Source organism: Schistocerca cancellata, chromosome 1 (assembly GCF_023864275.1).
Source record: "Schistocerca cancellata isolate TAMUIC-IGC-003103 chromosome 1, iqSchCanc2.1, whole genome shotgun sequence".
Taxonomy (NCBI): Eukaryota; Metazoa; Arthropoda; class Insecta; order Orthoptera; family Acrididae; genus Schistocerca; species Schistocerca cancellata.
In genome coordinates, this window is record NC_064626.1 from 483,654,938 (window position 1) to 483,799,116 (window position 144,179).

Sequence of the window (144,179 nt, forward strand, 5' to 3'; positions counted from 1 at the left end):
TCACAAATCCAGTCACATAACTGTTACAGTATTCCAATTTCACTACAAGCCGCTTGTGTGGTACAGTGTCAAAAGCCTTCCAGAAATACAGAATCGATCTGAAATCCCTTGTCAGTAGCACTCAACACTTCAAGTGAATAAAGAGCTAGTTGTGTTTCACTAGAACGATGTTTACTAAACCCATGTTTACTGTTGTCACTAGACCATTTTCTTTGAGGTAATTCATAATGTTCGAACACAATATATGTTCCAAGATCCTGCTACATATCAACATCAGTGATATGGGCCTATAATTAAGTGGATTGCTCCTACTACCTTTCTTGAATATTGGTGTTACCTGTGCAACTTTCCTGTCTTTGGGTATGGATCTATCGTCGAGTGAACGGTTGTATGTGATTGTTAAGTATAGAGCTAATGCATCAGCATACTCTGAAAGGAACCTAATTGGTATACAGTCTAGACCAGAAGATTTTACTTTATTAAGTGGTTTAAGTTGCTTCACTACTCTAACGATATTTACTTCCACGCTACACATGTTGGCAGATGTTCTTGATTTGAATTCTGGAATATTTGCTTCGTCTTCTTTTGTGAAGGCATTTCGGAAGGCTTTCTTCAGTAACTCTTCTTTTGCAGCACTGTCTTCGATAGTATCTCCATTGCTATCGCTCAGAGAAGGTATTGATTGTTTCTTGCCGCTAACATACTTCACATACAACCAGAATCTCTTTGGATTTTCTGTCAGGTTTGAGACAAAGTTTAGCTGTGGAAACCATTGTAAGCTTCTCTCATTGAAGTCCGCACTAAATTTCGAGCTTCTGTGAAAGATCGCAAATCTTGGGGATTTTGCATCTGTTTAAATTTGGCATGTTTGTGTCATTGTTTCTACAACAGTGTTCTGACTCGTTTTGTGTACCAAGGATGATCAGCTCCATTGTTTGTTCATTTATTTGGTATAAATCTCTCAATTGCTGCCGATACTATTTCTTTGAATTCAAACCACATCTGGTCTACACTTACATTATTAATTTGGAAGATGTGTAGAGTGTCTCCCAGGAAGGCGTCAAATGAATTTTTATCTGATTTTTTGAATAGGTGTATTTTTCATTTATATTTGAACAATTTGGAGGTCACAGTATTAAGTCTTGCTATGACAACCCTGTGTTCACTAATCCCTGTATCCATTTAGATGCTCATTATTAACTCCGGATTATTTGTTGCTAAGAGGTCAAGTGTGGCTCATGAACTAACTGCTCAAAATAATTTTCAGAGAATGCATTTAGCACAATTTCAAATGATGTTTTATGCGTACCTCTGGAATTAAACATGTATTTTCGCCAACATATTGTGGGTAAATTAAAGTCACAACCAACTATAATTGTATGAGTTGGGTATGTGTGGAATTAAACATGTATTTTCGCCAACATATTGTGGGTAAATTAAAGTCACAACCAACTATAATTGTATGAGTTGGGTATGTGTTCGCAATCAAACTCAAGTTTCCTTTGAACCTTTCAGCAACTCTATCATCTGGATTGGGAGGTCAGTAAAAGGATCCAGTTATTATTTTATTCTGGTTGCTAACAATAACCTCTGTCCATACTAACTCACAGGAAGTGTCAACTTCAATTTTGCAACAAGATGAACTACTTCTAACAGCAACAAACACACAACCGCCAACTGTGTTTAGCCTGTCCTTTCAGAACACCATTAGGTTCCACGCAAAAATTTCAGCTGAGCTTATATCTGGATTTAGCCAGTGCCTTAACTATTTGATCATCAGTGCTTTCTATTAGTGCTTGTAGCTCTGCTACCATCCCGACTCGGCTACGACAATTTACAACTGTTATACTGATGGTTCCTGTATCTACGTTCTTCCTTTGTTCGGCCTGCACCCTTTGTGACTGAGGCCCTTCCTCTAGCCTAAAAAAATGCCCAGTCCACGCCACTGACCCTCCTGCCCATATAGCTGCCTACTGCCTATAGTGGACACCTGACCTATTCAACAGAACCTAAAATACAACCACCCTTTGGCGCAAGGAGAGGAATCTGCAGCCTACATGGTCGCAGAACCATCTGAGGCTTTGATTCAGACCCTACACTCGGCTCTGTACGAGGTCTGTGATAAGTCCTGTCAACTATGCTGCAAATAGTCAGCTCTGCTTTCATCTTGCAAGCAAGACTGGCAGCCTTTACCACTTCTGTTAGCCACTCAAAACCAAAGAGAATCTCTTCTGATTCAAAGTGACACACATCATTGGTACCAACGTGAGCAACCACCTGCAGTTGGCTGCACCCTGTGCTCTTCATAGCATCTGGCAGGACCCGTTTCACATCTGGAACGACTCAACCTGGTATGCACACAGAGTGCACATTGGTTTTCTTTCCCTTCTTGACAGCCATGTCTCTTAGGGGCCCCATAACTTGCCTAATGGTGGAGCTCCCAACAATCAATAATCTCACCCTCTGTGATTGTCCTGATCTTGCAGGTTGAGGGGTTTCCTCTGAAACAGGACAGGCGACAGCATCTGGCTCAGTGACAGTGTCAGCCACAGACAGCACCTGGAACCTGTTTGTCAGACAAACTGAGGAGGCCTTACATGCAGGGAAGTCTTTCGCTGCCTGCTATGCCCTGGGGTGGCCTTCCACTCAACCACAGGTAAGGGGTCAACCTCAGTGCAAGCAGTGACTGGGCTGGCCACTGATGAGGACCAATTGGAGGACTCAGACGTGCTGGACATCCGTTGGATCCCACTGGCTGTCCTACAACAGCGATGCCCATCCACTGCAGCCTCAAGCTGTCTAACTGAAGCCATCGCAGCCTGAAGCTGAGAGCAAAGTGTCACAAACTCTCACAACAATTACAGTCCCTGTCCATACTAAAGACCGTGGAAAACTAAACTATGCAGATAAACGAAATGTCGGCACATGCTGTGCAACTCTACTGTAGACCCTGACAAAAATGCAGGAACTGTGTCTAATAAATTAGATTAATATGCAGAGATTCAAAAACCTAACTACTGAAGCACTCAGGTGAAACTAAATAATTCGCCCTTGATTAGGAACTTGTAATATGTCACGAAAACGGTTTACTTTCTGACGCAAACAAAAATGCGAGAACTGTGGCTATTATATATTAAATTAACATGCAGAAACTCAAGAAACTAAACTATTAAAGCATACAGATGATATTATAAAATTCACTCCTGGTTAGGAACTCGTAAAAGTCACAACATTGGTTACTTCCCTGTTGCTGCTTGTGTCTCAACTGGCTACTGCTGCCTGCCTGCCTCCCTGTTAGCACCCTCGCTTTTAGTGCGACAGAAGTTTTTTTTTTACTTTTCTATATGCTGAGTAATTTCTTCACTTCATTTTCTATTTCTTCACATTTTTCATGCAGTCATTTCACCTTATCTCCCCTGCACTTGCTGCTTATTTCATTATTAAGCAGCTTGTATTTATATATTGTTGAACATCTTTGTACTTCATTCTCTCATTGATCAACTAAAGTATTTCTTCTATTACCCTTGGTTTCTTCACAATTATCGTATTTGAACCTATATTTTTTATTCTGACTTCTGTGATTGCCCTTTTTAGAGCGTCCTCTTCAACTGAACTGACTATGCAGCTATTCCTTATCACAGTATCTATAGCCTTAGAGAACAACAACCATTTCTCTTCACTCTTTAGTACTTCCATACCCCACTTCTTTGCATACTGATTCTTCCTGACTAATCTCTTAAATCTCAGTCTACTCTTCAACACTGCTGATTTGTGATCTGAGTCCATAGCTGCTCCTGGGTACTCCTTAAATCCAGTACCAGATTTTGGAATCTCTGCCTGACCATAATGTAATCTAGCTGAAATCTTCCCGTATCACCCGGCCTTTTCCAAGCATACCTCCTCCTCTTGTGATTCTTAAACAGAGTTTTCACTATTACTTGCTGAAATTTACTGCAGAACTCAATTAGTCTTTCTCCTCTCTCATACCTAGTACCAAGCCCATATTCTTCCTAACCCATTCTTCTGCTCCTCCTATAACTGCATCCCAGTACCCCATGACTGTTAGATTTTTGTCTCCCTTTACATTCTGAATTACTCATTCAATATCCTCATATTTCTTCTATCTCTTCATCTTCAGCTTGCGACATTGGCATGTACATGTAGTGATTTGAGAATTTCTGTGTAAATTCTGGAACCACTCAGCCTTCTACTGTTTCAAACACATGATATCCTAGATACGACTCTGGGACGGTAAAATCCTACCTACTGCACGTCACATGTTTGTGTGTGCAGGTTTAAAATCAGTCGCGGGAAGAAAGTAGATGCTGCGGTCAAACGCCACCGACAAGTACCTGTCAGGCATTCCATAGAGGTTTTAGTGCGTGTGTAAGGAAGAGCCATGGAGTTTTTATGCCGCTCTGTGCTTACTGTGTCATTGACTATTGTTATGTGAAATAAGAACAGTTGAAAAAGTACTCTTGTAGACTCTTGATTCAGTCTTGGTAGAGACAGTATGAATTTTCTGATTCATTTTAAGGAAGTCACGGTAGTCAAGCCAACTTTCTCATAACTGTAACTCATTTTGTTTCTGATGTTCAACGGTACGAGGTACTTACAGAAAGTTACATATGTGTGTTGAAAGTGTGAATTATATTGTGCATGAAAGTCAAATACATTGTTAACTGACAAAAAGGAAAGTTTGTGTGGCTACTCGTTTTATAAGTAGAAAGAGGCTTAAAAGTTCCTGTACCTAGCGCTATTCAACAGAGGAGAAGTCGAGATTTTCAAGCAGCCGACTATCCCGTGAAGAAGAGGGGCTGTAAAATTCCAAGTAAAGAAGTGGAAAGTGTAAAGAAGTGGAATGTGGTTTGGGGAAATAAATCAATATAACCCAGACCCACACTCACACTTAAAGTTGTCAGACCGTTAGATAGACGTGAACTATCATTTTCAGTGTGGTTTGCTGTCAATTCTAATGACAGCAATACTATCACAGAACTCTTCACAGCAACACAATCTGTACCCTACCTTCCTATTCATAACTAATCCTACTACTGTTCTGCCATTTCCTGCTACTGTTCATATTACCTTATACTCATCTGACCAGAAATCCCTGTCTTCTTTCCATTTCATTTCACTGAACCCCACAATACCTAGATTGACCCTTTGCATTTCTCTCTTCAGCTTTTCTAGCTTCTCTACCAAGTTCAGACTTCTGATGCTCCAGACCCTGACTGTAGAGTTATTTAATCTTTTCCTTAAGGTCACCTCCTGTATCACTAACAATCTCCAGGATAGGAAATTAGTGATGTGAGAATATAATTCAGCAGATTCCTTTCTTGGATATTGGTGTGACTTGTGCAGCTTTTCAAGCTTTAGGTGTGGATCTTTTGCCGAGCGAGGCATTGTAAAAGATTGCTAAATATGGTGCTCTTCTATCAGCTTAACTCTGAAAGGAACCTGACTGGTGTACAATCTGGAGTGGAGGCCTTGTCTTTATTATGTGATTTAAGGTGCTTCACCACACAGAGGAAATCTGCTTCTAAGTTATTCATGTTGGCAGTTGTTCTTGATTCGAATTCTGGAATATTTACCTCACATTGTTTATGAAGGAGTTTTGGAAGACCTCATTTAGTAACTCTGTTAATGACATTGTCATCAGTAACATCACCATTGTTATTGTGCAGTGAAGATATTGATTGCATCTTGCTGCTGGTATACTTTATGTACAACCAGAGTCACTTTGGGTTTTAGCTAGTTTTTTAGGCAGAGTTTCATTATGGAGCTGTTAATAGGGATTTTGCATTCTTCTAAATTTGGAATGCTTTTTTTCATTGCTTCTACAACAGGATTGTGACCTTTTTTTGTACCATGGGGTATCAGTACCATCTCTTATTAATTTATTTGGTACATATTGAGGTCTGGTGATGACATTGTAACTCTCTCAGAGACAGCAAAGGATCTGGAAGAGCAGTTGAATGGAATGGACAGTGTCTTGAAAGAAGGATATAAAATGAACATCAACAAAAGCACGAAGCAGATCCAGAAGGATGTAGGTTGCAGTAGTTACTTGGAGATGAAGAAGCTTGCACAGAATTGAGTAGCGTGGAGAGCTGCATCAAACCAGTCTCTGGACTGAGGACCACAACAACAACATATCTCTAAACTGCTGTCAGTACTATTTCATTGAATTTAAACCACATTTGGCCTGTGCCTCCTAAATCAAATCTGAAGGAGTAGAGACTGTGTCTTAGAAAGGCATCAAGTGAATTTTTACCTGCATTTTTAAATGTATGTATTTTTCGTTTGTTTTTGGTGGGCTTGGATGTAATGGTATTCAGTCTTGTTACAGTGACCTTGTCATCACTAATTCCTGTATCCATCACAATGCTCCCTATTTGCTCAGGATTATTTGTTGCTAAGAGCTCAACTATGTTTTTGCAACCATTTACACTTTGACTGGGCTTCTGGACTATGTGTTCAAAATAATTTTCTGAGAAAGCACTCAGTACGATAACTGCAAAACACTGTATCCCTACCACTGACTTTAAACATGTATTTTCACCAACATCTCAAGGATGTATTGAAGTCAGCACCAACTATAATTGTATGAGTGGGGTTTCTGTTTGTAATGAGACTCAAGTTTTCTTTGAACTGTTCAGCAACTCTATTATGTGAGTCACATGGTTGGTAAAAGGAGCCAATTATGAACTTATTCTGGTTGTTGAGCATTACCTTTACCCATACAAACTCACAGGATTATCACCTTCAATTTCGCTTTAAGGTAAACTACTTCTGACACCAACAAACACTGACCACCAACTGTATTTAATGTAACCTATCTGAACACAGTTAGGTCCTTTGTAAAAATGTCAGCTGAATGTATCTCACTTGTTAGCCAGCTTTCTGTACCTATAACAGTTTTAACTCCCGTGCTTTCTCTCGGCGCTTGGAGGTCTGAGTCTCTCCCAACACAGCTAAAACAGCATACAACTACAACTCTAAATGTTGCTAGCTCTCCCTTCTTTCTTTATTTGCTCTACACCCTTTTAGAATGATGCCCTTCTGTAGTTTCCTGAGACTGTCCAACCTAAAAAACCAGCCACCACCTCCACACAGCTCATGCTACCCCATGTTACCACTTACTGTGCATAGTGGACCTCCTATCCTGTTAACCAAAACCCAGATACCATCTCCATATGGTGCAAGTCAAGGAATCTATGGCCTACATGATTGCAGAACCATCTGAGCCTCAAAGACCCTCCACTCTGTTCTACACCAAAGGACCTCAGTTGGTTCTGTCGATGATGTGACAGATGGTCAGCTCTGCCCTCATCTCGTAAGCAAGACTGGCAGTCTTTACCACTTCAGCCAGCTGCCTGAAACCGGAGAGAATCTCTTCTGATTCAGAATGACACACATCATTAGTACCAACATGAACTGCCACCTGCAGGTAGCTGCACTCTGTACTCTTCATGGCATCCAGAAGCACTCTTTCCGCATCTGGAATGACTCCTCTTGCTATGCACATAGAGTGCACACTGGATTTCTTCCCCTCCTTGGCAGCCTTATCTGTAAGGGATAATCAGCTCCAGTATCTTGAGGTAATGAGGAGTCTGAAGTGGCCTTACTACCAGACAAAGAGTGTGCTGCTGCACTGGGTAAATGAGTATGTGTTGCGAGGTAGGTTATAAAGATTTGAGTGTAACAGTATCTATGTCACTGAATGATAATGATTGTAGTTTAGATGTTGACTCTGGGCTAGATGTACTGGGAAGTACATGGCTCTGCAAATTGGATTTTTTTTGTACATACTGAATAGGAGGCACAGGAAGTTATTGATTATAATCAGTGGAAAGTCCAGATTGGAATATCTACAATATTATGAAAAGAATAGATTGGTACTCACTGTAAAGATGGCACCTTGAGTTGCAGGCAGGCACAATGAAAAGACTGTTTGACATAAGCTTTAGGCCAAAGCCTTCTTCAGAAAAGAAAAATGCACAAACATTCATACCAGCAAGCAAACCTCACACACACCCCTCATGACTGCTATCTCTGTTCGCTCCCACCAGAATCCAAGTGAAATGCTTTGAAGGGGAGCAGCAATCTGGAATGGAGGGGAAGGGGGAGGGATAGCAGGGTATGGGTCAGGAAATGAAATTGTTGCTGCCTGGTGGTGTGTGCAGGGCTAGAGGTGGCAAGACAGGGCTGCCAGATGGAACATCGGGAGGTTATGGGGGAGGGGGAGGGAGGAAAACAGGGAGCCAAAATGAGGGTGTGGGAGTAAATTATGAGGAGGGAACGGAAATAGTTGGGTGGAGGATGTGGGGACAGTAGGTTACTGTAGGTTGAGGCCGGGATAATTTGGGGAGCGAAGAATGTGTTGTAAAGACAACTGACTTCTGTGTGGTTCAGAAATGCTGACGGTGGAGGGAGGGATTCAGATAGTTCAGATTGTGAATCAGACACTGAAACCAAGCATGTTATGTTCAGCTGCCTGTTGTGCCACAGATTGGTCCACTTTTCAACTGGCCATAGTTCGCCAGTGGCCATTCATCCTGCTGGACAGTTGGTTGTTACATTAACATAAAAAGCTGAACCATGATTGCCACATCGCTAGTATGTGACATGGTTGCTTTCACATATGACCTGGCCTCTTATAGGTTAGGATTAACCCATGACAGGACTGGAATAAAAAGTTCTGGGTGGGTAATTCTTGCATCTGGGTCTTCCATTGAGACATGATCGCTGTGGCGAGATGCAGATTGGGATGGACTGGGATGTGTGTATGAGGTTTGATGGGGTTGGAACACCACTCTAGGAGGTGTGCAAAGGATATTGGGTAGGATGCCCCAAATTTCAGGATATGATAATAGGTAATCAAAGCACTGACTAAGCAAGTGGTTCAGTTGTTGCAGTCTTTTGTAACTGTTTCTTGAGGATAGTGGGAGGATTGGAGATGTGTTGGGATATGGCACAGGAAATTTGTTTGCAGACTAGATGTGAGGTGATAGTGGCTGCTGCAAAACACCTTGTGAGACCTTCTGCATGCTGGGCTACAGAGCTCCCATCACTGCAGATATGCCATTCTGTGGTGGTCTGTATGTATGGGGGGGGGGGATTGTTTGGTGTGGAAGAGATGTCAACTGTCAAAATGCAGATACTATTGGTGGTTGGTTTGTTTAATGTGGACAGTGGTGTGGATGAAGCTATCAGAGAAGAGGTAAATGTTCAGGAGGGTGGCGCACTGTGTTGAGGAGGACCAACTGAAGTGGATGGGAGAGAAGTTGTTGAGGTTGCGAAGGAATGAGGGTAGGGTATCCTGGCCCTGATTCCAGATCATGAAGATATCATCAGTAAATCTGGAGCAGATGAGAGGTTTCAGGTTCTAGGAAGCTAGAAAGGTTTCCTTTATGGCCTTTAGACAAGTTGGCATAGGAGGGTATTATGCAGGTGTCCATGACTGTGCAGTGGATTTGTCTGTATACCTTCCATTCAAAGGAGAAGTCATGTGTTTTAGGATACAGTCACTGAGGTGTATGAGAAATGAGGTAGTAGGTTGGGGCTGAAGGAGTTTGGGAGTGACAGTGTTCAATAGCAGCAAGACTGTGGGCATGAGGGATGTTGGTTACAGGAAAGTGCTATCAACAGTGATGAGCTGTGATCTAGGAAGTAAAGGGGTTGAGATAGTAGAGAGTCTGTGAAGTAAGTGGTTGATATCTTTGATGTGGGAGACTAGATTTATGGCAGTAGATTGGAAGTGTTGGTCAATGAGGGCTGAAATTCTTTCAGTGGGAGCACAGTAACAAGCTACAATGGGGTGCCTGTGGTTGTTAGGTTTGTGGATTTTGGGGAGCATGTAAAAAGTGGATGTACAGGCTGTCATAGGGGTGAGAAGTAAATTGATTCAGGGGAGAGGTTCTGGGAAGGGCCTGACACTTTAAGCAGTGATTAGTGGTTATGTTTTGACTTTTGAAATGGGATCACTTGAGAATTACTGGAAGCCTTCTCGCAGGTAGTCACCGTGACTAATAACGACATTGGTAGAACCTTTGTCTGCAGGTAGAATGGTTAGCGATTAGATCAGGATCTGTTTTGAGAAATATTGGTGTCGTTAGGGAAGGACCTGTTGAGTGGGGGTGATATCATGTTGGAGGTAAAGAATTCTTCTACAGTGACGTGTGAGTTCTTAGATTGGAGGGGGGCACACAGCTGGAAGGTCATATGGACTGGGAGAGGTAGGGTTCATTGTTGTAATTAGGTTGGCTTTGACTGGAGGGACTGGTAGCAAAGAAGTGTTCCAATTGCAGAGATTGGGAGAAGGAAAGTGTGTCTTTTACAAGACCAATATGGTTAAAATTTGGTGTAGGGCTGAAGGTGAGGCATTTGGATAGGTCTGAAACTTCTTTGAGGCCAAGGAATTTGATGGAAAGGTTAACAACAGTGTTCTGAGATTGTGTCTACTTTGGATTTAGTGTTGTGTTGGAAGGGAGTTTTGAGGGGAGTGGCAAGCTGAGAAGGTCAGCTAGGCTGGGTCTGGGTGCTATGAGGATTGAGGAGGATGAAAAGATTAGGATAGTTCTACTCCAAGGTGGTAACAGGATGTTTGCAGGCTGGATAATTTATGGAGATGGTGTCTGGAATGCTATTCAATGCTATTCTAGGTGCTGCAGTGCAAGGGTTTCAAGTTTTAGAGATGTGACATAAGTTGTAGGGATTGCTCAGTGACAGTATCTTGCAGAGGGAACAGAGATAATTCTGGGTTTCTTATGCCATGGAGATGTGTTCTTGCAAAACATGGTAATATTTGTGAGGGCCACGGGCTGGTGGAATCTGAAAATTTGAAAGTCATTGTGAAAGGAGGGGTGAGATCCAGAGAAAGGAATTTTTAGGGCTAGGCTGTTGGGGGAGTGAGGGGGGGGGGGGGGAATCCCATGGCTCAGGCATCACTTAAAGAACGGAATGTGGGACTGGGTTTTAGCCAGGGAAAGGGATACTTCCCTGAACTGGTGCAGAAAGATGGAGTAGGATTCCATTGTAGCAGGGATGATAATGGGAAATGATGTAGTAAATGAGCAAATGAAGGCATTGTGAAGCGAGCTGGATAACAGGAAAAGACTCATAAAACACTCTTTAGATACTCAAAGATATGCACAAAAACATAAAAATACCCACAAATATGAACCGAAAAGAGGGAACAGTGGACGTAATGAATGAAGGGAGACTGGACATGTTGGGATAATGGTAGAGGGGTAGGGGAGATTGATTATTATGAGGGAGAACTTGTGGCATGAGATGCACCAACAGTCTGCACTTAGGCAGCTGTGTGTTGTGCAAAGATGAGACCATTAATGCAGTGGTGCTCAGAGCATGTACAGTTTGGAAGATGATGAAAAAACACAGATTTTACAGGTACAAAAGCAGCTGTTATTTATACATTTAGTTATACTGAACATGAATAACAAGGTTAAAATTGTCTCCTAGCTCAGGGTTATAAGAAAGTAAGATGTTCATGTTTCACTGTCACATGTATGGGACATTATAAGAGCTATTTGCAAGGCATTGGCGACAAGGGTTCTTTTGCTGTAAGTGAATGAGTTGGATGCTTTCAATTGGGCAACACTGCTTTACAAGATGATTCGTGTGGACATCGTCCCACTTAAGCATTGTTGAACGCAGAAACCAGCCACGATTTTAATTACCATTGATCACAATTGTATGCTCTTGAGCAGCATTAGTTTTGTTACTGGAATGAGCATCGTGGCAATTGGCAGTGAATGTATGTGAGGTAAAGTGTTGGAATTGAAGAATTGTGTAATTGAAGAATTGTGTTAGTGTGTAAATGTATGCTTTCATAAAATGCCACACACCTGCAATAACAAATCTGATAATTTTTGTTATATTTGTATAGAAATTATTTATGGTTCAAGAAGGCAACCATTGAGCGAAGCAGTAAAAAAAGCATACAGCTTGTATTTCAAGTGTCGATTTGGAGACCAAGCTCAGTCATGGGCTCCATACTTCTGTTGCACCTTGTGTTCATCTACACGTAATGCTTGGAAGCATGATAAAAGCATCTCCATGAGGTTTGGTATGCTTGCTGTTTGATGTGAATCCACAAATCATGTGTCAGAGTGCTATTTTTGTATGGTACCTATCTTGAGGAAGTGAGTCAGTATCAGGAGGAAGAATATTCAGTACCCTGAGATCCCATCTGTCATTCACCTTGTGGCATATGTTCCTCCACATGTACCACCATCAAGCATGATGGTGTTGGTGCTGAACTGACACATAAAGCCAAAAAAGTCTGATTATCCACCAGTGATACTGACCCTATAGATACACCAACATTGTCAACCACACTAGATCACACAGTGTGAACTCAGTGGTCCCTAAAGGATTTAGATCTTTCAAAGCATAAAGCTGAACCCTTGGCCCCATGACTGCAACAATGAAATCTCCTCACTGACACAGTGTGTGTGTCAGTGTTCCAGGAGCATCAGAAAAAAACTCAAATGTCATTTCAGGACTGAAGACAACATTACATTCTGCAGTGGTATTGATGGATTGTTGGAAGACCTGAACATTACATACAAACCAGAAGAGTGGAGACTCTTACATCTACATCTACATCTACATCAATACTCCGCAAGCCACCTGACGGTGTGTGGCGGAGGGTACCTTCAGTACCTCTATCGGTTCTCCCTTCTATTCCAGTCTCGTATTGTTCGTGGAAAGAAGGATTGTCGGTATGCCTCTGTGTGGGCTCTAATCTCTCTGATTTTATCCTCATGGTCTCTTCGCGAGATATACGTAGGAGGGAGCAATATACTGCTTGACTCTTCGGTGAAGGTATGTTCTCGAAACTTTGACAAAAGCCCGTACCGAGCTACTGAGCGTCTCTCCTGCAGAGTCTTCCACTGGAGTTTATCTATCATCTCCGTAACGCTTTCGCGATTACTAAATGATCCTGTAACGAAGCGCGCTGCTCTCCGTTGGATCTTCTCTATGTCTTGTATCAACCCTATCTGGTACGGATCCCACACTGCTGAGCAGTATTCAAGCAGTGGGCGAACAAACGTACTGTAACCTACTTCCTTTGTTTTCGGATTGCATTTCCTTAGGATTCTTCCAATGAATCTCAGTCTGGCATCTGCTTTACCGACAATCAACATTATATGATCATTCCATTTTAAATCACTCCTAATGCGTACTCCCAGATAATTTATGGTATTAACTGCTTCCAGTTGCTGACCTGCTATTTTGTAGCTAAATGATAAAGGATCTATCTTTCTGTGTATTCGCAGCACATTACACTTGTCTACATTGAGATTCAGTTGCCATTCCCTGCACCATGCGTCAATTCGCTGTAGATCCTCCTGCATTTCAGTACAATTTTCCATTGTTACAACCTCTCGATACACCACAGCATCATCTGCAAAAAGCCTCAGTGAACCTCCGATGTCATCCACCAGGTCATTTATGTATATTGCGAACAGCAACAGTCCTATGACACTCCCCTGCGGCACACCTGAAATTACTCTTACTTCGGAAGACTTCTCTCCATTGAGAATAACATGCTGCGTCCTGTACTGTAACCTCTTAATAGATGACTCAAAAACACTCCTGAAGGCAGTAGTGTTACATAATAGTAATGAATGGCCATCCATCCCTGTCGCATATGCTGCCATATTAAGTCAATTGTAAACTGTGTTCATTACAATAAAAACAAATAGCTGTTATGTGGAGATTTCAAAGCTATTGTGATGCTTTTGGGTTTGCATGGGTGTTACACTAAGTATTGCTGTTACCTATGTGAGTTGTACAGTCATGCAAGGGAAAAACATTACACATTTAGTTGATGGCCTCCACAAAGAGCTCTGATGCCTGGATCAAAAAGATATTGCCAAAGAACCTCTAGTGAATTCAAACAAAATTGTTCTCCCACCACTGCACATTACTTTGGGACTCATGACAGCATTTGTTAAGGCTGTGGACAGGAATGAAGAAGCATTTCCGTGCTGTGTTGGTGTAGGAAGTTTCCATGACTCAGCACAGAGAAGATTACTAATAGGATATTCAGTGGTCCACAGATATTCCAGCTCCACACACTTTGAGTCCACTCTGACCCATGATCAGCTGCATCTGAGGCATCATTTTTGTAACATGATAACATCGTTCTTGAGAAACAGAAGAGTCAAAAATTAAATGGACAATGTGGATGAACTTGTTTATGCTCATAAGGCCAATGGCTGCAACATGACCCTGAAAATGCATTTCCTTTATTCCTACTTCATTGTGTTCCCACTGTGGTGCATTCAGTGATGTGCGCAGGAAGTGGTTCCAGCAGCACGTCACTCATCAATCAGTGGTACACAGGAGGGCGTATTACTACTGTCAGCTGATTTCTGCTGGATGCTACAGAGAAATGCTCCAGGCACCACCCACAAGAGCAAGGCAAAGAAACAGTGTGAATAAACTAGTTAAGTTCAGATAATGTCCACATTCTATTGGTTATAGTAGTAATATACGTTAAATGTAAAGTCCCGACTTACTTGTAACCCTGAACTGGAAGACAATTTTAGTCATGATATTTGTATTCTTTGCATTAAAATCTATAAAGACTGTCTACTTTGGTGTCTTCAAAAAAATCTACTATGAACCAATGTAATGAGAGCACTTCCAACTAATAAAACCAATGTAATCATGGTTTTTCATCTGCAAGCAAAAATGTTTTATATGCTTAACATCATATATTTAACACATTAGCTTGTAAAATAATCAGACATTTGAAGGTGTTTTATATCTGCTGAAACAAAGTATATTTAACCCGACCATTTATCATGCTATAGACATCCCTCATCATCACAAATATAAAATGATTGCTTCATAACTGTAAATGAATTCATCAACATTCACACTTGGTAAAGGATTTTATATTCTTATTATTGCAGATGTACTGCACATACCCTTTAATTAATTAAGGTATGATTTATAGGCACCAACAATTTTTCCAAAATCTGCTCCAATAATATTGATGCCTGAAAATTTCCACACTTGGTGATGTTCTTAGATCTCCCATATTTTTATTTTTAAAGGAAATAGTCAAAGTTTAAAGTTTTGTTAAGTAAATTATAAATGGCATCTCTCTTAGAAGCTGTGGAATTTTTATTGAGCATCACCATAGTACAAAAAAACAGTGCCGTGTGTTCTTGTGAATGAGGGTACAAACCATTGAGTACATGAAGTAAAAAGTCCAAAAAATCTGGGCTTGTTATCTGTGTAATTTCTCTCTTTTTATACTATTAATTAATGTAGGATTTTCTTGTAAATCACTTAGAACCATGAAGTGATGCATTCCTGCCAAAGGGTAAGATTATAGATAGCTGGACATGAGCCGGAATAAGGCAGTTATAAATTAGTGAAAGTTCAGCTGCAGTCAAGTTAAGTAGTGTAGAGTCATTTGAAAGCATGGACTATGTTGAAGACTGATGTGAAGTGTACTGTGCAGCAACACTATCAGAATTCTCAAAACCTCTGTTACTAATGTAATGACAATGGCAGACAAACGAAATTGTGTACTGAGCATTTAACCATGCAGCTGTATTTAACAGAAGAAGTTGTGGGAATACACTGCCAATGAAATATAATATTGTGTGTCCACAATTTTTATAAATTAACAAGCCAACAGTTTCAAATCCAAATGCGCTTCCACAACTTGAGATTTTAGGTTCATAGTTCGCAGAGACCAACTGATATGGGAGCACACTACAACGAAAACATTTCATTGTGAGTTTGATTCCTTAAAACATTCACACCAGCACTGAGAACTGTGTTTCTTTCTGTGGGGTGGCATATATTCACACTTCCCTTCATCTAGTGGAGCTGTTTTTCCTGTTTCTCACAATGGGCCAGCAGTGGTATTGAAATGCCATAGGCTGTTGTTTTAATATATTGACATTTTATTTTGAAAGTAGTAGGAGTCCATTATTTAAGAAAAAAGGGAGATCCATAAAATTATTTTACGCCAGAGTAACACAAATTATGTGGTATCTCGTATGTTCAGAAAGCTCTCTTGTTGAATGGTCATACAAAATTGTATTAACAGTTGTTTGTTGTGCCTGGCTGATGGCTAATACATCATATATCAGTGTATTGCTGGTAGCGTAATTGTTAGAATTAAGTGTGACCACTGGCTGAACTTGCTGGCATGAACGTGTTAAAGAAATGGGTTGGGGGATGTTACTGGTGCGTATCTAAAATATGACACTGCAATTTCACCACAGATACTTTCAAAAATAATGCCCAAGACTAAAAAATATTATTTCTGCTAATAAACACCAATATCTCAATGCTCATTTTACATTCCTATATCCATTTTCCTTATCATAGCACTGTCTGTGTAGGCAGGCGAGTCTCTGTGTTCCTATGAAGCCCAGACTTGTGCCAGCAGTAGCATAGCTACTGGCAGGTCTGACTTAGGTGGACAGGTCTCAGCAGAGGAGCCAGACAAAGTGGGCCTCACAATGTCCCGCTCCCTTTCCATTTCCATCCCCTGATTTCCCTTTCATCATCTACTTCACTGGTGTAGGAGCTGGGCAACGTCAATAGCCAAAAGCTGTCTTCTGTGTAGATGATGCAGGACGGGGCCATAGCCAGACTAAAGCCTCTATGAGGAAGGTGGAGAATAAATGACTGGATCACAAGTTTTGAGGGTTATATCAATGCTGAAACTCAATTTAAGATTTTGGCAGACGTGGTAGCTGTGTGTGAAGGAAGTAAATCCTATCCCTTGATGGAAAGGGTGAGGGCGAATGACTGACACCTTAAAATTGGTTTTTAAACTAGGGTATGGCAACCCTGACAGAAGAGTCCCTGGTCCTCAAGGTTGCAGTTGGTCATTGGAGTGATGATCATACAGCAGAAAAATTTAATCAAGTTAAAAAGCCAACAAATCAGTCTTGGATATCAGATAGCTTAACTGGAAGACAAACTTGGCAAGGGAAAATGAAAAAAAAAATGATTTCATCATAGCTAACGGGGTGTCAAAACCCTCAGCCATCCAGGGATTACTGCAATAGTAGTGTTGAAGATAACACATTGTGAGGTAGATGTAGAGGCTTTGCAGCAAATAAGATGGATAGGCAAAGGAGTATGCGAAGCAAGTAGAAACTCTATAATATTTTATGACGAAGGACCTGAAGGCAGTTTGGGATGAGTTTTGCCATCAGTAAGAGCATGGCAAACCAAGTAAAGGAGTTTAAAGCTGTCAGCAAGAGTTTGTCGTTCATAACATTCAAGCAGGAAAGCCATGATGTCACCTTCATTAACGTCCATGCCCCTTCTGATAGCAAGACTGATGAAAAAGAACAGTTTTATGAAGAACTAGACTGTGTGTACAAATAAGTTCCAAAAAGAAAGACAAATGTACTTTTAGGTGATTTTAAAGCCAAAGTAGGAAAGGAAAATATCTGTGCTCTGACCATAGGAAAGCACAACTTGCATGAAGAAACCATTCAGGATAATTACATTTGCCTTTACAGATAACATTGTTATCAGCTCAACAAAATTCTCACATAAGAAAATTCATCTCAGTACGTTGTGCCCACCAGATAGAAAAACTCTCGGTCACATACAACATGTAATGACAGACATACAGAACTCGCAAATAGTGAAAGATGCCATAGTCTGGAGAGGAGCAGAGTGTAGGTTTGATCATTTCTTGGTGCAAGAAAAACTAGAACTAGAAAATTTCTGATTTGTTAAAAAAAAAAAATGGAAACCCAGGGTCTTATGTGGCAAAACTAAAGCATGAGGAAAAATGTTAAGAGTTTGAATTAGAAATACATAATCATTTCAACGTACTACAAAATGCACATGAAGAATATGTGGAGAAAGTGCAGCACATTGTAAAGACAGACAGATGCTCCAAATAATGTGCTGAGTAGACGAAAAGACAGGGAAAGAGAAGATGGTTTAGTGAGGAATGCAGAGATGTAATTTAGAGAACTAAGAATGCATGTGAGTTACGGCTACAGGATACAGAGAATGAAACACAGAGGATAAAATAAATAAAAGAACACATGTGAGTTACGGCTACAGGATACAGATAATGAAACACAGAGGATAAAATGTCTACAGGCATGCAAAGAGACATCAAGAGTACTGAGAACTGAAAAAAGAAAATTACTAATAAAAATTTTTGAAAATATGGAAATGGATAGCCAAAACCTGGATTACAGGAGATTCTTCTAACATGTGAAAGCAGCAAAAAAAGGGTTGCACACAAGAAGTCAATACATCAGTGGATAAATGGCAACATTATTGTTGCTAAATCAGTCTTAGAGCAACAGATAGAATATTTCAACAATCTGCTCTTGACTGCCCTAGCACGAAGCCACATTTAAGTGAAAACCAAGAAGAAACAAATGAGACAAGAGATTTATTTCATGGTGGATAACACTGAGAAAGTCATAAGGAAGATGAAAAGCAATGAAGTGCATGTACATAAATGTTGCAGTATGGAAAAGACAGACTACAGACCAAGCTGTGCGAACTCATTCAGCTCATTTGGGAGACTGAGATGATGCCAGAAGACTGGAAGACAGCAGTCATTTGTCCAATATATGAGAAAGGAAGCTAAGTAGATTGCTTTAAGTACTGAGGAATCGGCTTACATAACATGGCATAGAAGATCCTTGTTACAGTAATTTTAGAAAAGCTGAAATCAAACTGGATTCCATCAAAACTGCTCAACTACTGACAATGTGTTGCTCTTAGACAAATTCTTGAGAAATATTGAGAAAGAGAGAGAAAAATTCATGTACTGTTCATAGGTTTTCAAAGAGCTTACGACAGTATTAATTGAAATAGCCTCTATTAACCTTGAAGGTGTTCAGTATCCCATATAAACTCATTGAACTAATTAGATTATGCATGGGTGAATCAAGAGCGGTAGTAAGAACTTTCGCCACAAGAACTGGATTAAGACTGGGGAATGCACTGGCATGCATTCTGTTTTACCTCATCCTGGAGAAAGTAATAAGACAGAGCAAAACTGAAGAATGTAATGGACCACAAATGGAAGATGGCAGGTTTCTGATATTTGCGTATGCAGATAATAGTGCTAGTGAGCAAGAGTGAAGTAGATCTTGGAGAGACGTATGAAAGGTTCACCGTAGCAGCAAGTAAAGCAGAACTACTTATCAACAGATGAAATCAGAACATATTTAAGTAGTCAGAACTATGAACAAGAGCAGTTCACAGTTTATGGAGACAAATTCATGTCCTTTGATCTCTGAAGTACCGGGGAAGTTGATACAACTGTTTTAATCAAATACCCTTAGATGTGTATGAAAGAAATTTTGCAAGCTCCAGATGTCTATATACGGTACCCTCAGAGATTACTTAAAGTCTAAAACCATATCACATTCTGTCAAAATCAATATTTACAACGCTGTTATATGCTCCATTGTCCTCTATGGTTCAGAGAGCTGGACTTTAGGACAACTGACTTCTTAAGCAACCTTTCGTTTCACACATTATAACAAAAAGACCCCTGGCCAAGGAGTATAATCGGAAGATGACATAAAGAGAGGTGTGGAAGCTTTGAATGTAGTCAATTGGGAGGAAACAGCAAGAGACAGAATGCAGTGGAGTATCATTATTGACACAATGCAGGATTCCACAGGGCCGGGGACTGCTGCTCTTATAGGCAGTCCTGATATTCTCTAATTTCTTTTTTTCCTTTGTTGTGCCAGTGTCATGTTCTGTTACCTTTGTTTTTGCTACTAGTTTGTAAAGCTCTTGATTCTGTACACCTATGTAGCAATGTGCTCATTTATGATTTCGCACTTTTAGAAGCCCACACAGCATGAATGTGGAGCCATCTGACATGACAGCACTAGATGGTCAGATATGGTTGGCTGGCCCATGGGACAGCCATCCAAGACCTAAAAAGGGTTCTGTTCAAAGACAAGCCTACACATGACCTATCACTGTGTCTGAACCGAGCAAAGCTGCCTGACCAAATCAGGCCATCTTCAACATTCTTTGCACCTCATGTATTATTACTGCCAGGTATTTTTCATAATTCCAGTAGTTCCATTTGTAATTCATTAACCTTGAACTCAGTTTGTATGAAAGTACCTTTCTTTAAACTTTATTTTAGTTTGAGAGATACTTAAGGTTGCATCTAAAGTCAGTTTGCTGATTATTTTAAAATTTCATTGCATAGTGATACTAGTTTCATCCATTACTTCTTATTGTAAATAACGGTGTCATATTGCCTTTTCTCTCTTTGTTTGTGTTTTAAAATACACAATTGCACTGGTTTTAGTGTGTGTGTGTGTGTGTGTGTGTATGTGTGTGTGTGTGTGAGAGAGAGAGAGAGAGAGAGAGACTGTGCTATTGATTACTGATTTTTACAGAACTGGCTTGACTTAGTTATGGATTTCTTTTAACTGCACTCATTTTGAAGATCTTTTTTAGGGTGCTAAAGACCCTGATATCATGCACCAAACTTCTATCATCCATCTAAAGGGCTGAGTTCAAAGGCTGTGTCCCAAGTAGTCACTGATCCACATTTGAAATCACATATGCATTTTAATTCTTCTCATTTGAGAATAATTTTCTTAGGATATCATTAATCTATCACTATTATTCTTTTCATCTCCTTGTACATATAATATTTATACAAGGGAACACAGCAGTAGGAAAATTTGATACCTATAAGAAAGCAGTATACTGTCCTTTGAAACTAGATGTCTTATTTGAATATAAATATTTTGAAATATTTCTCCATTTTTCTTATTTCTGTAAAGCTAAATAAATGAACAGTAGGGATTTATGTCCTGACAATGGCCATGTCATGAGAGACAGAACATAAGATCAGATGGGAGAAGGAAATTGGCCATGCCTTTTTAAAGGAACAGCTTGGCATTTGCCTAAAGTGTTTTAAGGATACCACATAAAACCTCAATCTGGATGGCCGAGCTGTTCTTCTGAAAGCAATTCCAGTGTTTTAATCAGTGTGCCTTTTGTGAAATTGTGTGAATTCCATGTGGAGGATGTAAGCAAAGTAAGTGGCACAACAGTTTCCAAATTTTGTGTTGATTTTTTTATGTTCTACCCTTCATTTACTCATACTTCTCACTTATTGTATATGCAATAAACAAATAAACACAAAAAAATCATTGACAGTTTATATTTCACAAGTTTTATTTACATATGTGCAAAACCAAAATACAGCAAAGTATCTCAATCATACACAGAAGTTAATAATAATTTTTATGCTACCAGTTATCACAGCTTTGACAAATAATATTTGATTTTTGCTTCATTTGTTATGTACATATTGTACAAATATAAATTCATTCCATTAGAATGATGATTCCACTAGAAGCCCTCACAATATTTTTCTGAACACTTCTGACAGAATTTACAATTGTTATCATTTCATCTAAAATGTAAGAACATTTTGATATTATTCCCACCTGAAACTACAAAAAAGCATTGTTAACTTTCGCTTTCCTTTATTTTGTGTTCTTTTTAATATTTAAGAGAAGCTGACAAACTATTGGGATGAAAATATATTAATACTGAATTTAAATATTGACACTTCCAACATAAAATATGAATGAAGCAAAACATATTTTTCTGTTGCCAATGTAATTAAGTACATATAATATTTCAAACAAATTCTCTGTCTTACAGAAAATATTTTCCATCAGACTGGTGTTGATCAGTCTCCAATGTCGAAACCATGTCTAAAAGATTCAAAACAGCAGTACGCTTCTATAAATTTACAGATTTAATATAATGGACTCCAAACACATGTACCTTTAATCAATCTAAATAAATTGCACTTGTAATGCTTTATTTTTAGACTGGAACCTTTTGCTGATACTTCCATTTTTTTAAAGACTTCGATATTATCAGGAGTGAAATGTTCTTTTATGTTGTAACCTGGTTTTAGTTTGGTAAATATATTGCTGATTATTTAAGACAAAAGCCCATGAGGCAACAGACACAGAAGTATGAAACCAGTGTTTCTTACTACATCTTCTGTTAGAGCACAAAAGGAAATTCTTCAGTGCATAAAACCATACTTTCACAAAGATAGTATTGTAATTGAAAGATTATTTTATTCTATTGTCATTCTGTTTTAACTTAAACATATAACAGTCTTGTGACAAAAGTGATCAGTGCTCCAATATGGGGGATTCGAACATAGTAGTCTGGAAACTATTAATAACTCCAGTGAACATATTCTGTACAATAATGATTGTTTCAAAGACACTAGGTAGCACTCAAAGAGCAATGTGGAGGAAGGCCAAGGAATGGTATTTTTTCAGGATACTGGCATGATATATTTAATTTTTATTTTAATATGGAGCATCTAAAAACATGTTTTTTTTTCTCTTTTCCTGTGATCTCATTTTTTATATATGTTAACATGTTTTATTGTTACATCAAAAATATTATCTTTTATTGACCACTTCACAACAATTTGTTTTTATTTCATTCAGTATATTACCAGATACTTTCTGTTTAATGCAACATAACAATTTTCTTTTACTGTTGAGTGGCTTGAAATAAGAACAGAACTGTCATTGGTATCTCATTTCAGAAATGAAGACAACTTTTTGTACAAATTCTCCATGACTGAAAGAAATATTAAAACATAAGTTGCTTATTATTCACCTATGGTCAGTCATTTTATTTTTTTAATTGATAAATATTACTTATTTGTTTTCCTTTTATCCATATAATTTAGCCTGTTATCTTTTGGTGTCTGTGATCATTCCTTGCTTGCTACATCTAGCTTGCCTTTTCCCTGGATTATCATATTGCAAGTGATACCACATATTAACGTTCTGGACATAATTTTACCAATTCAGAAGCTCAACTAATAAATTTTCCATAATAATCATTACACCTTGTAGCCTGAAAGTCACAGACCGAAACTTTCTTGAAAGCTCTTAAGAGTTTAAAACATTGATATCAATGAGTGTTTCTAGGTCTATGATGGGAGTATATAAATCGAAAAAATTCATTCGAATTCCTCATAAAGTTTTCTGTACATCCACCTGTCCACAGATAAAGCACATCAAAGTAAAGAAAACATAGGGAATGTAATGCTATGTTGATAAAAGTAAGCATGCTGTACAAAACAGAAAAAAAGCTGGTAGCAAATAATACCTTTAATCCTTTCAAGTGATGTTAGACTATCACAAATGAATATGCTGACACCTGATGGCAAACTGAATTTCTTGCCAGTGTGTCAAAGAAACTGTATGTAGTATGGGCACTTTTTTATTTTACCTGATGCAAGAAATAAACATGGCTATTACTAACATTGACAGTTTGGTTGCTAACTATTCTGTGAGACCGCAGTTGGCTAGATTGTAGGCATGTGAGCAATTGATGTATGATTTTACTGGCACATCATAAGAACAAGTCATACCTTTCAAATTGGTTTTGGTTTTATATCACACAGAGACATGTACATCAGTTATCATAACTATCCCAACAATGGTATTTTTAAGTCAAGTAAACCTTCTGTTCAAATTATTTAATATCTGTAATGCATCTCACATCTGGAAAGGTCCATTCCTATTTTGAACAAGGAACTAAATTTGGTACTGATATACAGTCTCATGTCCTGTTTGCATTCATTATAAAAAAGAATAAATATGAATTAGTTTTGGATTGTATGTTTGCAGTGGTTGTGTTTATAACTGCCAGCACGGAAAACTGGTTTTTCTGGCCAGTGAACAATGCACTGATGGTTCTTACAATTGTTCACATAACCAAAACAGTTATTAACAACATGAATATATGGACAAAAGTAAAAACTGCACTTATATCAAATGATTGAACACAATACTACTAAACAGTTACTAGTACAAAAACGTGTCAACCTTTTGAGAACAGTCAATTTCAACATGAATATTCTTCAGACAGGGCCAGTATAGTCTTCTTTGTTTTATGAAGACATGGTAAACAGGAACCATATTATTCTGTTTTATCAGCAAACAGTACAAGAAGAAAGCATTTGAGCAGTTCGTGAATTAATCTTATGATCAAAGTCAGTGTATTTATTGTTGGGATTGAGTATTTTAACATACATCTTCATAAATTTTCATCAAGCAAAGATTCCAGGAACAGATGAAGCCACCATACTTAGTAATGAAGCACCATTTTCATTAAAACACTTCAAAATGTTTTTATAGCACATAGAAGATATTTTTCAATAACAAGTCCTCTTTTATACAATATTACTGAAGTACAATAGTGACATTATACATTCACTATAAGACTTTGAGATCTATAGAAAATGACACATGGCACACACATCATGTGATTTTTTCTGGTGTTACAGTTGATATTGCAGATTGATGTTCTTGTGTTAGCAAAGGGATGAGTGGTCCACGAAGTAATGCCCCCTCAGCGGCATCAGCAGCAATGGCTGGAGACATGGAAAGTGCAGGGTTCGCAACTGCTATTATATTTCCTCCACTGGATGCTATCACCTGTAAATAAAATATAATTTATATACACCCTAAAAATAATTAATTAATATCTTAATGTACCACATTTGTTCAGTATTTGTCATATAATGGCATTAATTTAAGTAAAATATAAGATGATTTGACAGTGATAATCAGTTGAACAGAGGAGAAATAAGAAGTCAAACATTTAAAGCAAATACAGCATCTGCAAGATGAAGGGTGGTGGACACATATACAAGTAACTGTCCTCTCGTATTAACTTATAACTTCATAATTATAAAGTAAATCCACAAACTACTTTTATTAAATAAAAATATAACTTTCAGTTAATCTATCATTTTTCACTGAAAACATACTTGCACTTTGCTTTCCTGATAAGGATCTTCAAAATTGGTTGACTGTGTATTTACACTTTCCTTATTTTGATTAGCAACCATCTCCTTGACAACTCGCAAACCCTCATCCATTAATGTTTCATTTACCATCTGCAAATAAGAATGTGAATTAGTACCAATTTATCAACAACAGTTGTCTTACAATGTGTGCCACCAATTACCCACTACTTTTGTGTGATAAAGTAAACTACAATTAGGTTGGAACAATATAAAGAAAATTTGGTGTAGGAAAGTGACTGAAAGAATTCAAGAGAAACACTACATAATCACATAAGGAAGACTGTCGATTTGTCCATTGCTGGTAATGAAATTTTAGTGCTTGTCATAGACGTCACTTTATTCTTATGGTCTAAGAAAGGATGTTGTACGTTGTGAAAAAGGACACAGCTGTGGAGCACAGTGTCTTGAAATTAGAGGAGTTCTCTAAATAATGTACATATTACTGTAGTGCGGCCACATTTAGATGTTACAAATATATAGTTTCAAGTTTATGCTACAGCTATTATCTTTTCAATCAGATTTAGCTCATGGTGAATGAATGAACTAGTGAATGAAGGGTCTGTAAATATTACTATCTCCCAGAAGTAAATAGCAAAGATGTCTAGTTGATTTTTTAGACAGAAAGCAAGTTTGTCATAACCACTGAGTGGGCAGCTTAGAACAAGTAGTTGAGCTGTCTATAAACGTTATGAGTGATGCATTAATGCTACATCATAGTGTACAATATTGCCGCTGATGACTAAAATTTCATGAAGTCATTGCATGTGCTGGGTGCCAAGGAAACTGAAAGACTAGCGGAAGGATAACATACAAGATTAGTAAATGCTTTAAGCTGCAGAAGTACACAGTTTCTTAGAAGGAATCACAACTGGTTAAGAATCATGGTCATACCATTACATGATTGAGATGAATAAGTCTGACGTTCCAGAAGAAAACTGCCACAATAGTGGAAGTAATGTGTTGTTAGATTTGTCCCATACATTGAAAAAGAGTTAAGATGTTGCTTTATTGTGTGTAATTTATATTTTGTGTAACTAGTTCAACCTTTTGTTTAGAAATATTAAGCACAGCATATTGATTCACCATCGGATCTTATTACATTAATTGGCCATCTGAATTTATCCTCAACTAGTGTTAAATCTTGAGGCCTTTCTCTCACTCAGAATCACTTCTGACAACCCAGGAAGCTTCAGCATTCACTGAGCTTGATCTTCAGCATTTCACTGTGATCCTGGCACACACACTTTATGTCTCAGTTTTAAAGTTTTGTACATTGCATGTGCATTGATTTCAGTTATTCCATATACCACTTATCTTATTATTAATTCATTTGCTTTGCATTGTAGAAGTCACTTTTGTTCCTTCAAATCCTTGCTGGATTATGTTACACAGAGACTGGTATTTTATTTTCTCCAATTTTCCATTTCAATGGTTTCAGTTCGTGCATGCTTACGAAACATTGTCTAATGATTGCAAATGGCACTAAATTGCTGCTTTTGAAAGATGACTGCACAGGTGAAACTTTTTTCAGTGCTTTATTCTAAAATACATTCACTTTAGTGTATCATTCACTTAAATCAATGTGCATCCCTGGAAGCTGAGTGGACAGCTTGGTCAGAGGGTTAGCTGCCCTCTGTAATAAAAAAAACTGAGTTAATGGATCAATGACGAACTGAAACGGGTGTCTTGCGACATCCACACTGAGCAGATACCCATCAACACGCAAGTCACCGAAGTGGCGTCAAATCGAAAGACTTGCACCCCGACGAATGGTCTACCCGACGGGAGGCCCTAGTCACAAGACATTTATTTACTTAAAATCAATGTTACACTGTGGGCTCCATATACAGCTTCACATCCATTCCATCCAATTCACTCATGAATAACTTGTTTAAACTACTGAATAAAAAACTAGTAGATATGAATTTTTGATGGTCATCAACAGATGATATTTCTTTTTTCTGTCTCAATTTCCTGCCATGCCTTTGCTATTATCCAGTCATTTTTTTCTATGCAGGACTGATTCCACAATTAAAAGTGTAAATCATGGTATATCCTTGAAAAATTTCTGTGTGCTCTGAGAAATATAATCAGTTTTGTGGAAGGAAATTGGTATGCTTGTTGTCATCTGCTATGAATAAAATAAAGATTGGTGACAGAAAGGAGGTGGGAGGAGAAATAGAGTGATGGAGAATAAAAAATAGATTAAGGAAAGTGGAGGCTGAATACAAAACACCTCCAAATGTGTCTTGGCAGTTAACAAATACTAATGAATATCGCACATATTTTTGTACCATTAGAGGTCACTTTTACTTTTGATGCTATTTTTTTGGCTGGGATGAATGAGGTTTTGCCTTTGTACTGCATGTGAAGATACTCATAAATTTGTTTAAAAAGTGTATTTGATATCCAAAGGGAATGGTTGTGCAATCATTATTATTTTTTGTAGCAGAAGTTTTTAATATCTACTTTAGAATGTTACTACAATCCAATACTATATTCCTTACTTTATATCATAAATGATTTTGCAAGACTGACAATTTTGAACTACGCAGTGCTACTGGTACATGTGTATGGAGGAGTAAAAGTCCAGCTAAAACATGCCACATACACCACCTACATAAAGAACATCAATACTTATATAATGGTGGATGTAGAAGAAACTTGTTGGTATCTGTGATCCATAACTACAAACCATATACCAGTAGAATCCTCTACTCAACTATCTACGGTTGTTTTCTACTTTCCTCCATTAGCTGCCTACAGATTTTTTCATCACATAATTTTTTACCTGTGTTCTGGCATCACTGTTGTATTCACTTATATTTAAATAGCTTTACAACTAATTTTCTCAGCTCTTGCAGCTGAGACTGCTCTGCAACTATAGGTACACATTATTTTCAACTTCTGTTTAACATCCTGTTGAACTGTAATACTGTGATGACACTGAAGGCACACAAAGGTAAATTACATTAAATATGAATAAAAAATTGGAAATCTTGTGTATTTGTCCTGGAGCTCAAATAGTTCGACAAAAATGGGAACGAACCAATCTGCTGTATAACATAAGACATAAAATATTGTATTTAGTGAGAGGCAACTAAATATTGAACAATGATGTTCATAATTTCTATGTCTTGCTGCGACATGAAAATCTTAATCTATAGTGTACAACTCATTGTTAAAGTTAGTAATAGAATAAAATAAATAAGTCATAAAATTATAAACTGTGTTCAGATTTTATAAAAAAACATATGCATTTTTGTCACTCAAGTAGCACCATAACAACTGATTAACAAGACATTTTTGGATTGATTAGTTTCTTCAGTAGCAAATTAAAACTAAATGGGACACAAACAGGTGTTGCAAGAAATACATGGAGAAATTTCACTTAGCTCCTCGTGTTAAAGAGCACAACATGAGTGAGGTGATAATATCACATCACAATCATGATTAAAATCTTCACCTTCACAAATAGGATAGATGAAGTATCAAATATGAGAGAAGAATCGACCATGGGAAAAGAACTGGAGCTAATATATATATATAAGTAGAAACAAAAACAGAAATGAAAGGGCAGGAAAATTTTAATAAGAAAGATAAAAAGAAAAATTTAGGTATATTGCAAAGAAAAATCAGTGTGGGGTCCAAGAAATGACATGTTGAAGGACCAGTAAAAACTCGGCTTTAAAAAAGTGGAATAGAACGCAGGATTTATCATATCAAATAGAAACCAAGCATCTCTGAAAAACATTTATTACCTCATGAGTTCTAAAACCAATGCATGGAATGAATGATAAACCCACATAACCTAAATAGTAGACCAGGCATTCATAAACCTCTAAATGTGAAACATACATGTTGAATGATTTGTACAAATTTTGCAAGAGTGCACCACCTCCTATGAACTCAGCTGTTTATGACACATAAAAGACTAACTTGTTTCTGCCTCCCTGACAGCAGTAGTCACAAAGTTTGCTACCACACATCTCCCAGCCCAGATATGTAGATTTTCTGGGACTTTGCAACATTACATCTCTCACATGAGTCACTGTCTGTTTCAAAATGCCTGGTTGCTACAAACATTATACATCACACAGACAACCAGTCTCCTCAATTTTTTTGTACCGCTTCACTATGCTGTTATAGACTGATGGTGTCTTTGCCATGGGAAGCTCTTTGCACACTCACCATTGATTGGCTACTTGTAAAGTTTAGCACACAAATGCTTTTTCTACCCAATTTACCACCATTTTCAGAAACTATAGTTCATGAAGTCCCTGAAGGTGGTTTTACAAACTAACTTGCCAGTAAAGCAAACTCTGAGGTTTGTCTTTCATGTAATGTATTATTTATTATTTTATGTTTAGCCATTTACCTATACCAATTTTAAGAAATGTTTCATGGACTTTATAATTACTCTCCATACATGCCATGAGTTTTCAGTCAGTAAAACCCATTCCATAACACCTTTTATAAGATATTTAGGGTAACTATAAGCTCTTTTATCAGTGGATTCCTTTACCTATCCCCATTTACTCCTGATGCCCTTCTTCTGGTGCTAAATACTGCTTGTCTCTGCCAATCTTTTTCAATACAACAATATAGTCTGTGTGGTGTTGAAGTTCTTTCTTGTACATCCATCCATTTCCCAATCCAGGAGTCGATTTCTTAAGTTCTCGTCAAATTTGTTTCAGCAATTACTGGGCCACACTCAGTAATACAATTAGAGGTGTATTCTTGGTAAACACTTTGGTTTCCTTGTATGGAAACAGTTTCATAAGTAATCAATATGCCAATGAGAACATTGTATTACATTTAAGCACTCATCATATATTTTGTTAGTCCTACCTACTCATAAGTCTTCGACACAACCACAAAATGTGGGTCCCATTCTTCCTGTCAACAATACTTACGTAATTATGGTGGGCTTATACCCATGTCCTGCACTTCTTCCTGATGCTCTACTATGAGGTATTCCCACAATGTATCTATCCCTCAGTCTTCCTGTAGGTATCTTGCCCCATGTTGTCATTTCATGTAACTGTTTCAGTGTTCTAAAAACTCCCATTGTTCAACATGCTCATACCAAACAGAATCTGAATACAGATATAATTTTATTTTGCCAACTTTAGAATATTCTTTGAGCTCAATGTTAATGGCAAAGTGTGAAGCATGCATACAGTAATGAATAAACTGACACTTTACTCTAGTAATACATAACACTTCCGGTTTCTTCTGAGATGATGACTTCTCATCACTGCAAGGACTTCACAAGACACTGGAAGTATTTGAGAGCCATTATGACTGATGACTACTCAACAGAAATCCATTTCTCAGAGAGTGGCTTGTTGCAATCCATGCACATCCATCTTACTTACATAACTGTTGAGACTGAGAAAGCATTTTGCAACCATACTGGGAGCAACTAGGAGCACTGACACACTGACTACGTCACTGGCTCAGGTCTAGGAGGAGCAGGAGTCTGATAATCCTGACTTATGTTTTCCATGATTTCCCTAAATTGCTGAGGTGATGCTTTTTAAAACTGCTTGGCTGATTTCCCAGCTTTCATGGCCCATCTCTAATTACCTCAATGTTTACTTTTTTTGTCATCACGGATTCAATTTTCCCTGACACAATATGAGAACAAAGGAGAGTTTGGGGTGAACCCATCACTTGTTTAATTTTTAACATACTCACATGAGTAAATACTGTAGGTCTCTGACTCCAGATAACTTTTTCCTATGGTGCACCCACCAATGAGTCACGGTGCCTGTACTAAAATCTGTCACTTGTAAATGCAGTTAGCAAAGAGAATGGCTTTCGTATCCATAATGAGAAGATGCTACTCTTGTAATAGATGGTCCATTTTGGCTGTTACCCAGCATCAAGTTAGTGAGTGATCTGCTGTTGTTTAGTGTAATGATCTACTGTTACATTCTCAGCTAGCCACTGATGGCCCTGTAGTTCAGTTTAATTCTAATTGTTACTTATTCCATGACTCATAGGCATAATAATTGATGAAGAGTGGAATGTGTAAATTTGATGCCTCAGAAGTGTCTCTGTGTGTATGGATACAACAACTCTAGGTGTGTGTGTGTGTGTGTGTGTGTGTGTGTGTGTGTGTGTGTGTGTGTAGCAACAAGGGACATGGTTGCAGAGAAGTCATGTTCAAACAATAGAATTCCAACTTGGAGTACCAACAATATTAGGAAAAGGATAGATTGCTACTCATCGTAAAGTAAATGCAGACAGGCACAATGAAAAGACTATTATACATGTAACTATTGGCAAAAAAAACCTTCTTCAGAAAACAAAACACACACACATTCATATGAGCAAGCACACTTCATGCAGACGTTACTGCTATCTCCAGTCTGAGTTGTTGGAGATAGCAGTCATGTGTGTGTAAGATGTGCTTGCATGTGTGAATTTGCGTATGTGTGTGTGTTTTCTTTCTGAAGACGGCTTTGGCCAAAAGCTAAATGTGTAACAGTCTTTTCGTTGTGCCTGTCACAACCCAACAAGTCATCTTCATGTAGAAGGCATTTCGTATGATGGAGTTTTGCAAGAGCAAGTCCATAAGGGAGGGGCATTGTAAGTTTAGGATCACATTTAACAAGCCTCCATATATCGTAACGATTCATTTATGAGTGTGTACAGAAGTTTATGGAAGCAAGGTGCCTTTGTAAAGGCAGCTGTGACTCATGTCAATGTGGACAGTTTAGGGTGAGTGTGGGCAGAATTGAACTACAGACTAGCCATATGCCATGTAGCTAATGGTTCACTTGTTGACTATGACACAAATAACTTCTTGAATTGCTGTTTCTCTAAATATATTCATATAATACCTTTCCTCAATACAAACATTTTTTCTAGATTACGTTGAATAACCCTTTATAACACACATGTTGCCAGTTTCAGTAGTTGACACTGGTGGCAGTGGTTTAAGAAGTTGAGGCTGTCATGATAAACCTCTGACACAGTGAACTATGACAAACCCATTGTCCACAAAATCTCAGAAATAATGTGCTTCATGCCTGTGATGCTGAAAGTCTAATCATGGTCAAATGGCCTGAGATCTCATGTTGGACCCAACCTTTGCATCCTTATCACTTTTATGTCGATAACAATGTCTGATGATTTCACAATTGCGTGCTATAAGGAATTATTCCACTTGTCAAGATAATAAGGAATGCCATTTTTCCATGACAATTGTCTTCATATTTACTCTACAATTTGGTATAAAGAGTGTGTAGGGATACTTTTTATTGTACTAAATATTCAGGTTTCTTCCTGTGCAATTCTGGGTGGGGGGCTTAAAAAATGGTTGCTTATATTACTGTGTGCTTCTAATAACTTCACATTATACTGGAGGTCTCTATAGGAGCAACACGTAGATAGTTGCAGAATACTCATAGATTTCATCCCAAAAACTGGTTCTTGGAACTTTCTGAGTAAGTTTTTGGAAGATATTTGACAACTTTTGTAGTTTATGGCTGCTAAGATAAGATTATTCATCTCCTGAGCGGCAAACAAGCATGATCACTTGCAGTGACATTATTGTTATGTATCAAATGTTTTCTGTTATTCTGACCCAATATGGATCATATACATTCCAGCAGTGTTTTAATGTGAGCTATACACACACTTGGCAATAAGTCTGTTTTTTAGACAGACTGTAATTTCAAATATCCTACTAATATATCAAAACCCTCTGTTATACAACATGTAGAGGAGACATAGAGTTGCAAACAAGCACAACAAAAAGACTGGTATATATTCAAGCATTTGGCCAGTGGCAACAGTGGTCACGTGTGTATGAGTTGTGCTCATGTGAATGTCTATGAATTTTCTATTTTAGAAGAAGGCCTTTTGGCTGAAAGCTTAAATGTAGCAGTCTTTTTGTTGCACCTGTATGTGACTCAGTGTCTGCCCTGTATGGTGAGTAGTGAACTATCAGTTGCATAATATTGTCATTATTCCATACTGGATTTTACATTGTTTGATAAAATCTTGTGTCAGCTTTACTTACAGCTGGACATGTGTGGCCATACACTTCTTCTTCTCAGATATTTTTACTCCCAGATATTTGTATGGCTTGGCTAAATCAAGTCAGGTCTCATAATGCTATAGTCCACAGCTGCTTCATTTTTACTTAAAATAAAGTACATAACTTTATTCCTCTCAACATTAAGAGTTTGGTTGCCAATCTTTGTATCAGGTTTACACAGGATATAATGGGTATATGTGCAGATATTTTTATCTGTGGTACCTTAATATGTAGATACTGAACAGTCTTCGCACAAACATTTCACAAACCTGATGTTTTCTGCATGCTTGTAACTATGCATGTCAGTATAGACAATCCATTTTTCATCCACATTTCCACACCTGACCTGCTATCCAGGGGAAAATAAGCATTAATGGTTTGCTCTTGCCACATTTACTTGGAGGTACTAACAAAACTAAAAACATACTACTCCTAATATCTATAATTATTAGCCTGCAAATGAAGTAAATACTGATGCAATATTGTCCAGAACACTGTCCTCTGTCACCAGTATAAATATCCAAACTTATACCTGTTACTCCATGTATGTTGCCCAAATCACACTGGATAGTGCTACAATGTTTACTGGGTGATGATTGCTCACAGATAATCAGTTCATTTGTGAAAAGTCTGAAACCATACCTAGAACTGTCTGTTAAGATTTTAATAAACATCATGAATAGCAGTTGCACCATCACATTTCCCTTGGGCAAACCTGAAATTATTTGTGGCTGACTCCTCACCTAGTATAACATGCTCAGTTTTGTTTGCCTAGAAGTTTTAAATCCAGTTACAAACCAGAGTAGATACCCTTCACAAACAGAGAGCTTTTACAAATGCTACCTTTGAAGTTTTCATGAAAAAATGACAAATCATTTTACTCTTTCCCAAGTCACTCATCTTTAAAAATTGTACACATTTGTATGCATCTGAACCAGTTCTGAAAAAAGTTTTTCACTTTGCTGTTGATATCTTGAAAACATGGTTTTGGAAGCGTTTAACAGCATGGCAATGAAAATCATTGTCTAATGAAACAAAAATAAGTTGGTAGACAATCAATCAGGTGAATGCAGGCAATGAGGAAATAATATGATGTTTTTCTCTGGCAAATAATTGGGTGACAGGTAGCATTGTCACAGAATGATTTGATATTATCTGTTGTTTTTCCTGATTTCATGAATGACTTGTGGCAAGCCAGTTATTGTGTAGCAGCCACCATTAACAGTTCTTTGATCTGGATTATATGGATTTTGCAATTCATCAGTCACATTTGTGTTGAGTATTTCCTTACACCAACTGACACAAAATTGTTTTTGAGTTTCAGTCAAACTATGCATATCCAGGGGGACAAATCTTCTTCACGGATATAGATTCATGTACAATTGTAATACTGCAGTCTTCAAAATACGCAAGGATGCTTCTGGCTAATGGTAAGGCAAAAATGCCAATGCAATCATATTTGTTTATCTTTATTCATCCATGGACCATCTCATAATGATATAGGATTTGTCAAGGTATGTTGTTTTTGTGGTCTTCACTCCAGAGACTGGTTTTAAGCAGCTCTCTACACTACTCTATCCTGTGCAAGCCTCATCTCCAAGTAACTATTACAACCTACATTCTTCTGAATTTTCTTAGTGTATTCATCTCTTGGTCTCTCCCTATGATTTTTATAGTCCACACTTCCCTCCAGTACTATATTGGTGATGCCTTGATGCCTCAGAATGTGTTCTACCAACCGATCCCTTCTTCTTGTCAAGTTGTGCCATGAATTTCTCTTCTCCCCAATTCTATTCAGTAACTCCTCATTAGTTACATGACCTGCCCATCTAATCTTCAGCATTCTTCTATAGCACCACATTTCAAAAGCTTCTATTCTCTTCTTGTCTAAACTATTTATTGTCCACATTTCACAGCCATACATGGCAACACTCCATACAAATGCTTTCAGAAAGGACTTCCTGACACTTAAATCTACACTCGACATTCTCTTCTTCAGAAACGCTTTCCTTGCCAGAGCCAGTCTACATTTTATATCCTCTCTGCTTTGACCATCACCAGTTATTTTACTTCCCAAATAACAAAACTCATCTACTACTTTAAGTGTCTAATTTCCTAATCTAATTCCCTCAGCATCACCTGATTTAATTTGTTTACATTCTATTATCCTCATTTTGCTTTCATTGAGGTTCATCTTGTACCCTCCTTTCAAGACACTGTTGATTCCAATCAGCTGCTCTTCCAGGTCCTTTGCTGTCTCTAACAGGATTACAATGTGATATTGCAGTGCATGTGTTATTCTGATGACGATGCACTGTGACAACACAGCCATTATGAAACACATCAGATGAATTCCAATGTCATCGGCAAACCTCAAAGTTTTTATTTCTTTTCCATGGATTTTAATCCTACTCCAAATTTTTCTTTTGTTTCCTTTACTGCTTGCTCAACATACAGATTGAATAACATCGGGATATGCTACAACCCTGTCTCCCTCCCTTCTCAACCACTGATTCCCTTTCCTGGCCCTCAACTCTTGTTTCCCCTTGTCAAGGTAATACAGTGCAAATCAATAGGCCAGCAATGAAATTTTTATGAATAACAACTGATTTCGGTGAACAACCATCAAGAAATTCATCATTGAGGGAACCTTGACCACAATCAGATCCTGCTAAGCAACTGTAGACAGTCTTTTCTGAGGAAACTGATTACCGAAAGTTGCTTAAAGTAATTGTAGGCATTATTGCTAAGTCAGGCCTAAATGAAATTGTTAAAAAAACATTCAACACTAAACTTCATGAGAAATTTCTATTTTTTCACAACACTGTGTCTTCAAACACTGTAAATAAATTACTTAGCCAATTTCAGGTCTGCCACTGTTTCAAAAATAACTGATCACAAATTTAAAAATAATAGTAATGTTGCATCTCAATAGTGCCATGTGTGTCTATATCATTACTATTCAAACCACTGTAACTATGAAGTGCATGGCAGAGAGTATTTCCCATTTTACTATATAATAAAGTTTGTTCCTGTTCGATTCATGCATGGAGATGGTAAGAACGTTTGTTTGAGTGACTCTGTGCTCACTGTAATTAGTCTAATCATGGTACCTGTGGGAGCAATACATATGGGTTGTAGTATATACCTAGATTCATCACTTAATACTATTCCCTCAAACTGTGTAAACATGGTTTTGAAGCATAGTTGGTGTCTACCAACAAGTATCTGTCAATTCAGCTTTTCTTGCACCTCAGTGACTCTCTCACATGAGTCAAACAAACCATTGACCATTCTTGATGCCATTCTTTATATTCATTCAGTGCCCCTTGTTAGTCTTACATGGTGTGGGTCCCAAACACTTGAACTGTATTATAAGGTTGTAAGCGATCTCCTTTGTAGACTTACAGCATTTTCCCTGTCTACCACCTGCTTTACCTATGATTGAACCTATGTGATCATTCCACTTCATATCCCTGGAAATTGTTACATCCAAGAATTTACATGAATTGATTGATTTTAAATGTGAATCATTGATCTTATGGTCATTGGCTATTACATTTTTCTGCTTTGTGAAGTACAAAATTCTACATCTGTGAATATTTAAAGCTATATATGTTTTCAGATATGTTTGAAAGAACAGACACCATTTTGATCCTGCAGTCACAATGAATCAAGACACAAAGGAGTTATAGACAATAGCTGCCAGTGGGCATTGATTTATGTCAGTGCGGCAAGTTGAAAATTTTGTTGGACTAGGATTTGAACCAAGATTTTCTGCTTACTAGGCATATGTGCTGACTACTATACCATCCAGACACAGTGGTCACTAAAGCCACACGGACTATCCTAGCATGCCTCCCATCAGACACACCCCCACAGGGTAGCAGTGCAGTCTGAGGCGTCTTGTCACGGTTTGCTCAGCTCCCCCCCGTCGGAAGTTCGAGTCCTCTCTCGGGCTTGGGTGTGTGTGTTGTCCATAGCATAAGTTAGTTTAAGTTAGATTAAGTAGTGCATAAGCCTAGGGACCGATGACCTCCACAGTTTGGTCCCATAGTCCTTACCACAAATTTCCAATTTCCATCAGACACAAATTCTCAACTTTGACCACATGCTACTGGTGTAGTGCCCGTACTCATGACCGAAAAGACAGACACCACATATATAATTAAAGTGATGATGGCCAATGACCCCTTCAGTGCAGATGCATGTCAAATTTGAACTCTTATGGGAATCAGCAAGACACCCTGTATAATGACACTAATGAGCAGGGGCACTACATCAGTAGAGTGTGGTATAAGTTGAGGATTTGGGTCTGACGGGAGGCGTGCTATGGTTGTTCATGTGGCTGTCGTAACCACTATATCCAGATGACATAGTGGTCAGTCATCTGCCTAATAAGCAGGACGTGCAGGTTTGAGTCCTGGTCCAGCATAAATTTTCAGTTTGCCCATTAATACAAATCACTGCCCATTGTAGCTAATGTCTTTAATTCCTTTGTATCCTAAATATTTAAAGCATCTTGTGGTCATTCATAAACTCTTGAATAGTGACTTTCACACCAAAAATAGGTGTCTTACTATTCTGTTTTACATGGAGCTCAGAATAAATGATGGTGGTTATGTTGATCAATTCTGTTAATACACCTGGATCAGAATACAAAAGAGACTGACAGTTGAGCTTGGGGCATTGTTATCAGTTCACTGTTACAGGCAAGTCCAGTATGACTCTGGTAGTAGCAGCTGCGAGTTCTGTATTGGGTATATTCATAAAGTATTTTAAGTGTAAATTGGCTGATTTTCAGGTAGGGCAGAAAGCAAGTCCAGCCCCCACATAGACTATCCCAGGCTACCAAAGGCTTGCTCACCTCCTGCAGCAGAGGCACCTTAACTTGTGCTTGTGCATGCTTCTGCAAAAGTAGAAGTCATGAACAAAGGTATAAATCATGTAAATTTTTTTCATAATTGAAACTGTGTTGACATGTTTGATAAAGACCCTAATTGCAACCATTTTGTACACTTATCATAAGGAAAGAGAACAGTATAAAATAGATTGAAGTACAAAACAGTAACACAGCTGAAAATAATGGCTGCATCACACATTACTTGTTAGCTATATAATGTTGGCTCCACCCAAAACCAAATCTGTGCCTGCTGTAACTTTCCAGTTTCTACCGACCTCCTTTGATTAAGAACTAGGGAGCTGACTGGCCAACTTACAGTTAACACACTGTACATTCCCTGCTAACATGAACACTCAATTTTCTTGGCAGCTTTATAATACTGTTATCACTTTTCTAAGCAATTTCATAGTTAGATTCATACATTCTGCAAAAGAAACATGCTACTGTGAGCATATAAGAACAATCACAATGATTATGTTTACAGTCCTTGACTGTCATCTGAAGTTGACTGGTAACTGGCAGCTGAGGTAAAAGAGTAAAATGACAGATGTGGACAGGACAGAAAGTGTGACCAACCATTTGGTCTGACTGGCTGTTGATGTGGTAGTTGCCCTGTGAATAACTAGCTGTCAGTCACTTTGTTATTCTGACCTAGGTGTAATTTTGTATATTTATGTCACTTGTGCCTTGTTTCTATCAGAGGGAATAGTTTCCTGCTCAAGAAATCTGTGGTAGGTTATGGCTAAGAGGGAGTTAATTCAGTACCAAATTACGTATAGAAACTTACAAAATCTCTGCTGGATATTGGGACCCAATTTATTTTTAGCAGTTTCACTTGCTTTTCAGCATTCCCGAGGGATTATCACTATGCTGTTCATTTTTGCAGTGGAACAACTATTAAAAGATGAAAATATTCCTTGATTTTCCTTTGTGAATGGACCTATGAAGCCAGGGTTCAATATTTTTGGTTTCATTTTGCTATTGTCTATATCAGGTCCTGATCACAGACAGTCATTACATATGATGAATATCTTTTACAGTTTTATCAGAGATACTGTGATTCTGTTTGCATCAGATGCAATGTGAGATTAAATTGTGTAGTTATGAAAGAATTTCATAAATAGTGCATACATTATATGTGAATATAAATGTCAGGAAATATCAAGTAAAAGATTTTACATTCCTGCATAGTAAAAAGTCCATTAGGGCCATTTGTGTAGGACTGAAGATGTTTGGGAATAAGTCCCCTGAGAAAGTGCTAGAATTCTTCGTTTTCATATGATGTGAAAAAAAAAAAATATGAATTGTGGAAACTGTAAACTACAACTAAATACACATAATGCAAATCACTGTCCATATTATATCACATGCTTCTTTCCCACATTTTCCAAAGATTTTTGGAGTGAAATGAGGGAGACTGGACTTACTGCATTGAGCACATAAACATTAATTTCCCTTATGTCATGCTTATTTATTTTTTTTTTCATTATCACAGTAAGAAGTGGTGCACTGGTGACACTGGACTTATATCCCGCAGGAGTGTGCTTCCGATTCACATCTGCCTAGGCATATTCAGATTTTCAGCAGTTCTCATAAATACTTAAAATAAAGGCTAGGATGATTCCCTCAACATAGATAGGTATGACCAACTTTCTTGAATATACTTATCCAGTAGAGCTGTTGCCCCATCTCTAACGTTCTAAGAACCAATGAGGTATTAAACTATATTCATCCTTCCTTCTTTCATCTTCTTTCTTCTACAGCAAATCTATTTGTGCTAAGGAGACAGAGAAATCAGTTTACTGTAAAAAGGGAGAAAATTTGTGCTTTCGTATAATGATGTCCAATTGATCGTTATGAGACCTCTGTAGAATCTGAAGACAAAAGAGAGACCATTAAGTAAGACTGTTACTTTTTCTTTGTCACCCACTACCATATTTCTTAAAAACATACTACAAATTTTCTTTCTTGTCATGCTGTCGTCAAATAAAATGGATGTGAAAACATTCTTGTATTTTTTGTGGATGGTCATATGGTTTCAAGTAGTGTATGTGAATGAACATTCCATTCCTTCCTTTGTACCAGTTTCTACTTTTTTTTTTAATTTATGGCTTCTATATAAGTAAACACATTACTGATAAACATATAAAAATCACCTGTTGTTCTGCAGGATATGAACTGGAATTATATGAAGCAGCTTTTTCTTGTTATTTGTGGTAACATTATTTTACAAAGTTGATACTATATGTCAATGCAAAGTTTACAAAAAGTTTAGATTTTTCTGATTAGTTGTCAAAGATGCACTTATTTGATTTAACACTGTTTGAAAACAACATTTTCAGGCTATTAAATAAAAAGAAACTTTTTTATGAAAAACTGGAATTCAGGAATACATGTCTTAACTGAGACACAAAATGAATGATAAATCTCAATGTGTTTAACCACAAGGTGCAAGAGAATGAAAAACTTGGTATCTGTTGCTCATCACTTTTGGGTTTAACCACATACAATGTATGTATGCAAGTGTTTCAGTTTTCTCACAGTCACAACTTGAAGCAGTGGGTTCATTTAATAAGCTCAGAACACAGTTGTTTACAAAAAGAAGAAAGCAAGGAATATGAACTGGATACAATTAACAAGAATTTATTGAGAAAACATCCAAATCATGAATGATGTTCGCACTATATGTATATGCAAAAAAGACAGATGACATGGTGCAAAAATTCATACTTAAGCTACTTCTAACAGAAGAAACCCTGAGAGGGTCCAGAAAAAATATACAGCTGCTGAAAACTAATTTAAAGTTTTCAGAACTGTAGACCTCTCCTTGAACTCACATAGGAAACTGGGGAGTAAAAAATGATAGAACAAACAAGTAACTGAGTCAAAACGAAATGCACAAGTGTGAATATAACTATCATAATACAAATAGCTTGTTGTTAACTATTTTGGCAATGGTTCTGTTTAAGACTGTCCCTCCATGAAGGAGCTCTTTAAATTATTTGCGTGGATATGGTTTATGGATCCACTGAATGATAACGGCAAGAAAAAAGAAAAGACAATGTTTAGTTTATAATAGATTGCTATAGTAAAATTATTATTCTTTAAAATATATGAACTCCTAGTATTTTGATATCATCATCGATAGTGACTGGCAGCAGTTATAAATGCGCAAAAGAAAGAATATGTGGAAAACAGCCATCAGTGTATAAACAAAAATTAGAGATGGGAGATTCATTTCTCTTGCATTTATTGTATATAGAGCTAACAATAGTGGCAGAAGTAAAAAAAGACTGCACTTCCTTCCTGTAGCAACAAGAACTTGCCATTAAAATTACTCTGTGCCTTAATATATGACCTCTGTAATAACGATGCTCTTTCTTACAGAGTTGATGAATGGGCAAGGAAAGGTACATAAGAAGCAAAAACTATTTACTTACAACAGTTCAGTCCATAGTGAGTGTGATAAACAGTTGCTCAGAGAAAAACTGGGTCAACAGTGTAATACATAAGCATAACATGCTCACACACAAACAATTGTCATTATTCATTCTGTATGAATAAACCTTCATGCCACAAAAAAGGTGGACAATGAAGTTCAGATGGACTTACCTGCTTGGAAATCTTACATGGATTCTTTTCTGTTTTAATTTCTGTTCCTCCTGTTCCTTCAATTTCACGAACGGATGAGTCTCTGGAGTCACTCACCTCCTATAAACCATTTTACGAACAGAACACTTAAAACTGAACACAAGGTAATAGCAATGGATGGAAATGGCTAAAATGCACAGCCTTAAATGTGTGAAACTGATTATTTAATAATGGAACATCTTCCTTAGTAATGCTGATCAATTAGTCTGGGTCATGTCTAGATATCACATTCCTCGTGCTACAATATCCTTTTTACTTCAGTTCAGTTAACACTAAGTAGGTGCAAGTGCAAACCAAATACTAAGAGATTCAGTCAATAACAAAAATGTATGAGGTTGAAAGGCATTAGGTAACTTGGCAGGAAAATATGACAACATAGTTATAAAAGTTGGTAGTAAATTGCTGCACCATGTACAAAAGTAAATTACAATGTGACCTCAGCCTTCCAGGAACAACACTGGCCTTCCAGGAACAACACTGTAAATTTTGTATGAATTATTAGAAATTTCATAAATAAGAATAAAGTTCTATGGAAAAGATGCATTCCAAAGCACTCATGTAGGTAAATTTTGGAATGAGAAAAATGAAATGCCACAGATGAAGGATAAATGGCCAGCAATTAATGCTAAGATATGAAACATATAACAATCTAACAAGTTCTATTAGAAAACTTAACAAACGTGAAAAAGGGCAGGGGGAGGGTAGGTGTATAAGTTTTGTTGCTATTGTCAACCTGTAGTCAGTGATTTTGTGTACCAGAGAACCTTCACTACAAAAATTACAATTAGAATAATATTTGCAAGCAAAATGAGGTTCACACATTCTGAAAGAAGAGAACTATATACTTTACAGATTTATTGCTTACAAAATCATATAAAGTTTACTGGCAGTGTACAGTAAAACATTACAGTATTACTCATTATATAGTGTATCAAAAGGAAAAATCACTTGACAAAACTATAAAACATTTGCTTCCCCTTCATCATCACAACAAGCAGATCTCTCTCATACTGGGATTCCAGTGACCTGCCACTCTTTTCTAACCTTTTTCAACCTATCCCTCTTTCCTCCCTGAGACAGAAAAGCTTCTGTCTATAAATCAGCACAGATTTAGAAAGGCATCACTTGTGCAAACCCCAGTTTGCCTTTTCTCATGTGATACCCTGCGTACCACAGGTGAAGGGCAACAGACAGGTTCCATAGCCCTGGAAGGTGGTTGACATGGTGCCCCCACTGCAGACTGCTACAGAAGTTCCTAGCATATGGAATGGGTTCCCGAATACATCAGTGGCTCAAAGACTTTGTAAGTAATAGAACAGAGTATTTTGTCCTTGAGGGTTCATCAGAGAAAAGGTATTATCAAAAGTGCCCCAGTGAAGTGCAACAGGACCACTCTTGTTCTCTATATACATAAATGATCTGACAGATAGAGGGGTGGCAATTGACGACTGTTACCTGATGAAATAGTACATTGAAAGTCCCATCACTGAGTGACTGTAAAGGTATTCAGGATGACTTAGGGAGAATTTCTATTTGGTGTGACTGATGGCAGCTTGCTCTAAATGTACAAAAATGTAAGTTAATGGAGGTGAGTAGGAAAAACAATCCTGTAATATTCAAAAACAGGATTAGGGGTGCACTGCTTGACACAGTAATATTGTTGAAATATGTAGGCATAACATTGCAAAGTGATATTTAATGGAACAAGTGTGTAAGGTCACTTGTAGGGAAAGTGAATGGTTGGCTTTGGTTTATTGGGAGAATTTTAGGAAAGCGCAGCTCATCTATAAAGGATATCACATGAAGAATACTGGTGTGGCCCATTCTTGAATACTGCATAAGTGTTTGGGATCCAGCCAGTTTGGATTACAGAAAAACATTGAAGCACTTCAGAGGTGTGCTGATAGATTTGTTAATGGTAGGTTGGATCAATGTGTGAGTATTACGGAGATGCTTTGTGAACTCAAATGCGACACCCTGGAGGGAAGACAACACTGTTTTCATGAACACTATCAAGAATATTTAGAGAACCAGCACTTGCAGCTCACAGCAGAATAACTCTACTGTCACCAACATAAATTTCATATAACAACCACGAAGACAAGATAAGAGAAATTAAGAGCTTCTATGAAGGCATATTGACAGTAATTTCCCCCCCACTCCATTTGCAAGTGGAACAGGAAAGGGAATGACTAGTAGTGGCACAAAGTACCTTCCACCACATGCAGTACTAGTGAACCTAGCAATGCTTCACAAATTCTAAATATGTTTGGGAATTGGATGTATGTTGTAATCTCCCCCCCCCCCATCCCCCTCTATGCTCATCTCCCCTTCCTTATCTCTCTGTTGTTCTCCTCCTGTCTTCCTCCCCCCCCCCCCCCCCCCCCCGTCTCTCTCTCTCTCTCTGTCATTTACTCCTCCTGCTCTCTCTGCTCATCTCCTCCTTTCCTCTCTCTTTGTTCGATAAACCATAAGTCAACTTTCCTGTTCTGTGTTAAAGTCAACTCTGAGGGATAACACAGAACAACACACTGTGTCGAATCACTACACAATGTGTTTTTCTGTATTATCCCTCAGAGTTGACTTTCTGCATAAATTCTAGAACCACTCAGCCTTCTACCATCTCAAACAAATGGTATTTTAGGTATGAGTGTGAGAGAGTGGTATCCTACCTACTGCGCATCACGTGTTTGAGTGTACAGGCTGGAAATGAGTTGCAAGCAGAATTTAGATGTGGTGGTCAAACTGCACCGACAAGTACATGTTGGTCGATCCATGGAAGTTTAGTGGAAGTGGACAGAAGAACCATGGAGTGTTTATACTACTCTGTTCTAATTGTGTTTTGACCATTGTTATAGTAATGTGAACAGTTGAAAAAGAACCATTAATAACTTTTGTCTTAGCCTTGGTGAAGGGAAGACTTGTATTGTGATCTCATATTGAGAATGGACATGGTTTTTAAGCCAACTTTCTCTCATATGTAACTTATTTTGTTTCTAATGCTTGGAGACATGAGAGGCTTACAAAACAGTATTTATTTATGTGAAGTGTGGAATTTGTAAAATTTCTGATGTTAAAATATACATCGTTAACTGAAGCAAATGAAACTTGGTATGTCTACTTATTTTTATACGTAGAAAGAGTCTTAAGAAATTCCTGTACCTAGCAGCATACCTTGGAGAAGAAGTGAAAGAGTTTTTGCAGCAGCAGGCTAACCAGCAAGGAAGGTCGGCCGAGGATCTCAAGTCATCTCAGAAAAGAAGTGGAAGTTCACATACGTACTTCAACACTTTAAGTCGTCCAAACCATTAGAATTGTTGTGTATGCAAATTTTGTTTAAAATTATACGTAAGGAGATGGTTTAAATACCATGACACCATATGTAAAACTGACAATGAGAAAGAAAATTAAACCATGCATTTTCACAGCACAGCATTTTTTTCTCACAGTCAGTTTAACATAAAACCTGTACAGTGTTGTTTAAAAAAATATATAGCTTATGTCTCTCTGAATGTTCCTTAAAGTATTGTGAAAGATTTGAAGTAAAATGATGGAGAATTTTTGAGATTTTTGCCAAGAACATTTGCTATTGTATTGTATAGATGTATATTTACATACTATAGATGTTTTAAAAAATATATAGCCCACAACCATCCAAATTTTAGTAGAGTATCATGTGAAAATTTGAAGTAAATAGGAAAGAACTTTTCGAGATTTTTGATAACAGTGTTTCCTCCTTACACGTTACACATGTATTTATATAGAATATATATTTTAAAAAATATGCGGCCTCTGCCCATCTGAATGTTTAGCAAAGTATCATGTAAAAATTTGAGTAAGTCCATCAGGAACTTTTCAAGATGTATGGTAACAATGTTAAACAATGCCTTGTCCTTCTATAGTAGTGTAGACATATTTATATATAGTAAAAAACATATGGTCTATGTCTTTTCAAGTGTGCATTAGAGTACTGTGTAGAAATATGAAATAAATTGGACAAGAACATTTCAAGATTTTTGCTAACATTATTTCCCCTTTATACATATAAAGTATACATATTAATATAACATATATTTTTAAAAAAGTGTTATCTAAGTCCATCTTTTGTTAAAAAAAAGAGTATTGTGTAAAAAATTTGAAGAAACACACACACACACTCTCTCTCTCTGTCTAATATTTGACATATGACCACCTGAACGGTTATTAGAATATTACGTAAAAATTTGAAGCAAATTGCTCAATAGCTTATCAAGGTATTTGTTAATAACATTAAACTACAACTTGCCTTCATTTACAAGAACAGATTTTATATACACATTCATGTACCATACATATAAAAAGTATGTAGCCAATGTCTATCTGAATGTTTATAAGATAGATATAAAATCTACTCACCAAGGGGCAGCAGAACACGCATGTAAAAGGAGGTTATAATTAGGCGAGCTTTTGGAGCCAGTGGCTATTTCTTCTGGCCAAGGGGTTGAAAGGAAAGGAAGAACAGGTGAAGGAAAAGACCAAAGTCTAGGAAAAAGGGTAAATTTAGGATAAGTCACTCAGAACTGCTGGGGAGGAGAGACTTACCAGATGGGGTGAGAAGAAAAGACTGATTGTTGGGGACTGTCATCCAACAACCAGCCTATCCTTCTCATCCCATCTGGTAAGTCTCCCCTTACCTGCTGGGTGGGTGACTTTTTCCAAATCTACCCCTTTCCCGAGATCTCTCCAGTCACTCTCCCTTTCCCTTCAACCCTTCTGCCACCACTTGATGAGTAGACTTTTTATCTATCCAATTACATTATATTGTCTAAAATTGGCTGTTTTTGTTGAATGTTTATAGCAGTATACTGTAAAAATTTGAAGTAAATTGGTCATTAACTTTCTGAGATAATTGGTAAAGAAACCTTTTCTCTTTGTATATATGTATTAAAAATTGTAGCCTATATCCACCTGAAACATTTATTAGAGTATCATGTATAAACTCAAGAAACATGTAAAAATCTGATGTAAATCTGTAAAGAACATCTTGAGCTTTTTGGTAACAATGTTAAACTACAACTTGTCTTTATATAGTAGTATAGATGGTGACTTGTGGGAGTATGTATGTAGATGCAGAAGTAAAGAATAATTTCGAAAGCTGGAATTAATGTTGTCACTTTCATATGTGTCTATCAGTAGTGGTGGAACTTTGCCTGCTGAAGGCAAGCACAGGTCAGCCGACTGTACTGCAGTCAATAAAATTATAAAATGTTTAATTTTTCTGTAAGAGATAGTAATAATAATATAAAGAGTATTATATGCTTATCAATAATTTGTTTATGTGCAAGATGTTATGAATAGTTGCTATAGGAATGAATAAAATAACAAATAGTTTGTGGAAGATTGTCTTACTTGTGATGGCGAACTAACATTGCTGAAGGAAAACTGAGAATCGGTGTCATCAGTGTCAGGACGTTCAGAATCAAAACAGGATGATCCTTTTCCACTTCTTGATCTAAAAGACCTGTCATAACCAGAAGTATAGCATGAGCTATTATAAATTAGGAATCCTTCAAATTTAGAGAAAGTAAATAAATTATTTGCCATATATAAGATTAAGAGAAACTTATTACTGACTAACGATCTATATATACCTGTGACAGGTATTATTTAGTTTGTTTCTAAGTTCTTCTTGGCTCCATTGATAGATGATACATTTTCAGGTGTCCAGCCAAGTTAATATTTTATTTTTGCCCAAAATATTTTTATGACTATGTAAGGTGTCGAACTGTTGTGTGCAAAACTGGAATTACCAGAATGCCCAGACTACTGATTGTGTCTGGTTTAGGTTTAGTTGAAAATGTTGGCAACTATGTTTAAATTTTGATTTTCATGGATGGTCTGAATCACCTTTCCTATTCATTATATTTTGAAAGTGTGAACAATCTTGGGCATGTGTAGTGCAGTTGCAATACATGCATGAAACAAAAGTCTTATCCCTATGATTCAGGCATAATGAGTGATGTATGGGAAACTGCAAGACTTATCTTGTCAAGTGCTAACAATGAATTGAAGAATATGTACTGAGGAACAGTAACATGTAGTAATAAGCATGTAACAACCAGGTGTCATAATTAGGGTAAACTTTCAGATACGTGCCAAGGAACACATTACAAAAGAGAAGCCATTATTACCTACCTCTTAATGCTACACTAACAAGTATCACCAGTTCAGTACATGTATGTTATTACTAAAATATTTTGCTGTGTACTGCAAATTCTTGAAATGGCTCAAGACATCTTGTTTGGTTAGAAGGGAGGTTTCTACCTTGTAACACTTTTAAAAAGAGGAGTAATTATTTCAATAGTGTACAAACAGGGGCTTATGCAAATGTGGTTAACTGACTTAAAAGTTATCTTCATAATTCCTTATTTTATATCTTACACTCGCACACAATTTGTTAACCCTCATGACTATATTATATGGCACTATTCATCATAAAGTGGCACTATCATCATAAAGTGGTGTATTATGAATTACAAATGACAGAAAAGACAAAATGTAATTGAAAATAAGAACTTTAACAAACTCAAAGAGGACCCTACAAGTGGCTGGGCTTTGTATGTTACACAACATTTTTATTGTTTGTTTTTGTAATATAACTGCTTCAGTGATTTGTAGTGTATTACCTCAGAAAATTATACCTGAGTAATCATGAAGAGAAGGTATTCAAAATGTACTAACAAATTTGTTTGCAAGTCAACAAAATTAGGGATATTTTTAAGTGCAGAGTTGTAGGAATTGTGGTATCAGTAAGAGTATAAAAGTGTCTATTTAATTTTCATTTACAGTTCATCTAATTACAGTATCAAACAATTTTATGAATGTGCAGTCTTGTATTAATGATAATTAGTCATTAGTGTAGTCTGCAATGGCAGGCATTATGCATTTTTTGTATTATAATTGTTACAAATTCTTTGGCTTTTAACCTGTAGACTGTTGTTTCTGTCTCAAATATAACAAAAATAAATTTTTTCCTCATTTCATATGGTAACATTACCACCCACAATAGAGGTTAATTGAAACTGATTAGCATTTGATGTGTGCTGCAAAAGGCAAAATACATCTGACATACCTGAATGTGTTGTGTTGATGCCGTGCACTGAGCTCCCCCTGTTCAGCTAACAACTGGGTTTGTCTGCTCTGTACTAATTCTAGTTGTTGCTGCAGTGAGCGCAAAGCGACATGATCTTCTGATCCTGTATCACGCACTTGCTGTGCAGCAGCAACAAGTTCTTCTGAACGCTCTGCCAAACTTCTTAATTCATCTGCTATTTGCTCCAACCTCTCCTAATAAATCAAAGGAAAAGAATTATTTATGATTATCATTAATTATTATTTGTTTTGGAGAGGAGAATAAGAAAAAGAGATTCAGATAAATTATCTGTCTTCAATTTATGAGTTATAACATCTTTGCCTCTTAAATATGTCCCTATCACTTGATGTCTGTATGAATGAAAAGGTAAGATTTTATGGTAATGACAGTGATTGATTCTTATTTTCATGATTTAACAGTACAAAATGTGACAGAATCAGGATAAGAATCTAATTATAAATGAGAAGCACAAAATTGTGTATGTTCTATACCATATTAAATTATTTCATTAACCAGACAAGGATACTGAATTGTCTGCCCTACTCCACCCCTACTCCCAACTCCTTGCCTCATGGCTCTTCTCCCTGCAACAGACCTAGATGCAAGCAAGATCTGTATCATACATCCTGCTCACTGCCACTTACTCCACTCCTGTCATTGGCATCTCCAATCCCATCAAAGGCAGGGCTACCTGTGAAAGCAGCCATGTGATATACAAACTTAGCTACAATCACTGTGCTGTATTCTGATGAGCTGTCTTTTTGCATGAATGGCCACTGCCAAACTATGGTCAAGAAACGGCTGGACCATCCAGTTGCTGATCATCCCACCCAACGTGATGTGGTTTGATTTAATGACAGCTTCAAAACTGATGCCATCTGGATTTTTCCCACTGACATCAGCTTTTCAGAACTGAACAGGTGGGAACTCTGCCTACTACATACCCTTCATGTCCATAACCCTCCAGCTTTAACTTTCACTTGTCCCTGCCTTCCATCTGCCTATCCCCTTCCCTGATCTGCTCCCACTACAATACATGCATTTTTCTATTTCTCTTCCAGCCCCCTTGTTGCTCTCCCCCCCCCCCCCCCCCCCCTCCCAGTGTATTCTCCTGATGCTGCAACTAGCAGCCCAGTCCTGTCCCCACCACATCCTGCATGCTCCCACCAGCAGCACCAGAACTTTGCCCACCCTTGCCCTTTTCCTGCTATTCTTCCCCTATGTGTCGCATGCTTTCTCCTTACCCCACTACCCGCCCCAGCAGATTGCTGCTCATGTAATATCCAGTCACCATCAGGCCTTAGTGCTTCAAGACAGCAGCTATGTGTGAGGGAGTAATTATTGTGTGAATTTGTGTGAGCTCTAGTTCTAAGCAATATCTTTGTCCAAAAGCTTGAACATTTCTAGTACACCTTCTTGTTGTGCCTGTCTGCAACTCAGTGCCCCTTCTGTGAGGTGAAGAGCAATCTAGCCTTTCCTTATCATTGTTATTCTGTCTTGGGCTTTCCATTGTTTGTTGTTTATTTGTGTTTTATTTAGGTTTTTTTCCATCTTTCAGATATGAATATGGAAAACCCACAAACCACCCAGCTACAGCTTCCATTACTTCTGAATTGGTAATGAATGACAGAAGTTACTAGGAGTAACATGCTAATTAATGAAAATTGAAATCATGTTAATTTAGACTGAAATGATTTACTCTGTTCATGTCATTTGCAATCCCCTAGATTCCTCACATTGTAAGTGAAATGACTGAGAAGTCAGTGTCATTTATGGCTGAATTATGAGGGCAGTCTCTCAACAATAAAGTCTACTGTTTGTTTAGATCACGTACCTGTCGTCGAAGCCTGCCCTGTGAATCATGGTCAGAGAGATCTGCAGGTGAAGGTGATAAACGAGGTCTCTTGCTGCTGTGGTTCTCATCCCCATTGCTGGTTCTACCAGAATGTGGACGCAAACAAGCAGACAGGCTACAAAAAAGATCATGTTGTGTATAGCTCTCCTTAGTCATTACATACATAATAATATTAAAGATCACACAGTATTAACTCATGTAGGTTTAAAGTTACCAGCACAATACCTGTATACAGAATTCACAGAAAATGTTAAGGGATGAGAAACAAGTGAAATAATGAATTCTTTTTCATAATATCAACTACATTTTTGCATGTATACCAGTTTATCAATTTACAGTGCCATAAACAGATACTTTATTTAACAAGCAAATATCCAACCATGATATGAAGTATAGTCTTAAAAAACAAAACTAATATTATGGAACAGGTTAACATTTAGATAACTAGTTTATGGGCCAGATTTGGGAAAGGGTGCTACAGAAATATTAATGATAGCCAGGAATAATTAAAGATTTTACAAGAGAAATATCAGTCTGACAATTAAAAATTAACTGTACCTTCTGGATACATCAAATGTAGTTTGTTAATGGTTACCAATGGGATAGTGACATTATTCCTGACTTGAAGTGACTTCTAGTAATGATAAATAGATCAAGAGATATGTTTCATAGAGAGAGTGCAAATATCACAGGAAGAATATCAGAGCAACAGTGTCTTTAACTTATTGTTAAGAGACTCTTTCATGCAGCATCAGTGTAAATCACCACAAAGAGATGAGAAGCCATCTTAGAATTACATATTTCAGTGGTCAGTTTATTTCTGTGGCAGATGACCCTTACATAGGCCACTGCTACCTCATGGCAGATTAATATATATATAAAAAGAAAGATGATGAGACTTACCAAACAAAAGCGCTGGCAGGTCGATAGACACACAAACAAACACAAACATACACACAAAATTCTAGCTTTCGCAACCAACGGTTGCCTCGTCAGGAAAGAGGGAAGGAGAGGGAAAGACAAAAGGATATGGGTTTTAAGGGAGAGGGTAAGGAGTCATTCCAATCCCGGGAGCGGAAAGACTTACCTTAGGGGGAAAAAAGGACAGGTATACACTCACACACACACATATCCATCCGCATATACACAGGCACAAGCAGACATTTGTCTGCTTGTGCCTGTGTATATGCGGATGGATATGTGTGGACATGTCTGCTTGTGTCTGTATATGTGTGGATGGATATGTGTGTGTGTGTGCGAGTGTATACCCGTCCTTTTTTCCCCATAAGGTAAGTCTTTCCGCTCCCAGGACTGGAATGACTCCTTACCCTCTCCCTTAAAACCCACATCCTTTCGTCTTTCCCTCTCCTTCCCTCTTTCCTGATGAGGCAACAGTTTGTTGCGAAAGCTTGAATTTTGTGTGTATGTTTGTGTTCGTTTGACCTGCCAGCACTTTCATTTGGTAAGTCACATCATCTTTGTTTTTAGGTGTATATATATATATATATATATATATATATATATATATATATATATATATATATATATATATATAATAGAGGGAAACATTCCACGTGGGAAAAATATATTTAAAAAGAAAGATTTGACAAATGTCTGCTTGTGTCTTGAATGTGTGGATGGATATGTGTGTGTGTGCGAGTGTATACCTGTTCTTTTTTCCCCCTAAGGTAAGTCTTTCCGCTCCCGGGATTGGAATGACTCCTTACCCTCTCCCTTAAAACCCATATCCTTTTGTCTTTCCTTCTCCTTCCCTCATTCCTGACGAGGCAACCGTTGGTTGCGAAAGCTAGATTTTGTGTGTAGGTTTGTGTTTGTTTGTGTGTCTATCGACCTGCCAGCGCTTTTTTTTGGTAAGTCTCATCATCTTTCTTTTTAGATATATTTTTCCCACGTGGAATGTTTCCCTCTATTATATATATATATATATATATATATATATATATATATATATATATATATATATAATAGAGGGAAATATTCCACGTAGGAAAAATATATCTAAAAACAAAGATGATGATACTTACCAAACAAAAGCGCTGGCAGGTCGATAGACACAAACAAACACAAACATACACACAAAATTCTAGCTTTCGCAACCAATGGCTGCTTCGTCAGGAAAGAGGGAAGGAGAGGGAAAGACGAAAAGATGTGGGTTTTAAGGGAGAGGGTACGGAGTCATTCCAATCCCGGGAGCGGGAAGACTTACCTTAGGGGGAAAAAGGATGGGTATACACTCGCACACACACACATATCCATCCACACATGTACAGACACAAGCAGACAGAATATGTCTGTGTCTGTGTATGGTAGTCACCTTTGTGCTCATACGGCAAAGACTACCAAATCCACTGGTTAGTCCCTCAGCCATTAGGGGTGAAACCCAATGGGACTCGGGGCAAGTAAGGTTAGCAACCTGCTTCCCTGGTACTTTAAATATGATGCTGGCAACGATCAAAGCAAAATGCCTCGGACCTTTGGAGGTGACAGAGTCCCACCTCTAACTGACAAACCAGGGACCCCTAAGATACAACTTGGCAAACAAATGGTAATGAGATGGGGAGCTATTAATATCAATGGGGGCTACTCTGGGAAGAAGGTAGAGCTGGCAGAAGCTGCAAGTAAGATGGGGCTGGACGTTTTAGCTGTTAGTGACATTCGGGTAAGGGGTGAGAAAGAAGAGGAAGTGGGAGAATACAAGGTCTACCTGTCACGAGTCAAAGCAGGAATAGCACAATGGGGTGTAGGGCTTTACATCAGGAAAGAAATGGAACCCAGCGTAGTTGCAATAAGGTATGTAAACGAACGACTGATGTGGATAGATTTGACAGTGTCTAGCAAGAAAATTAGGATTGTGTCAGTATATTCGCATTGGGAAGGGACAGATCAAAATAAGATGGATAGTTTTTATGAGGCACTCAGTGCTGTAGTTGTTAGAGTAAAGGACAAGGACAGTGTCCTGCTCATGGGTGATTTTAACGCCAGGATTGGATATCGAACAGAAGGGTATGAAACGGTTACGGGTAAATTTGGAGAGGATATGGAGGCCAACAGGAACGGGAAACAACTCTTGGATTTCTGTGCCAGTATGGGCTTAGTAATCACAAACTCATTTTTTAAACATAAGAACATTCACCGGTATACTTGGGAAGGCAGGGGAACCAGATCTGTCATTGACTATATACGTAATAACAGATCAGGAATTTCAGGAAGGCTGTGAGGGACACCCGTGTATTCAGGGGATTCTTTGATGACACTGATCATTATTTAATCTGCAGTGAAATTGGGATTGTGAGGCCGAAAGTGCAGGAGGTCAGGTCCATATGTAGGAGGATAAGAGTGGAGAAACTTCAGGATAAGGAAATCAGGCACAAGTACATAACAGCAATTTCAGAAAGGTACCAGTTAGTTGAATGTAGTCAATTACAGTCATTGGAAAAGGAGTGGACAAGGTACAGTGACACAGTACTAGAAGTGGCTAAAGAATGTCTTGGAACAGTAGTGTGTAAAAGTAGGATGAAGCAAACAGCTTGGTGGAATGATACAGTCAAGGCAGCCTGTAAAAGGAAAAAGAAGGCGTATCAAAAATGGCTACATACCAGAACCCAGGTAGACAGAGAAAGTTATGTTGAAGAAAGAAACAAAGCCAAACAGATAATTGCAGCATCCAAGAAGAAATCGTGGGAAGACTTTGGAAACAGATTGGAGACTATGGGTCAAGCTGCTGGAAAACCATTCTGGAGTGTAATTAGCAGTCTTCGAAAGGGAGGTAAGAAGGAAATGACAAGTATTTTGGACAGGTCAGGAAAACTGCTGGTGAATCCTGTGGATGCCTTGGGCAGATGGAGGGAATATTTTGAAGAGTTGCTCAATGTAGGTGAAAATGCGGTCAGTAATGTTTCAGATTTCGAGGTAGAATGGGATAGGAATGATGATGGAAATAGGATCACATTTGAGGAAGTGGAAAAAATGGTCAATAGATTGCAGTGCAATAAAGCGGCTGGGGTGGATGAAATTAAGTCGGAACTCATCAAATACAGTGGAATGTCAGCTCTTAAATGGGTACACAGGATAATTGAAATGGCCTGGGAGTTGGGACAGGTTCCATCAGACTGGACAAAAGCAGTAATCACACCAATCTTTAAACATGGAAACAGAAAAGATTGTAACAACTACAGAGGTATCTCTTTAATCAGCGTTGTGGGTAAAATCTTCTCAGGTATTGTTGAAAGGAAAGTGCGAGTATTAGTTGAGGACCAATTGGATGAAAATCAGTGTGGGTTTAGGCCTCTTAGAGGTTGTCAGGGCCAGATCTTTAGCTTACGGCAAATAATGGAGAAGTGTTATGAGTGGAACAGGGAATTGTATCTATGCTTTATAGATCTAGAAAAGGCATATGACCGGGTTCCTAGGAGGAAGTTATTGTCTGTTCTATGAGATTATGGAATAAGAGGCAAACTTTTGCAAGCAATTAAAGGTCTTTACATGGATGGTCAGGCAGCAGTTAGAGTTGACGGTAAATTGAGCTCATGGTTCAGAGTAGTTTCAGGGGTAAGACAAGGCTGCAACCTGTCTCCACTGTTGTTTGTATTATTTATGGATCATATGTTGAAAACAATAGACTGGCTGGGTGAGATTAAGATATGTGAACACAAAATAAGCAGTCTTGCATATGCGGATGACTTAGTTGTGATGGCAGATTCAATTGAAAATTTGCAAAGTAATATTTCAGAGCTAGATCAGAAATGTAAGGACTATGGTATGAAGATTAGCATCTCCAAAAGTAAAGTAATGTCAATGGGAAAGAAATATAAATGGATTGAGTGCCAAATAGGAGGAACAAAGTTAGAACAGGTGGACAGTTTCAAGAACTTAGGATGCATATTCTCACAGGATGGCAACATAGTGAAAGAACTGGAAGCGAGGTGTAGCAAAGCTAATGCAGTGAGCGCTCAGCTACGATCTACTCTCTTCTGCAAGAAGGAAGTCAGGACCAAGACTAAGTTATCTGTGCACCGTTCAATCTTTCGACCAACTTTGTTGTATGGGAGCGAAAGCTGGGTGGATTTAGGTTACCTTATCAACAAGGTTGAGGTTACGGATATGAAAGTAGCTAGGATGATTGCAGGTACTAGTAGATGGGAACAATGGCAGGAGGGTGTCCACAATGAGGAAATCAAAGAAAAACTGGGAATGAACTCTATAGATGTAGCAGTCAGGGCAAACAGGCTTAGATGGTGGGGTCATGTTACACGCATGGGAGAAGCAAGGTTACCCAAGAGACTCATGGATTCAGCAGTAGAGGGTAGGAGGAGTCGGGGCAGACTGAGGAGAAGGTACCTGGATTCAGTTAAGACTGATTTTGAAGTAATAGGTTTAACATCAGAAGAGGCACCAATGTTAGCACTGAATAGGGGATCATGGAGGAACTGTATAAGGGCGGCTATGCTCCAGACTGAATGCTGAAAGGCATAATCAGTCTTAAAAGATGATGATGATGATGATGATGAGATGTAGTTCCTGGGACAGTCTCCACTCATTAATGTAGCATGATGAGTCACCTAGGAATGGCAGTAGGAAAGAATAGTGTCTTCCTCATTGGACTTGGTGTTTCCCAGCCATCCTATACTGTGCATTTGGAGAAAAAGCTCTGTGATCACATAGGTGACAATAAATTCATCCCAGTAACTTTTCATCCATACACTGACATTTTGGGTATCTTTATTATACCAAATGATATTCCTCCTTTATATTTCAAATCACCAAGCTATAAACAAAATGCTGTTTATCAGAATAGGGCCTATATTCACCTCCAATATCCACTGTAACATGTATTTACTGATGCAGTTACAGCTGTTCAGAGCTACGTAAACAGTCACTACTCACATACTGTGACATGGCATGTAGACATGCCCACTAAGGGACAAGTGTACCAGGTGGTCACACACCAGAACAGTTTTGCTCGAACAGCAGCACATGTGTTATGATAGTAAATAAACTTTCAAGAAGAAATCAGAACAGACTGAAATCAGGTAGTAGCCATATTTGGCTAACAACTGATGAAATATGTGCTTTCAGACAAGTAACAACATGTCTCTTTGTTGTATTTTTATTTTTGAGTAATCTGATCTCTTTTAAGTTTTCAATAAGGTAAAGCTGCCCGCAACTTGTAAGTATGCTTGAACACCACAGTGCTCTAATAGGAATTTCTCTACTGGAGGTTGTAATACATACCTTCCTCCAACTGTTAAACTGACTTACCCAGCCACTTATAACGAGGCCTACAGTGCAAACTGCCTTTTTTTGCATTTACAAATTTATTATCAGAGACAGAGCAATAATTGACAATAGATGCTTTTGTAATAGAGTTGTGCTCTTCCAAAACTATGTTTCATAAGCTCTGGCCACAGTACATAAATGATGTAGTAAATGGTAGCATTACCAGCAGTATTGGTAACATTGTTAGGGAGTGAAACATAAACCAATGTAGAAACTGGGAGCTTACAAGTTCTCTTGTTTTTGGATTGTCTGGTCATTTGTTTTGCACACAATTAGAACTGCACATCATTCATTTTAGCCCAGTGTGTATTTTACATCCTCACACAATAAAGATTGCATTTTATAAGTAATAAAAGTTAGTTGATCATGTAATATCTGCGTTTTTATGTAACCAAAGCAGTTACTTTTGACGGAAGTACAAAAATGCAGTTTATTTTGTATTGAACAGAACATTCATCATGATGAAAAGCAAAAGTTTCCTGTTTATCACTGGTAAATGTGAAAGTTTTCTATAAATAATGGAAGCATGTTTTATATACGTTCAACAAAGTATTGGAGTGATTTTTGATATATATTTACAGTTTTTTATTTTATCTATTTTGAGGAAATTGCATCTTCTAGTATTGTATGATAAATTTGTATTTACTTTTACTACAAAGTCCCTCTGTTTCATGTTACAAATTAACAATTTTTAAATAAAACCTAAATTAAACATTGGCAATTTTAATTTTGCTATAAATTCTGTTTATTTTTGAGTAGTAGACGGGAGGATAACTATGTAAATCAAAAATGTGCCATCGGTTACTGACCCTTTATATATCTTCACTCAATTTCTAGGCAGTTCACCACATCCTTTCTCTACAGGAATCTTGCTAGATCACATATGCAAGCAAAGAGATCAAAATCCAGTAATGCCTAATAAGTATGCAACTCACCTAATATACTGGGTACACCTTAACTGACCAAAACTACTAGGAAAACTATCTTAGTCACACTTAGTAGACTAGTTAGTGTTACAACTCTAGTTTGTAGTCTTAGATACCCTTACCCGCTAAGCCACACAACATTGGCTATATATTGTGTATAAATGTGTGCTTTTCATGCAACCAGTTGGCACGAAATTTATCAGTAAAATATTGAAAATAAAATAGGCCAAGTGTAAAAACTTTCTTCCCAAGTCTAGGCACAATATCGTTAAAGTGGGCAGTTTTTAGATACCTTTAGAGAGAGCATGCTTTGTAAGAGAGTAATGTATGTGGACCTACTTGGAGTGACCCTTGCTGTAGTGGTAGCCAGAGTCACGTACAACTTGTCGTGCCAGAGGGAACAGCTCATCCCTCCTGGTGAGCAGTGCTGGCATGTACCTGCAGATCTGTGCTGCTGCCTCATTCACTGACACCTATCACACACAGAAACAGCGTTCATCTCACCAGTATCTCGAAACAGTCCAGGCGATATACATGTTTCCCAGCAGTGAAACTACAATACTGCATATGAAAGTCCAAACAATATTTATTAAAGCCAAAAGCACAGCACAAGTAAGATTGTTTGAAGGATGTTGCTGCTGAAACATTCACCATCCTAGCTGGTCCCACATAATGTCCTACTCACAGAAGGTCCGGGGCCAGACCAAGGTGTGTCATGAGGATCATCTTTACAGACACTGAGGGGGGGGGGGGGGGGGGGGGGGAGGGGCAGGCAACATTAGCCTGTTGCAGAATGCCAATGTACTGTATTCCTATTGGCCCTCTTACCTACATAAGCAGTCTGTGGCATCAGATATTCAAAAATAAAAGAAATACTAGTGATTAACAACTCATAGATAGTGAGGGTATTAGAAACTGAGCACAAGCTCAGATTAGGAAAGAATGGAGAAGGAAATCAGCCATACTCTTTCAAAGGAAGCATCCCAGCATTTTGTCTTAAGTGATTTAGGGAAATAACAAGAATCTTGAACCGGGATGGCAGGATGCGAATTTGAGCAGTCATCCTCCTGAAAGCAAGTCCACTGGTACTAAGCATTGCACCACTTTGCACAGGTCAACATATGACAGTAACGATTCTCTGCACATCTTTACCTCAGTTATTGCTCATATAAGGGGCAGTCAAATGGAAATGAGACAATGGGGAAAATGTAAGTAACCTGTTTATTATTTCAAAAGTAATCACCAAAATTATTAATAAATTTATTGCACTGTGAGACACGACCAATGCCTTCATGGAAACATGACTGTATGCAGGCATGCACCTCTTCATCTGAAAAAATCAATGAGCAGCAATGTCTTTCTTCAGAGCTTCAAAATTATGGGGAGATATTGGGACTGTGTGCAGGAGGTACAAGGGCTTTCTAGTGAAACTTCTGAATCATGGTCAAAACAACTTTGGCAACATGTTTCCATAATACAGATACACAGTAAAGGGTAAATACCTGAGATTTTAAAAAGTGGTTTACGTGAGACTCTTAAGTTTAGTTTGGGAACTGGAGCAACAGTTAAATAGCAAACACAAGGCAATGGAATCAAACTTAAGTCACACTTTGCTTTCAATCAACAGTCCATAGACACTACAGAGGCTCTTGTGCATTAACTAGTTGGGTTGCACACTGTAGCTGCAAGTGTAAATCTAATCTATCATAGTATGAAATGGACAGGATTGTTACAGTGACGTGATCATTGTCATATTCTCAAATAACCAGTGTTGTGGCCTGCTATGAAGCATGACTCACTTGGGAAGGCACAATGATGCAATCCTATTTCCACTGCTCGCATTGTTGGCACCTCATAGCGCAGATTTGATAGTAAACATCTTTATTGGAGCCAGCTTCATACGGTCACCTCTGAATGGCCCTTTATGATACCAAAGATGCTATTAATGCCTTCATTGATTGAAGAATTTGCAGGTTTGTTGCAGCTGAATCTGTTACAGCACATGGTATAATGAGCATATCTTCTACTTGTGTACTATGACAACTGGAACCAAAGCTTTGGAGTCATAATCATTATTCTGTATTGGAATGCACTATGCCACTTTGGTCAGTTTGTAATCAATATTCATGGGCATGCCCGTAAGTTTTATGTAGGCCTACTATATGACACTTTTGAAATGAATATAAATGTCTTTAACCTATGCATTTCAGCCAGTTCCTATACACCAAATATGTATGTAAGTGATAATGTTAGCTTCCTTTTATATACAGTAGTCTTGTATTAGACACAGTGATCTTCATGTCATGTAATCCAATGTTGTGATTCCTATCATACTGAGGAAAACTGCAACTCTCTTTCATATTGGGGTAAAGTACAGCTGACATCAGGATCAAAGTTGGTTTAAGTACCATAGGTCCTTTCTTGGCACATTCCTTGTCTTCCTCTGACTTTTCAACTGATTTACCCAGCCAGCTACAGAGGGATGTACTTGTTGTACCGTGCCAGAGGAGAAACTCGGCATTTTTCTTGTACGCGAATCATTTCAAAAATTGAAAGAAATCATAAGTGACAGGAGTTAAAAAAAATTAGTACTGGCTGAGAACTGATCCATGGATCTTTGCAGTTGCAAACTGACACTAACCCACTCAGTTCCCAGTCACACTTCTTAGTAAGTGTAAACCAAATCTTTTGTACTGTCATTTTACTTTGTAAGTGTTTAACTTCTTTCATAATGTGGATTAGTTTATATTTCATGGAACTGAATCAGCATATTTCCACCCAATACTTTACTTTCACTTCTCTATAGCAGTCCACAAAAATATAAAAAATTCAAATTAATAAGCCATGTTACCCTAAAAATTATATTAAGAGAACTTTCATCTACATTGGCTTTGACCTTTTTTTCACACTTCATAAGTGTCAGACCTGTTCAGTCCAGCTGAAAATCCAGTGGATGTGGAAATACTTTCCTTGCTGTACTCTAATTTTTCAACTTATTTCCTTACTGCAATATAATATATCAACATAGACATCATACACCTTATACAGTGCTTTTAAAGCTTTATCTGATTCTTCCAGAATTCTTTATGCCATCTCAATGATCAAGCTCATTTTTGTCTCACCCAGTGTCAAACAAAATTGTATTAACTGCAAGAGCAAGTTTGGTTACTCACCTCATGTAGTGTTAGAGGCTTCTCAGGCTTGCGCTTGCAGTCAAAGCGGCCATATATGGCTGCGTATTTCCTGATCTCTTCCATCCTCCTTGGGTCATCCTCCGCCATGCTGAGCACATGCTGCAACACAGCCCACTACTACTGCTTCACACAGGTCCAAATGCACACATCATATTCATAAATAATGGAAACAGATTAGTGCCCATATTGTGTAACAAATTTGTGAAAATGTACAAAATTATACTTATAACATTAGATGATGGTATATCTCAGTATTTATTTCTATTTGACAACTGTGTCTAAGTAACATAGATGAAGTTTGAAAAGACATCAAAGTTGACCGCATCTAAAGTAAATTCTCTCTCTCTCTCTCTCTCTCTCTCTCTCTCTCTCTCTCTCTCTCTCTCTCTCCAGGTCTTCATCTGCCCCCACCCTCAATAATTTGCCATTACCCCTACATTTAACATGTCAAATGTGCCTAGGATTTTAATAATAATAATGATTAAATATTTTAATGTAATCATAATAACTGTTTTACAATGCCATTGGATCACCCCTGCTGTCTTCACCATCTGAAAGTTGAGATCTTATTGTACAGCTGTGCCAACTGGATGTCAAAGTCATAACCCTATGACAGCAAGTTGTGCTTGGTTGCACCCTGTGGAAGTGGAGAAGGTGCCAATTTCTGGAGGCAATTCTTGTCCCACCTTGAAATTTCATGCCTTTTTCTCTTTATAATGTAGAAAATGGTATTTTTTTGTACCATCTGTTGCATTTTGTCCACAGATGAATCATATACGTGCAAATCTATAGTATAACATTGCAATTTTTGTTTAAATTTAGGATTTACTGGAATTACTCTGGCATAAAAACTAAATGTAGCCCCAACAAGTGGGTCACATTTGTCCGTGGGCAAATGGTGAACTACTGCCATGATTGAGTTGTGTAGCAAGGGGAAGGAGTGTCGTTTTACTGTTGAGGGAGGAGAAGAGTATTCTGGCATATGGCATTGGATTCTATGTCGGATTTGAACTGGTCCTTTTCTGCATCTCAATAAGGGCTACCTCGGAAAACAACAGTGGGAAGATTGGGGATAATTTTAGCAATTTACCAATAAATCTTTTTGTAGTGTTAAGGAATTCCTTTCAAACGAGTAGAATACTTTCATTTTTAATGATAAGTACCAGTATAATATAGTGGATTTTTAATTGTTTATACACTACTGGAAAATGAAAAAAGAAAACCTTTATGCAAGTGACTAAGGCATCCCATACTTGCACAGGACACTACAAGTGCACAGTTAATCTGATGATCAAACGTGCAGCACAGCAGAGAAACCAGAAACTGTGTTATTAGCTTTGGAATGTTGCAAGCTTTGGAACAGTTGTTCACCTCAACAGCCAGTAGCAGCCAGTTTGCCGTGGCATGCAGAGATCCATCTGTGTCTGCTGCATTGTTAGCATGCTGGAACAGTGTAGATGTGAATTGTTTGTGCAGTTGATGGAGTTTGAGCAAGAACTTATAGTGGGTCTATCGGAAGCTGGATGGTCATATTGCAGAACTGCACTACAACGTGGGACAAGAGGTCTCCACACTGCTTTCATGTTATCACCACTGCTTGGCAAAAGGTGTACATGCCCATCAGCCTGGATCCAGACAGCGGCCATGCACAGCTGCACAATAAGACATTGCATCTTACAAAGTGAAGCATCGGACTTCCCCATGACTTCACAACAGATTAGCGATGCTTGTGCCAGGGTATCAGCGAGAATCATTCACAGCTGTCTCCATGAAGCGAGCTATGATGCTGCATGTAATGCCCCAACATTGTGAAGCCTGCCTCCAGTGGTGTAAGAAGAGGTGCTTATAGAAGGACAAATGGAGATTTTGTTTGTTTTCAGTGATGAAGTTGCATCTGCCTTGGTGCCAATGATGGTTGTGTGTGTGTGTGTGTGTGTGTGTGTGTGTGTGTGTGTGTGTGTGTGTGTGTGGTGTTGCACAGGTGAGCACCAACATCCGGAGTGTTTATGACAGACGCAGACAGAGCCAGCACCTGGCATCATGATACGGAAAGTAGTGTCTTACAGTGGCCATTCTCCTCTGGTGACCATGCACCAACAAGGAAATACGCCTCTACAACAAGACATTAAGTACCCACATATATCCTGTGCCACCCAACAGGCTCTCCAAGGTGTATATCAACTACCCAGTTCGGCTCTATCCCCAGATCTCTAAGTCATTGAGCACATTTGGCACTGGACGTAATGCCACCTTGCACAGTCTGCGAGACCAGTAGGAGATCTGGGTGAATCGAGGCACCGAGTGTACAGTGTACGGTGGGCCATTCTGCCAGACTACATTCGTCTTCATGGAAGAACTGCAGCGTGTATTGCTGCAAATGGAGGGTATACAGAGGGTACTAGCGCTAACATTTCCTGTGCCCTGTCAACTGTACTCAGATGCATATGGCTAGGTCGATGCGATTGTTTGTTTTACGAGGTCAGTGAGAAAAGTAATGAGACTGACAACCTGCAAGAAGTCTGCTAATGCTGTGTTGCTCTACTTGTGTGGATCGGTCCGTTCATCCCTTCCATATGCTCAGTCCGAGTTTGAGCTCCGTACTGCCATCAAGCGATTTTTGAGACAGCCATCACTGAAGCTGTGCTTTTGTTGTATGATATGAGAACGGCATGGAACAGCGAAATTTAGAGAAACTTTATGGAATCTAGTTTTGTATTAAAATTGGGGAATCCGCGAGAGTGACTTTGAAAAATTGAAATAGAACTATGGGGCACATTCCTTGTACAGAGCACAAATTTTTCGGTGCCACACATCCTTTTCGAAAGATCGAGAATGGTTTGAATATGAACCTCACTCAGGGAGACCTTCAACTGCAAACACCGACGAAAATGTCTAACGTGTGGATGCTCCTGTAAGATTAGACAGACGTTTAACATTAAGGATGATACGTGTTACAATGATGTCGTTGAAAGGCTCAGAAAAAGGGTGAATCGAGTGAAACGGGACATTAGAAACAAGTGGATGGGGCATCATGACAATGTCCCATGTCAATGGTCGCTTCCATCACAGAATTTTTGACCTCAAAATGTATTCCTGCCCAATTCGGTTGATCAAGTCCTTGCGACTTATTTCTTTTCCCGAAGTCCAAAAATGTCTTGAAACGACTGAAAGACCCTCTCAGTTGAAACCTTTCAGCATTGTTACCAAGAAGGGGAGAAACAACTCCGCCAGTGCACTGTACAGGTGCTTGGGGATAGTATTGTTGTGTGAAAAAAATAAAAACTGTTTAGTCTCATTATTTTTGTCGCTCACCTGTTGTACATCTAGGAGATAACGTCAATAAAATTGTTAAGATTGTCTATCTACTGAATCGACGATTTCTTGGGATCCTTTTTTTCATTTTCCAGTAGTGTAGTTGTTACCACAAAACTACGACAGGAAGTGTAAGATAAGTCCGCAATCCAAAACAAATCCTGTATTTGACTATGGAGAATAAATGAAATGAAATGTTTGAAAAGATTTGAATCCTCCTTTAACTGCAGTGCCGAAACAGCTGCTGCGCCAGGTAAACTGTATTCCTTGTCGTAAACAGTTTGACAACCAAATAAAGTTAAACTGTGTAGCGACTGTTAAATCCACAGTGTTCCCCTTTGTCGTTGGCAATATTAAATTTGTGGTTTTGTGTAATCACAGGCAGTCATTTCCAGAAATGCACCGGAATTCTGAGATGAATGAAAAGGTATACCTCAGAACGGAGGAGGCAACAATTGCATTCTCTTTCCATCCCTCTCGCTTTTGGGGATGCTTATGGGTAGGCAGCTACGAATTGTAAGTCGAGGCTGGAAACACGTTCCTCATGCGCACTGCTTACTTGAGACATTGTACAATTTCCAATATTAATTTCCAAATAATGGTTCGAAGACATTCTACTTTCTGCATAATTCTAACCCTTTTTCTTATGTCGTATCACTAAATCACATTGAGTTATACGTCACAGTGAGACAAATTGACCAAATTATGTTCACATTTTGGAATTAAGTTGAAACTAATAATGGGAGGCCACGACGTTCAGACCACGGATTTACCTCAAAGTTTATACATTTCTAATAGTCCATTAGGACAACGTAATGTACAAGTACACTACTGGCCATTAAAATTGCTACACCACGAAGATGACGTGCTACAGACGCGAAATTTAACCGACGGGAAGAAGATGCTGTGATATGTAAATGATTAGCTCTTCAGAGCATTCACACAAGGTTAGCGCCGGTGGCGACACCTCCAACGTGCTGACATGAGGAAAGTTTCCAACCGATTTCTCACACACAAACAGCAGTTGACCGGCGTTGCCTGGTAAAACGCTGTTGTGATGCCTCGTGTAAGGAGGAGAAATGCGTACCATCACGTTTCCGACTTTGATAAAGGTCGGATTGTAGGCTACCGCGATTGCGGTTTATAGTATCGCGACATTGCTGCTTGCGTTGGTCGAGATCCAATGACTGTTAGCAGAATATGGAATCGGTGGGTTCAGGAGGGTAATACGGAACGCCGTGCTGGATCCCAACGGCCTCCTATCACTAGCAGTCGAGATGACAGGCATCTTATCCGCATGGCTGTAACGGATCGTGAAGCCACGTCTCGATCCCTGAGTCAACAGATGGGGACGATTGCAAGACAACAACCTGCACGAACAGTTCGACGACGTTTGCAGCAGCAGGACTATCAACTCAGAGACCATGGCTGCGGTTACCCTTGACGCTGCATCACAGACAGGAGTGCTTACGATGGTGTACTCAACGACGAACCTGGGTGCAAAAATGGCAAAACGTCATTTTTTCGGATGAATCCAGGTTCTGTTTACAGCGTCATGATGGTCGCATCCGTGTTTGGCCACATCGCGGCGAACGCACATTGGAAGCGTGTATTCGTCATCGCCATACTGGCGTATCACCCGGCGTGATGGTATGGGGTGCCACTGGTTACACGTCTAGGTCACCTCTTGTTCGCATTGATGGCACTCTGAACAGTGGACGTTAAATTTCAGATGTGTTACGACCCGTGGCTCTACCCTTCATTCGATCCCTGCGAAACGCTACATTTCAACACGATAATGCACGACCGCATGTTGCAGGTCCTGTACGGGCCTTTCTGGATACAGAAGATGTTCGACTGCTGCCCTGGCCAGCACGTTCTCCAGATCTCTCACCAATTGGAAACGTCTGGTCAATGGTGGCCAAGCAACTGGCTCGTCACAGTACGCCAGTCACTAACTACTCTTGATGAACTGTGGTATCGTGTTGAAGCTGTACAGGCCATCCAAGCTCTGTTTGAATCAATGCCCAAGCGTATCAAGTCCGTTATTACGGCCATAGGTGGTTGTTCTGGGTACTGATTTCTCAGGATCTATGCACCCAAATTGCGTGAAAATGTAATCACATGTCAGTTCTAGTACAATATATTTGTCCAATGAATACTCGTTTATCATCTGCATTTCTTCTTGGTGTAGCAATTTTAATGGCCAGTAGTGTAGCAATGCTTAGGCGATTTCGAGAAAACCGCACCAGAAGTTTTACACGGCAGTGATGTACCGTTGTCACCCTGAGCAGGAGCTGGCAGTGGTCGAGTGGTTAGCATCAAGTTCGGTAAACCTTGGATTGCTGGACAGAGTCCCACTCCTTTTTTTAATTTATGGATTTTTTAACACTAGTCATATTATTTCACAACATTTTACGTTTTAAAAGATATGTAATGAAACATCGTGGCTCCCCCGTATAAATAGGAATTTGGTGTAATAGCAGATGAAAGTAAAATGTATTATAAAATAATTTTAAATTGTTTCATTGTGTCGCCTACAGTGACGCGTGTGGAGTTACCTCGAGGTCCTTGCAGACCTTCTTCTTGGGGTTGTGGTGGCGCGGCTCGAGGTGCGGCAGGCTGCGCACCAGCGCGTCGGCGGCCTCGGCCAGCCTGGCGACCTGCGCCTCCAGCAGCACCGGCGTCACCTGCAGCGGAGAGCCCGCGCCCGACCCAGACCCGGGGCAGCCCGGCGGCGACGGCGCCTGCCGCACCGGGCTCGTGCTGTCCGAGCCCTGCACCCAGCACAGAAGCCATCCGTGAGGCGACCCGTACCACTGACATCGATTACCAGTTCGATTCTCGAACACAGCGCATGGCTATAATTAAAGTGCAGCTACTGACAGAGGTCCGATGTGGGCTGTAATTATCGTATGGCCGCGAGACTTGGTAGATATTCTAATGTATTAATGCGGAATGGAAAATCTAATAGAAGTCGACCTCGGGAAAGATAGTTTGGATTCCGAAGAAATATTGGAACACGTGAGGCAATACTGACCCTATGACTTATCCTAGATGCTAGTTTAAGGAAAGGCAAACCTACGTTTCTAGCATTTGTAGACTTAGAGAAAGCTTTTGACAATGTTGACTGGAATACTCTGTTTCAAATTCTGAAGGTGGCAGGGGTAAAATTCAGGGAGCAAAAGGCTATTTACAATTCGTACAGAAACCAGATGGCAATTATAAGAGTCGAGGGGCACGGAAGGGAAGCAGTGGTTGGGAAGGGAGTGAGACGGGGTTGTAGCCTCTCCCCAACGTTATTCAATCTGTATATTGAGCAAGCAGTAAAGGAAACAAAAGAAAATTTCGGAGTAGGTATTAAAATGCATGGAGAAGAAAAACAAACTTTGAGGTTCGCCGATGACATTGTAATTCTCTCAGAGACAGCAAAGGACTTGGAAGAGCAGTTGAACGGAATGGACAGTGTCTTGAAAGGAGGATATAAGATCAACATCAACAAAAGCAAAACGAGGATAATGGAATGTAGTCGAATTAAGTCGGGTGATGCTGAGGGAATTAGATTAGGAAATGAGACATGGAAAGTAGTAGATGAGTTTTGCTACTTGGGGAGCAAAATAACTGGTGATGGTCGAAGTAGAGAAGATATAAAATGTACACTGGCAATGGCAGGGAAAGTGTTTCTGAAGAAGAGAGATTTGTTAACATCGAGTATAGATTTAAGTGTCAGGAAGTCGTTTCTGAAAGTATTTGTATGAAGTGTAGCCATGTATGGAAGTGAAACATGGACGATAAATAGTTGGGACAAGAAGAGAGTAGAAGCTTTCGAAATATGGTGCTACAGAAGAATGCTGAAGATTAGATGGGTAGATCACATAACTAATGAGGAGGTATTAAATAGAATTGGGGAGAAGAGGAGTTTGTGGCACAGCTTGACAAGAAGAAGGGACCGGTTGGTAGGACATGTTCTGGGGCATCAAGGGATCACAAATTTAGCATTGGAGGGCAGCGTGGAGGGTAAAAATCGTAGAGGGAGACCAAGAGATGACTACACTAAACATATTCAGAAGGATGTAGGTTGCAGTAGGTACTGGGAGATGAAGAACCTTGCACAGGATAGAGTAGCATGGAGAACTGCATCAAACCAGTCTCAGGACTGAAGACCACAACAACAACAATGTGGAACCGATTTACGCTGGAAAAAAATTAGTTCCAATTTGGGCCAGCAGTAGCAAATCTGGAGCTGCGAATGCAAGAAAGACATATTGGAATGTTACTGTATGTAACGGATTGGGAACGGGCCATGGACAGAAAAGCCGAAACAAGTGAGAAAGACGTAATGTTGATATTATTAGTAACCGCTGCTTACTCAGTTTGTTCAGTATGAGCACCAGAGACGTCAAACAGATGGTGTACATAGCCAGCTTTGCGCCTGGTGGACAAAATTGGAACTAATTTTTTTCCAGCGTGTGTTGTTTGCACATTAAAGGAGGGACATTCATGAAACACACACACTATTTAAAAGGTATATCTCATGCACAATTCTGAAAATGTGCTAATCAAATTTTGCCTAATGCTTTACGTGAAATTAACATATTTGCTGTTAAGTTCCTTGGATTATATATATTTCACTTTTTATGGAATTTAAAAATTTTAAGAACTTTCAGCATTGCAGAGCGTCAGCAATGGTAAGTATAGAAATAATTATGAAAAATCCGCCTCGATTGCACAAAGTACCTGGTTTTTACCTAGGTTTCAGCGTGGATAACCACCCCTTCTTTAGAACAAATATAAAACAGTTTGTCTAAATAGGCATAGTCAAAGGCTAAAATCAACACCTATAACGGCAAGACCCCATAAAATTTTTTTACAAATATACGGTAGACTGTGACCATCGTACGTTGGCTGAGGCGAGGCAGCACACACAGCGTTGAGATAACTAACATTGACTTGGTACATATGTACCGTATATTTGTACAAAAATTTTATGGGGTCTTGCCGCTATAGGTGTTGATTTTAGCCTTTGACTATGCCTATTTAGGCAAGCTGTTTTATATTTGTTCTAAAGAAGGCGTGGTTATCCGCGCTGAAACCTAGGTAAACACCAGGTAGTTTGTGCAATCGAGGCGGATTTTTCGTAATTATTAAAAATTTTATTTTCAAAAAATAATATATGTACCTATTTCTCAGAAACTATTCAGTACATTTCTACAAAATTTTCTCTGTTTAATCGCTTTGCATATAGCAAGCTCCTCTCAAGAGGTTTTTTAAAGATATCGAATAGAACAATTTTAATACTTTTAAAATTATAAATTTGTAATTGTAATACAAAATTCATGAAAAATTACGAGCTTCCCAGCTTACACTCAGAATCTCAAAATTTAACTTTGACACAACATTTATTGGGTCAGAAATAAGTGTACAAAATTTCATAATTCTAACCTTCATATATTCTGAGAAAAAGGTACGTACACTTCAAAAAATATAATTTACAGGAAATGCCGTTTTAAGTTCAACCTAACTTTTTTCTTGTGTCACCTCTTCAGTTGGCCCCACATTCATACTCAGGGTCCTCTTTCCCTTCAAGGCTTCTCTTCTGGTTTCTTGTTTTCTGCCTTTCTTTCTTTCCCAGATCTTCAACTGACTTTTCAGGTGAGGAGAGGCGTTGTAAATCTATTTTTCACAAGATGCCTTCAGAGAAATTTCCTATCTTAAAGCCCATTCTCTTTAATAACTTCATCCTTCCTGCGTTGCCATCATTAAATACAAGAAATGCGTCGCAAGTTGCAATTCCAACACATGTAGCAGATGAAAATGTGATTTTAGGGCATCCTTCCCATATGAGTGAATTCAGAGACTCATTTCGATTCTGGGTTTTGCCATGAACACAATTCAGGATCGGACAGAAACCTGTAAGTAGGCTTCACAACATCCAGGATCCAATTTGGAAGCCTCTCATTGTAAATGAATGTAGGGATTGTTATCCCTCTGAGCCTGTAGATGTTGAAGTGTTGCTTCAAAAAGTAGACGTGCCAGGAAGGTCGCGTCACACATTTAATTATTTTCCAGGCACTTCAGATGCGATTTCATCATTGTAACTTTCTATTAATAAATACAAAATAAATTGAAAATTGTCAGTTTCAGTGAATTTCATGAACGTTCACTCTTAACGAATTAGCATATCTACCAAGTTTTTCTGCCATACAGTAATAACAGCCCACACTGGACTTCCGTGAGTAGCCGTACTTCACTTATAGTCGCGCGTTCTGGGGCGCCTTGTCACGGTCCGCGCGGCTCCCCCCGTAGGAGGCTCGAGTCCTCCCTTGGGCATGGGTGTGTGTGTCGTCTTTACCGTAAGTTACTTTAAGTTAGATTAAAATAGTGTGTAAGCTTAGGAACCGATGACCTCAGCAGTTTGGTCCCATAAGATCTTACCTCCACCTCCGTGAAGGTCTAAGGTGTCTTAGAGTGGGCGTATTTGCATATCGCTTTTAGTTCTGATGCTAGAGAGGCTAAGAGAGATGATAAATAGAGAATGCTGATACGTAGGTACAGAGCTATTTTCCCCAGATTTTCATGGGTCAGTACCAACTTATATGAAAGAAACTTGTTAGTTATCGCCAGAATAAGCGAGGTAACAAATGAAGGAACTTGAATGTTTTTACGCACGTAGAAACACTAACAAGGTAGAGTTGGCCGTTAGGAGACGCCTGTGTCTGACAGATTAACGTTCCAAATCTTCCACAAACGCAAAAAAAGACAGTTAGGTTGGTCATAAAAAAGTAACGCCAGTTTTGTCTGTCGGTTGTTTTCTTTGAGAGGCTACGTTTTCAGCAACACCCAAATCGTGGTTCTCATTTTCTGGACCTCTTTTCAGAAATCAACACGGGTTTCCGCGATACCTGCAGTCAGCCTCCAGACCACGCGGACAAACAGCTTAGGTGCCACGTTGTAGCAGTGTTACTGGGTGTTAAAGCCTCAGAAGTTTTGGTTTACAACGAGCAAATCGTTTAAGCATCCTCTTTCACACTTTTCGTGTCAACTTCATTAATCGATTTTACGATGGTGTATCGAACCTCAGAGTTATCCATGCTGCCACTTACGTAATGCTAAGAGTTCTTCTCCGCCGTAGCATCATTTGACAAAATTTCTCTCACGCTCGGCTTCATTTTCTCTGGTATTTTGGCATTTATTTCGTGTGATTTTCTCCTGTTGATCGAGCACTGCCTGCCAGTCCAGTAGTCTGCAAACGCTGAACAGTTTAAGTACGCCTTGCCAGTCATTTGTCTCTTTCATTAGGAGCTTATTGGACGTGTATCTGAGGGTTTTATTCCTTATAACTACTCTAATTTATGTAGCTTTGTGATCTCCTCTCCAGTTCTCCACTTCCATTCGTAATTTCATCACAGTCACAGTGATTAAGCGAGAGACCAAAGTTAATGATGCCTACAAATACGAGAGGAAGCTACTGAAGTCTGTGTCAGTCAGGAGAAGAAGCCGTAGGGTAGGTGCCAATTTTAGCAAGAACAAGGCGCTAGGGGAGGTTTTTATTTTCGGAACTAGCAAGGCAGACGGGATAGACAACATTCCTTTGAAACTTTTAAAATTATTGGAGGAACTTAGTAAAAATGGTTCAAATGGCTCTGAGCACTATGGGACTTAAATTCTGAGGTCATCAGTCCCCTATAACTTAGAACTACCTGACTAACCTAAGGACATCACACACATCCATGCCCGAGGCAGGATTCGAATCTGCGACCGTAGCGGTAGCGCGGTTCCAGACTGTAGCGCCTAGAACCGCTCGGCCACCCCGGTCGGCGGAACTTAGTATGTAGAATGTTTGAAAATGGAGTAACGTCATCGATATAATCACGAAGATATAAAAGGAAAAAAATACGAGAACTATCTAAAAATTAGCTCTACCTCCGATTAGCACTAATGCTCAGCGTCCCCAATGTTTTTTTGTATGCCCTGTGGGAATCGAAATATTGCATTTTGACAAATCCGTGTCCTGGAGGCCAATCATTCTGCCCCTTCTAACTCACACAAAAACTGATATTGCTCTCATGAACTTTGACAGGGTATACTGACACTTGCTATCACGTTTCCATTTCGATGACGGCTGTTCACCACTCGAGCTTGTCATAACGCTGATCTTTTGTAAGTCACATAAGTGAGTACACTGATGGGTCTGCCCACACGCCACGTTGCTACAATCTCAACCACTTGCCGCGCGTGTATTGTTCGGGGGTTTGATTCATTCCAGCCGTTTTTCCTCCTTGGGCTGCAATTTTCACATACTATTTTGTAATTGGTAATTTTAACAGTTCCGCTATTCTGACGGAGGCCAAACCTTTCCATGTCTTTTAGCATGTGGTTAAAGGCTTTTCCCAGTTTTATTAATGCGAGTCTAAATATTTTGAGCTGACGAGGACGCTGTTAAAGACTGGGTGAAGAGCAGTTAGGGCAAATAATACGGGTAATTTGATTTGAAAAGTGATGAGATCCGCGCTCAGTGCGGACGTCTTCCCCCGCTCTTGTCACGGGTGCAAGGAGCGGCATACCGACAAAGCAAACAGCACGACAAAAGGCGGCGTTCATTCAGTTGGCCGCAGCTGGCGCCGCGCCCCTCCGCTGCTTCTCATTGTCAGCCGCGGAAGAAGAAATAATTCAGGTGCGCCGGGGTCAAGCCGTCCGCCACCTCAGCGCCGTCACTAAAGGTCTCCCGCCAAGTAGGCGCCGAACTACACAGCCAGGCTGGATTACACGCGCACTTAAAGGAACTAATACGAGGGCGACTCTAAGGTTTTAATTACCTCCTCAGAAAAATAAAGTTACCTAATTAATCTGTTGTTTGTTTGCACGTACATGTGGTACACCTTGAAATTCCTTCGCAGAACGCAGCAAGAGGAGAAACACAAAATGGGCATCCCATCTCCAATTTATCAATAGGCAGCATCATTTTATTTTGGTTCCTCTAGCGGCGTGTTTCGATATTGCGGCGCGGGGATTTCATCGTGTACCGAGAATGTACATACGTTTCTGCAAAACAAGCAAAATATTAATTACGTGACGTTATTTTTTTCGAGGTGGTAAGTAAAACTTAATGACTATTTTCGTGACTACGAAGGAATGCTGAGAGGTCCTTTGTACTTTCCATTTATCTTAAAAATATTGTAATAAAAGAAAAACAGAGAACCGCGAATTAATAAGACATGCTGCCTGACGTGGAATTTTTATTGTGCAAGTCCTCTACCGACTGAGGTACCCGAAGACGACTCACGACCCGTCGTCACAGCTTTATTTCCACCCACACTTACTCCAAAGCAGAGTGAAAATTTCATTCTGGGTAATTACTGTTATTAACGAATCAATCACTCGCTCAGACAGACAATACAACGCCACTTCGTCAGGCATTTACAGTGTCACAACTTTGGTGTCGCTGAGGCTGGTACGAATCTGAAAGAGTAAGTTGACACTAATTGCTGGCTTTCAACGATAAGTACTTGGTGGCCGGCGGCCAACTTATCACGCCCTTACTAGAGCTAGTCTATTTTAGGCCCATAACGTACTAAAACAACAAGAAGCGTGGGAGACATACCATACTAACAAAGCAATAAAAGTGGGAGACCAAAAACGCAGTGCTCCGATCAAAAAATGTGTAAGACAGGGATGTAGTCTTTCGCTCCTACTGTGCAACCTGTACCCGTACATCAAAGAAGCAATGAGGGAAATAAAAGAGAGGTTCAAGTGCGGGATTAAAATTCAAGCTGATGATATTGCTATCCTCGGTGAAAGTGAAGAAGATTACATTATCTGTTGAATGGAATGAACTATCCAATGAGCATAGAATATGGATAGAGGGTAAACAAAAGAAAAACGAAACTAATAAGAAGTAGCAGAAATAACAACAACGAGAAACTTAAGATCAGAAGTGGGGATGACAAATTAGACGAAGTTAAGAAATGCTGCTACATGGGTAACAAAATAACCCATGGCGGACAGAGCAAGCAGGACATCAGCAGCAGACTAGCACTGGCAAAAAGGGCATTCCTGGTTGAGAGAATTCTACTAGTGTCAAACATAGGCCTTAATGTGGGGAAGAAAGTTTTGAGAATGGGCGTTTGACGCACAGCATTGTATGGTAGTGAAATATGGACTGAGAGAAAATCAGAACAGAAGAGAACCGAAGCATTCGAGATATGGTGCTACAGAAGAATGTTGAAAATAAGGTGGACTGATACGGTAAGGAATGAGGATGTTCTCCGCAGAATCGACGAGGAAAGGAATATATGGAAAACAGTTACGCGAAGAACGGACAAGATGATAAGACACCTGTTAACACAGCAGGGAATAACTTCCATGGTGAAACTTCCTGGCAGATTAAAACTGTGTGCCGGTCCGAGACTCGAACTCGGGACCTTTGCCTTTCGTGGGCAAGTGCTCTACCAACTGAGCTACCCAAGCACGACTCACGCCCCGTCCTCACAGCTTTACTTCTGCCAGTATCTCGTCTCCTACCTTCCAAACTTTACAGAAGCTCTCCTGCGAACCCTGCAGAACTAGCACTCCTGAAAGAAAGGATATAGCGGAGACATGGCTTAGCCACAGCCTGGGGGATGTTTCCAGAATGAGGTTTTCACTCTGCAGCGGTGTGTGCGCTGATATGAAACTTCCTGGCAGATTAAAACTGTGTGCCGGACCGAGACTCGAACTCGGGACCTTTGCCTTTCGGGGGCAAGTGCTCTACGAACTGAGCTACCCAAGCACGACTCACGCCCCGTCCTCACAGCTTTACTTCTGCCAGTATCTCGTCTCCTACCCTCCACTTGCACTTGCCCGCGAAAGGCAAAGATCCCGAGTTCGAGTCTCGGTCCGGCACACAGTTTTAATCTGCCAGGAAGTTTCATATCAGCGCACACTCCGCTGCAGAGTCAAACCTCATTCTGGAAACTTCCATGGTAGTTGAGGGAGCTGTTAAGGGTAAAAACTGTAGAGGAAGACAGAGGTTGGAATATATACAGCAAATAATTGAAGGTGTAGATTGCAAGTGCTACTCCGGAGATGAAGAGATTGGCATAGGAGAGGAATTCGTGGCGGGCTGCGCCAAAGCAGTCAGAAGATGACGCAAAAAGAAAACCTATTTTATACGCTTTACCAATTAATAATAAAATCGGTGCATGCGCGACCCGATGTGGCGCTAGAGAACATCAATATCGGTTCTCGAACAAAAAAGTCTGACGACCACTGATGTATAGTGTTACCTGGCGGCCGGGAGACGGAAGTCCGCAGGCGACGCTGGAGACTGAATGAGGCGAGTGGTCGGCGGCGGCTGTGGGGCCGGCCGCGGTGGTGGGCAGAGCGCCGGCCGCGAGGAGAGCGGCCGAGGGCACCAGCGTCACGCCCGTCGTGGCGGTGGGGGTGGAGGTGGAGGAGGCGGGGGAGGTGGCGGCGGCGGGCGTCGCTCCGGCGGCAGTGGCGGTGGCGGCCGCGGGCGACGACAGGCCGTGGTGGGCCGCCTGCGGCTGCGGCTGCTGCTGCTGCTGGTGCGCCTGCGGCGGCTGCGGCTGCGTGGAGCTGGCCGTGTGGTGCAGGTGGTGGTGGTGGTGGTGGTGGTGCGGATGTGGGTGCGGGTGTGGGTGGTGGTTCTGGAGCGGCGCCGCGACGGCCACGGCCGCGGTCACCGGCACGGCGCCAGTCACCGGCACGGGGACAGCGCCCGGGAAGCCGGGAACCAGCGGCGTCTGGAACAGAGCTGTCCGCAGGCCGCCCTCAGTGACCAAGCTACTCCTCCTCAGACAGGCTTCACAAATTATTTTTGAAGGTGCAAGGTGTACCACAAAAGCTGTTCGGCAGTTAAGGATTATGTGGCTGAAATAGTGTTGCTGTCAACATTCCTGCAGTGTGGATGCTTCAAACAGCAACACTGCGGCATGGAAACCTGTATTACGGATGGTGGTGGTTCTTGTATGTAGAGAAGGTTGTGGATCACGGAGAGGTTTACATCTGAAATTTCGAGAGAACACTTTCTGGAAGATGTCGGACAACATATTATATTAAAGTTCCTGGCAAATTAAAACTGTGTGCCGGACCGAGACTCGAACTCGGGACCTTTGCCTTTCGCGGGCAAGTGCTCTTCCTGCCACACACATCTCTTGAAATTACCACGACGCGAAAATTCTAGAAATTAGAGTTACTACAGAAGCTTACTGACAATCATACTTCCCAGGAGCCATTTGCGACTGGAACAGGGAAGGGGGTTCAATTAGTGGTACCAGAAGTACCCTCCGCTACACACTCTTGCGGAGTACGATGTAGAGGTGTCGCTAACCTGGGGTGTACAATATTTGTTTGGCCAGGCCAGATCTATGACCGTCCTTGTCTGTAAATGTTTTATACAAATTAAATGAATGTGTTCACATGATTGATTCGCCTCGATGGGCAATGAATCCACAACCTTCAGTGCGCATGCACAGTTACCTCCAGCGGGAATCTAAAACTAACGAGAATGGAGGACAAGCACGGGCTCTGTGGATAGGTGGCGTTAGGTGGGAATGTGAGTCAGCCGAGAGAGTTTGCTCAATTGTGTTAAACACTATGTTGCATTGCACAACAGTACTCGTCACTTCCGAAGGCGTGTCGCGCAAAGAGAGGTGAAGATAGGGAAGCGTAGCGAGAAAGGGCTCTGCTAGTACGCGATGAAACAGAGAGAAACTGGGAGTGAAGGGATGAGAGACACCTTCCCCAAGCCTGTTCTCACGAAGCAGATTGAATTTTATTGACTACCGGCTGTCCATGCGCAGAACGGTTCAAAACTAGGCAACCTTCGGACGTGAAGCGCCCTGTAGCCAACCACTGGCTTCAAATACAAAGGAATTCACGTCCACATATTGTACAATCTACTGTTCTTTCTTATGTCCAAACTTGTTTCGGAACCTTAGTGCCATCGTCAGTGGGTGCTTTTATTCAGTTCTGTAAAATGAAAACTGTTCATATATACCTACTGATGATAGCACGAATGTGTCGAAACAGGTTTGGGCATCTATAAGCAACAGTTGTTTGCATAATAGGAGGAGGTGAATTCCCATAATTTAGTCTGGAAACACGTCTGCTCTTAGAGCTTCCATACTAAACGAAGATTATTGTTTCAAATACCTGTCAACAACGTGATAATAAATGAGTGTACGGCGGCTGTTCGGAAAGTAAGGAACGATTGGTCACAAAATGGAAACCACAGTGAATATCCGAGGAAGCTTTGCACAGGCGTGTTGGACAGCGTCTCTAGTACACCTGAGGATTGCTTTACGTCGCTCTTCTCAGTTCTGAGCGCACAGTGAGCGCTTAAAAGTGCCGAGAAAATAGTGTATCCCACCAAGTAGGATGGCCTGGTGAGAGATGTCACAGTTCACATAGCTGTCATGTGTTTCCTTCTACATGACAATTCACGGCGGCACTTTGCAGGGACAGTGAAGACGCTGCTGCAGCGTTTTCAATGGGAAGTGGTTGATCATTTCCAATACAGCCCGCGATTGGCTCTCCCTGAGTTTTACCCCTGCTCACATGACCCGCTGGCTATGGGGAAAACATTTTGGCACAGACAACGAGCTGTTTAGAAATTTGTCGGAAAGCACAGGAGTCTGCGTTCTGTGAGGAGGGTATTGGAAAGTTGGTACAACGCTACGACGGACGTAGCTTAAAGGTGTATCTAACTGTTGCAGATAAAATAGTTTTGATTTTCACTGTGGTTCCCATTTCGATCGTTCTTATTTTCCGAATAGCCCTCGTATAAGGATAACAGTATGATCTGTTATGGACTGCGCTATATAAAAAAAAGTGTTACAATTCATCCATTGCGGTTTTCAATTGTTACACCATTTTCATCAGGTATGAAGCTCCTGGAAGTATACTAGTGAGAGTACGCTGTGTTAGCGTTGAAATGTGACGAGTCTTAAGTGCAATGCTTTTGTTCGATGTGGTAGCTATAGCAATGATGGAGCTGAGGCAGCACGACATAGTACTACCGCCTAAGGTGAAGCACAGTCCTTGTGACGTACCGCGCCTTCCAGACGAGCGGAAGTTCTGATAAGCGACGATAACATCTCACAGAAATATAGACAGCCCTCCCAGTCCGAATCCCTTCTTTTATGCAGTCCATTCACAAGAGAAATGAAAACGCCTCCCCGTGCCTTCGTTTAAGATGCGGCGATCCACTTTGCATATCTGTAAATAAAGCGAGGACCGAGTGGGCTAAATAATTCAGCTCCAGGTGCTGCGCCCCCTTGGCCCACTCCCACCCGTCTCTGGCCAGTCATCAGCGCTGCACCCGGCCGGCGTGTCTTATGAAGATCCACAGCTCACATCTCCTTAAATGTCCTGCACATTTCTCCATTCCAAGCAGCAAGAGTTCCACTCTTTCTTCTCCAACCAAATTCCGTCACTTGTTCATATTTCCAATTGATTAATTTGGCATTACTGCTAGCCTTTATTAAAGAAATTAGCTATTGACTGGCCGTTAAGAGAATTCGATTTCATGTGACACTTTCACTCTACAGTATCTCCAGCACAACTCACACTCGCAGTTGAATACTTGACTGATGATGTCAAGTGTACAAGCGAGAAAGTGCAAGTACACGTTACACACTTGTTACTAATTCTCGTGTGGAATAAAAGATATACGTAAAAAATTGTCCCAAACTCCTGGTCCCGACCAGGGTTATCAAGAGGCCTTCTCTGGTCGCTAATGGTACACAGATGCATATACTGACACTAGGCATTTATACTTCTTAATTATTAAAAGGGTCACACCAGTTGCCCGGGAGCATCTTATTTAGTCCTCTAACGGATTCATACCTTTTGTTAAGCCATTGTCGAGTGGAGGGTGGTGTGCTGACCACATGCCCTTCCATATCCTCATCCAGTGACGCCTGTGGGCTGAGGATGACACGGCGGCCAGTCGGTACCTTTGGGCCTTCATGGCCTGTGCGGGAGGAGGATTGTCAAGTGTATCTGATGGTGCCATACGTATAATGCACACATTTATATGACTGAAGATGAAAAAACAAGACTTACATACGCTGACGGAAAATAGCGCAACAAGGAGTTATGCGACATAAAGGAAAATTGGTAGGCCCGTTTCTGCATCTGCAAGATGATATGAATTCAAATTCCGCGCCAGTCGCGTGAGAGTGGCGATAGTTGCGCCGCTAAAAGGATGCAAATCAGGTTTGCTTTAAATACACGCGTAACGGTCGTGAGCGTTAAGTCACCTTTGAGATTGGTCGTGGTGAGATGATGTCAGCCAAGAATACCTTTAAGGCGACAAAGACGCCGATTGAGTTTGAACGAGGTTGTGTAATAGGGCTACGGGAAGCTGGTTCAAATGGCTCTAAGCACTATGGGACTTAACATCTGAGGTCATCAGTCCCCTAGACTTAGGACTTAAACCTAACTAACCTAAGGACATCACACACATCCGTGCCCGAGGCAGGATTCGGACCTGCGACCGTAGCAGCCACGTGGTTCCGGAATGAAGCGCCTAGAACCGCTCGGCCACAGCGGCCGGCTACGGGAAGCTGGATTTTCCTTCTACGATACTGTACAAAGGCTTGGCAAGAACAGCGACTGTACTTGATTGCTGGCAGCGGTGGTCACGAGAATGTACGGTCGCAAGAAGACGGCGACGTGGCATTACCGAGAGGGAAGATCATCTGGCACATCGTACTACACCCGTAGCAGCAATTTGATAAACAGCCGGCACCGCAGTGTCACAACCAACTTTTTTTTCTGAAAGCATACGCCACCACTTGACAGCGTATTACTGTATTTTTCTCCTGTTCAGCCATTATCAAGTTCAATGCTAAAAGTTAAGAACTTCAAGGAACGTGCTAGTCTTATTTACCTGATTTGGGCTGACTTTACCAGATACGATGAGTTATGTCTAAGAACTTTTAGCATAATGGCATAAAATCCGAAACTTAAATTGTACAGAAGAAAAATACAGTAATATATAGCCAAATGGCGGCGTATTCTTTCAAAACTTACTGTACGACTTTGGCACATCACCATCGAAAGCTTTTTATAGAACGAAATGTTACAAATCGGTTTCTTCGAGGACAGCTCCGAGCCACACGCTCTGTACATGCATTGCACTGACCCCAAATCATCGCTGTGTTTGACTTCAGTGGTGTCAAGCGAGAGCTCATTGGAGAGCAGAGAGGACGTCTATTGTGTTCTCTGATGAAAGCTGGTACTGCCTCGGTGCCAGTGAAGGGCGTGTGTTGGTTAGAAGGAGGGCAATTGAGGGCCTGCAACAAACTTGTCTGCGTGCTAGACACATTGAATTTACACTTGGACCGAGCAAGATGGCGCAATCGTTAGGACACTGGACTCGCATTCGGGAGGACGACGGTTCAAACCCGCGTCCGGCCAACCTGATTTAAGTTTTCCGTGATTTCCCTCAATCGCTTCATGCAAATACCGGGATGGTTCCTTTGAAAGGGCACGGCCGATTTCCTTCCCTTTCCTTCCCTAATTCGATGGGACCAATGGACCTCGCTGTTTGGTCCCCTCCCCGGAATCAACCAACCTACATCTGGAGTTATGGCCTGGAGTGATTTCGTATGACAACGGGAGCATTCTAGTGGCCATCCCACTCACCGTGTCTGTAAATTTGTGCGTCAATCTGGTGATTCGACCGGTTGTGCTGCGATTCATGAGCAGAATCCCAAGGAGTCTTTTCAAACATGATAACGCTCGCCCAACACCACTGTTTTAAACCAACACGCTCTATAGAGTGTCAGCATGTTGCCTCAGCATGCTCGACCACCAGATCTGTCTTCAATCGAGCACATATTGTATATCATCGGACAACTCCAGTGTCAACCACAAACAGAATTAACCGTCCTTGTATTGATCGACCAAGTGCAACATTCATGGAACTTCATCCGACAAACTGATGGTTCAAATGGCTCTGAGCACTATGGGACTCAACTGCTGAGGTCATTAGTCCCCTAGAACTTAGAAATAGTTAAACCTAACTAACCTAAGGACATCACAAACATCCATGCCCGAGGCAGGATTCGAACCTGCGACCGTAGCGGTCTTGCGGTTCCAGACTGCAGCGCCTTTAACCGCACGGCCACTTCGGCCGGCCGACAAACTGACTTCCAGCACGTATACAACACAATACACGCATGTTCGCATGCTTGCATTCAACATTCTGGTGGTCTGGAGGTTACACCGGTTATTAACGTACCGCATTTCACATCTGCAATGGCTTATCTCGCACTTACATTAACCTGCGATTTTGCAATGTTAATCACTTAAATATGTTATCTAGACCAAAGAATTCCCGAAATTTTATTACTCTACATTAATTTTTTGATGTTGTTGCGATTATTTTTCCGTCAGTGTGTGTTTATGTACAAAAAGACTATTGACATGAGCGATAACAGGGGATAGTGTTATCTGTAGTTTCTTGAAGTTGTAGACAGCTTTTCTTGTCTGGCTGGGCAGTCCAATTATTAGTTTCTCCATGTTTCCTCAACAGTGTATTTAATTAATGAAAAGACTGTCCTCTATTATCGCTCATATCAGTAGTCTGTCTGTACATAAACATACACTCCTGGAAATTGAAATAAGAACACCGTGAATTCATTGTCCCAGGAAGGGGAAACTTTATTGACACATTCCTGGGGTCAGATACATCACATGATCACACTGACAGAACCACAGGCACATAGACACAGGCAACAGAGCATGCACAATGTCGGCACTAGTACAGTGTATATCCACCTTTCGCAGCAATGCAGGCTGCTATTCTCCCATGGAGACGATCGTAGAGATGCTGGATGTAGTCCTGTGGAACGGCTTGCCATGCCATTTCCACCTGGCGCCTCAGTTGGACCAGCATTCGTGCTGGACGTGCAGACCGCGTGAGACGACGCTTCATCCAGTCCCAAACATGCTCAATGGGGGACAGATCCGGAGATCTTGCTGGCCAGGGTAGTTGACTTACACCTTCTAGAGCACGTTGGGTGGCACGGGATACATGCGGACGTGCATTGTCCTGTTGGAACAGCAAGTTCCCTTGCCGGTCTAGGAATGGTAGAACGATGGGTTCGATGACGGTTTGGATGTACCGTGCACTATTCAGTGTCCCCTCGACGATCACCAGTGGTGTACGGCCAGTGTAGGAGATCGCTCCCCACACCATGATGCCGGGTGTTGGCCCTGTGTGCCTCGGTCGTATGCAGTCCTGATTGTGGCGCTGACCTGCACGGCGCCAAACACGCATACGACCATCATTGGCACCAAGGCAGAAGCGACTCTCATCGCTGAAGACGACACGTCTCCATTCGTCCCTCCATTCACGCCTGTCGCGACACCACTGGAGGCGGGCTGCACGATGTTGGGGCGTGAGCGGAAGACGGCCTAACGGTGTGCGGGACCGTAGCCCAGCTTCATGGAGACGGTTGCGAATGGTCCTCGCCGATACCCCAGGAGCAACAGTGTCCCTAATTTGCTGGGAAGTGGTGGTGCGGTCCCCTACGGCACTGCGTAGGATCCTACGGTCTTGGCGTGCATCCGTGCGTCGCTGCGGTCCGGTCCCAGGTCGACGGGGACGTGCACCTTCCGCCGACCACTGGCGACAACATCGATGTACTGTGGAGACCTCACGCCCCACGTGTTGAGCAATTCGGCGGTACGTCCACCCGGCCTCCCGCATGCCCACTATACGCCCTCGCTCAAAGTCCGTCAACTGCACATACGGTTCACGTCCACGATGTCGCGGCATGCTACCAGTGTTAAAGACTGCGATGGAGCTCCGTATGCCACGGCAAACTGGCTGACACTGACGGCGGCGGTGCACAAATGCTGCGCAGCTAGCGCCATTCGACGGCCAACACCGCGGTTCCGGGTGTGTCCGCTGTGCCGTGCGTGTGATCATTGCTTGTACAGCCCTCTCGCAGTGTCCGGAGCAAGTATGGTGGGTCTGACACACCGGTGTCAATGTGTTCTTTTTTCCATTTCCAGGAGTGTATATAAGTCTTGTTTTTTCATCTTCAATCATATATATGTTTACATCTATGATATGTATGGCAGTTTCAGATCCACTGGAGAATGGCTTAATAAAAAAGCCGAAACCAGTACTGAACTAAATAAAGTTCTACAGAGAAACTGGAGCGGGCTATTCATTAACGAAAAAAGTAGTTGCGAAAAACATGGAGAAACTAATAATTTATATTTTTGTCTGTGTTGTATTCTCCCAGAAACAAATTTAAAATAGTTCAAATTCCCCAGTTTTAACGAACGTTTTGTGGACGTTTCTCTTGGGTATAAGTCAAATGCCAGACCTTGAAAACCCCTTCCACATATTCTCAGCCATAACCTCTATACCCCACACCTGGAAAAAATCGGAGACTACATTGTGGCGAATGTGAGACAGCTTGGTCTGAGCACTACGTCAGGGAATGAGAAAAGGAATACCAGCAAGTCATCGTTGGTTATCTGCTTTTTGCCTATCGCCCCAATGTTCCTGTGTTCGATTCTCTGGTGGTCGCCTCGGAATTTCCACCTTACGCGAAACAAAAAAACATTTTAAGGTATTTTTTTATTTTTTGCTCTATCACATTTTTATGATACAATCATACCGGTTTTGTATTTTTTTATTTTTGGTTCGATGACATTTTGGTGATACAAGCATACCAGTTTTGGTCCTCAAAAGCTATCTTCAGATGCTACAATAGAGAACAGAAAGGCTTTTCTCTATTGGAGCATCTGAAGATGGCCTTTGAAAGGCCGTAAGCGGTCATGTCTGTATCATAAAAAAGCGACTGAGTCGTATATTAAAATTCAAAAATTCCCGCAAACGGAACGTCGTTTCTTTCAGAAAACATTTAGATAGCGGAGGTTTTCACAAATCCCAAAGGGGGCTTGAATCATCTGTGAGGAGGTGGAATACCAGAATATTCGTGGAGAACAGAGACTGCTTACAAGAGAATAGGTAAAACTGTGTAGCGATACGGGAATCGAACACGGTGGTTGCGAGTTACAACGAGGTTGGTTCAAATGGCTCTGAGCACTATGGGACTTAACATCTGAGGTCATCAGTCCCCTAGAACTTAGAACTACTTAAACCTAACTAACCTAAGGACATCACAGAAATCCATGGCCGAGGCAGGATTTGAACCTGCGACCATAGCAGCAGCGCGGTTCCAGACTGTAGCGTCTAGAACCGCTCGGCCACACCGGTCGGCTACTACGAGGTACGTCACCCGAAAGCGTCCCACTGGCGTATCCAGAACACGAACTTGTTACTGCCACTTCTCCATTTCTTACAAAGTTCGCACAGCTTCTCCCACTTCGGTGCCATTTTGCTTGACACGTATACTCCGCAAAAACAATTGCTCCTCATTAAGAGGATCTTGCAACGACGTGCAATGAGCATAACGTGTGAACTGCAGCTGTGCGGCCTAGAATGGCGGTCCGTCTAGGACACAGCTGACGTCCGTTTTACCGCTTGACACTAGAAGCAGGTTTCGTAGAGACTCGGCAATAAGGTTATGGAGAATCCGCCGCGCGAGGTTCAAAGCATTCCGCGAACTGCAGAGTGGCGCGAGAACAGGGCGGCGTCCGCTAAATATACCCTGGCGGAACCGCGGCGCAGTCTTTTGGAGTTGTCGAACCTGCGTGTAAGACACAGAACGCACTATTTACGACTACAACATTTTTCCTAGGTTTTAACGCGTCTCAAAAGAAGTTGTGACAGTCTGGCGACGTTTTTGGAGCGCTGGTGACTCTAGTGACTGTCTGAGATTTTCAGACTTCTTTACTGAACCTCGGCTAGTGGATGCTTGTGGCCTGACGTCTGCGCGGATAAGAGGAATGAAATCCGCACCGCATTCGTAGTAAATAATAAAAATACCTAAGCCACTTAAAGCCGTTTGGTATGCCAGAGCCCTGGCGGCAGGACTGCCCTACATCTAAATTCTCGTTTGCTGAAGTTCAACTACGCAATTTACTTTCCATTGACAGAGGACGTAGAGGCTAATCGCGACCACACTGTGGTATAACACAGAAAGGTCAAGTCTGCGGGGCACAGCCCATGACCGGGTTACCGACCTGACTGCAGGTAGAGAGCAGCTGTCTCCGCCGCGGCACTGGGACGGGGAGGGTGGCAAGGCCATCGCCCCGAACGCCTTTTATCCCCCTGGAAAGATCCCCACCATCCATTTGATAGCAGGCTGAGAGGACCTTGGGCCGTCTAGAGGCACTAGAATGAGGAAAAATCCGTGCACCTAGCCGGTATTGAACCCGGGACCTCCAGGCAAACCTTCATTGTGTATGCACAGTTACGTTCTACCTATTGCGCGAACCTCAAAGTAGCGAGTATGGAGGACATTGGCAGGGACTGCGGACAGGTGGTACTAGATGATAATGTGGGTCGGCCGGGAGGCGCGCCGAGGTAGTCCGCGCAATTGCGATAGACACTGTGTTCGAATGGCGATGCATGAAATGTGGAGTCACTTTTCTGTTTGTATCTTTCATTCTTGTTGTCTTGCTTTTGGTAAATTCGACAAAAAAAAGAATGTGTTGATTAACTGGTTCTTGGCATTTTCGTCTTGGTCTCTTTTCAGGTGTATTGTTAGAAAGTTCATTTCATTTTTGTGGCCCTATTTGTCTTCCTTTTTTGTTTAACTAAGAAAAAATTAAAAAATTGTTGCAGGTCGCGACTTGAAATGATTTTGTTTTCTTGTTTCAGTGGCAGGAAACATGTAGGATTAAGTCCGATTCTATTTCTTTCCCTTCTGAGTACTACGTTGTTAGGTTTCAAGACAAAAAATAAATACAAATAAAAAAATTAAAAAAAAGGACAGTATCATGTGTAGGACAAGCGCAGTGACAGGCTGGGGGAGGTATCGTAGCCAGGCCTCGGGATTCGACCCCTGTCCACCTTCTCCACTCAGCCTGAAGCTGACTTTCCTGCGGAGTGGTTAGCGCAACTGTCTAGTAACTATGATATTCCAGGTTCGAATTACGGTCCGACACACATTTTCACTCGTCGCTGCTGATTCTGCATGAAGTCCAGATGCAGCTTACATTAACAGTTCCTTCACTTTCCTTTGCTTTCTCCCCCGTCCACATTCAGTTTACATGAAATTTACATGATAACATAGGCTGTCATATTCTTAATACGTTCCTTACGTTATAGCTTTCCACCGTGCTTAATAAAAAGGACATTACTGCAATATTGGAAAATCAGATGTGTCGTGTTATCATATGTTGCATACTATTTGGACTCAATCATATAGTTCACTTATCAAATGTATATAAATGTATCATAATGCTGAAGATTAGATGGGTAGATCATTTAACTAATGAGGAAGTATTGAACAGAATTGGGGAGAAGAGAAATTTGTGGCAGAACTTGACTAGAAGAAGGGATCGGTTGGTAGGACATATTCTGTGGCATCAAGGGATCACCAATTTAGTTCAAAATGGCTCTGAGCACTATGCGATTTTACTTCTGAGGTCATCAGTCGCCTAGAACTTAGAACTAATTAAACCTAACTAACCTAAGGACATCACACACATCCATGCCCGAGGCAGTATTCGAACCTGCGACCGTAGCGGTCACGCGGTTCCAGACTGAAGCGCCTTTAACCGCACGGCCACACCGGCCGGCTACCAATTCAGTATTGGAAGGCAGCGTGGAGGGTAAAAATCGTAGAGGGAGACCAAGAGATGACTACACTAAACAGATTCAGAAGGATGTAGGTTGCAGTAGGTACCGGGAGATGAAGCTTGCACAGGATAGAGTAGCAGGGAGAGCTGTATCAAACCAGTTCTAGACTGAAGACCACAACAACAACAATGCTGAATAATGTCAACTTGCTACACTACTCAATTTAATAAACGTTGCGCTGGGTATTTGCAAATACATTTAAAAGGAACGTTGATAGATTCACCGATTTTACAGCGAACACTATTTGTGACGTATGTGACACACGAACAGGAGTCACGCTACGAAGCGAGATTCCAATGAATGGAGTATCCTAGATTATTCATCAGTCACCTTTGCGGTAGTTTTCGGTAAATGGAAAGTGACTTCTGTTACTTCAACCGAAACAGGAATGTCTCAGACGTAAGGTAGCTGCTGGTGCGACGGAAACACGATGCACGTGTAACTGCACTAAAAACCAGGAAAAAGGGTCTTGCAGATGTCAACAGCGCATCTACCCTTTGCAGTAAACAGCACACTGAAGCCAACAGTGGCACTTAGTTCTAAATGGGCAATAATACTGTCTTAATAACAGTTCTGAATGCGTCACATGGCATTGTGGGAACTGCACAACATTTCTACGAAACAGCTAATTGTTATCTTCATGTGCAAGTTGAATATTGTGTAGTTCCCACAGCACCATCTGACGCAACCCCCACGAAACTTCCAAGAATTTATTATGTCGGGAATGCCTCCAACAGCCTGTCAGTTAACAGTTACAATTATCCATCACATGCCATGCACACGGACGAAGTCGTAACACTGGCACTGTTCTTTAACCTCGAACCACAAGCAATTATTATTGCGGTCATCATCAGATATCCACATCGACGTAGGCTTTTGTGCTAAAAAGTAATTGTTACTACGGTTATCAGTGGCCATCGCGGCATTCACTTTAAGTGCTTTACGGAAACTACTGCGATGTGAGTCATCGTTTACCTGAATGCGAGTTCAGTGTCTTAACTACTGTGACATCGCTCGATGGGTATGAGTAACTGCTGTGGGAACATTGCTTCAGGGTTTTCATTTCCGATTTTCTACTAAAATTCTTCGGGATAGTGTCTAACGTGTATCTGGCGGATATGTGTGACAACGATGAATGCGTGTAAAATGAAGAATCGGGTTTGAGTCCAAAATGGTTCAAATGGTTCTGAGTACTATGGGACTTAACATCTGTGGTCATCAGTCCCCTAGAACTACTTAAACCTAACTAACCTAAGGACATCACACACATCCATGCCCGAGGCAGGATTCGAACCTGCGACCGTAGCAGTCGCGCGGTTCCGGACTGAGCGCCGGAACCGCTAGACCACCGCGGCCGGCCGGGTTTGAGTTACTAATGACGGTGAGAGAGAGAGCGTGATATGGTTAAACCCAGTGCCGGCATGTAGTCGACTCCTCTTCAATAGGGCAGTGGTTACCGCAGAGCTTAACGTGCTCACTTGTTGGGCGGATCGAAATGTCGCGTGCCCTCAGTTTGTGATATTGAGGAGAGGTTTCGAATTTGAACCATGATATTAGCGCTAAGTTTGGTGATCTGAAACTGTACGCCACAACCTCACCTCCCCTTGCCTGTCAAATAACGGCAATGCAAATACACCCACACCACGACTAGAACCGATTACCTCCGTCGCTAGAAGACCAGTATAAGTATTGAGAATCACTTCCAGACTGAATTTTCATTCTGCAGCGGAGTGTGCGCTGATTTGAAACTTCCTGGCAGACTGTGTGTCGGATAGAGCCTCGAACGTAGCTGCGTTTGGGTGCCCAGTCGGTAGAACACTTTCCCACGAAGGGCAAAGGTCTCTTGTCTGAGTCACGATTCGCCACGTAGTCAAATGGTTCAAATGGCTCTGAGCACTATGGGACTTAACTTCTGAGGTCATCAGTCCCCTAGAACTTAGAACTACTTGAACCTAACTAACCTAAGGACACCACACACATGCATGCCCGAGGCAGGATTCGAACCTGCGACCGCAGCGGTCTCGCAGTTCCAGACTGTAGCGCCTAGAACCGCACGGCAACTCCGGCCGGCCGCCACGTAGTTTGCCAGAAAGTTTAATAGGGAATCGTGTTTGACTCTCAATCTTGTCCTTTCAGTTTGAGGTGTTCTCCAAATTTTCTTGTTACTTCTGTTCGAAAGTGTCACTCGTCCGCCGACAGCTACATCTGGAGAGGAATGTGCTGACCTTAATGAACGTGACGAGGAAGGGCCTGCAGATTCCGAGGGCAGCATACCTCGCTCGTAGCCGGCGTATCTTTGCCGGGGGCACAGCAAGAAGCTGCCGACAGCTCGCCTGTCTGCAGTAATAACTAGCTTTCATCGGCTCGTAATTCACACCGCCCAGTGGAAGCGACAACACTTCGCGACGCGCCCGCGCTGACACGAAGCAAAGCATCAGAGACATCGAGGGCTATTAGCAACGGCCAGTGACAACAGCTGTCGGACTTCCTCATTGTTTGCCTATTTCTCCCCGTGCTGCTTTAACCATTTTTTTTTTCTCGTGCGTTCGCCATCTTGGCTTAGATGTGAGAAGCTACAACCTGTGGTATCTCCATAAAGACTGCCATGTCTACGGCGTGAGCTTATTCTGCTAAGCGTTATCTAATACGTGCGGTACATTATGACGATGTGAATTCAAAAGTCAGAACAAAAATCTGGCAACAGACTTACGAGTTTTGTAAATTGTTGCTATCGGAAGGTCATCATTTTTCGTGGTGAGATATTTAACTTCATAATGAAACCCAAGAGCTAATGAATGACAAGTACGATTAGGTTTCTCGACTCGTTAACGAAGAGTTCGGTACATAAGGAGCAAAATCTCGGATGAGGAAATCGTCCATGACTTTTCCAAGAAGAGGCTGTGAAGAGGCTCGGCTCCGAGCACTATGGGACTTAACATCTATGGTCATCAGTCCCCTAGAACTTAGAACTACTTAAACCTAACTAACCTAAGGACAGCACACAACACCCAGCCATCACGAGGCAGAGAAAATCCCTGACCCCGCCGGGAATCGAACCCGGGAACCCGGGCCCACTGTGAAGAGATTTACAGAAACTGCGGAACACCGAAATTGGAAGGTCAATACTGATTACGATCGTTCTCTTCGCGAAGGCAATTCCAGTCAGTGCTTTAGTCATTGCACCTCCACTGACAGTAACTTCACGCTTTGTATGTCCTACCTTGCAAGTGACCTCTTGTTCAGTGAGAACAGATTACGCAGATGTTCCGCAGACAATTAATCCCTTTGAATAGCTATAGTGGCAACCAAAATACCACCTTATTACAGTGAGTGGCAGTTTGCCACATCGCTGCAGGAGGACGAAAATCTACTGCTGAATCAGAGGTTTGCCGCTGACATGCACGTCAATGAAGTATCTGAGCGTAACACGAGAAAGCAATATTTTAATCCACGAACTCTGTTGTGAATTTCATGTTAGTGAAATATGTTACAGGGATAGTATCTGACTGAACGCCAAGGTTTCATCGCTGAAATTTTGTAACTATAAAACAGTCTGAAAATCGAAATTTCACGGCGTACAAAGTAAGTTACACTTACGAATAACAGAGCAAAAGTAGCATTTTAATCCAACTGTTAACGTTGCTAAGAAACTCACGTAATTTAAGCCTAGCGGGTCCGGAGGGGGGAGGGTTGGGGGGGGGGGGGAGAAGGGTGTGATCGTCCTTAACGTAGGCATTAGCAAGCAATAGCTCATTTCTGTTTCTGTTGTGTCAGAGAACAAAATTAAAGGTCTTGTAACTATTAAACATAAAAATAAACGGCTAATAGGAACTCTAGTGTTCTGGTTTACATGGGAAAGATTGGCGGAGTGCGATTTGCTACGATGTAATTCGCAACAGAGTTCGTAAGATATTGCTTCCTCGTGTTACGCTCAGATACTTCATCGACGTGCAAGTCAGCGGCAAACCTCTGATTCAGCAGTAGATTTTTCGTTCGCCTGCGGCGATGTGGCAAACTGCATAGGGGTTGCATAAAAAGATAATAAACTGTTATACATGTTGTAGGAAAGTTCTTGTAGAACATAAACTACTCACCGAAAAGTAGAAGCGTTCAGTCGTCGACAGGAAGAAAAACTTGCTAGCTGTCGGAGTTATCCTTCGATGAGCTACAATAAAATACACACATCAAAAAAAGTTTTGCATCACCTCGGTTCCCAGAACTCCTGAAGATAGACGTAGACTGTGGATATTGTATCACAGACACAGTCCCTTTGACTGTTCAAAGACGTCACTAAACCCGCTCAAAGATGTAAAAAACCAAGCTTGAGCAGCGCCTATTAGACGGAGGGGGTCCGCCAGCCCATCAGTTCCAGCCATTCCACCAGGAAGGAAGTACACGGCTCGTGTTGTCTGTAGTTCAACTATGCCTAGACGGTCAGTACCGCGGTACGATCGCGTCCGCATTGTTACTTTGTGCCTGGAAGGGCTCTCAACAAGGGAAGTGTCCAGGCGTCTTGGAGTGAACCAAAGCGATGTTGTTCGGACATGGAGGAGATACAGAGAGACAGGAACTGTCGATGACATGCCTCTCTCAGGCCGCCCAAGGGCTACTATTGCAGTGGATGACCGCTACCTACGGATTATGGCTCGGAGGAACCCTGACAACGCCACCACCATGTTGAATAATGCTTTTCGTGCAGCCACAGTGCGTCGTATTACGACTCAAACTGTGCGCAGTAGGCTGCATGGTGCGCAACTTTACTCCCGAAGTCCATGGCGAGGTCCATCTTTAAAACCACGTCACCATCTAGCGCGGTACAGATGGGCCCAACAACTTGTCGAATGGAGCGCTCAGGGTTGGCATCACGTTCTCTTCGCCAATGAGTGTCGCATATGCTTTCAACCAGACAATCGTCGGAGACGTGTTTGGAGGCAACCCGGTCAGGCTGAACGCCTTAGACACACTCTCCAGCGAGTGCAGCAAGGTGAAGGTTCCACGCTGTTTTGGGGTGGCACAATGTGGGGCCGACGTACACTGCTGGCGGTCATGGAAGGCGCCGTAACGGCTGTACGATACGTGAATGCCATCTTCCGACCGATAGTGCAACCATATCGGCTGCATATTGGCGAGGCATTCGTCTTCAAGGACAATTTGCGCCCCCATAGTGCACATCTTGTGAATGACTTCCTTCAGGATAACGACGTCGCTCGACCAGAGTGACCAGCATGTTCTCCAGACGTGAACCCTATCGACCATGCCTGGGATAGATTGAAAAGGGCTGTTTGTGGACGACGTGGCCCACCAACCACTCTGAGGGATCTACGCCGAATCGCCGTTGAGAAGTGGGACAATCTGGACCAACAGTGACTTGATGAACTTTTGGATGCTATGCCACGACGAATATAGGCATGCATCAACACAAGAGTATGTGCTACTGGGTATTAGAGGTACCGGTGTGTACAGCAATCTGGACCACCACGTCTGAAGGTCTCGTTATATGATGGTACCACATGCAATGTGTGTTTTTCATGAGCAATATAAAGGGCGGAAATTATATTTATGTTGATCTATATTCCAATTTTGTGTACAGGTCCCGGAACTCTCGGAACCGAGGTGATGCAAAACTTTTTTTGATGTGTGTACAAACACACACAAACGCCCCCACCCCACACACACAGACACACACATACATACACACACGCCTATGCCCCTACATGGTGCTGCGCCCACTAGATTGTTACACAGAAACTCATACAATGTAAACAGGAATTTCTAGCACAAAAAAATATACTTTTGCCAGCGAATTCTACATAAATGATGCAAATGATGCGATCCTTCAGATTGGTAGTCATCCAGGATGAAGCGTAATGTGATTTTCCTGAGAAACCGTTTCGGTATTTCAAATCAAATTCATTTCCATACTTGACGATGAGCATTGGAGACATGCAAGAATCGCGCACTGTTTATCTGGTTAAGTGGAGATCGTTTGTCATTACCTTTCTACGACCTGTTAAGAAATGTCAAATCTTTTTGGGTTTCGCACGAATAAATGTGCTGTGCTGTTAAGTTTCGATTTTTCTGGATGTGAGATGAAAGTGAAGACTCAGTAAACGTATTACGTTCTAGAACATACAACGCATTTAATGACTAAAGCGGTAAAATCATAGAAATACAGGTATATACAGATGGATAAAGGTAGTTGTTTTTCCCATGTACCATGCACAAATGAAACTGCAAAGACGGAAATAGGAAGTGATCCTGTTAACAACGTACCTTCCATTATATATCGGACAGTGGCTTGTGGGATACAGATGTAAGCTGATTAGGAGAGCTTTAGTGTAGAGGCCACTTAATGGAAAGTAATCTGTGAAGAATGGGGGAAAACTCCTTGGTGCCGGTACGGAGGAATGGAAAAGTCGGAGTAGGTTTTTAACAAAAGGGTATTGTGGCAGCGGAGCCGGTTCTCTATTGAGACTCCTTTTCCTGAAGCGGAGTGGCTGGGACACGCTGAGCTGACGGGTAGACCTCAATCCTATAACACTTCGGGGTGACAGGTACGCTTGCAGTCCGTCTAGCTTTACTGCTGCCCCTGTGGAGCGTGCGTCAACTCAAGTTCCTTATTCTGTCCGCGCAGCACCGGAACGGCAAATGGATAAAACAGCTTAGGTATGATTCCGTTGCGTTACATTCACATCTCAGTAAGGAAGCAGCACTACGCAATTGAGAAGAGAACGTTAGAAGGAGTACTTCAAACTTACATAGTATTGTACTTCGATGATGACATGCAAATGTTTTATGTGTTTTGTGTACGCATTTACTGCAAGATAAAAGTAAAAGTAAATGGTAAACGAATTAGAGCGAAAAAGAAGGCAAGAAATTGTTTATGTCATTCTCTTAGAACAAGACAGCGGATATGGGAAAGGCAGTCACAGAAGTAATCACTCTATATAGATTTCAGGTGGATCCTTTGTGTCCGAAATCTAGAAACGCCATTTATTAACGGAATGCAAATAAGGCTTATGAGATCGGAGATAGTTTTCCAAAATTACGGGAAAACTGTTCAGAATTACGTTCTTCCTACAGGCAACATAACGTAACCTAAGCCGACTGTTTTTGACTCCACCTTATAAACTTACAGCGCATAAAGATGACATTGGGGAAATAATCGCTTGAGTAGGAGCTCGTGCGCGGCGATGTATCATTTTTGTGCCACAGTATGAACATACACGATCCAGTCACATTAATGCGACCACCGCTTATGTTCGACGTCAACGTGCAATAGCCACTCACAGACATCAAGTGGAAGCATTAGTGGTGGAAGGTGTCTGCGTATAAATCGTGTCGGGGAGACTCGGAAAACAGTGCAGTCGTCGTGCGGAGGGCATACAAAGCGTGTCCTTTGGGCGCAAAAAACAGTGCAGTCGTTATTGTAATGTGGCGTCATCATTGGCTTTCGGCTGAAGAATTTACGAAACGGCTAAGTTTGAAAACTGTCCGTGTGCCGCCGTGCACGGCAAAATGACGCTATCCGCGATCGGCGTCTGGACAACTGTGGCGCACCACGGGCTGTGGATGTCAGGTGTGAACGACGGCTGCGGAGATGTTTTACGGGCGATAGACGTGGAACTGTTGAGTAGATGACCTCCCAGATCAGCCGAGCAGCTAACCAACAATGTGTCCTCAACCACCATTCTGCGAACATTGCTGTGTACGTGCTTTCGCAGCAGGCGCCTGTTTTATGCACCTATGCCGACTACTGTTCATCAGCGACGAAGGCTGCAATTTGCACGTCAAAACAACAAATGGACGTCCACCGAGTGGCGACAAGTGGCCTTTTCAGATGCTTCATGTTTTATGCTCAATCGGTCCGCCTCCGTAGCGTAGTGGTAGCGTTACCGCCTACCACGCAGGGGGCCCGGGTGTTGAGTGTCACTATCATTATCATTGACTCGCAAGTCGCCGATGTGGCGTCAACTAAAGAGGACTTGCAATACCGCGGCCGAAGTCCCCCGTATGGGGCCTCCCGGCCAACAATGTCATTCTATCATCATCGTTATCATTATGCTCAATCGGACAGATGGCCGTTGGCGTGTACGGCATGAAACACGTGAAAGCAAACCCCCTGCAGCAATCATCGGAAGGGTCCAGGCCGGATGAGGGAGTGTTAGGGTCAGCGGAATGTTTTCGCGGCTTTCTCTGGGTGATCTCGTCATTCTGGAAGGCACAACGGATCAACGCAAGTACCCATGTATACTTAGTGAGGTGGCCTACCCACACATGCACTTTTTTTCCCTCGCCACGATTGCATCTATCTGCAGGACGATTCAACTTGTAATGCAGCTCGCAATGTTAAGTGCGCAGTTAGAGGAGCACCAAATTGCCCGGATTAAAACCCACTCGAGAATCTGTGGGACCGCCTTGATCGGGCAAATGCACCACGGATGCTCAACTGAGAAGCCTAGAGCAGCTGTCCACGGCACTGGAGTTGGCAAGGCTCCATACGCCTATCTGTACTTTCTAGAATCTCACACACTCTCATCCTGCACGTCTCACAGCGGTTCATGCTCCAGAAGGTGGTTATTCAAGCTTTTGATATGTGGTGACATTGATGTGACGGGACAATGTATAAAACGATGTGTTTCATGTTTCAGCTGCCCGCACCCCAGATCTACTACTGGCCATTAAAATTGCTACACCAAGAAGAAATGCAGATGATAAACGGGTATTCATTGGACAAATATATTATACTAGAACTGGCATGTGATTACATTTTCACGCAATTTGGGTGCATAGATCCTGAGAAATCAGTACCCAGAACAACCACCTCTGGCCGTAATAGCGGCCTTGATACGCCTGGGCATTGAGTCAAACAGAGCTTTGATGTCGTGTACATACAGCTGCCCATGCAGCTTCAACACGATACTACAGTTCATCAGGAGTAATGACTGGCGTATTGTGACGAGCCAGTTGCTCGGCCACCATTGACTAGACGTTTTCAATTGGTCAGAGATCTGGAGAATGTGCTGGCCAGAGCAGCAGTCGAACATTTTCTGTATCCAGAAAGGCCCGTACAGGACCTGCAACATACGGCCGTGCATTATCCTGCTGAAATGTACGGTCTCGCAGGGATCGAATGGAGGGTAGAGCCACACATCTGAAATGTAACGTCCACTGTTCAAAGTGCAGTCAATGCGAACAATAGGTGACCGAGACGTGTAATCAATGGCACCCTGTACCATGACGCCGGGTGATACGCCAGTATGGCGATGACGAATACACGCGTCCAATGTACGTTAACCACGATGTCGCCAAACACGGATGCGACCATCATGATGTTGTAAACAGAACATGGATGCATCCGAAAAAATGACGTTGTGCCATTCGTGTACCCAGGTTTGTCGTTGAGTACACCATCGCAGGCGTTCCTGTCTGACTGCTAGTGATAGGAGGCCGTTGGGATCCAGCACGGCGTTCCGTATTACCCTCCTGAACCCACCGATTCCATATTCTGTTAACAGTCATTGGATCTCGACCAACGCGAGCAGCAATGTCGCGATACGATAAACCGCAATCGCGATAGGCTGCAATCCGACCTTTATCAAAGTTGGAAACTTGATGGTACGTATTTCTCCTCCTTACACGAGGCATCAACAACGTTTCACCAGGCAACGCCGGTCAACTGCTGTTTGTGTGTGAGAAATCGGTTGAAAACTTTCCTCATGTCAGCACATTGTAGGTGTCGCCACCGGCGCCAACCTTGTGTGAATGATCTGAAAAGCTAATCATTTGCATATCACAGCATCATCTTCCTGTCGGTTAAATTTCGCGTCTGTAGCACGTCATCTTCGTGGTGTAGCAATTTTAATGGTCAGTATATATATATATATATATATATATATGTGTGTGTGTGTGTGTGTGTGTGTGTGTGTGTGTATTAACGTGAATTAACGTCAAATTTTCATTACTTTTTATGAAGCTAGGACTTTAGGCAGTATTCATACGAACCTTCAAAACACGTTGTCATATCACAAGATTTTTTCAGACAGATTAAAGAAAATACTCATAGAAGATAGCAATATTAAGTGCTGAAACACGTATTGGCGAAAGAAAAAATTAATTGTATGTTGCAGAAAATAAAACTTTTCTCAAATTTTTCTTTGCAGTCCCGGAAATCTAAAGAGCTACAATATCCGAAACGTGATCGTTGTCAATGTTTTTTTCCTTGAGAACGAGGATAATACGTCTTCGCAAATGGACACATCTTCGAAGTAATATCTGTCCAGCGCCTTCCACACAACGTATTAGTATTTTCTGAGAATAATTTGGAATACCGTATGCATTTCATATTACTGATCAATACCATGATACCTCCAAATACCCAGTAGAAAGAGGAGAGAGCCCATTACGCACTATAAAGAAATTTGTCGCCTTGAATGGCCACAACACGTGTCATTAGCGGTTTGGAGTGAAGCGGTTTAAACAAGGCAATGTTGACATCGCTGTTATTCTGTGAGACCTGATAGAAGGTAAAGAGATGACACTGGAAAACTTGGAGATCCAATGTAGACGCGTACAGCTTAAGACTGGAGCTCATTGCTTAAGTCTGGAAGGGGTCTTTATCCAGGGGTGGATATGAAAAGGATGATGATGATGATAACAATAATGGTGCTTGCACCCTGTGTTGTATAGCAATTTTGAAATTTCAGCATCTGTAGTTTTTAGTGTAATTTAAATATTATTTATAGTCGCTGTAAAAAGCATAAACGCCTGAGGAAATGCGAACGCGCGATTAGAAGCCTCGGCCGCCGCTAGGTAATCTGCTTCCAGAGTATTTTGCCGGATAGTACGAGTCATTTTAAGGTTACATATTAGCGAAGTGTGCGTGACGAACTAGTAGCAAATTATGGTAGACTCAGGTATCTACTTATATAATGCGGAGATATAATCGTGCGCTGTCCGCGAGTTTGGTGAGCGACGCGGGGTGACTCGAATGAAGGTATTTCGCCATTACTTTCTGTTAAAAGTATGGTCCCACTTGGTATATGTGATTCTACACCCATCAGCTGCTTTGTTAGTTCTACGTTTCTGTTGGGGACACGATGTGGTGCTTTGGACTGTTTTTTAGCTGTTGAGTTGAAGCACAATAGTATAATAAACTGCCCAAGGAAAGTTTTCCATCACTTGGTTATCTGCACACGGACATGGATTTCGATTCGAAGAGAGCAAGATAAGCCTTATGACACTAAAGCAAAAGACTGTATTGTGAAACAAAAACATAACAATAACCAAAGCAAAGGTAGTCTGTTCGAAACGCACATCTTTGTCACGAGTAAATTTAAAATCTGCTTCTGGGTAACACTCAGTACTGTGTTACTGTACCCACTACATTGAAATGTGATTGAATCCTCCTTGGCAGGCTGTCCACGAGGAGACATAGACGCTGCTGCTCAGGCGTGTCTAGGGTTGGCAGCTCCAAAAATGGTAAAGCCGGACCCAGCGTCATATTTAGCAGCACATTTCGCCCGGAAAGCCGGACTACCTGTTTTAAATAGAAATCTAGTCGTCTGGAATTTTCAGTCGTTTATTAATAATCCCTTTTTTGCGAGCTGAACCTGAAAGTGCTTAAACTAAATAAATCACTAAACAGCCTTATAATTTGGTAGTGACAACAACAACTAAATAGTCACTCTTATTAAATGTGTTAGGCTCCTTCGGCCTACGAAGATAAACGTAGGACACAGACATAATGGATTGACTGGTATATCTATGCATCCTTACGTATCCCTCCTTATTCCTCCTTATACTCATTCCTCGCACTTAGCTTGGATTTGGCGTTAGTTGTGCGCTCTCTGCTTCATCGCTAAAATTCCGGACAGGCGGGACTTGGGTATACAGGGCATTTGTTTCCACCGTGTACAAGATCTGGGGTTTGATAGATGAGATGATACGGAACGAAAAAGCTCTAATGAATTTTTGTCCGAAAATGCATGGTTTCGTTGCCAGAGTCAATTTATTCACTCATGCTTTGTTACAGAGATTGCGGTCTAATACGCGCTGTACCATGCAGCCACACTTACAGTATGCATAGTTTCCTACTAGAGGGCGGTACTGTTCCTCATACGTCATGCCCTAGCACCCTCTCCTGCCATAGTCATTGGTAATGTAGTGTCCGACTCACTTCTCTTGTTGACTCACCTGGTAGTGGATGTGATACAGTGTTGCAAACAATGGCACCGAATTTGAATCGAGATCTTGCGAACATGGTGTTTACTTACGGAAAGGCAAATGACAACGGGCGGCGGGCAGTAAGGTTGTATCAGGAGACATATCCTTGCCGACAACCACCACAGCATTCAATGTTTGCAAGAGTGTTTCGTCTTTTGTCTGAGACAGGATCGTTTCGGGAAGCACGAAATAATAAGGGACGTACGCGAAATGTTCGGACACCAGACTTGGAGGAAAATGTGATTAACACTGCGGAAGGCGACCGCCGTGTCAGTACCAGGCAGTTGGCCCGCCAGTACAGGACAAGCTAGACGACCATATGGAACATTCTCCATGACAATTGTTACTACCATTATCACTGACAGCGTGTGCATGGCTTACTAGCGACAGACTTTCCACATCGGGAGCACTTTTGTCATGGGTTTCTTCACCAGGTAACCACGATTCTGGAATTTGTGTCATCCATCCTATTCACAGATGAGGCCACGTTTACGCAGAGTGGTATCTTCAGCTTTCATAACAGTCATCTGTGGGATAGTATGGAGAACCCCCATGGTATGGTGACAGCGAATCATCAGCATCGGTGCAGCCAGAATGTGTGGGCTGGATAAATGGCGACCGTATTTTGGGACCAGTCTTCCTTCCACGTCGCCTAAATGATCGGATCTATTGGCATTTCTTACGGGTGACTTTGATCCCCTGCTGGAAAAAGAGCCATTGATGATTCGAAGGTTTATGTGGCTGCTACGTGATGGTGCTTGAGCCCACTTCGCCGTTAACGTCCGGATGCATCTCAATCGTGTCTTCCCTGGTCAATGGATCGGACGAGGTGGTCCAATTGCTTGGCCTGCTCGTTCACCGGATCTCAACCCGTGAGATTTCTGGTGATGAGGCCGTCTCAAAAGCATCGTGTATGCAGGGCCCTTTCCAGATGTGGAGACAATGGAGCAGCGTATTCACGCTGCCTTTGACACTGTTCGGATGCAGCACGGTCGATATGAATGTATGAGACAGAACATGCTTATATAGCACGTACATGCATGCGTTGAAGCACATGGAAACCATTTTCAACACATACTGTAACTGTGCCTGCAAGATACAGAGTATTTTAGACGGCAGTCTCTGAAACAATGTATGACTTAATAAATTGTCTCTAGCATGGAAACCATGCGCTTTCGGACATAAGTTCATTAGATATTTTTTTCTTTCGTATCTTCTCATCGATCAATGCCTAAACGTACACGGTGTAAGGTCGCAAACGACCGAAAAAAGCCGGACACCTAGCAACTCTAAGTTTGTCCCACTCCTCGATGAGGAGGGTTCCTGCCACGGCGCATTGTTTCAACCAGTTCCAAGCACATTAGATAACGTTCAAGTCATCGAATATTCCATTCTGTTGAATCCTGCCTCTTGCAGGTATTTTCCGCAAATTCGTGCGATATAGTTCGCGGGGTGAGACGGCCCTAATACACTACTAGTCACTGAAGTTGAAACAACATCAAGCCGCCGTACACAAACCGCACGCTCGGATACGCAAATGATCAACATTCCAGCGCAACCGCACAAAGTATAATGGAGCCATGTGCATTTCGTATACAGGAGGTTCGTCTGTTAGAGGTCCAAATGAAATGAGGCGAGTAGAGGTCAATGAAACAAGAAAGTAATCCTAACGAACTGATCTGGAGACCAATGGTTTCGCCAATACGACGTGTGCACAGGTGCCAATGTTTCAACACTCTTAGTGTCTTAGAGTATGTTTATGCTACCCTTTGGTTGTCATTCGCGACATCCTTGCAGCACGTCGACAATATGCTACGTCCTGTTTTCTTCCCGTTCATAGCAACCTTTCATGGGATTACATTTCAGCAAGATAATGTCTGCCCGCACAGAGCGAGAGATTTTACTGCTTGTCTTCGTGCTTGCCAAACCCTACTTTTTGCAGCAAAATCGTCGGATCTCTCCCCAACTGAGAACGTTTGGAGCGTTATGGGCAGGGTCCTCCGAGCAGCTCGGGATTTTCAGAATCTAACGGGCTAATTGGTCAAAATTCTGGGCGATATACCTCATGAGGACCTCCAACAACTATATCAATGGATGCCAAGCCGACTAACGGCTTGCATAAGGGTCAGAGGTGGACCAAATCATTATTGACTTGCTCAGTGTATGGAGCTCTTTTTCTTGAACAAATCATCCAGTTTTTCTGAAATTCTAATCATCCTTTTGTTTGCAAATGTACGTTACATTACATCTATCGATTTCTATTCCATTCGGATAATTCGCTCGTGGTGCGCCTTTTTTGTCTTAGAGTGTATATTGCGCGAAAGTGCTTGACTATTAACAGCACAATATTATTGCGCTATGTTTACACCCGGGACTCTGCAATACAGGAAATACGTCGGCATCCGGTGATGTGGAATTCGCATGTTTTGGGACTGAGCTGCTTGCCTTGCTAAACACAAGCAACGACAGCTAATAACTAATTGAACAAGTGGACTGTGTAATTTATCGTATCGATTTACTGTTTTCCCCAAACTTCTCTACACTAACTACAATTGCCAATGAAATAAAACAATTATGCTGACTGAAAGCTTACATTACCTTATGTGTTTACTCTGCCCAAGTGATGCAATAAAGTTAAAATGTTTGCTAACTGGCTTGCTGACGTAATCTTACTTGCTAATTATGAGAACTGCTACAAATATCAACTTACCTGTTTACTTTCGTGACATCGTGATCTGCTGTTTCCTGTACTATTGTGGTCAACGGGGTACCAGACATTTACTGATCAGTAACGAATTTCGTTCCTTGAAAGTAGTGCTTTCATATACATCTTCGAGACCAGTTCCTGATATTTTGAGACTTACATTTTTCAGTTCTTTGCGGACATTCGTTCGGAGCGAAATGAGTTTATGCTACCAGATCACAAGCATCTGGACACCCTTATGTAATGCGGATTTGATCACTGTGTATAACGAGAGGCGGGGAGTACTGTCTTGTAAGTAGAGAGGCAGTAAGAGCAGACTGGGCCGATGAAGAGAACTCAGTGACTCCGAACGTGCGCTACTGTTTGGATATCACCTGAGAAACAAATCCATCAGGGACATTTCAACCCTTCTAAAGCTGTCCAGGTTGATTGTTGATGATGTGATTATGAAGTGGAAACGCGAAGGAACAATCACAGCTAAGCCGACACCATGCTGAACTTAATGTACTGACGGACGAGGACCGTCGAGTGTTGCGGAGGGCGGTTGTAAAAATGTCGCATCGACTCAGCGGAAGTACTTGCTCGAGAGGTCCAAAGCGCTACGAGCAGCCCAGCTAGCACAATGGCTATGCATGGGGGTTCAAAATAATGCAGCACAGTGGTCGAGCAGCTTCTCATAGGCCATACATTTCTGTAACAGGCGACCCTTGATGCGATGTAAAGAGCGATGTCACTGGACAACGGACGAATGTAAACGAATGATTTGGGATGGTGAATCACCGTACACCCTGTAGCAACGCGATGGAACGGTGCGGGTTTGGCGAATGCCTGGAGTGTGTCACCTGTCATGATGTTCAGTGCCAACAGTGAAGAATGTATGAGGTGGGGTACGGAGGTATTTTTCGTTGATAGGGTGGGGTCCCCTTATTGTGCGTAAGAAAACGCTAAATATGGAAGGATATGAACACATTTTGCGGTACTGTGTAGTGCATACAGTAGAGGAACAGTTCTGAGATGACATTATCAGCGTGACAAAGCACCCTGTCATAGAGCAGCAATGGTTCGTAGACAGTAACATCCGAGAAATGTACTGGCCTGCCCAGAGTTTTACCTGAACGCAATGTAACACCTTTCGGGTTTCTTTTTTTTTGCTAGATTTTAACTACTGGGCCCGCTGTCTAAGAAGTTTTGTGCGGGCCCTAGTGCTCCATGCAGTCCACTTAGCCAGGATCAATGGCCTCCCACGGCGCAGCCCTCATGCTATGTAGCTGAGGCCGCGGACTCCGTTGCCCTTGCAGCACCACGTGGAGGTGGTGTCCCGTGGAGATCTTTTGTCCTCTTCCTATGTGTCAATGGCAGATGTATTATGCTTAACAAACTATCATACATCGTATTAGAAATAGGGAATTACAAAAACAAGAACAAAAAATGGTTCAAATGGCTCTGAGCACTATGGGACTTAACATCTATGGTCATCAGTGCCATAGAACTTCCAACTACTTAAACCTAACTAACCTAAGGACATCACACAACACCCAGTCATCACGAAGCAGAGAAAATCCCTGACCCCGCCGGGAATCGAATCCGGGAACCACGGCGTAGGAAGCGAGAACGCTACCGCACGACCACGAGCTGCGGACCAAGAACAAAAACTGATTTAAGAAGAACGATTAAAGAAGACAGGGCAGATTGAGCAGTAGAGGTCCCTTCGCTTGCACTGCCCAGGTAGAAGTGTCGGAACGTGATCTCATGGCCGACATCCTGTGGAGTGCCTTCAAAGGTTTACTTACTGAGGTATGTTGACACGATAGTCCACTTAATTCTAGCTTAGTGTTTTACAGGTTTACCTTGGCGCCTGATACTATAATCGGCCATATCCTACATCGTGTCTGTATACTATGTGATAACGGATTACTACACTCCTGGAAATGGAAAAAAGAACACATTGACACCGGTGTGTCAGACCCACCATACTTGCTCCGGACACTGCGAGAGGGCTGTACAAGCAATGATCACACGCACGGCACAGCGGACACACCAGGAACCGCGGTGTTGGCCGTCGAATGGCGCTAGCTGCGCAGCATTTGTGCACCGCCGCCGTCAGTGTCAGCCAGTTTGCCGTGGCATACGGAGCTCCATCGCAGTCTTTAACACTGGTAGCATGCCGCGACAGCGTGGACGTGAACCGTATGTGCAGTTGACGGACTTTGAGCGAGGGCGTATAGTGGGCATGCGGGAGGCCGGGTGGACGTACCGCCGAATTGCTCAACACGTGGGGCGTGAGGTCTCCACAGTACATCGATGTTGTCGCCAGTGGTCGGCGGAAGGTGCACGTGCCCGTCGACCTGGGACCGGACCGCAGCGACGCACGGATGCACGCCAAGACCGTAGGATCCTACGCAGTGCCGTAGGGGACCGCACCGCCACTTCCCAGCAAATTAGGGACACTGTTGCTCCTGGGGTATCGGCGAGGACCATTCGCAACCGTCTCCATGAAGCTGGGCTACGGTCCCGCACACCGTTACGCCGTCTTCCGCTCACGCCCCAACATCGTGCAGCCCTCCTCCAGTGGGGTCGCGACAGGCGTGAATGGAGGGACGAATGGAGACGTGTCGTCTTCAGCGATAAGAGTCGCTTCTGCCTTGGTGCCAATGATGGTCGTATGCGTGTTTGGCGCCGTGCAGGTGAGCGCCACAATCAGGACTGCATACGACCGAGGCACACAGGGCCAACACCCGGCATCATGGTGTGGGGAGCGATCTCCTACACTGGCCGTACACCACTGGTGATCGTCGAGGGGACACTGAATAGTGCACGGTACATCCAAACCGTCATCGAACCCATCGTTCTACCATTCCTAGACCGGCAAGGGAACTTGCTGTTCCAACAGGACAATGCACGTCCGCATGTATCCCGTGCCACCCAACGTGCTCTAGAAGGTGTAAGTCAACTACCGTGGCCAGCAAGATCTCCGGATCTGTCCCCCATTGAGCATGTTTGGGACTGGATGAAGCGTCGTCTCACGCGGTCTGCACGTCCAGCACGAACGCTGGTCCAACTGAGGCGCCAGGTGGAAATGGCATGACAAGCCGTTCCACAGGACTACATCCAGCATTTCTACGATCGTCTCCATGGGAGAATAGCAGCCTGCATTGCTGCGAAAGGTGGATATACACTGTACTAGTGCCGACATTGTGCATGCTCTGTTGCCTGTGTCTATGTGCCTGTGGTTCTGTCAGTGTGATCATGTGATGTATCTGACCCCAGGAATGTGTCAATAAAGTTTCCCCTTCCTGGGACAATGAATTCACGGTGTTCTTATTTCAATTTCCAGGAGTGTATTTATATGTGTTATGTATGCCATGTAGTCTGTCTCTTCATGTGTTTTAGCGTGTGTTATTCTTATTACAACTTTTGCCACGTGTTAAAAAATCTATATTATTATAATAACAGGTTTAACGTGGCGTCTGGTACAATAACCAGCAACGATCTTATGATAACCTATATCTCTCTGGTTTGATCTATGATTGATCTTCCTATACGTGGTTGTCTACATGTTCTTCTTCGTCTGTTATGTCCTCTGTGTCCGTGTTGGAGATGTCCGTAGTACTGGAGGCCTCATCTGAACTAACGCAGTCGTCTCTTTGTAGACGTCTGTAATGTATCATGTTTATAGATAGTGTTTCCTGCCTTGGAGATGTGGTCTGTTAGTTCGTTTGTGCCCAGAAATCTGGCCTGAACCCAATAGAGCACCTTTCGGATGAGTCAGAACGTCGACATAGCAAGAGACCGCAGCGCCCAACATCACTGCCTTCTCTGGTTTCAGTTCTTGAGGTAGAATGGATTGCCATTCCTCCAGAGACATCCAGACACCTTACAGAAAGTGTCGCCAATAGAGTTCAAGCCATCGAAAAAGCGAAGGGTGGACACATCCCATATTAATGTCCGCTGGTAGGTACTTTTGATAAGACAATCTATATCGTACTCGCCAGAAAAAGCATGTAAGCGCATTATTGCACAGTACTAATAATTGTGCAATAAATATTGAGCGTGTGAAGGGCTCGTTAGCTTTCCTTCCTGGTGTTGCAATTCAGGCAGCCAGCCGTTTACACTGAAGTGAAAAAATCATGGGATAGCGAATCCACATATACAGATGGCAGAAGTACCGCGTATGCAAGTTACAAAAGGGCAGTGCATTGGTGGAGCTGTCATTTGTATCCAGGTAACTCGTGTGAATAGGTTTCCGCCGTGACTACGATATTATCGTCGCACGACGGGAACTGACTAAGGACACAGCATTGGCCGACGGCCTTCACTTGATGAACGAGACCTGTCTGTGCTAACAGAGAAGCAACACTACGAGGAATAACCTCAGCAATCAATGTGGGACGTACGACGAAAGTATCCTTTAGGACAGTGCAACGAAATTTGGCGTTAATGGGCTATGGTAGGAGACGACCGAGGCGAGTGCCTTTGCTTATGGGACGACATATCCTGTAGGCTCTCATGGGCTCGTGACCATATCGATTGGACCATACCCAACCGGAAAACTGTGGCTTGGTCAGCTGATTCCCCTTTTCAGATGGTAAGAGCCGATGGTAGGGTCTGAGTGTGATGCAGACCTCACAAAGCCTTGGACCAAAGTTGTTAACAAAGCACTGTGCAAGCTGATGGTGGCTCCATAACGGTGTTTGCTGTGTTCACATGGCATGAACTCGGTCTTCTGGTCCGACTGAACGGATAATTGACTAGAAACAAACACCTCCAAATGCTTTAAACAATTATTCTGTAATAATGTTGTTATGATGTATATTTTTTGCACTTTGCGATTATGTCTTCTCTTCTGCTATACGAACCTTGCACCCAGCAGATTCCAGACGCCATATTTGTTTACGAATGTGACAGTATACATGTGATGTGTTACGACAGCGAAAGGAACCTGTGACCACTGGAGGTACTCTAGTTTACTTATTTTATGTTTAGCATTAGATATCAGTTTAATTTTTTGTCAGAAGAAATCCAAAAGCATGTTCTGAAATAGTATCTTGTTTCTCCACTAGGTAGTGCCACAAGTTCCTCCAAAAAATCGTAACACAACACACACACAAATGTCATACTAACTAATATAAATCCAACCGATGATGGAGGTTTAAACCTTTGAAACGCGTCGTGGAAATAAATAAAGCGGTGGCTGGTAACAGTAAACTTGTTGTTTCATTTAATGTCAATAACAGTGACGGTAAAGCCTAACCTAAAATGAAACTTCCTGGCAGATTAAAACTGTGTGTCGAACCGAGACTCGAACTCGGGACCTTTGCCTTTCGCGTGTAAGTGCTCTACCAACTGCGCTACACAAGCACGACTCACGCCCCGTCCTCACAACTTTATTCGTACTTCTGCCAGTACCTAGTCTCCTACCTTCCAAACTTTACAGAAGCTCTCCCGCGAACCTTGCAGAACTAGCACTCCTGAAAGAAAGGAAATTGCGGAGACATGGCTTAGCCACAGCCTGGGGGATGTTTCCTGGTTGAGATTTTCACTCTGCAGCGGAGTGTGCCCTGATATGAAACTTCCTGGCAGATTAAAACTGTACGTCGGAGAGACTCGAAGTTGGGACCTTTGCCTTTCGCGGGCAAGTGCTCTACCAACTGAGCTACCCAAGCACGACTCACGCCCCGTTCTCACAACTTTACTTATGCCAGTACCTTGTCTCCTACCTTCCAAACTTTACAAAAGCTCTCTTGCGAACCTTGCAGAACTAGTGCTCCTGAAAGAAAGGATATTGCGGAGACATGGCTTAGCCACAGCCTGGGGGATGTTTCCAGGATGAGATTTTCACTGTGCAGCGGAGTGTGCACTGATACGAAACTTCCTGGCAGATTAAAACTATGTGCCGGACCGGCACACAGTTTTAATCTGCCAGGAAGTTTCATATCGGTGCACACTCCGCTGCAGAGTGAAAATCTCACTTTGGCTCCTAACCTAAAATGTTCGCATTTAAAGTTAGAAATGGTTATTTTCGGCTAGTTGGAGACCATTAGCAGCCATTCAACGATGGAATTTTTGTGGATAACAATGCTCCCTGCCACCGGGTCACAACTGTTCACTATTGGTTTGAAGAACGCATTGGACACTTTTAGCGAATGATTTGGCCAACCAGTTCGCCCGACATGGGTCCCATAGAATATTTACGGGACAGAATCGAGAGGTCAGTTCGGGCAGAAAATCTTGCATCGGAAACAGTTTCACAATTATGGACGGCTACAGAAACAGCATGGCTCGATATTTCTGCAGGGGACTTCCAAAGACTTAGTCCATGTCACGTCGCGTTGCTGCACTACACCGCGCAAAAGGAGTTCCGACAGGATATTAGGAGGTATCCCGTGACTTTTGGCACCTCAGAGTAGAGGACGTCGACACAGAAAGCCCGCCAGGAGAGTGAAGCCCGGAGCAGCCGCGGGGAATATGAAGGCTGGCAGTGGCCGGCAGCCGGCCGGCCCTCGTTGCGCGCGGCCACGTACTCGCGGTGGCGGCGGCGGGGGCGGGAGGGGAGCTGGGGCGAGGCGTGCCGGCAAAAAGCGGCGTGGCCCAGTTTTTGTGCGTCCCCCGCCGTCCGGGCATTACTCGGCGTTTTGTAGCGGCCAGCGGCGGCGGCGGCCAATTAACATGCAGCCCGTGTGCCGCCGCCCGGCGCGCCTCAAGGTCTTCTTCTGGGAAGAAGAACCGGCCAGCAGCTAGCGACCGTGGACGCCCCGGCTTTTTGTGCGCCCCGACAAAAAGCCGTCTCCTCCGGCGAGCGCGGCTTCCCGGCCTCCGCCGGTGTCTGCACCGGAGGCGGCCCGGCCGGCGTCTTCACGCCCGCACCACTGCGCCGCCTCCGCGGCATTCGACCGCCGCGCTGATGAAAATTCCTCCGCCTCGGGCTCACCGCTGCAAGAAAAGTGTGCTGGATTTCGCGCTTCTCGTTTATAAGGAGCGCTCCTTCTTTTCGCGGAGCAAAAGAAAAATAGGAAAAAACGATCTCCACCTACGTGTCTTTCAAGACCTGCACTCTTTAGGACCTTCTTCTTTAGGGAAAGCTTCCAGCGCGTCCGCCTAAAGTATGCGGAAAGGATCTGTATGCGTTAGCACATCGAATGTCCCCAACTAAATTTGTTAGCTCTCCCTCCTTCGCTCTTTCTAAGCACTGAAAGACCTGAGTCGAAACAATGTCCCGGGAGTAGACAACATTCCCTTAGAACTACTGAAAGCCTTGGGAGAGCCAGTCCTGACAAAACTCTACCATCTGGTGAGCAAGATGTATGAGACAGGTGAAATACCCTCAGACTTCAAGAAGAATGTAATAATTCCAATCCCAAAGAAAGCAGGTGTTGACAGATGTGAAAATTACCGAACTATCAGTTTAATAAGTCACGGCTGCAAAATACTAAAGCGAATTCTTTACAGATGAATGGAAAAACTAGTAGAAGCCGACCTCGGGGAGATCAGTTTGGATTCCGTAAAAATATTGGAACACGTGAGGCAATACTGACCCTACGACTTATCTTAGAAGCTAGATTAAGGAAAGGCAAACCTTCGTTCCTAGCATTTGTAGACTTAGACAAAGCTTTTGACAATGTTGACTGGAATACTCTGTTTCAAATTCTGAAGGTGACAGGGGTAAAATTCAGGGAGCAAAAGGCTATTTACAATTCGTACAGAAACCAGATGGCAGTTATAAGAGTCGAGGGGCACGGAGGGGAAGCAGTGGTTGGGAAGGGAGTGAGACGGGGTTGTAGCCTCTCCCCGACGTTATTCAATCTGTATATTGAGCAAGCAGTAAAGGAAACAAAAGAAAATTTCGGAGTAGGTATTAAAATGCATGGAGAAGAAAAACAAACTTTGAGGTTCGCCGATGACATTGTAATTCTGTCAGAGACAGCAAAGGACTTGGAAGAGCAGTTGAACGGAATGGACAGTGTCTTGAAAGGAGGATATAAGATCAACATCAACAAAAGCAAAACGAGGATAATGGAATGTAGTCGAATTAAGTCGGGTGATGCTGAGGGAATTAGATTAGGAAATGAGACATGGAAAGTAGTAGATGAGTTTTGCTACTTGGGGAGCAAAATAACTGGTGATGGTCGAAGTAGAGAAGATATAAAATGTACACTGGCAATGGCAGGGAAAGTGTTTCTGAAGAAGAGAGATTTGTTAACATCGAGTATAGATTTAAGTGTCAGGAAGTCGTTTCTGAAAGTATTTGTATGAAGTGTAGCCATGTATGGAAGTGAAACATGGACGATAAATAGTTTGGACAAGAAGAGAGTAGAAGCTTTCGAAATGTGGTGCTACAGAAGAATGCTGAAGATTAGATGGGTAGATCACATAACTAATGAGGAGGTATTGAATAGAATTGGGGAGAAGAGGAGTTTGTGGCACAGCTTGACAAGAAGAAGGGACCGGTTGGTAGGACATGTTCTGGGGCATCAAGGGATCACAAATTCAGCATTGGAGGGCAGCGTGGAGGGTAAAAATCGTAGAGGGAGACCAAGAGATGAATACACTAAGCAGATTCAGAAAGATGTAGGTTGCAGTAAGTACTGGGAGATGAAGAAGCTTGCACAGGATAGAGTAGCGTGAAGAGCTGCATCAAACCAGTCTCAGGACTGAAGACCACAACAACAACAACAACAACAACAATCTTCACACTTACCGCATGTCCGCTACAGTATCTCGGAGCAAATTGCACTCTCGAATATTATGACGTACCTTGAGGAAATTAACCTCTGAAAGATGTATACATGCAAGCTGAAGTGACGAATGAAAATTTTTACGAAGGTCACGATTCGAACCCGGGGATCCTGTTCACTAGGCAGTTGCACTAATAATTGTGCCACCCTGGCACATTGGCTGGCTTAGTGGTTAGCCCATCTGCCCAGTGCATGGGAAACCCCGATTCGAATCCCGGCCTCGGTACAAATTTTCATTCTTCGCTTCAGTTTGCATAGTGCATCATAGATGTCTGCTACAAAAAGGTCTCTGGAGTCATAAAGTTTCATTTGATTTTCTCTGAAAGAACCAGCACCGTTTCAGGGACAACCATCCTTGTGAAAACATTCACGACATCTTACAAACAACAGATGCAGGTGAGCAGGTAGACCCCATCTTCCTACAGTTCCGACAGGCTTCCGAAATTGTACCACATAGTTGGCTACTAATCATGATAAGACCGTGCGCACTATCTTCGCAAAAATGTGATTGACTCGAAGAATATTTGACTGACACAAACCTGTACATTATACTGGATGTCGAATGTTCCGCAGAAACGAATGTAAACATCGGCTGTCCCACAATGGAGCGTAAGTCTAATGGGACGTGCAATTTTTAGGTCTACATAAAAGAAAGATTTATCAGATAGTACCAATAGCACTATAAACAACATACGGGAAATTACAATTGTTGGGCGATGAACGATCATAAGGGGGCTGAAGAAAGATTTGGAGTAATTTTCCACTTGATATAATGAATGGCAGCCCTTTTTAGATCTTGATAAGTGTAAGGTAAAGCCTACAACAAAACGCGATGATGCGGTACTGTCTGATTACAAGGTTAGTGGTGAACATCTTGAGAATGTCGCATCCTATACGTATTTACGAGGCTACTAATATACGATATAAAATGGGACGCTCACGTAAAAACAATATTAGGAAAGGCGAATGGAACACTTAGGTTTGTTGGAGAAGTTTTGGGAAAATATAATGCATCTGTAAAGGAAATGACCCACATGAGAATGAGGTAAGAGAGATTAGGATACATGCAGTGGCGTACAAGTGTAGCCGTTGTCCCCGCTCAGTACGAGAATGGAACAGGAAAAAATATCAACAACATTTATACAGTGTATCTTCTGCCATGCACTGTCAGTAGCTTGTAAAGTATATATGTGAATTTTGATGCAGAATCTACTAAACAATGCATGTCGTAAGCTACTTTTTATCTTTAGTAGTCGGGCTATTTCATCTGCCTCTCGCGAATGGAGCGTGGGAAAAATGATGTCAGTCATTACACAACGTATTTTGTGCTCGGGTATAAATATGTTTCTCGAGGCGAACAACTTCTCTGCAGGAATCGGCACGGTGTCGCATGGAAAAAAATTGTTTCTTCGTTCGGGATGTACGGAAAGAAGTAGGTAGCAGGTAATAAAGTTGTTCGATAAAGTCTCCCATACATTTCCGTACTGCCGCCTGGTAAACAAACAATATGTGGTGTCAACGTTAGGTTGTGATAATCGATAGCGGTCCAGCACTTGCAACCTCTCTGGACTCGCAGGCGCTTGCAGTGCCGCCGTATGGCACGGACAGAGACTTGCAGATCGCACCGGCCGAGTCAGCTACAGGTCGTGAGCGAAGTCAGATTAGAATAGCCTTCAGCTGGCTAGGTTCGCAGCCTCTAGTTCGCGCATGTATTACGCACGTAATACCAGAATTTTGTTATCCTGGTTATTGTATAGGCCAGTTAATTTCTGTTAATGAGTCATTTGTATTCAAGAAAGATATTTGTTATTAGTTATGTTCCTGTTCACGCTTCATTAAAATAACCAAACAAATAACCTTTTTAGCTCTCTGTGGGTATTAGAACATGGCGCATTTCTGCATAGGGATGGCACATCGTTGGAAAAATATTATGAAATGCAGGGAGACTTGCAGATGAACGGCATCTTGTACGAAGACTTCAGTTCACTCTAGACATAAATAGACAACATACAAGGTGGAGAAAACAATCGGATGAGGAAGTCACAGCAGGGTAGGGGACGTCGAGTCGATTTCCGAATAACCATGGGTCAGAAATGTACCGTTATGGAGTTACGGCCATAAAAGGCCAATAAATCAGCGTCGAGCGAGAGGAAGTGTCTGTATTTAAATTAACTAGCCAAACAATTACTTCTTGAGCTAAATAGCGCAGTTACTGATTAAGTCAGCTGAAGACGGCTGTTTCAGCCGAACACTCACAGCTGGGCAAACTTTACCTTCCTACCCATGGCTGGTTACCTCACGCATTTATCCCACTGTGGGACAAGACAGACAGTGCCTTCATGGAAAAAAGTTTGCTGTTGCTACTGAACCATGGTTGTCACCAGGCGTGCACTTCTTCGTCCGAAGCAAATCGACGACCGCGACTGTCTTTCTTCAAGGCTCCATAAATACGGAAATCACGTGGGGAGGGATCGGGACTGTATAAGGGTTTCCAGCGAAACTTCTGCAGCACCACGTGCACCCGCTGAGAAACCCTTATACACCCTCAATACAGTCCAAAAATCTCCCTATGCAATTTCCATATATCTTGAGTGCTGGAGAAAGATATTCGTAGTCCTCTATTTGCTTCGGACGGCAACCGCAAACATTTTGCCACGAATGCATTTACCGTCTTGTCTCACAATGGGATAAATGCATTAACACTTATGGCACTTGCGTTTGAAATAACGAACAGCTTACTAACATTTTTCCACCTGTCTCGTTTTCTTTTAAATGTCGTTTAAAAAACGATGTGCGCTCAGCTGATAAACCAGTGGTAGATCAACTAATACTAAAGCTTTTCAGAAGTGAATTATGCTACAAACTGTATAATTGTAACTGTCAACCATCACCAATGCATTGAAATGGTGCATATATTTGCAGCGTTTTTTTCCGTAAGTTCAATGAATACCACAGATACACATAACGGAGACTTTAGTCATCAACAATATATTCTCCTTCATTATTTACAAGTCTGCCAACACTAGGGTAACTTTCCGCTGCCGCGACTGTAGAAATCACGTGGTTTTGAGGCGTAGCCATGTTTGGAGCGCTTTTGCATCCGGAAAGGGAGTTCCCTGGAGGATGTTCGATACAGTGCGGAAAAGGTGAAAATCTGAGGGCGCAAGATCAGGTGGGTGCTTAATGACTTCCCAAGTCTAGCAGAAGGCGGGCGTTATCGTGAAGCAGCATCGCTTCATGTGGGCTTCCTGGTCGTTATTCATGGACTGCACCTGTAAAACGTCGCAGCTGTTGACAATAAATGCTAGTAGTGACGGTTACACCTCAGGCAAGCAATTCGTAATGCGTCATACCGTCGCTGTTTCACCAGATGCTTAACATTAGCGTTTGTGGATGCGCGCAAGTCTTTGTACGGGGAACTGCTGCTTTGTTCGGTCTTAAACATTCCTTTCTTTTCTTTATGTTAGCATAAAGACACTATTTTTCCTGACCAGTAACGATAAAGGTTAGGAATGGTCGATGTCGTTCGCCAGCCAATTGATGACGAGCAAGCAGAGATGTACATATGGCCATCCGCTGATTTTTGTGATTTTCGCTTAGGGCGTGCTGTACCCATATACCCGATTTTCGAACCTCCCCTATTGCATGCAAATGTCGCACGATGGTGGAATGATCACAGTTCATCACAATTGCTAACTCTCGAGTACAATGACGTGGATCATCGTGGATTAATGCTTTTAAACTATCTTCATCAAACTCCGAAGATGTTCCTAAACGTGAAGTGTCACTAATGTGAAAATGATCTTTCTTAAAATGAAAAAAAAAAACACTTTTTTGCCGTGCTCCGTCTAACGGCATTCTCCACATAAACGGTGTAATTGTTTCTGGCCGCCTCTGCTGCTGTCAGCCCTCTACTGAACTCAAACAGAGGAATATGTCTCAAATGTTCCGATTTCTCCACTTGTCACTCCATTTTCTAGCGTCCACAGTTCCACTCACTATCTCCAAATGACAAAATGACTACATGTAAACTCAAATAGCAACAGTGAACTGCAAATTAAAAATGAGAATCGATTAATAAACCATAAACCCAAAGCAACCGGAATACCAACATACAAAACAAAACCGCCACGAACTTATGAACCAAAGTAATAAATTGTGAATAAGTAAACAACCGGGAGTAATTCAAGCCATGAAGCATGTCTGCTTTTGCATATCACGTAGTGACGTTTAGATACTTTTCCCTCCTTCCGCACGCCAGTATTCTCTCACTTCCTCTGTCCTCTAAGTTACTCTTCATTGTATCTCGACAGTCTCAGACGAAGAAGTCGACAACTTTAATAGCGAACTATTGCTGCCACTGTTAGTGAGTTCCAGTTACGCTCAGTCCGGAACCGCGCGACTGCTACGGTCGCAGGTTCGAATCCTGCCTCGGGCATGGATGTGTGTGATGTCCTTAGGTTAGTTAGGTTTAAGTAGTTCTAAGTTCTAGGGGACTGATGACCACAGATGTTAAGTCCCATAGTGCTCAGAGCCATTTGAACCATTTGAAAATCAAGTTAAGTTAGAGTTCACCGTCTCGTCTACATCGATGGCTCGATCAAAAGAGTCGGGGACTCAAATGGATATACAATGAGAATGGTATCTGGCGTTCCCCTGTTGCAGGAATTCGGAATCATCTGATGGGGAAGTGAACCCCATTCCTCCCGCGTCAGTGAGTCCAGGCGCCTTCCCGTTGAGGGCCTCCTACTTGAGCGGACTCAGTCACGTAGCCTTGCTAGAGGACAGAGGGCATTTCCGCACTCAAATCGTGCTCTATCTGCGCGCACGCGAGGAGCAGTAGTGAGCTAAGAAGAGTTACACAATAATTCGCGTCATTAACGAACTGTTGTTGCCAATTCCAGTCACATTTTAAAAAGACACTGTAATTCACTGCGTCGACATTAATAACTTAGTACTTCACATTCCAAGATTTTAACTGTGAATCGCAAAATAATGGTACGGATCGTCCGCAGCGCGTGGTCGTGCGGTAGCGTTCTCGCTTCCCACGCCCGGGTTCCTGGGTTCGATTCCCGGCGGGGTCAGGGATTTTCTCTGCCTCATGATGACTGGGTGTTGTGTGATGTCCTTAGGTTAGTTAGGTTTAAGTAGTTCTAAGTTCTAGGGGACTGATGACCATAGATGTTAAGTACCATAGTGCTCAGAGTCATTTGAGCCAAGCCAATGGTACGGATCATCCTTCTGCGGAAGAATGTTTGCGTTGATGTGTCAGCGTCAATTAGATTTCGAGAATGAGATTTTCACTCTGCAGCGGAGTGTGCGCTGATATGAAACTCCCTGGCAGATTAAAATTGTGTGCCAGACCGAGACTCGAACTCGGGACCTTTGCCTTTCGCGGGCAAGTGCTCTACCGAGGTACTGGCGGAAATGAAACTGTGGGGACGGGTCGTGAGTCTTGCTTGGGTAGCTCAGTCGGCAGAGCACTTGAAAGGCAAAGGTCCCGATTTCGAGTCTCGGTCCGGCACAAAGTTTTAATCTGCCAGGAAGTTTCAATTTGATTTCTCTTTAAAATACATTGGAACTTCTGCAAGTCGTCCCACACTGAGACCATTGCGCAACATGAGTGGCGCTCTGTCAGAAGCCAGCATAGAATATTCTCCGGAGTTTCCTAGTCGGGCCTGACTGTCTGGCGCTTGACTGCAGACTAAGAGGTCGCGGGATCGAATCCCGGTCGGAGCCGGGATTTCTCAGTTTACGTTTTAACCTAGGCTTCAACTCCCAACGATGTGGAGAGTCGCCAGAAACGACACGTGGTTCGCCTCCCACTACAAACAGTAGACCCCCTTTCCCCGGTTGTATAAGTAGGGTAGGTCGCCGAAGTGGCGTCCAATTGAAATACTTGCACCAGGCCGGTGAGCTACATGAAATTTATTCCGAATTTCCTGCAGAGACAGTTCTACTGCGCTACGGATAACAGGTGCATCACGCGGCAGCTGGATACGTACTCCAGAGTTGAAGTACGCCGGACAGTACGACTCTTGTGAGTAAAATATCTCATTTTCACAGAGATTAACTGTGAAATTCTGGCGATATATGGACCAAACGCTTCCAGCCGCAATGAAATGGTCTTAACAGTTTGACAAAGACCGCTGAGAGGTAGGCGATGCTGGTCAGGAAGCCTAGACCTTCCACCAAGCGATTTCCATCTTTTCAGTAAGCTGAAAAAAACATCTGGGGGGGGGGGGGGGGGGAGAAATTTATGAACGATGAGGATGTTTACACAGCGGTTCTCTTATGGCTCCGTGACCAAAGAGCTGATTTCTATCGCCAAGGAATTGAAGGACTGGTAAAACGTTCCGATTGTTGTTTACAGAGACTTGTATCTGATTCACTCTGAAGCGTAGAGCAGCATTCAATAAAAGTTATTTGGCCTGCCGTACTAATGTACAACTTACTTTTTGAAGTCCTCTCGTATGGTTACCAATGATTGACCTTCATTGTTTGAACTTTAAATACGTGGCACTTGATTCAGTTTTTTGTGCTAGAAAAAGCTGGTATTCTGTCTCCTCGTTGTCGATGGCCTGAGAAACCTTATGATAAGAGTGAAACAGATAACATCTCTCCTCTGTACTCCATTCGAAGCTGCAGTATTTTGTGTATCCAGACGATTTGTTGCTTGTAGTTTTCAAGAAACGCAGGAAGTGTAACGAAGATATCTAATGTTTGGAAATTTCCTGTGGATGGAGTAATTAAAACAATAAATCTCTCGGTTCAAAGAAAAACATGTTATGCATTAGATTTAATTAGGCATAAGAAGACTACTTACAAGGGTAACTCCCCATCGCACCCCTCTCAGATTTAGTGATAAAATGGCCCAGTGAACACTGAACACAGATCAAGCATGAAAATAGGAAGAAGGTGTACTGAAATGTAAAAAAAAGAAGCAAAATAGAAACAGTGAACGGTCCAAGCTAAGCTCAAGATGTACAACATTGAGTGAAATGCAAGAATTACGGCACGGTGATTGTGTGGTCATGTTGCTTTATTGGGAAGGGGGAGATTCGTGTTCAGATCTCCCTCGTACCCCATTTTTTCACAAAATTATGAACTTTCTATCCGCTCACTGATGTGTCTGTTCTCCTTGTACAGTCTTGGAAATTGCCATACTATACACTGTTTATAGAGCACGAGTCATGTGGTAACATGCAGTATTACCGTCGCAAGTGAATGTGATGAATAATGAGACCAGGCGAGTTGCCGCATAGACCTCTCACAGAAATGACATCAACAAATAAACGGGTGTGAACTATGTTGCAACAAAGGAATTAAAGAGCCAAACTTCCAAAATAGAACGCAAGGGTCATAAGAAATGGTACTTGTCCAGAACAAATAGGAGGTACTACGTCTGGAGGTGCCTTCCTTATACCCCGCTGTTGCAAACGGACGTTACATCGCGACACAGACACAAATCCGAACACAGCGAACAGACTCGTCAATGACCGGACGGACATTTCACAATTGTGTGATAAAAAATACGGGGCACGAGGGAGATTTGAACACAAAATCTCCCCGGTTGCAGTCCAACACGGTAATCACACAATCACGACGCAGTGGCTAATCAAATTTGCTCGATGTTGCACATCTTGAGCTTGGACCGTTTACTGTTTCTATTTTGCTTATTTTCAAACTTCAGTTCATCTTCTTCCTGTTCTCATACTTGATCGGTGTGCAGATTTTGACAGACTATCCACTGAACCATTTTACTACTAAATCTGAGGGGGGAGAGAAGGTGGATCCAATGGGAAGTTTTCTATGTTAGGATATTAACATTTTTCTCGCCATCGGAAGCATATGAGCACCTTTCTCAGGTACCCAAAATGAAAAACTCTTCTTCAAGCTCAAAAGTGCTGGAATCTATGTACATCCGCAGTTGTTTCATCAGAGCATAACGATACTGCTCAACTATTTAGCATCAGCTGTATCGACAACATATAAAGCTTTCTGGCAGATCAAACTTATGTGCCGGAGAGAGACTCTGACTCAGGCTCTTTGCCTTTCGCCAGCGAGTGTTGTACCGACTGAGCTACCCAAGCACGGCCCACGACCTATCAAAATGGTTCAAATGGCTCTGAGCACTATGGGACTCAACTGCTGTGGTCATAAGTCCCCTAGAACTTAGAACTACTTAAACCTAACTAACCTAAGGACATCACAAACATTCATGCCCGAGGCAGGATTCGAACCTGCGACCGTAGCGGTCGTACGGTTCCAGACTGTAGCGCCTTTAACCGCTCGGCCACCACGACCTATCCTCACACTTTTTGCTTCCGCCAGTACCTCATCTCCTGCCATCCAAACTTCACACAAACCCTCCTGCGAAACTTGCAGAACTAGCACTCAAGGAAAAAAGGATATTGCGGAGATATGGCTTTGCCTCAGCTTGGTGTGTTTCCAGGGTTCTGAATCGAAAGCAGTTCAACTGCCAGACCCAACTAAAATGCCGAATCGGTTGTCGAAATGAATTACAATTAAATTAGAAAATAATAAACAATGCTGAATGAATATAGAAACAAAAAATAATAAAATAAATAGTGTTTATTTCTCTTCGTGTAAGTCTCATTACCTGATGTTCCCGCCATCTTCCATATTATAGAAGCTACATGATAGCCCTCTTCTTTCCTACGGAAAGGGGGCGAATTCTCAGTTCTACGATGTTCACATATTGTTATTATAATAATTCAGCAGCCAGAGATGTTACTTCCATATGTTTCTTTCCCCGTGAGAAATCATTTTACTCGAACTTTTTTTGCACTGTTAAGTTCGCAGCGAAAGGGCTTAAACAGCGTCTAGTAAGAACATTAAGTACAATGGTGCCTGGCTCGGTTGAAGATACGCTTTCGACGATCGCATGGACTGATTTAAAGTACACGAAAAATTAAATGATTGTTAACTGACAAGATTATTTTACCAGTTCATCCGGTTACGGGCTAGCGTATCAGGTCGATGGTTGTTGCTGCGGCTTAAGACCGGTCGGTGGTTACAGAGCGCAGGTGGGTGTCTCGTTTCATATCCTGTACTGGCGTCGGCTGGGGAGGGGTGGGGTGGGTCTGTTTGCTCATAGCAGATGCTGTGTCTGGAGACGAAGGGGCCCTGCGCAAGACGTAGGTAGGGTAATGCGCGAGTACAGAGGCTCCAGCCTGTCAGGGGGCCACGATGAATTCACAGCACACGCCGCACAATTTAAAACTCGATACATATTTTAGAAGTGTGTTAGGAAGCAGCAACTCTGATTCAGGAATGCAACATAAAAACATTAAAAAATTCGACTCGCCTGCTCAGTGGTTAATTGTGAAACTAAAAATACAAAAGTCCGGGGTCCGATATTCCGCCAGTCCTAGGACATATTTTTCTGACATTTTTTGGTTGTTACATCGTAACTTTCAGAGTTAATTCGATGTTTTTACTATTCTTTTATTTTCGCACACCAGTTATCGCAGGCTTATTTTTCAAAGCAGCACTGCCGTACCTAGTGTCAATTACGAACAGCTTAATTTTCTTTTGGGTAGTGTGTGAAGCGTCCACCAGTCCTCTTTGAGTTCCGGGGGAGTCGATCAGTCAGGTCACTGCCCACCTCGCTGAGTCTCCTGGGTCACGAGTACAAAGAAGGCACTCTTGTCTTCTGCCTTGTCGAGAAAGATCGTGTTTGCTGTCGAATGGTGCTGTTTCTTGGTTGCTAAAGGGTAAGGTGGCGAGATGTAGCATCACTGCGTGCAGGAAGTGCCCATTAGCAATACAATATTGTTCATTATCCACCACGTACGTGTGGTTCCTGCTTAGCGAAGTTACTGCGACTTTCATGTGTTGGACATCCGACTCACGTGTGACATAGGGTCCTTGTCAGGTGTTTCGAAGCTCGGTACAGAATCCGAGCGATACTAGAGTCAATTAGTCACTCTCCATATAAATGAATCTTTTTAAGGATTGTCATTATTATTATTATTATTATTATTATAATCATTATCACTAGTAGTGGCAGCAGCAGCAGTAGTACAAGTACTGCCAGTATTAACTTCATTAGTCCACAGTCAGTGTTACTTACATTGTCACTGTAGACACTCAAATCGTTTTAATATTATCTGTCACATTAAAATTGTTATTTCTTAGGTAACTATGACATAGAAAGGGTACTGTATCTGTGAAAACCTGGCCGGATCTAAGTGAGGGCCTGATGGTTCTAATCAGATCAGATTAAATAAATAAATAAATGTAATTTGATTTTCTTATATTTGGAACTCTGTAGGCCATATGTTTACTTCGCACCAGTAATATATGGGCCCTAGTGAATTACTCGCATTTCTGAAGTTAGTTACATGAATTTACATTCAAATTTCTTCCCAATCAATTTGCCTTGACAAGCATTTTCCTACTTAAACGGATGAGGCCTGCTTGCACTCAGCAGTTGTAATTCGGTAACTTGATGCGATGCGTAGTATTTGCCTTCCGCAGTTGATAGTATCTTTATGATTTTCTTATTGTAATTTACGTCAACAACAGTAGTACTCACTTCTTTGCATTCTTTTTATCAGAAAATATAGGTTTCGATGCTGATGCAGGTCGCAGAGAAACAGTGCTTTGTTCTACAGAATGTGTGTTTCTTCGATGATTATATTTGTGTATCATTATAAGAGATTGGGACCACATGCCCATTTCCTTTGCACGGTGTTAGAAGCAACGTGGCTTACACCGTTTTTTTGCTTGCTGAGAAATTTGGTACGATTGCTCGTGTTCACTTGAATTCAGTTATCCTTTTGCTACGGCCGTCGTAGATCGTTGCTCTGAAACAGTTTTACTATCTGGGTAATGTTCTACAAACTTTTTGCAATCAGGTAGCGTTACTAAATTTAACACATGTATCGAAACCTTGTTTACGGGAGAGCATCCTTCTTAAACCAGGACACATTCGGATCCACTTTCATAGCAAATGCGTTATTCAAACCCAGCATGTCACTTACAGACCTACCACTTTTTTCATTCTGGCACAGATTTATGAAGAATATCAAGTTGCATCATGCTCTGGAGTCCACGTTAACCGTTAGGCCCCTCTGTAACTGACAGGATAAGTCATTTTAAAGATTATAAGCACAAGGGCAACCATCTGCAATAGAACCTTGCCTAGTAAGCACTGCGGTGTCTAAACCAACTTTCGTGGTGAAGACAGCTCTACCCATAAAATAGAGTGTGGTACAATAAGTAAATCTGGTCGAGCTTGCTTTGCAGGTAGAATGGAATTGTGGCAGTCGCCAGTAAGGGTATGCTGGCGACGGAAAATAGTAGTAGAGGGACACGAGAAACTGGGTAGTAAAACACTATACAGATCTTACATAAATCTGACCGCAAGCGTGCAGCTAAGCAGAAGCAGAACAAGCGTGTGAGAACGCTTCTCACAGAACTGTTGCTTTCTTGTCGTTTGTAGAAATTCTGAAGAGGTTTTTAGTGCAATACTAATGGGAGTTTGGAACGTCGAACGAGTCGTGATAGCAGATGATGGATACAAATTAGTAACCACGGAAAACGCACATAGATCAAAACCATCGATTGAGGAATGCTACATCAGGGAGGGGTTCATTGAACCTATGCTACCTTAAACGAAAGATTAATCCTGCGTGGTTACGTGGCGGCATCTTCCACGACGGTTAACTCACCAATCGCCACAGCGGCCAGTATTCGGCTCCTCCGAAAGAAAATGCCCAAATTACAATTGAGAAACTTCAGTGATGTCGATCTGACTGTACGATATGATATCATACGTGGAAACGCTAGAAACTTTCGTTCAGCACACTTTTGCAGCAGTGGACATGGATTTAATGCGCGATGGGGCACCAACCTACCAACTCGCATTCATATAATGTGCATTGCCAAATCATGCTTTTCCGTGAAAATTTCGAATGGCAATGAGAAGCCAATCGTACAAGATTCATTTATTTTGGGTCACATAAAAGAGAAATCGCACGATAGGGAGTCGCGAAATCTGGAGACGTAAACCAAAATGATCGAGTAAGGAAACGGGTTCCCCTTGCGCTATAGTCATCCCGTCTCTCTGCCGCGTGAAGACATTTCAGGCGAAGTTTTCTATCTTTATATTTAGTCAAAAATCGCTTAAGCGAGGCACTTTCTTCCGGTTTGTACTCAGACAATGGCATGGTTTCCTATAAAAGATCTCCCTGCGCTGTTACTAAGCCAACAAACGGGGCTACCAACAGAACAACTGAAATCGACATCTTTGTTTTAATTAGCATCCCTGAATTTGATCATACAGCCAGCTCATTGGCCTGTTTTTTGAAGTTGTCATCTGTCGTAGGCTGTCAGTGTTGTATAGGATGAACAGCAAATTAATTCAGGCCGTAAAGTTTTCTGTGAATGTCATTCTGCTGTACACAGATGACATATCCAAAAAAACTTCCATCAGCTGTTATCAAAAGCCTTTGTCACTGCAACCAGTTTCCATTGTCACAACTCATCATCAGGCACAGGAAGTTTAGCAAACATTTTTTTGTGGATACATACATGACGTACAACCGCACTGTACACAGTCTTAAAATTCAAAGTGAACATCAGAACCCGAAACAAAAACTCCTGAACAATTTAACAATAATAAAGGTTATTCGTATCAACTGGTGGTGGCAGGATATAATTTGCACTGAGGAAGGTGGCAAGAGACTGGATTCCTCTTCGGCATTTCGACCAACGAGATGCAGATTCCGCAGGTTTTTTTCTAAATTGCTTAAGAAAAATGCCGAAAGATTGAAGCAAGTCGGGCTACAGCCAGTTTGTCATTTCATTTTTTATTACATACAAATGGGGCCGGCCGAGGTGGCCGAGCGGTCCTAGGCGCTACAGTCTGGAACAGCGCGACCGCTACGGTCGTAGGTTCGAATCCTGCCTCGGGCATGGATGTGTGCTGTCCTTAGGTTAGTTAGGTTTAAGTAGTTCTAAGTTCTAGGAGACTGATGACCTCAGAAGTTAAGTCCCATAGTGCTCAGAGCCATTTGAACCATACAAATGGGACACAGATAACTGCGCAAGTCATAACATACCTCTAAAAATGTAATTCAGATTAATTGTATACTGGGGTCGACGTGATGTGCTAGGCTAGTAAAGTAGCCGTCGTAGCAAGCCATCGCAGCAACGAGCGCCCTGCTAGCCAGAGGGTGAACGCCCCTAGGGTCAGACTTTCTCGAGCTCTAAGAGCCGAGCCACGGGCACAAGGCAGCTTCTCTGGCCATTGCGCACCGGGCGCCGCGTAAGCGAAGCAGAGTGACTTTTCACGGAAATTGGATAGGCGTCAGCGAACGGGCCACACAAAATAGCTTACAGCATTGTGGAATAAATAAATATCTGGAACTCCGGGAGACCTGTGCGTTTCTTTAAGCTGTATCTTATTTAACCCAATTGCCCCCCTGTAGTGCTTGTTGGATACAGCCCGGACGTTGGTCATAAAAGAACAGAGTGCAAGCGGATGAAATGGCAGATAACATCTTGCCAGCTCTGTGGGACTGTAACACTTGTGGAATGTTCGGCCTACCTTTGAAAAAAGCAGGCGCGGCTTTCCGTCGCCAGTGCACGGAGGTTGTTGACCCGACTTCCGGCGTAAAGACTAGGTCACCTGATGATTGGATGGTGACCAAAAAAAAAGTAGAGAGAATGGGAGATCGGGCACAATTTTCGAAGAATATAAAGCGTGAGTTTGCTCGAATTAGTCTGAGAACGTTTTTAGGGAGTGGTAGTGTGCTGCTAATTTGTAAGTATTTTGTTAAACTTGGAAAAATTGGAGACTGGCTAGCGGGTAAATAAACTTTTCGGAGGAGAGCAAGGATTGCTGCGTTGCATCTCATTGGAAGCTCGGCTAACTAACTTTCTGATTGGCAAACTGACATTTTTTGGCGGATTCTCAACTGAAAACTCGGACGAGCATAATTTCGAGGACTTCTTTTTAGCTTCGTTTTAAACGCTGTACGTCGATGGACTACTCGACAGACGCCTCTTCCTCCACAAAAGTTGCAGCCCACCTTCTCGCAACGCAGAATAATAGTAAGCTCACGCTGCCATGGGCTTTGCGGGATGAGAGTGACGAGACAGTGGCAGGTTTTTCTCAAGTTAAGGGGACCTCGTTAGGAATTACGTTGCGTTCGAGGGCTAACTCGTGGTTCAGGTATTTGGGGCTCCTTCATGCGTTTCCCTTCACCCCACAAAGATCAGTGCAATCATCATATCCGATACGGAACCGTGCGTTTCACTGAATTTAAAGAGCTGCGGGTTAATTACCAAATTCTTTTCTCAAACTCTTCCCCGTGGACTTCGCTGCTCAGTGCTTGTATTTAATTAAATGTGTTGTAAGGATTTGATGTTTCAATTTTCTCTTATCTCCATTGGTTTTGGAGAAGATACTGTTTCATTCATAAATGATGTCTTTGTTTCCCTTTCGCATTTTTACATCAATAAACTGTAGTCAAAATAAATATATCTTGGGTTTCAATAGGCAGATGAAACCCATAGCTCTATTTATTACGATTGATTCTGGCAAGGACCACATCCAGCCACGTGGAGCGGCCGCACGGTTTGAGGCGTCATGTCACGGACTGCGCGGCCCCTCCCGCCGTAGGTTCGAGTCCTCCCTCGGGCATGTGTGTGTGTGTTTTTCTTAGCATACGTTAGTTTGAGTAGTGTGTAAGTATAGGGACCGATGACCTAAGCAGTTTGGTCCCTTACGCAAAAAAAAAACCACTACTCATTTGTCAGAGACATTAACTTCCAAATCGTTTCCGTTGTGCACAGTTGTTACATCACTTTTGGGTCGGAGGGGGTGATAGGCATGTCGAGAAGTTTTATTCTATAGAGATCAGAGGCACTGTTTTCATTTAGCCATAGCCTAGTGACATCTTGCAAGGTTCCTCGGAAGAGAGCACGACTGATTTCGTTTTCCACTCTTTGCCAATCCCAGCTTGTACTCTGTCTCCATTTACCACGTCATGGACGTTACGTCAAACTCTAACCTTTCTTTTAACGTAAGTTTTGATTTCATAAGCATCTATCAACTGTGGGGCACCACCTATTGAAAATGTGATGTTTGAGATTTTTGAACCCGGGCAGTTAATACATTATGGATTAAGAATAAACCTAAGAAAGACGAAGCTAATGAGGAGTAGCGAAAATGTGGTTAGAAATAAACTTTTCAAAATTGGGTAGCACAAAGTAGGTGAAGTGAAGAAATTCTACTATTTGGAAGCAAAGTTACATGTGATGGACGAAGCAAGGAGGATTCAAAAAGCTAGTATTTACTGACACAAATAGCATTTCTCGCAAAAAGAGGTCTACTGAGATCAAAAATTGGTCTTAATTTGAGGAGAGAACGCACGTCTGGAGCACAGCATTGTATAAAAACGAATCGCGGGTTGTGGGAAAACTGGGAAAGAAGAGAATCGAAGCGTTTGTGATTTTGAGCTAATAGAAGGATTCTGAAAATGAGGTAGACGAATAAGACAAGAAATGAGGAGGTTCTCCGTAGAATCAGCGAGCAGAGGAAAATGCTGAACACATTGACAAGAAGAAGGGACTGGATGAAAAGACAGTTGTTCAGACATTAAGGAATAACTTCAATGGTACTTGAAGAAGTTGTACAGCGTAAAAACTGTTAACGGAAGACAGAGACTGGAATAATCCAGCAAATAACTGAGGACGCTGGCTGCAAGTGCTACTCTAAAACCAGTCAGAAGTCTAAAAGAAAATTATGCCGATTCCAATATGCGATTCATTTTTCTCGTATTACTTTTGAAATGTTTAAGCAAAGTTCAAATACGGAGATGAATTTCTCGAGAAATGTTCCTTCCGATAGGACGCCTGTATTTTTCCCGTTGCTTTTCCTGTGACTAATTCTAGTAATCTTCTCCTAAGAGCTTAAAAAAATTGGACATCTTGAGTTGTTACTTGCACGCAAGAACCTTCGCGGCAGGAAAATGATTGGGCTCGCAGGCAAATTTAACCGGACAGAGATATACACAGTAAAATTATCTGTTGTTTGTAAACGCTTTTTTTCACTTCTTAAAGCAGAGTGTATTTACGATTACGACTTACTGCGGCACTCGCTTTCTCATATGACGGCTCTTTAGAAAAAGGTGCTGACTAAGCGCGTTCCTCTTAAGTTCAAATAGTAGCACATCTCATCCATTTTTCTGATGCTCGGTTTTAATCACGGCCTTTCAGAAACATAACTTATATACTAAACAGATATCCAGACAATAATAATGTAAAGCGTAATCTTCTTAAGTGGCTGATCGTATTGTCTTTTTATGATTGACCACATTGTTACAATGCACGTAGGGCATCACAGGCAGCAAAAACGGTAAAGCTAGGAAGGAACAGGAACATTATTGAATGAGACGAATCCACTTCACTAACTGTACTGTAAGTAGGCGATTCCTGTTTATATCATGAACAGAGGGACGTCATTCGGATTGAAAGTTTTTCGTCAAGCGAGGAATGATTATTGTGAACTTCCGCAGGAAAATTATCTCACGTTTGTATCAATTGCGCGAACCACCATCTGTATAACATGATTTTAGTTTTGCACAATCAACATGTCACAACACGATAGATTAGAATGGTTTGGATTTTCTTTAAAATTATGTTAAATCGTCCCGGATCAACAGAAAGTTTCCATGATCAAATATTTTTGGGTTGCATAGATCTCCATTTCCTTGGTGAAAATTATCGTATTCTTGCTATTCACAACCTCATATATTGCTCCGTTTGTATTAGACGTCTACTTCTGTAACTTTCTTCAAATTCGACTTTCAGATTTAAAATTAAATATAACCTATGGAGTTATATTCTTTCCCACTCTTTCAATACCTCAGATTCATTTTAACGTCGTGTGCCTGAAGCTTTTCAAAGTTTTTCTATTTTAAACATTTCGCATATTACTTCGACAATTACGCCTCACTTGGGGAGTATCAGCATTTTCTGCAAATATGGACGAAGTAATAATCGTAGCGCATTATCTACATAAAGATGTATTTTATTACAGATGGACCACAAAAGTTTACTGATCAGGTAATCAACGTCGGCCAACGATGACCATCTTCAGATCTTCAGAGGTAGCTTGTTGTACAGTATTTCCAAATTACATAAAATATAGAATCAGAAATCATTATTAGTAAACAGTTCCGTACCTGAGTACATCTGAGTATACTACACAATTAGTATCGTCGCGCATATACGCTGAGATTTTGCCCGGTGTAATGCAGCAACTTGTCGTGGTATGAACTCAACAAAGTGTAAGTCCCTTGCAGAAATATTAAGCCATTGTTGCCTCTATAGCTGTCCATAATTGCGAAAGTGTTGCCGGTGCAGAATGTTGTGCACGAACTAGCTATTAACGATGGGATTCATGCCGGGCGATCTGGGTGGCCAAATTATTTGCTCGAACTGTCCAGAATGTTCTTGAAATCATTTGCGAATAACTGTGGCCCGGGAAAATGGCGCATTGTCATCCAAAAAATTCTAAAGTTGTTTGGGGATCGTGAAATCGATGAGTGGCTGCAAGCTGTCTCTAGGTACCCGAACATAACCATTTCCAGACAAAAAACAGTTCAATTGGACCACAGCACCCAGTCTGTCGCATGTAAACACAGTCCGCACCATTACAGAAGTAGCACCACCAGCTTGCATAGTGCCTTGTTGTTGACAACTTGGGTCCATGGCTTCGTGGGATCTGCCCCAAACTCGAACCGTACCATCGCTCTTACCAACTGATATCGGGACTCACCTAACCAGACCACTGTTTTCCGGTCGACTAGGGTCCAACCGATATGGTCACGAGCCCAGGAGAGCGCTGTAGGCGATGTCGTGTCGTTAGCAAAGACACTCGCGTCGATCGTCCGCTGCCACAGCCCATTCACGTCATATTTCGTCGCCCTGTCCTAAAGGATACTTTCGTCGTACATCCCACATTAATTTCTGGGGTTATTTCAGCAGTGTTGCTTGTCTGTTAGCACTGACACTTAAGTGAAGGCCGTCGGCCACTGCGTTGTCCGTGGTGAAAGCAATAACTGAAATTTGGTATCCTCGACACACGCTTGGCACTGTGGGCTCGGAATATTGAATTCCTTAACCATTTACGATATGGAGTGTCCGATGCATCTAGCTTCAACTGCTATTCCGCATTCAAAGTCTGTTAATGTCCGTTGTGCGTCCATAATCACGTCGGAACCCTTTTCACATGGATGACCGAGTATAAATGTCGGGTCTGCCAATTCACTGCCCTTTTATACCTTGAGTACGCGATACTACCATCATTTGTCTATGTGCAGTCGCTGTCCCAGAACTCCTGTGTAGTTGGTAAAGTCACATTAATTAGTAATGTAACGTCAAATGACTGGTCGAATGCACATTTATCGCTGAGATTGCAACCGTAGCTACTGCGCTGACATCGCTTATACACCAGGAATAAAATCAGTATCGGACCTCTTTTGGGCGGAAGGTATACGCTTCTGCTAAAGTGTTTCTGAGTAGGCAGATGTCCTGACCTCATTTACCCCACGCCCTTCCAACCTGCATCGTGCGTTATGGTTTTTCGTAACGCCTATAGAAGAAACTGGCAGCCAATCACTAGAGTTTTTCAGTCTCTACAGTCTCTACTGTTAATGTGCAATTACACGTTCTCCACCCTTTCCCGGGTCTGTCCTGGGTAAAACGGGGGAGTTAATTGCACTGACGTCACTAAAATCTGACGGTCACTGCACTGAAATGTGACAATGCCCTACCAACAGCCGTTATTTTGAAATCTGTTTTATTAGGCAACTAATTTCGACGTTACAATCACGTCACCTTCAGGCCGGTCACATGAATGATATCATGTACCATTCGCGCATGTGTAAGACAAGTCACCAATATTTGTATCTGGTTCTGTAGATATCCGAACTTTATGGTCGTGTATGCTATTACATACGTGACAACAATTGTCAAACGAAGCAGGTACGAATATTGGTGTCTTGTCTTATACATGCACAAGTGGTTCTGGTCATTCATGCGGCAGGCCTGAAGATGACATGACTGGATTGACGAAACTGGTTGCCTAGTAAAATACACTACTGGCCATTAAAATTACTACACCACGAAGATGACGTGCTACAGACGCGAAATTTAACCGACAGGAAGAAAATGCTGTGATATGCAGATGATTAGCCTTTCAGAGCATTCACACAAGGTTGGCGCCGGTGGCAACACCTACAATGTGCTGACATGAGGAAAATTTCCAAGCGATTTATCGTACACAAACAGCAGCTGACCGGCGTTGCCTGGTGAAACGTTGTTGTGATGCCTCGTGTAAGGAGGAGAAATGCGTACCATCACGTTTCCGATGTTGACAAAGGTCGGATTGTAGCCTACCGCGATTGCGGTTTATCGTATCTCGACATTGCTGTTCGCGTTGGTCGAGATCCAATGACTGTTAGCAGCATATGGAATCGGTGGGTTCAGGAGGGTAATACGGAACGCCGTGCTGGATCCCAACGGCCTCGTATCACTGGCAATTGAGATGATAGGCATCTTATCCGCATGGCTGTAACGGATCGTGCAGCCACGTCGCGATCCCTGAGTCAACAGATGGGGACGTATGCAAGACAACAACCATCTGCACGAACAGTTCGACGACATTTTGCAACAGCATGGACTATCAGCTGGGAGACCATGGCTGCGGTTACCCTTGACGCTGCATCACAGACAGGAGCACCTGTGATGGTGTATTCAACGACAAACCTGGGTGCACGAATGGCCAAACGTCATTTTTTTTCGGATGAATCCAGGTTCTGTTTACAGCATCATGATGGTCGCATCCCTGTTTGGCGACATTGCGGTGAACGTGTATTCGTCATCGCCATACTGGCGTATCACCCGGCGTGATGGTACCGGGTGCCATTGGTTACACGTCTCGGTCACCTCTTGTTCGCATTGACGGCACTTTGAACAGTGGACGTTACATTTCAGATGTGTTACGACCCGTGGCTCTAACCTTCATTCGATCCCTGCGAAACGCTATATTTCAGCAGGACAATGCACGACCGCATGTTGCAGGTCCTGTACGGGTCTTTCTGGATGTTCGACTGCTGTCCTGGCCAGCACATTCTCCAGATCTCTCACCAACTGAAAACGTCTGGTCAATGGTGGCCCGTCACTACTCTTGATGAACTGTGGTATCGTGTTGAAGCTGCATGGGCAGCTGTACCTGTACACGCCATCCAAGCTTTGTTTGACTCAATGCCCAGGCGTATCTAGGCCGTTATTACGGCCAGAGGTGGTTGTTCCGGATACTGATTTCTCACGATCTATGCACCGAAATTGCGTGAAAATGTAATCACATGTCAGTTCTTGTATAATATATATGTCCAATGATTACCCGTTTATCATCTGCATTTCTTCTTGGTGTATCAATTTTAATGGCCAGTAGTGTAATATCAAAATAGTGGTTGTTGGTCGACCAGCCGCTGCCCCACGCTCCTGAGCCGAAGAAGGCGTTACTTTTAGTCAGTGCAACTGTCGCCGAATAGGCATAATGCCATTTCCAACCGCGACCCAGGTTCTTCACACCTACGAACCGGTTAAGAGATGGGATTAATACTGGATTTGGTGGGGGAGGGGGGGGGCGACGGGAGGCGCCGGCAACCGTTTTCCTGGTCACACAGCGAGCAGAGCAGCCGTCCTGCGCCCCTCGCCCTCGCGTGTGGGTCAGTAGTGCCCCCTGCCCGGCCGGTGACCGCCCCCCGCACAGGCGCGGCGTTTGCATGTGAATGGCGCGGGGCCGGGACTGCTGTATCGCGCGGATCATCGCGCCACGCCGCGGCCCGCGCCCTGCGCAACAGAACGCGCATTGTGCGCTCCGCCGCCGCCTGGAGGCCGGGCCGCACAAAAACCCCCGCGCCTCGCTTCGCCCCGGGTCGGCTCGGTTCGCCGCTGTGCTGTGCGGTGCTCCTCGCGGCGCGCCGTCATACTCGCCTCCACGCGCCTCAGAAGCCGTCCCCTCATCAAGTCGTCCTGCTCCTACAGCTGCACCGATGCTGTGCAACTCAAAACACCGAGGCCACGCTGACATTCCTTTCCCATCTTAGGGTCCTCGTGCCTAGATCTGAGCACAATAGCGCACTCATTGTAGAGGGACGCTGACTCATTTTTTCAGGCCAGAAAATGGAAAGTTACGTTTCCTAAAGTGAAAAACAACAATCGTCCCGGGCAAGGAGGGGCCGTCCGTCCCCCCCCCCCCCCCCCTCTCTCCAGCTCTCAAGGAACGAAAACACTATAGTTTTCCAAAGCTCATTTAAATTCCAATACTGCATCGCCTTTCTCTTCCCTATTGACTCCTGTTTCTTCTATCACGTCATCAGACAGGTCCTCCCCCCTCACTGAGGCCTTCAACTTACGTATTCTTATCGCCTATGTGCTCTCTTCTCTGCATTTAACAGAGGAACTCACATCATACTATTCATGTTACCACCCTTGCTTCTAGTGTCACCGAAGATTGCTTTGACTTTTCTAAATGCTGAGTCAGTCCTTCCGACAAGTATTTCTTTTTCGATTTCTTCGTATTTTTCATGCAACCATTTCACCTTAGCTTCCCTGCACTTCCTATTTGTTTCATTCCTAAGTGACTTTTATTTCTGTATTCCTGAATTTTCCTGAACATTTTTGTACTTCCTTCTTCAACTGATCAACTGAAGTATTTTTTTGTTACCCATGGTTTCTCCACAGGTACCTTCTTTGCACCCATGTTCTTCTTTCCAACTTCCGTGATTGCCCTTTTCAGAGATGTCCATTCCTCTTCAACAGAACTGCCTACTGAGCTATTCCTTATCGCAGTATTTATAGCCTCAGAGAACTCTGAACGTATCTCTTCATTGCTTAGTTCTTGCGTATCCCATGTCTTTGCGCATGTATTATTCCTGACCAGTCTCTTAAAGTTCAGCCTTATCTTCATCATTACTAAACTGTGATCTGAGTCTATATCTTCTTCTTACGCCTTACAGTCCAACGTCTGACTCCGGAATCTCTACTTGACCATGATGTAATGTAGCTTCCTTTTTTTTTTAATTTTATGGGACTTAACATCTTAGGTCATCAGTCCCCTAGAACTTAGAACTACTTAAACCTAACTAACCTAAGGACATCACACACATCCATGCCCGAGGCAGAATTCGAACCTACGACCGGACTGCCGCGCCTAGAACCGCACGGCCGCCGCGGCCGCCTGTAATGTAGCTGGAATCTTCCTTGTCTTCAGGGCTTTTCCAAGTATACCTCCTTCTCTTGTGATTCTTGAAGCGAGTATTCGCCAATTCTAACTGATAGTTACTGCAGAAACGTAAATACCACTGAGAACTGCACGTAATGCCTGTTCCGACTGGCCGACGGCTGCCTACAAGGCACTGCGATGAACCATGTATGATAGTGGGACATATGATCCGTATGTCGCCAATCCCGCCCCGCTGTTATTGTCAGTAAATGAATCCTGATAATACTGCTGTTTATTTATTCTAGCAGCTCCTCATCTGGCTCACGAGGCTCATGAACCCCCTTCCAGACGTTCTTGCCTCATAAAAAAGCCTCAGTATATACCGCGAATCGAACACGGGTACCTCCGCTCCCCAGGCAACGATGTTAAACATTTGGCTACGAAGTTGGTTGTCGAATTAAATACTACTCGTATAATGCAAGCTCTGCTTGACAAATTTTATTCTCAACAGTAACATTTTATATGAAACTCTAATTGGCATTGTGTAAAGGATGTCATTAACTTCTCCTTTATTATAAAAGAAAAAACTGTACCAAACATTCTGATTGCTGACTGCTAACTGTTCTTGACGAAACGCATGCCAACGGCAGTTATTATCTGAAAATTATTTTGTTCAAATAAATTGGAAAATAAGACAGTACTACTTCACTCGTGTTTTAACAACGTCTGCAAACCTGGACGTAACTCTAGAATTGACCGATTAGCATCTGGTACGCAGTTTTCTCGCAGAGGCACTGTGCTTTCCTAAGTCTACCACCCACCTTGCCCTTCTTCAAATACTATATGTTTATCTCATTACATATTGCTTCTTAGCATTAACTCTAAATACATTGCCCGACAAAAACGCGAAGCACGCAGATGGTCGAATGACAATGTAACTGCGTACTCATGCACATGATCGGCGGGTCAGTAATTGAGTAGAGTTGCAGTTGTCTGTGACACTTAGAAAGGGCACTAGAGTGCATTAGTCTCGTTTGCAGGACTGGAGTGAACAGCAGTAGATACTTAATGATCACTGTAAGGCACACGAAGATGCTGCGTACTCTTGTTAGGCAGCTTTATCAGCACCAACAGAGTTTGAAAGGGAGCTCACTGTGGATGTGCATTTGGCCGGCTGGTGGATTTATGCAATATCCAAATGTGTGGAGAATGCATGGAACGTGAGGGTGGACATACTCGCATACTCGTCATCAAGGATCCGATCAAGCACGTCTGTCGACCTCGAGCGAGGATCGCTGTGTTGTGCACCAAGAACACAGTCATCACTTCACATCCGCGCCTACCATCCGAGGCATGAAATGGACTCTCTGCAACGTTCTGTGTCATCCCGCCCATCGGTGGGAGACTAGCACCAGGCGGACTAAGGAATTATCATCCCATGCGTAGGCTGCCGTTAATACGACAACAAAAACAGCTGCATTTGGAGTGGTGTCGTGACGGGGAAGCGTGGACTACTAACGAATGATGTCGCATTGTTTTCGGCGATAAATTGAGGTTCTGCCCTACCACGGATTACCATCGACGGAGACTATGGTGGCGACCTGGGGAGAGGCTCCACTCTTCCAGTGTTTTTGAGAGAACCTACAGTACAGCATTTACTATGGGCAGTTCTGTTGCTAAAGTTTCAGATACAGTTTTACGTGGAGTATATCACTTTAAGATACACGACATTTTTTTTATCATAGATCAGGTCCAGGAGCTTTGTATGACGTCGACACAAGTGGTCGAATTCGACCAAAGTTTATACTAGTATAAATAAATATAGGACAGTTGCTAATCGGTCAAAAGAATGTCGATTTAAAATATGAGCAACAAAGGTACATGTAAGCTATTGGTGCTGCAGACTAGATACGCTTTTCATATCAAAACTAGTACTCTGGAAGACCAGTATGAGGTACAGTAATAGATTTTAATATGTGGAGAAATAAAAACATATTCTTGGTACTGCGCGAGCTACCGCAATGATAAACCACTGGACTCGTATTTGAGGCTGTGGTGGTTGAAATATCCGTCGGGCCACCCAGGTGTACGTTAACTGTGGTTTCCCTAAATTGACTAGAGTACATCCAGTGATGGTTTCTGCGAAAGGACATGTCCATTTCCCTGTCCTATTCTTCCTCAATCCAAGCCTGTGTCCCTGTATCTAATGACCTTGATGGCTACCGGACATTAGAACATAATCTTTCTTCCTTGTAATGTAACTGCTGCTACGATATGCCTGAGCAGTCTGCTTGTAGATTACCCTGTGTCACACCAAGCGAATATTGACATAGTTACTTACTCTCGGGCACTTAAAAATCTGTGCTTGAGCGTTCGCTGCCAAACACGTTTCAGTTAAAGTAAGGCACCAAGCAGGCTGCACAACGACTTCAGTCCCACGAAACCTACTTTAGTGTAGGTGAGATGCGAAGTAACAGAGTACCAGCTATTAAGTAAAGGACGTTCCGTGTTTGGCACGCAAGTCATTTGTCACAGAATCGTGGAAGCCACTGATGTGGTTGTTAGTCTCTTAGACCGCCTCTATAAGTCTGCAGTCAAGCGGACGCCTGCGGATATGGAACAACGAATTTACTGAATCCACGACCAAGGAAGAAATAAATAATGTGTTTGGAGGTTTCCATAGATCTTTACGTCTGTGTACGGTCAGGGAGTTTACAAGCAAGCAAGCATTATCGATATCCATGTTTTCCTTAATATCGGGCTATTGCAATGCACGACAGCGCTTTAACTTGTCAACTGATAGTCACGTAAGTGTTACGGTTGTTTTAGTGTACTAATTTTCCAATTACTATTACGTTTTTCTTTCGAACTCTTTGTACTTGACAAGAACCATAGTATTACAGAGCTTCTGACTGAAGTTATGATTGTTGTCACTTAACTTAAAATAAAGTGATAACTATGAAATTGGCGATGGTTCTGTGTAAAATGAATGTACGAAACCGAAAGACTTGTAATTTTTATATGGCAATAAGGATGTTATCGTCTGTAGGCTTTTCCGTGTGCGTGTATTTCTCTGAAGAACGCGCAGCCCCTACACCAAACGTTCTATGCAACCCGCATAGCGATTCTGCGCCGCCGGTTGCAAATGAATTTATTAAAGGGGCAAATGTGTATTGAGATGTGTCACAAAAGTCAAATTTTGCAACCGATACCCGAGAAATAATGTTCAAATAGTCATCTAGTAATATCAGCGAGCACTAAAAATATTCAAGACATAAGCAAAATTTCTACCAACCTAAAAGTCGTACACTCATCACTTTTTTTCCTACGTCTTAAGTAGGCAATGTCACAGTCTCCTTCTCTACGTGATACATACACTATGTGATTAAAAGTATCCGGATACCTGGCTGAAAATGACTTACAAGTTCGTGGTACACTCCATCAGTAATGCTGGAATTCAGTATGGTGTTGCCCACTCTTAGCCCTGATGACAGATTCCACTCTCGTAGACATACGTTCAATCAGGTGCTGGAAGGTTTCTTGGGAAACGGCAGCCAATTCTTCACGGAGTGCTGCGCTGAGGACAGATAGCGATGTAGGTCGGTGAGGCCTAGCACGAAGTTGGCGTTCCAAAACATCCCAAAGGTGTTCTATAGGATTCGGGTGAGGACTCTGTGCAGACCAGTCCATTACAGGGACATAATGGATTATATTAAACCATTACAGGGATGTTATTGTCGTGTAACCACTCCACCGCAGGCCCTGCATTATGAACAGGTGCTCGATCGTGTTGAAAGATGCAGTCGCCATCTCTCAATTGCACTTCAACATTGGGAAGCAAGAAGGTGCTCAAAACATCCATGTAGGCCTGTGCTGTGATAGTGCCACGCAAAACAACAAGGGTTGCAAGCCGCCTCCATGAAAAACACGATCACACCATAACACCATCGCCTCCGAACTTTACTGTTGGCAGTACACACGCTGGCAGATGACGTTCACCGGGCATTCGCCTTACCCACACACTGCCATCGGATCGCCACACTGTGTACCGTGATACGTCACTGCACATGACGTTTTTACACTGTTCAATAGTCCAATGTTTACGCTCCTTACACCAAGCGAGGCGTCGTTTGGCATTTACCGGCGTGATGTGTAGCTTATGATCAGCCGCTCGACCGTGAAATCCACGTTTTCTCACGTCTTGTCTAACAGTCACAGCGCTTTCAGTGGACCCTGATGCAGGTTGGAATTCCTGTGTGACGGTCTGAATAGATGTCTGCCTATTACACATTATGACCCTCTTCAACTATCGGGAGTCTCTATCAGTCAACAGGCGAGGTGGGCCTGTACGCTTCTGTGCTGTACTTATCCCTTCACGTTTCCACTTCACTATCACATCGGAGTCAGTGGACCTAGGGGTTTTGAGGAGTGTGTAAACCTCGCGTACAGACGTATGACACAAGTGACACCCAATCACCTGACCACGTCCGAAGTCCGTGAGTTCCGTGGAGCACCCTATTCTGCTGTCTCACGATGTCTAATGACTACTAAGGTCTCTGATATGGAGTACCTGGCAGTGGGTGGCAGCACAGTGCACGCAATATGAAAAACGTATGTTTTTGGAGGTGTCCGGTACTTTTGAGCACATAGTGTAGCGTCGCTTTGGATAGGAACTATTTTTTGCTTATTCATACTTTCAACGTGTAACTTAGATAGCATCCACATAAAAGTAGAGAATTGAAGTTATTAAGGAATCCAGAAATGAAGACTGGTTGGCTCGAGCCTAACATTCAGTTCGACGTTCGGTAATGTAAGACGGTACATTTTTAATGTTCCTCTAACATTATCATCTCTCATCCGGATTAACGTATTTTTCATTTCACCTACTTTTCATTAACATTATGTCATCATTTTACATTTCAAGAAAATGTTGTTATGACCTGTAAGGCATTTAGGGAAGGGATGTACAGAGAATTACAACGGGATGTCGTGATTATCAACTATCCGCTGATTAGTCCTACCACGCATGACGCCTCATAGCGTGGATAGCAAGACGTCCAGATGATACTACTGCTGGAATATATTATACCAGAGCAAACTTCCGTAACAATGAGAAGAAAATGAGTATCCGAATATTTTCTACATATTACTGGGAAGAGAAACTAACACAACGGAAACTGTTGCGTCGTCTGGCTTGACGACTCCTCAAGTGCATCACAATTGCATAAGAATGATTGAGGACTTGAGGAAGAAGAAAATTTCGAAGGATTTCTTGATTAATGAGTCTTCTGGAGATGTATGAAGAATAAATCCCGTTTATTTTTGAATACTGAGTTTAGGCCTTCTTGAGGCCCCACAGGCATACCTTTGCACATTACCTCGCCTTTCGTATGAGCTAAAATTATACTAATGAATCCTTAACTATTCTTAGCTGAATAGTAAAAAGGAATCTACTGACTTCGATTCAAAGCTTACTTGAATAAGTATTCAAATCGCATTTTAGGGTTTATGCTTAAATTCGGAAGGATATATATTAAACATAATGTCTTTTCCTGTGTGCGGTTTATTTTAGTATTATTGTCGGGAAACTAACTGTTTTTGTAGAAGATGGTTTTTTATTCTGGTATTTGCTTACGTCAGAAATTGGCTTCAGAATTCGACCAGTTAGACAGTTAGTAAATGACGTGTGCAAATTCTGAAATGTGAGGTTCCTTGTCCTGAAAAGTGTGAGTAAACACGCTTTAGTAATAATTTATCAACAACCTCTACTAAGCCGGGTAATCCAAATACAATACAAAGTCGATAATTGTAAAAGGTATCGCCTAATGAGATACATTTGTCCTTTAGAGAAAGAATACACGATACTTTAAAATGATAAAATATATAGTGAGAAAAGATACACTTTAAGCGACAGGCGGCGCTATACTAGTACCGAAACCTTTTTCGTTACGGTTGAAATACATCTATTGTGAGACATTAAGAGGAATGCAGAATGAGTGTTAAACACACCAACGGCAGCCAAGATGTACTTTCGACTCAGTGATACTGTAAATACACACACTGTACGGTACCATTGTATGAACCAACTAAAAATGCGCGTCGCCTCTCTGTAAGAAAGGTGTAACAATTCTGGTACAAACTATTCCGTTAAAGAGTACAATGCATTTCTGATAAAATATTATGGTGCTACTGGTACGATTTTTGTATTATTGATTTTTTCCCCATCTCATAATTTTGATAACAGTGCGAGAGTAAGTATTACATTTACTCAGCTGAAGTTATATCTGCCATGACAAATGTATTAATTTGAAAATTACTATTAAATTATTTTAAAATACGAAATTTGCATCCAGAAAATGGTAGCAGTTGTCGAATTCTTCCATTTTCCATGTTTTCTTCCACTTTTGGATAACGCTGTTCATTAACAACGTTCTTATTAACAACGCGAGAGATGCTAACCCATTTACAGAGTTCGAAGTGAATATTTGTTCTAGTGCTCAATTGTGCATCCAACAACTGCCCTGTGGTATGCCCCAAAAAAAGAATATCGAAACTGTCGCTATAGCTGGGCAGTCGGCACCTAGAATTTGCAGGTGCGCCCTATTGCCAGAAAGTAAAATACAATGGACTAAAATGTGGCGAGCTGCTGGTGCGTTCTGTCCACATAGAAGGAACCAGTGCGACATCGTGTTATGTCCTTTACAAAATTTGCTGAGAACCATTTCTAATGATAACGGGACAGCTGTTGTCGCAACTACCAATTTCAGCCTTTAGGACAGGCCGTTACCAAGTGAAGACTTGTTACTCCACATTGCTTTCTAGCTTGCCCCACTATACTCAGGGCGTAAGAGACATGGCCTACATCCTGCGTGCTTATGAAGAATTAACAAGATTAGGAGACAGACGTGTAATTGAGGATTGAAAGGCACGCCTGAACATAGTTTCTATCAATAAACTCAATTCTGACAGGGAGTGGACGTAAATTCAAATAATGTATATGGCGTAGTCCTTAAAGAAAAAAAGTGGCAGCTGCTTGATACTCTAGCGGATAATATATAGAATGTTATAGATGAATAGCAATTGCTTCTTTGCTTGCAGCTGTCATTTGTGTACCAGAGTGTATCACCGTTTTCTCACAGTTGAAGTGTCTATTGCTCCATTGGGTGATGCTGAGGAGCATCATGGCACTCTGGCTGCTGGGATTAATCGCTGAATCTCTGCTCTCTTTTAATCCGCTCCTCTCTGATCTTTTATTCCATTCTACATTGATTTTGAGCGCATATGGCCCTCTGCAATATCTGTCGAGAATATTTCCCTGGAAACTTTCCTCGACATTTGATCGTCTTAATATCTGACTACATTCTAACTTCCACCAGAAATTCCCGCATTTCTACGTGCATAGGAAGATCACCACTGGTGCTTGTGACCTTGACTCGCGTCGCCTTGGCGAGCCGTCAAGAATAATCCTCACTGACATGTTTGGTCAGCCGCTAAGCTTTCGGTTGCCTCGGGACTCGTTGTCTCATCCTGTTTGTCGCCCGTCTGTTCCATGGGTCTGATAGCCTGTGTCCGCTTCTGTTTATGATCTAACAGGTAATTAAAATTACAAACATTTCCATGGTCATGACACTGGAATTAAAGACCAACAAGTTCTAACGACAGCTGCAGATGGAGTTACAACAATAAGAAGATCAAGATGTGGCTTTTCCGACGACGCCAGCAGAGAAGCGTCTACCGAAGATCAGTGACAAAAGAACTGCCAATAGAAGACAATTTTTGTTAGTATAACTGAGGGGACAGCGTAGAGCATCCGATGCCGGACCTACCGGGACATTCCGTGAGACGTGGTCCCTGATGAGTGGGTGGGGATGTGGTGTTTGGTGTTGGCACAGCGCCACTCTGCGGACACAGAGACACCGACGTGATACCAGGAAAACTTTCCCGATGATGTGGTGGTCATCTTATGCTAAGAGAAAGAAAATCAAGTCGTGTCAGAGGCCTGACTCGACAGTGTAACAGTAGAGTAAATCTAGTGACTTCAGAAAGTAAGCTACACCTGTCGTCTCACGCTGAGACCATTGCACAACAAGAGCCGCGCACTTTCAGAAGAGAGTGTATGTCCTGGATCCATGCAGAAACAGTTCTGCTGCAGTACGGATAGCAGATCCATCGCCGTATGGGAGTAAAATGGTGCGGCAACTGGAGATGTATTCCAAGGCACAAGTATGAGAGAAGTCCGATCCTCGGACCAAATGCAATATCACGTCCAGACGAAGTGAAATGTTGCCAACTAATTGACCAAGGTCGCGGACATGGGAGATGCTGACTGAGAAGGAAGGCCATCAACATCGACCACAGACGCCTCTTCGATGCAATCGGCAAGCAGGAAGAACATCTATGGGAGGGGGAGGGGGGAGGGGGGGAGGATGTGAGGATGTTGACATAGCGTTTCCCGAATGGCTCCGTGATCAACGAGCGGATTTCTATCGGCGAGGTATTCAATGATTGTTCGATCGGTCCAACCGTTTTTTACTGAGACTTGGTGACTATGTTGGAAAATAGTGTCATTTACCTGTGACACTTTGAAATGCAGTGTAGCGTTCGATAAATGAGTAACTTATTGCCTGAAGTCTTATAGCTGGTAACATAGCATATTGTTACGCTGAGTTGTTATACTTAGCTTTTCTTGAATTGATGCGTATAGATGTTGACTGCTGGAGAACCAGCTGCTCCAGCGATACGAGGTCACATTCCTATATAAAACGGCACAAGTAGCATAATAATGTTATTTAGAACCCATGCTTTAATATTTGTACAATTACAACTCATGCTATGAAGCAGGCATTAGGTAACGAAATTGTAGGTTTGGTGAGTTAACAGCAAGAAATAGTCCCAGAAGATCAAGACGGACTGGTCTCTACGTAGTTTATGCCGTGATCGCTATCTACACAGTGGTTAGCAACAGTAGAATTTCCAGCCCGCCAAAGGCATAGGACACTAAGGGAAGCTAGCACCTTCTATCACTAACACTACCGAATCCAGATTAAAATTCCGACCCTGTATAGAAACTGGATAAAGAGAGGAAAAAAGGAAGAGCAATGAAAATCGTTTCGACATTGGATAGGCAGAATTATTTGAAGAGAGTGGTGATTTTCTATGCTATTCGGTACTTAATTAGAAAGCAAGACAAAAAGAATGAAGTAGACAGACACTATTTACGAGGTGCATTCAAGTTCTAAGGCCTCCGATTTTTTTTCTAATTAACTACTCACCCGAAATCGATGAAACTGGCGTTACTTCTCGACGTAATCGCCCTGCAGACGTACACATTTTTCATAACGCTGACGCCATGATTCCATGGCAGCGGCGAAGGCTTCTTTAGGAGTCTATTTTGACCACTGAAAAATCGCTGAGGCAATAGCAGCACGGCTGGTGAATGTGCGGCCACGGAGAGTGTCTTTCATTGTTGGAAAAAGCCAAAAGTCACTAGTAGCCAGTTCAGGTGAGTAGGGAGCATGAGGAATCACTTCAAAGTTGTTATCACGAAGAAACTGTTGCGTAACGTTAGCTCGATGTGCGGCGATGTCTTGGTGAAACAGCACACGCGCAGCCCTTCCCGGACGTTTTTGTTGCAGTGCAGGAAGGAATTTGTTCTTCAAAACATTTTCGTAGGATGCACCTGTTACCGTAGTGCCCTTTGGAACGCAATGGGTAAGGATTACGCCCTCGCTATCCCGGAACATGGACACCATCATTTTTTCAGCACTGGCGGTTACCCGAAATTTTTTTGGTGGCGGTGATTCTGTGTGATTCCATTGAGCTGACTGGCGCTTTGTTTCTGGATTGAAAAATGGCATCCACGTCTCATCCATTGTCACAACCGACGAAAAGAAAGTCCCATTCATGCTGTCGTTGCACGTCAACATTGCTTGGCAACATGCCACACGGGCAGCCATGATGTCGTCCGTCAGCATTCGTGGCACCCACCTAGATGACACTTTTCGCATTTTCAGGTCGTCATGCAGGATTGTGTGCACAGAACCCACAGAAATGCCAACTCTGGAGGCGATCTGTTCAACAGTCATTCGGCCATCCCCCAAAACAATTCTCTCCACTTTCTCGATCATGTCGTCAGACCGGCTTGTGCGAGCCCGAGGTTGTTTCGGTTTGTTGTCACACGATGTTCTGCCTTCATTAAACTGTCGCACCCACGAACGCACTTTCGACACATCCATAACTCCATCACCACATGTCTCCTTCAACTGTCGATGAATTTCAATTGGTTTCACACCATGAAAATTCAGAAAACGAATGATTGCACGCTGTTCAAGTACGGAAAACGTCGCCATTTTAAGTACTTAAAACAGTTCTCATTCTCGCCGCTGGCGGTAAAATTCCACCTGCCGCACGGTGCTGCCATCTCTGGGACGTATTGACAATGAACGCGGCCTCATTTTAAAACAATGCGCATATTTCTACCTCTTTCCAGTCCGGAGAAAAAAAATTGGAGGCCTTAGAACTTGAATGCACCTCGTACTACCTTCTACACATTGTTTGACGTATTTGTAATCGTTTTTTTTTCTCTCTAGAAGATAAATGTAGATATTTTGAAAGGTTTGGTCGTCACGTTTCGTATTATTTAAGTCCTCAGGAGAGTGGAGAATGTAACATAAGAACTGTAATCAGGAACATCCATTATGAATTTTTATTTGGTCATTAGTAAAGTCTATTAATATTGCTTGTTCCCATAATTCTGTTACTAAAAATCGATTTTTTTGTGAAAATAATGGTCTCTCATCCTCGCAGTTTCATTGTTCGGGTGTCAAGTTGCACAGCAGACACTTTTCACAACACAGGTAATTTTGGAACAGACGTATAAATGAAAACAACCGCTCGTGATCGGAGCGCTACAGGCTTCTCACTTGCTACGGATAGTCGACTGCGACCAGAAAGTCGCTCCTATAAAAGATAGAGAAGTGCGATGTTACCGAACGATCGTTGTTGATTTTATTTCATCATCGATATCTAAATGTCGATGCAGACAATAATCGACAGCAAAACATCGGTGTTTCAACCGTCTATATTACGTGATGAATTTAAAGAATGGCATAAAAAAGAACGTGCAAATATATTTGATAAATTTATTAATCAACGAATTAGCAAAAATGAACATTACATATTGCTCAACTTTCTGTATACAGACTGTAAAAATATCCTTTAGACAAATTTCCTCTTCAGCCTATTGACAGAGAAAAC

The 144,179-nt window shown here is 42.0% G+C and overlaps 1 protein-coding gene across 1 annotated transcript; it reads right to left on the reverse strand.

Annotated features, from left to right (window-relative positions):
* Positions 1–21,197: 21,197 nt before the first annotated feature.
* Positions 21,198–110,615, reverse strand: LOC126185518 (NGFI-A-binding protein homolog). Its single transcript, XM_049928139.1, has 14 exons — positions 110,611–110,615; positions 108,673–108,845; positions 108,437–108,625; positions 75,818–76,084; positions 75,504–75,649; positions 66,801–67,016; positions 60,907–61,026; positions 58,073–58,206; positions 50,490–50,625; positions 48,635–48,849; positions 46,912–47,023; positions 41,485–41,583; positions 24,875–25,003; positions 21,198–24,539 (listed from the first exon to the last, which is right to left on the reverse strand). Exons 1-14 carry the CDS (start codon positions 110,613–110,615, stop codon positions 24,363–24,365), a joined length of 2,118 nt encoding a protein of 705 aa, XP_049784096.1. The 3' UTR covers positions 21,198–24,362.
* Positions 110,616–144,179: the final 33,564 nt, after the last annotated feature.

Coding starts and splice junctions, on each gene's coding strand:
- LOC126185518 (XM_049928139.1), bottom strand. Junction 108,626..108,672: donor TTTGTCGGGGCGCACAAAAA/GCCGGGGCGTCC, acceptor TCTTCTTCCCAG/AAGAAGACCTTGAGGCGCGC. Junction 25,004..41,484: donor CATGTAAGATTTCCAAGCAG/GTAAGTCCATCT, acceptor TCTTATTTGCAG/ATGGTAAATGAAACATTAAT.